Below are 144,179 nucleotides of genomic sequence, written 5' to 3'. Positions count from 1 at the left end.
AATTTGGGCTGTCATTTCAACTTATTGGTTCAATTTGCTTCCTGGGCTTTAGGCAACCGACTCCATCTGTGGACAGCTCGGCACACTTCCAGGGCTCTGCCTCCACTGCTGATTTCCTGAGAGCTCAATAGGGCTGACTTTCAATTCCCTGCAGGGGTCAACCAAGTGCAACCTTGGTGATTCTGAAGTACGGACTTGCGTAATGAACACATGGTGTCTCCATAGCATCCCTCATCTAGGTTATCCAAAGCATTTTGTAGATGTAGAATAACATTGAACCAAATCTTGGTAACACTTTCAAAACCCCAGGAGGTAAGTGCCATTTTATTAGGTATTCATCGAACCAGGGAACTCAGAGGGAAACTTGAGGTCTTGTAGTCATTTTATAGAGATGTGAACTAACTTGCCCAAGTTCACAGAGCAGGTTCAGGTTTCTTGATGCCCAATAGGACAGGGTCCATGTGACCCGTTAATACACAAGGTGCATGTCATCCCAGGAAGCTAGCATTCCGGTCAGCAGCCGTGTAATTCCTGATCTATGAAGTGAGCAATTTGTATACCCTTGGTGGGAAATGAGCCCTGTGAATCTGTCTTCTTGTATTTAGCAGCTCCCTGTTCTGTTATTTTTATCTGTTTAGTTTCACTTTAGACCTGGTTCCTATTTCACATTTATGACTAAAGTCCCTTGGGTTTGGAAAAGGGAAGTCAGAAAAGAGAATATTTTCTTTGATACTGTGCAAACCTTTCCATATACCCCCCTCCTTTATAATATTTCCTTTCCCAGGCCAGAAAAGCTTTTCAAATCTCTTGCATTTCTAATCTCCTGTTCGCCTTGGCTGTAATTATCTTGGGAAAATTTAAATTCCTTATCACAGCACTGTGACAATATCAGCTCAAGTTAAACACGCCTTGCTTCCATTCTGAGGTCTTGTCAAATTGCCCTCAATAACTTCCCTTAATAGGAATTATTGTTAGATATTTTTAAGGGGGCAATAATAGGATTGTGACTACGTTAAAGAAAGAATCCTTATCTTTTTTTGAGATACATATTGAAATATTTGTGGATGAAATGATATGAACTCTGGAGTTTGCTTCAAAATAATCTAGTGGGAGAAGTAATAAAAAAAAAATGTTTTTATGGTGCTGGGGATGGAGCTCAGGGCCTCAGTCTTGCCAGGCAAATACTCGAACACTGAGCTACACCTTCGCCCCTCTCCCAAGTTCTTTTTTGTGGCATCTTGCTCACTTCCATGCTCTCAGCCCCAGTCTTCGAATCTGTTGGTTTGGGACCTGAGGATAGGATTTGCCTCCCAGAGACTCATCAGAGAAGAAAGTGTGGGCCCTGGAGCCAAAGAGGCATAGGTTCAAATCCCATCTCCACTCTGAGGATCACAGGGACATTTCCTTGTCTAAGTTTCAATTTCCCCATCTGCAAAGTAGAAATAAAAAAACTGACAGCAAACAGCCTAGTTTTCTAATGGATCCTTCTTGTAAAGGTAAAGATAAAAAGGTAAAGAGGTTTGAAAAAAAAAACAAAAAACAGGCAACCTTTCTAAGGTTCCCCACTCCACATGCCCCTTTGTCCCTTAGGGGATCTTCCCCCACAGCTTTTCCAAGCTCCAAGCTCAGGATCAGATTCAAGGGTGTGTTCCCCTCGCCCTCCTAAGAATGAGTCCTAAGAATCCAATGTGTGCAAATCAGCACTCATTGCTCCTTCTCTAGCCTGCTCCACCCGAGCATCCTGATTACCCCGCAAGAACCCCCAGCTCATTCTTACCATCCCTTCTTTACCCGCCCCATCCAGATACTCCAGGCCATGCTCCCATCCTCCAGAGCCCATCCCAAGTGCTCCCCACCACCTCCCTGGTCAGGCCCTGGGCATCACAGGCCTGGACAGCTGTAAAAGCTCACTAACTGGGCTCCCTCCTCCCACCTCTTGGCTGCTGACAACCCTCTCCTTCCAAAACCATTTCTTTTTTTTTTTTTTTTTAAAGAGAGAGTGAGAGAGGAGAGAGAGAGAGAGAGAGAGAGAGAGAGAAAGAGAGAGAGAGAGAGAATTTTTAATATTTATTTTTTAGTTCTTGGTGGACACAACATCTTTGTTGGTATGTGGTGCTGAGGATCGAACCCGGGCCGCACGCATGCCAGGCGAGTGCGCCACCGCTTGAGCCACATCCCCAGCCCGCGAAACCATTTCTTGGGGCCTTGAAAACCTTCTATGGATTCTCCCCACTAGAACTGGAAAGGCCGAGATTTCTTAGTATGACATTTGACACCCTGCCCAGCTTGGCCTTAATGCATTGTTCCAGAATCATCCACAGTTCCTACCAATGAAGCCACAGGCCTGGGCTTCTCGGTCAGTAGTCCCTCACACCTGTGTCAGAATCCCTTGGGGCCTTAGTTAAAATCCCAGGACCCTGAATCCTACTCCACACAACTGAATACAGGGTCTAGGTTTAAGCACACAAAGATCTGAGACCCTTCACTCCAGCCACCCCAAACGACTTTGCTCTCCTAGGACCTGCTCCCGCTGGACTGATTTTCCCCATTTCTGCAAGGCCCTGCCTAAATGCTACGTCCTCTGCAAAGCCTTTCCTGCTCCTAAATAGAGCCAATTCCCCACCCACTCTTCTCCACGGCACCTTGTGCTCACTTCTAATATAGACCGTGCGTATCACACTGTATGTAATTATCTGCTTGCCCACCGCCTGCTGAGCTAGAATGAAATCTTCGGTGAAGCAAGTCCACAGATGCCACGAGTCCCCAGCAGAGCCAACAGAACAGAGCGGGTACTTGATGAGTATCAATTCATTGGGTCGTGTATTGCTTTTTCTGTTTCCTGAACAAGCACAACACTTAGCACCGGCGGTGTTATTACACCAATGTCTGGTGGACGGATTATCAACGGATGGTTGAAGGCAGGGATGAATGATGAAATGTGCAAATAAATTGATAGATAATGACTGTTCATCATCCATGGATATGGGGACGGTCTAAACTGAAGGACATATAAATTGGGTCAGAGGTCAGGCAGGAGTCTGGACTTTTGGATCCAGATTCACTGGTGAAATTGCTACACCAATCACAAATGTCACAAATGTCACCATCACCATGATGAATGCATGAAAAGTTCAATGCCCTCTTCCATCACATTCTTCCTGTCATTGGCCGCAGGAAATCTTTACTTGTCACATTTGTCACTCCACCTGGTAGGACCCATAGAGACCCTACTGAGACCACTCAATGGTGAATGCGATATTTGTGGTAGGGCTGGCAGGAGATCAGCCTTAGGTTGGGTGGCACTGCTCTGGGGCAGCAGAGCTCATCTGGAGAGAGGCAAGCATCACTCATGACCCTGGCGACCCCATTTACTATCTGTGTGAGATTAAACAAGTTACCCAGGGATGTCCAGCTCCCTCCACCACACAACCAGAGCGTTCTGTGTTCCTGACCCTTACAGTTGCTGAATGAGATCGTGTGCATTACGTGACTAGCCTGGATGCTATTATGCTGCTACAATTCAGGACAACTCCATTCCTGTCAGCAACCGGGTGCTGCAGGTTGGTGCTGACCCAGGGTGACAGAAGTAGATTCCAGATTCTGGGGTTTAGGCCCAGGTTCTGGCTCCAACAGGGCTCAGCCATTAGGGAGCCAGGAGCTGGGTGGGGCAGGACATGGGGGCTGATTTTCTTTCTGCTCTGTGACCTTGATGTTCAGGGACTAGATGATACAGGGTGGGGGAAGGTCAAGAGTCTGGGACCTTGGGGGCTCTGGAGGAAAAAAAAAACCCAGAATTCTGCTTCTGGGCTGCGGGTGGGGGAACTCTTTGGTCTTGAGTCTGGAGCCCAGGTTTTTGGCCACTGGGGCTGTTTGAGTTCCCTTAACTGCACTTTTGTGGCCATAGAGAGGAAGTGAGGCCATAACCCAGCCCTGACATTTCCTTGCCACTTCAGATGGGAAACTGGAAACTGGAGTCCCAGAAGGGCCTCGGGTTTGCCCTGTATCGAGAAAATAAGGGGAACTGACTGTCTGTGCAGGTCCCCTCCTAAGATCCTCCAGTTAAAGACTCCAAGTGTAGGGAGGGGGCGCCACCCTATACATGCCCCCTCCTTGCTGGAGTATGTTTTTGTCTGGTGAGTGAGGCTGAGGGCCAGGAGCACCGGCTTTCTCCTTTGGTCTTTCACACAGCTTCTGCTAACTGGAAACATAGCTGAGAATACGGGCCAAGAACTAAGAAGCAAGAGAGGTTTTGGTGGCCGAGGAAAAGATGGCATGACAGACTTGACCTAGACCACTTGGTAGTCCCTGGATTTCACAAAGAACAAAGCCCCATGTGTGGGGCCTCAGGCGTGGGTAGCAATCCTGACATCCCCAACAACTGGGGAACAGCGACATCTCCTGGCTGCCTGCAGCCATGACAGCCTCCCTGGTCAGAACCACAGGGCGTTCTGAGACCATCTTGTGCGCCTGATACCTTCAGAATCCTGGAAGGGGGCTGGGGTTGTGGCTCAGCGGTAGAGCCCTTGCCTAGCACGTGCGAGGCTCTGGGTTTAAGCCTCAGCACCACATATAAGTAAATAAATAAAATAAAAATATTGTGTCCAACTACAACTAAAAAAAAAATATTAAAAACAAAAATCCTGGACAAAGAGGTTTCAGCACCTGATTCCACCTGTCCTGAGTGGAGCCCAAGTGCCTTCCCTTCTGACCAGTCCCTCGGTGCTACTGCCACGGCTGCTCTATGGATCACACTCTGATCAGAATGCTTTATGGGCTCTGGGGTGAATCAGATTTGGTCCCAGACACTCCCAGGGTTTTGAGGAAGGAGATAATTTTCCACATATAAAATCACACAGACTGCCTATTGTGATGGTGCAGGCATGTAATCCCAGGGACTCTGGAAGCTGAGGCAGGATTGCAAGATCAAGGTCAGTCTCATTACTTAGCCCTGTCTCAAAACAAGAAATAAAAGATCTGGGGTTATAGCTCAGTGGTTGAGTGCCCCTGGGTTCAATTCTGGGGGATCCCCGAGGATCACAGAGTCTCAAGTAAAGGTCGAAGAGGAGAATAGTTTTTGGGAGGTGGGATCCAAAGGGGTTTTTGAAGGGTGGTCAGGGGTGCAGTCTTCTCCAGGAAGAGAGTGCCTGAGGACCCACAGGAACACTCCCACGCAGCCTGCTTGGCACCTGCGCCAAATCTATCTACCCCAAAACCAACCTGGTGAACATTTATAATTCACCTGTGGCAGGTCCAGAGATTCCAAGTGAGGAAAATGGTGAAATGTCACTCACGGGGTAGCATCTCCAAGGAACCCAGATTCGCTTCATGGATTCACCGCCTCATTAAAGAGCTCTTGTCATAACCCCAATGTAGACTTTTCCAGAAAGAGACTATGTGGAGACAGAGAAAGGACCAGAGCAGTCTTTATTTTACAGAAGAGGAAACTGAGGTTCAGGGTAATCAGGAGACTTTGCCCGAGGCCACCCAGCAAGGCCACACCACTGATCCTAGGTTGCCTCACTCTGACACAGCACACAGGAGCACGCACTCATGTGGCATCTGGTGCAGATGATGCCATAAACACGGGCTGGAAGGGCCAGGGGAGGGTCAAGGGAATGTGGGAGTCTGGGGTCCAGGCCTCTCCTTCCCTGCACAGTGGCCTGGGGCTGGGAACACTGCCACTTCCAGGGGGGGTGATGAAAGCAGCTTTTACAAAGCAGGGTCTGAGGCCCTCAGACAAGCCCCCTTTGTGGACTCCTCTTCCTCCCCACCCCCGCGGCCCCCTCGCCCTCTTTGAATGGCTGGCTCACACACACTGGGGATTTGCAACACAAATGCCTGGCTTGTCTCTCTCGCAGGGGAGTCCCACTGTCCCTGCCTTTTGGAGCCTTTTAAAGCTTGCCTTTCTCTGGGGGGGCTTTCTTCCCTCAGCTCAAAACCCCAGCCCCTAGAGGCAGCCACGATGGCTAATTAACGCTGTGTTAAAACACGTCCTGGGAAAGAGAGCCCGGCAGCAAGCTGGGGGTTCTCACCGCCACCAGGACAAGGCCAAGGCGAGGTGGGCGGTGGGAATCCGCACCGGGGGCTGGGCTCTCATTCTCAGGACCCTTTCTGCTTTTCTCCCCGCATCCTCCTTTTCAGTGGGCTTCAGAATTCCCCTACTCCCACCTCTCCCCAGCCACGCTGCCTGGCTTTCAGTGCCCAGCTCTGGACATAAACTATAATAACAGCTACCACCTGCCAAGACATGAGGTCTCAGACAGAAGGATATTTCAGACTCTCCCAACTACCTGGGGAGGCAGGCATTATCACCCTCATGGAGCAGATGCGATAACCCCAGCTCAGAGATATTAAGTGCCTCACCCGGAATCACATAGCTTGCTAGGGGCTGAGCTGGGTTTCAGACCAAATCCATTCACCCACCAGGAGCCTGTTTTAGGCTCCTGTCTAATGATGTGTTCCCAGTTTTATGTGACTTCTTCCTTCCCCAGATGCTTAGAGAACTTAGGACTGTCCCTCTCTGGTTCTACCTGCCAGGTAATTACCCAGCCTCTGCCTCCAGCAGCCCTTTGAAGACAAGCGTGATGTCCACCTATTCTAGTGCCCAGGAAGATGCCATGAAGAGGAAAAAAGGCCCACCCACTCCCCTAGTACAGAAATGGGACCAGGTCACTCAGAGGTGGATAGCTAAGGCAGCCATCCCCATGCATGTGAGTCTAATTAAGTACGTCATAGGGGTCTGCAGGATGAAGAAATAAGTGTTTATTTCAGAACTGGCCAGGCAGCCCTCTACCCTGCTGCTGGCAATGGAAATGGCACAATCACTTTGGAAGAGTTTGGTAGTTTCTTTAAAAAGTGAACATTCACTTATCATACAACCCAGCAATTCCGGTCCCAGGTACCCACACAAGGGCGATGAAATGAAATTGTTTGTTCTCCTAGAATCCTGTATGTAAATACTCATAACTGTATTATTCCCTCTCTGGAATGAACCTGAATGTCCATCAAGGTGAATGGGTAAACAAACTGCCGCACACCCATACAATGGAATTTAAAGGAACCACACTATGATACGTGGATCAAGGTGGGTCTCAACAACATGATGCTGAATGGAAGAAGCCTGATACCAAAGGTTCATGTTGATGAACCAAAGGTTCACATGATTCCTTTCATGTGAAGTCCTAGAAAAGGGAAAACCTTAGAAATAGAAGGCAGAGGGATAGTGGCCTGGGTGTGAGGGCAGGAGTGGAGATGGACAGCAAAGGGGCCGGAGGACCCAGGGGCAGTGGCACACACCTGTAGTCCCAGTGACTCAGGAGGCTGAGGCAGGAGGAGTTCAAGTTCAAAGTCAGCCTTAGCAACTTAGCAAGGCCCTAAGCACCTTAGCAAGATCTTGTCTCAAAATGAAGCTGGGGATGTGGCTCAGTGGTTAAGACCCCCTGGGTTTAATCCCTGGGCAAAAGGGTGGTGCTGGAGGAAACTTTGAGGGAATGAAATATTCCAAAAATAGGATTGTGGTCGGGGTTGGACAACTGCATACATTCATGAGAACCCATGGAACTGTAGACTTAAAACAAGTGAGCTAGCACTGAGAGTGTGGCTCAGTGTTAGAGGGCTCGCCTAATCTGCACAGGGACCTGTGTTGAGTGCCCAGCACTGTGAAAAACAAAAACAAAAACAAAAACAACCCCCCCCTCAAAAAAAAAAAAAAAAGCTTTATGAGCTGGGCTCAGTGGCACACATAATCCCATCTACTCAGGAGGCCAAGGCAGAAGGATCACAAGTTCAAGACCAGCCTAGGCAATTTATCAAGGCTCTGTCTCAAAATTATTAAAAATGAAAAGGGCCAGGATGTAGCTCAGTGATAGATAGAGCAGCCCTGGGTTCAATCTCCAATACTGAAAAAAAGTGAGCTTCATGACATGCAAATTATACATCAATAAAATGTATATGTTGTTTTCAAAGGTGTTATAAGAACTGAGAGGCCAAGGAACATCCTTAGGAGAACCTTAGCTTGGTGTGGGACACTGAACTTGGAAGTCAGACTTGGAGCCCTGGCCACTGACCAGCTCTGTGACTCTGACAGGCAGTGTAACCTTGCTGTCCCCCTGTGGCCTCGTTTATTGCAATAAGAATAGCAATGGTGAGTGTCATTTTGTGAGGCTTACTCTGTGCCACTCCTGTTTGGGGACATTGTCAAAATAAGGCTCGCCCCACAGCCGCCTGTTACTCCCATTCTAGAGAGGAGGAAGCTGAGGTCAGGCACCAGGTCAACAAAGCCAAGAGCTTCCACTGGGGCTGATTCTAAACCTCATGGCTTCTCAAGAGTCCCAGCTACCCTCTGGCCCAGCATATGTCCTCGATGCCGGCTCTGTAGGGCCCCCGGTGCATTCGGTGCCATAACCCCACACCTCTGTACAGAGCCCAGTGCCCTGGGGTTCAGCCACTTCATCTCCTGCCTTGACCTGTCGTCACCCCACTCTGTTTTGTTTCGTCTTTAGTGATGTTTATTCTAAAGCCATTGTCCCATTAATCATTGGGGATTTGGCCTGTGTTGCCCACCGTGTCCAGGCCAGCAGGGTGACATTCCCCTTAGTCCTTGTTTCTGTGGGGAACACACCATATTTGCTCTATGACTCAGTTCAGGCTAAGAAGCAAGATCACCATGTATCTTTGTTTAGAAGGTCTTCAGAAACTACTGGCTTCTAACAGTGACCCGTAGAGGTAACTCGGGTACAGGCCAAAGGGGTCTCCATTGCTCCCTCTTTAACTAGAGAAGCCCCACTTATTTTTTCCATTTGGGAGGGGGGGTCTCAGAACACAGCCCAAGCTGGCCTTGAACTCTTGGCCTCAACTTCCTGAGTAGCTGGGACTTCCTCTCCCAGCAAGTTCCATTTAAAAAAATCTGCTTTATATACTATGATTACATAGACTTCCAAAAAAAGGAATCTTTTTTTTTTTTTTTTTTTTTTAAGTGTGAAAGTTGCTATTCTATGCCAATTCTGAGTTTCCAAGTGTAGACCTGAGGCCTGGGGGTAGAAAGAACTTGCAGAGGGTCACAGAGGTCATGATTGACAGGCACTGGAGAGGTGGAAGGCCTCTGGACTCAGGCTCAGAGCTCTTTCCACGCCTCCACCAGAGCTGCACGGGGAACCGGAGCCTCTGCCTTGTGCACTTTTATGCCATTCTTGAGGATTCCTTAGTTTTAGGCTAGAAAAATCTGGAACATAACAACTCTCCCCGGGGTCTTTCATCTCCTTCCTCTCTCTTCACACTTCTTGGAGGCAACTGCCTGTTCCACCGCCTTGACATGTGACGGCGGCTGCTCCCTGGGCGGGCTGCGGAAATGGGCCTGCGATGGCTGCAGGTGCAAATCAAATAGAGGAAAATTCTGATAATTGGACGACAAGGGAGGTAGCAAGCGATTTTCCTCACTAAGGGCGACAAACACTTATTGGTAATGTTGTGTAACCCAAAAGTGAAATAAAGTTACCCGTGGACAAAACAGACACTGAACTTTTCCAAAGGCACATTTCTCTCGGAGAATAAATGAACCCTTGGAGTCTCGCTGTCACCAGTCCCACAATTATTAGAGTAGCGGTATCGTGCTCTCTGTTTGTCTCAGAAAAATATGACAACTTCATACTCTGCTCACCCCCTCAGAGATAAAGGGCAAGTTTGCTCTAAGTCCTAATTTACAAGGGGCAACACTTCTTCCCCTGGTGGGGTTGTGGATGTGATGCTAAAAATGGTGCTCGGGTTGACTTGTGGGTAATTGATTCTCTGACGCTGACAACGCTCAGGAAAATGAAGGTATAAATAAATGATGGAGCGCCACCCAGCCTCGGAGCGGACACACAGCCCGAGGTCGGTGGAACTGGAACAGCACCTCGTAGCAGAGGGAGACCTGCCACCTGGAAGGTGAGAGCAGGCGGCCCTGGGGGCTGGGCGGGATGTGGGCAAGAAAAGTTGACATTGTCACCAACTAAGAGACACCGAGTCAATGAGGGCCATCGCCATCATCGAGGAAGACGGGTGAGTACATTTGGGTCCCAGTCTGGGGGAAATGAAGAAATGACCCCTCATTAGGGGTTCTGGAACATGCTTTCCATGGTTGGCACCATCTGGATTGGCCTGGATGTGTGGCACCTTGAGCCCTGGAGAAGTTGCAGAAGCCTGTGGGAGGCGAGGGAGGTCTCAATTCTGTGGGGGCAGATTCTGGGGCAAGCCGTGCTCTGGATGGATTTCTGTCAACGCTGGGGGCTCTGCCATGGATCAGAGAGGAGCCAAGTGGCTGTGCAAATCAATACCGTCCATTGATCGCTAGAAACCAATTCAGCACAATTGCCTGGAAATTGATAACGTTTTCCTCTCTTGTTCAATAGCAGGCGTGCTCCTTTCTCTAATTTTTAGACACAATTATCTGCCCTTGGAGCCTTCCATTATCCCATGCCTGTCCCTTGAGCCTGGCTTGAATGATCCTGAAGTGTGTTTTTCGTTTGTTTCTTTGTTTTTTGTTTGTTTTTCACCAAAGGCTGCCTTAAATCCTTTCTAGAAGATGGTGGGCATCATTGTTTTAAATGATGGCTCAAGATGTTTTCTCATTAAAATCTTAGATTTGGGGGTGCAGCTCAGTGGTAGAGCACTTGCCTAGCTTGTGCAAGACCCTGGGTTCCATTCCCAGCACTGCAAAAACAGAATTAGATTTTATTTTATTTTTTAACTTGGGAACACTATTGGTGGCATGGCTTATAAACAGGGTCAGGAGATCAATGCTTTGGGGTTCTGAATTCCAAATCAGATATTTTAAAAAGGTAAAAAAGAAAAAAAAAATTCTCTAGGTTTTCAAAAGTAGCCTTGCTAATTTGGGTGTTTGTGACCAGATGTCTGCTGTGAGCTAAAGGTATCTGCAGAATCCTCCTGGCATTCATAGCAGGAAGGTTGGGAAAAAATGGTAACTGGTGAGGATCAAGCACCTGAATTCAGAGGATCTCAGATATAATGAGTCACAGAATTAGCACTGCAGAAAGCTACTGGAATGAAGAAGGAAAGGGTTCAAACTCTAGAATGCCCTTGGGCATCCATTTGCTGTCAGTGTGGTTGCTGGGTTCAGGGTACGCTTCATTCAGTGAATTTTATCTCATTAGATTGTGCTGTGGAGTGTGTCTGTCAACAGCTATTTTATATTTTACCAGAGGCTAGATAATTCTTGTGGTTCCTATCTCTGTGCAGTGGAATTTGGCGAGGAGCCCATGGATTAGGACTAGGTTTGCACAGCCCGGGGTGGCTGGGTGTCTGAAGGCCCCCTGTGGCGGGGGGGTGTGGTTTATGGAAAATGTTGAGCTTCTTGTTAGACCAGAATGTGTGGGTCCTCAGTCTTGTTTTGAACAAATGGGGTGTTCCTTGCTTTCTATAACTGGCTCCCCAGAGTCTCTCAGGAGGTTATTTTCAACTCTGTGAAACCACTGGGTATGCAGAGGGAGGTGCCAATCAAGCAGGTGTCCCTGTTTGATCCCCTTTTGACTTCCTCAGAGGCCTAGTGACAAAGAGTAAAAGATTTCCATTTCTTCAGACCCTTTCCCATGTGCAGGTGATGAATCTGAAGCGCCCTGAATAGGGAGCGCTGTGAATAGGGTATTGTACACAAGAAGCTGCCTCAAGGAGCAGGAGGAAGTCTGCTGGCCTGGGAATTAGGGGGCCCATTCTGTAGTGCCCACTCCAAAGCTAATTTTGATGGAGGACCATGGAAAAAGGCCCTTCTCCTCTCTGGGCTCGTTTCTTCCGCTGTAAAACGAGGGTGGCGATACCTACTCCAGGGCCAGTGGGGGTGGCTGCGCAGGACAGGGGGGAGGGGGGCTGGGGATCATATGTGCCAGCCCTGGGCTAGGAGGCAGGGGAGAAATTAGCCAAAAGCAGGGGCCTAGGGTTTACTGGGGCAGGAGTCTGAGCAGGAAAGATGGTGATCAGCCCAAAGCTTTAAAAAATGAACCGCCAAAAAAAAAAAAAAAGCAAGAAAACCAGGCTGTTCCAGGGGGCAGAAAACTCAGTGGTTTTTGTCAAGGGGGGCTCCTTGTCTCCAAGGATCTCCTTGCTTAGAAAATTCCACCTCTTGGGCTGGGATTATGATTCACAGGTAGAGCACTTACCTACTGTGCGTGAGGCACTGGGTTCGATCCTCAGCACCACATAAAAATAAAATAAAGATATTGTGTCCACCTATAACTAAAAAAATAAATTTAAAAAAAGAAAAGAAAATTCCACGTCTTGAGAGGCGGCCCAGGTCAGGTGTGATAGGGTGTGAGGAGGACAGAAGGCTGCAGGCCCTTGGGCGGAGGAGCAGAGAGTCAAGTGCAAGTGTATTCAAAGGGCTCAGCACAGGGTGCAGGTGTGGAATCTCTGGGTGGCACAGCAGGCAGATATGAAAGACGCAGCCCTGGGGCAGACACCAGGTTCTCTTCTCTAGCTCCAGTCCTTATCGTAGAGGAAATGTTTAACAAGGGGCTGGGGTTGTGGCTCAGTGGTAGAGTACTCACCTAGAACATTCAAGACCCTGGGTTCGATCCTCAGCACCACATAAAAATAAATAAAATAAAGATATTGTGTCCAACTACAACTAAAAATTAAATTAAAAAAAAAATGTTTAACAAGCAGTCATGAATCAGTGGCAGGGATATGTTCTGAGAAATGCACCACGGGGCAATTTCATTAAGGTGCAAACGTGATAGGCTGTGTTTACACAAACCAAGATGGTGACGGTTCTGTCACTGGGCAGTGCAATCTTATGGGACCACCATTATATATGTGGGCTGTTTGGCCAAAACACTGTTATTTGGCACGTGGCTGTATTAGGAGGCGAGGGGGATTTAGGTTTGACACCATGAGAAAAACATCCTCATGATAAGAACAGCCCAGAAAAGAGCCAGACTGGAGGTCGTGAGTTCCCTATCATTCACTGACAGCGAGTGCTCCCCTGGAGGAACTGGAGGACTCCCTGGGGAGGAGGAGTGCCTCTCAAGGAGGGTCTGACCACGGTGCCTGAAGGGGCTGCTTCCTCTGGCTCTGGAGGGGCAGGGGTCTCGGGCCACAGGGGGCAGTCTCCATGGGTGTTCCTTCAGAGCCCAGGCATCCCTGGGTCAGTGGAGACCACAGAGTTCTGCCACACTGGCTTACTGGGGCTCTCAGGTCCTGTCAGGACTAAAGTTCCTTCTGTGAAACCTGAGCATCTGAGAGAGGTTTACACGTTTACTCCCTTCCCTCCAACTCCACAATGAAAGAAACAGGTTGAGTTTACCCTCCAAGTGGGTCCATATTAGGTGACACAGCAAAAGTTTCTAGAGAGTTCCTTAGGTGCCAAGCTACTCTCTTAGGTGCCTCAACTCACCTGATCCTCACAAGGACCCCATATAGGTGACACTTATCGTCTCCATTTTAGGGTGGGGGGGAACTGAGGCCCAGACAGGAAAAGTCACTCATTTTGGGACACACATCTAAGTGACATGTGAGCCAGGGTTTGAACTCAAACGTCTGTCTCAGAGCTGAGCTCTCACCCTGCTAGCTGCTGTCACGGCTATGCTGAATAGTGGCACTAAGGGAAGGCACTCTCTTCTCTGCTTTCCCTGGTGAGGATGAGTTCTGCTTCTTGTCCCCGAACAGCAGGGTGTGACTTCAGCACTCCCTGATGAGATGGCCAGGGTAACTTTATCATGCCCATTTGCCACACAGAGAAATCAGAGCTGGCAGAGGCAGAACTTGAACCCAGGTCTGCCTGGCTTCCAGCAACTGGGTTCTTTTTCCTACGGCTTCCAAAGGATGAGGATGGAGACTTACTATGGAGCCAAATCCAGTAGGCAAAGGACATCCCCACGGCCACGGCTGCTGCTGCCCCTGACCATCCCCTCTTGCTCTTTTGCAGGTGCCTCCCTGGGGGACAAGGATGCCACTCTGGGTGTTCTTCTTTGTGATCCTTACCCTCAGCATCGGCTCCCACTGCTCCCCGTCTCCCTCTCTGCCCCTCAGGTAAGCAGCCCCTGGATCCCTGTACCTCTGAGCCATCCCTGCACATCTCAGGGAGGGGACCAGACACTGAGTCCCAGAGGTCATTCAGCCAGGGTAAGTCACTGAGGATGATAAAGACAGGGGGCAAAAGAGGAACTTGCAGAGGCGTGGCGAGTCTGGCTCCCATTGTCCACTCTCCTGCCCCCACACCAACCTCTGACTCCTTCACATAGGATGCGGCGGTATGCAGATGCCATCTTCACCAACAGTTACCGGAAGGTTCTGGGCCAGCTGTCTGCCCGCAAGCTGCTGCAGGACATCATGAGCAGGCAGCAGGGGTAAGCAGAAAAATTTTCCCACACAGCTGTGTATCAGGGTTTGGAAGGCCTGATGCAGGAGGCCAGGGACCTAGTTTGGTCTCCTCCCTGACTTAGCATCTGTCATTGCTGGACTCTGCACAGCAGAGGGGCCCCAGCGTCAAGCTTCAAATTGCTTCCACACCCATCGTGTGCTTTTTCCTTTGCGAGGCTCCATCAGTAAGTGCTGATGGCAGTTACCGTTTGATCATGGCTGTGTCAGAACCAAGCCTGCACAGAACATGGACGCCAGCACTCTATCAGGCACACAGAAAGCCCTTGGCAGTGCTAGTCACTATTCTTAGTTTCTTCTCTGATCATTGGAACAACTCAACAAAGTAAGGACTCTCAGCCCCTCTGTACAGATCCACTAATGACCTCTAAAAGACACAGAACCAAACAATGGCAGAGCTGAGATCCAAACAGCCCGATTCCACATCCTGTGTATTTGTTGTACTTTTTATTTTGAAAAATCTCAAACTTACAAAAAAAAAAAAGTAGCAGCAATAGTACAGACTTCCATCTACTCTTCCCTGCATTCAGCAATTCCTAACATTTTACTACCTTTGCCTCCTCTATGTCCATAGCTAGGTATAGATTCATACAAACACGTACACACGCTTATTATTATTCTTTTGAATATCATTTTTGCTGAACCATTTGAGAACACAGTGCAGTCATCATGACTCTAACCCTTGAGCACATCTGCACGTGCTAACAAACCTCCCAACAGGACATCCCCTTACACAATCGCAGAATAATCATCACTTAGAACCCATATTCATATTTCATCGGTTATCCCCAGATGTCCTTTATAATTATTTCTTCTTCTGATCTAGGATTGTGTCCAGGAACATAGGTTTCATTTGGTCATCAGGTCTCATTAGTTTCTCTTAATCTGGAAGAGTTCCAAAGACTTTCATGGATTGACATTTTTTTAATATTTATTTTTGTAGTTGTAGCTGGACACAATACCTTTATTTTATTTATTTTTATGTGATGCTGAGGATTGAACCCAGAGCCTCACATGTGCTAGGCGAGTGCTCTACCGCTGAGCCCCAGCCTCTTGCCCCACCTGCATTGACATTCTTGACTAGTAGAAGCCAATGCTCTAGATAGACCATCCCTCGCAGTGAACCAGCAGAGGCAGCCTCATCATTAGATTCAGGTTAGAAGCTCACCCAGATGTTAGTGTGTTCTTCTTAGTAACCAGTACCAGTATCCATTATTCATGGATTATTGGTGGATGGTAAATTTGATCACTTGGTTAGCATGGTGTCTGCCATTGCTGTCTGCCAGATGAATTAGTAATCTGGGAGGGATTTTCGGGCTATGTGCGTTTCCATGGTGCACTTTTCATTCTGTACATAGCGCCGCCCCAAATGTTGATGAATCTGACTCAGTTGTGTGGAAGAATCCACATCAGATATTGAATTAGTCATAGGGATGCTCACCCGTGTGTCCACATCCCTACCCAACACCAACCCCAACTGTTTCTCCTTCTCTAACCACAAAGAGAGAGAGAGAGGAACCAGGAGCAAGGAGCCAGGGTTCGGCTCGGCCGCCAGGTGGACAGCATGTGGGCAGACCAAAAGCAGACAGCACTGGAGAGCATTCTGGTGGCCCTGCTCCAGAAGCACAGGTAGGGATGTGTGTGTGTGGTCTAGGGACCTCAGAGGCTCCTTCCCCATTCTCTCCAAAGGCGAGAGTCTCTCTGCCCAGCAAACAGAACAAGCCCCTTCTTTTCCTTTTATACACATCAAGAACAGAAGGACTGCAGTCCCAGCTGTTTGGGATGCTGAGATGGGAGGATCCCTTGAACCTGTGAGTCTGAGACAAATGTGGACAGCATAGACCCCTATCTCTAAAAAAAAAAAAAAATAGAAGAGAGGAAGGAGAGGAAATGCGTGACAAGTGACAGAGATTGAATGTTATCTACTGCTGTATGTCCCATGTATATCAAGAGGCCAAATTCAATGTCTGTGCCCTAAAATGTCACTCACTGAATGGTTTTGGGCCAGATCCCAGAAATCTGAGTTTCAACAAATGTCCCAGGTGATTCCCACATAGGCAATCTGAGGGGTATGCCCAGGCTTCTCGGCCAAGTTCACAAAACTATAAAGCCAAAGGCAGGCCGGCCTTCTCACGCCCAGTGGTAGACCAGCTTGTACAAGTGCACTGTCCTTAGTGGAAGAGATGGTCACAACAGTTATGTCCCACCTCGCTGACCCTCACATTCACACTGGGAGTCAGGGAAGATCAGGAATGAGTTTTCCCATTTTACAGAAGAGGAAAAGGGAGGCAAAGAAGAGGCTACAGCTGGCCTCACGTCAGGGACTGGCAAGCCCGGATATGCTATGCCCCCTGGAACGTCTCTACACAAACTGTAGTTGTTTTTTTTGTTTGTTTGTTTGTTTTTGTGTGTGTGTGTGTTTGGAGAACAACTGCTGTATTTTAGAGCCTGATTTTATTTTATTTATTCATTTATTTTTGTGATACTAGGGATCGAATCCAGGGATGCTCTATCCTGGCATCTTTAAACTTTTATTTTGAGATGCTGAGGGTCCCACTAAGCTGCTGGGTTGCCTCCATCTCCTGAGTAACTGGGATTATAAGTGTGTGCCACCACACCCGGCCCCCAGAACCCGATTTTGAATGGACCACAGGCAGACCTAGGGGCTAAAGACCAACTCCCTGCCCACAGCAAGGGGGGCTTCCTGATTTCTTCCTCCAAGAAAGGAGCAGGTTAGCGCTGCCCTAAAGCCCCAAGGCTGGGATTCTAAAAACACTGTCTCTCAGAAGGATGCTCTGCGGCCACTCAGGTAATCATTCACCTTCTGTCTCTCTCTAGACGGCCCTAAGCAGGAGTGGCCCCAAGGAGGGCCTATCCTAAGAGCTGGGGCTTTGTTCTGCAGGTTAAAAGCCAGAGGCTTCACAGAGCTCTTTGGAAGGGCCTGGAGGCCACTCCAGCCATTGTTCCCTTGCAGTTCAGCTGCTACCAATTTCATGTTGTCACTAAGTCTGCCTGAGAAAACAGAACGAGTGCCTAGAGGGTTACAGTTCAGAGTATCACCACTGGACAGGCACAACTTGTGCCCCCCACACCTGTGTCCTCACAGCCGAGGTTCAGGGTTAGGTACCCTCCAAGGGCCATCCAGGACTACTATGTGCCATGTTCCAGGCTGGGGACCCACAATGGTCAGGACAGAGGCAGCCTCCTGGCATTCATAGCACACTGAGGTGGCAGGACTTACCTAAGAGCTGCACAGTGGATTATTGAACTTGTGATCAAAGGAAAGAGAAGTAGGGATGTGGTGCATGTCTGGTTGGGTGAAGCTGACTCTGGGGATTTGAAGTGACTTCTTCAAGGAGGAGTGACCAGTCCAGGGTCTCCTTGAGAGCCAGTTGGCAGGGCAGAAGCTGAGAATGGGGTCTGCTCTGCTGACAGGCATGAGCATCCTCCCCTCTGCCCTGTGGCTGCCCTGTGCTGTTTCGTGAAGCGAGAGGCCAGCTCCTGGCCAGGAGGCCCATCCCCTGGTTCCAGGCATCCCTCCCTAACTCGCCCTTCCTGCAGTCTCCAGACTGAGCCTTCTGTTTCTTTCTGCAGTGGGAATTCCCAAGGATGAAGACCTCAGCTGGGGCTCAGACCACCTGGAGCCCAAACACAACTGGATCCAGTTAATCCTATTTCACTTCTGACCTACTTTTTCCTTTGTAAATACAATAAAATTCCCCCCTACTGTTCTGCATTTCAATCTTATCTATAGCCTATTTTTTATTTTTTAGGTCTTATAGAGTTATAATTCCCAAAGTGGCCTTACAAGGTATAATAAAAAAAAAATAGCTAAGGCCGGGGATGTAGTTCAATGGTAGAGTGCTTGCCTAGCATGTATGTGGCCCTGGGCTCAAGCCCTAGTACCATTAAAAAAAAAGAAGAAGAAGAAGAAAAGAAAGAACGAAAGAAAAGAAAAACCTGGGTTGGGTTTGTGACTCAGTGGTAAAGCATTTGCCTAGCATGTGTGAGGCACTGGGTTTGATTCTGAGCACAGCATATAAATAAATAAAAGTTCATTGACAACTGAAAAAAAAAATATATATATAAAGAAAAGAAAAATCTAACATTTACCAAACATAGAGGGCCTGCTGAGCAGCTTCATGAACAGAACCACAGAACCTCTCCTCCTCACACAGCCTCTCAGCAAGCTGGCAAGTACTGTGATTCTTAGACAAGGAACTGAGGTGCTGAAAGGTTAACCAAACTGCACATGGTCTCCTCTGGCAAGTGAGAGAGAAGGGATGCAAACCCAGGCTGCCTGGCCCAGAACCAGGCTCTCAGCCATAGGTCTCTGCCCTGTGTCAAGTCACCCTTCATCCACTGGTGACTGGCTCATCCTTTTATTCATTCAACAAATATTTATAAGCCAGGCATGATGGTGTGTATCTGTAATCCCAGCAACTGCAGAAGCTGAGACAGGCAGATCACAAGTTCAAGGTCAGCCTTAGCAACTCAGTGAGGCCCTAAGCAATTTAGTAAGGCTCTGTCTCAAAATAAAAAGGGCTGGGGATTTAGGTCAGTGGTAAAGTGACCCTGAGTTCAACCTCCAGTACCAAAAAATAAAAAATAAATATTTATGCATACACTGTGGTCCTCTTCGAGGAAACACTAATGAGCAAAGTCCCTGATCTCACAGACAGTTATTCTAATGGGGGAGGGTAACAAAAACAAGTAAACACCCAATGGTATGTACAAAGGACAAGCTTTGAATGGGATGGGAGTGTTGGAGGGTGTTAGTTTATCTCCACTGTGTACATGTGAAGGCCTCACTGATGGTTTGACATTTGAGTCAAGACCCAGAGGAGTGAGGGTGGTTGGCTTTGTGAATAGGTAGGGTGAAAAGTCCTCACAAAGGCGCTGAGACAAGATCATGGAAGGAGGAATATCAAGGTCAGTGTGCCTGGCTAGAGCAGAGCCAAGGTGTGGGTGAGAGGAAGGGAGGCTGAGGGAGTGGGAGGCAGCTCACGGGAACCTGTGGAGGGGTTCAAGACACAATGTTACCAAATCGAGTTGTAGAGCTCCAAAGTCGATTCCTCACAGTGATTCATGGATTGCGCGGCATCCTGCAAGGACCCCCAATGAACTGGGTAGCAGTGGCATTGTAGGGCAAATGGGCTGAAAAAACAAAAATGGAACAAAAAGCATGCTGGTCGTTTCAGAGATACTTTCTTTATAGGGTTGAAGCAGAGGGGACTTCCTTATGCCAGCTCAAATTGACCAGGCCCCTTAGATTGCTTACTGTGAATCTCCTGAGTTTTGGAAAACCACCCCATTGAAAAGTTGTTTGATTACTGTTCTGGTTTGGTCTGATCTGTTGGAGCTTAGTGCAGCCCTACACAATGGCCTCCCAAACATTTTGTTTAATATGGTCATTGTGGGGACTGGGATCTCACCCTTAGTGACATGGAAGTCCTCATGGAGTTAAGCAGAAGAATATAATCTGACTGATGTTTAAAGTCACTCTCAGAGACCAACTGAAGACAAGAAGAAGGGAGGGGACTGGGACTATGGCTCAGGAGTGGAGGTCAAAGTCTTATTTGAGTGGGTTCAAGAGAAAATGGGAGAAGAGGAAGCACAGCTGGGAATCCTGGCTTTCCAACACAGTGGCCATTATACACATGTGGCCATCGAACCCTTGAAATGTTGCTACCAGGGCTGGGGCTGGGGCTCAGTGGTAGAGCGCTTGCCTAGCATATGTGAGACACTGGGTTAGATTCTCAGTACCACCTACAAATAAATAAATAAAATAAAATTAATTTCATCAACAACTAATAAAAATATTTAAAAAAGAAATATTGCTAACAAACTGAGATATGCTTTAAGTGTAAAATAAACACAGGATTTCAAAGACTTAAGTCTGGAAGAATAGTGCAAATATCTTAATATTTTTACATTGATCACATATTAAAATAATATTTTGGATGTGTTGAGTCAAATAAAATATATTAAAATTAGTTTGTCTGGTGTTATTTATCTTGGTAGCACTGAGAATAAACCTAGGGTCTCATACATGCTAAGCAAGTGCTCTCCCACCGAGCTCTACTACCTGCCCCTCATTTTTATTTTTTTGTTGTGGTATAACAATATGTACCATCACCTATGTGGCTTATTGCCATCTCTAGCAGAGATGATTTTTAAAGAAGTATAACTACCAAAGATGCTCATACTGAAGCCACTAACTAACCAGAGGTCCCCATGTTAATGGTTACCCAGCTTTTTCTACTGATGAACCATTTCATCTGGGCCACATATCTGCACACATCACTTGCCCTCAAAATCTGTGTTTTTTCCAGTGTGATAAAAAATGTTCTATATTTTTCTGGGCATGGTGGCGCATACTTATAATCTCAGTGGCTCAGGAGGCTGAGACAGGAGGATCACTTCAAAGCCAGCATCAGCATCAGCGAGGCGCTAAGCAACTCAGTGAGACCCTGTCTCTAAATAAAATACAAAAGAGGGCTGGGGAGGTGGCCATATTTTGATTTGGGTAGCAGTTATCCCAGTGTTAAATATAAAAATTCATTGAGTTTAAGATTTAAGCATCTTACTGCAAGTAAATCAAACCTTTAAAAACCAATAACTGTGAATTCTGGATGATGGGATGTGTCTTGATTACAAGTGCAAAAAGAATCACAGTATCTTCAAGTTGATGGGACTCAGTGATGAGCAGTTGCTCACCCTTCGTTTGCCAGCCTAGGACCTGGTCACTAGGGAAGGGAAGGGTTTGACCCAAGTCCTGAGGGGCTGGCAGCCAGGTCGCCTGTCTCCCAGCAGCAGAACACAGAGAGCAGAGCACAGGGTTCAGACCACCTGCTGTCCCTGGGAAAGAATGTGAAGCGTGGGAAATGCTCGGCAGGGGGCCACTCAGGAGGGCAGCTCGTCTGAGCAGACAATAAGAACAATGGGAAACAAAAGTCCCCTCGGAGGAGGAGGCTGGCCATTGAGGGCAGGCGGTCCACTTCAACCAAGAGAGGCGGCAGGCCTGGAACCTGCCAAGGAGAACAAAGGCGGAGACTAGCTGAATGGGAGAGTGACGGCCAGCCCGGGACCCCTCTCCTCCCAGGCCCACCTGCTCATATCTTTCCCTGGCCTGTTCCACAAAAGCAAAAACCTGGGACTCTCTTAACTTTCAATTAGTTTTTCAAATGAAATAATGACCGCTGGGACCTGCTGCTACTTGTGGTTTCGAGGTGAATACAATTAGAGAGGGAAAAACCACGTGGCCACAGCCCCCGTGCTTGATCTCCATTAACTGCAACTCTAATGGGAGCTTAGAAGACTTAACCTCTCCCCACGGAGATGCCGGAGCTCCCTCCTCACTCCCGTGGGGGTCCCGCTTAAGACCCAGTGCTATTTTTTTTCCCCTAAAGAAATGCTTTAATCAATGGGGGACTTGTCACTTTTAATGATGATCCTTTATGTGTGTATTAACTTGGAGTTCACAAAGAGGCTCCCTGCAACAGCCCTCTGGAGGAAGACAGGGCTGGCTTCACTGCCAGTTTCCCAGAGAGGTCAGAATCAGGTCTCAAGTCACACAACTAGGAGGCCAAAGAGCTGGGGACTCTGGAGGGAGGCGGAGGGGAGGAGGGCACCAGGAGACTCCTGCAACTCCAGGCCCCTCAGAAAATGCAAAAAGAATCACAGCATCTTCAAGTTGATGGGACTCCGTGATGAGCAGTTGCTCACCCTTCATTTGCCAAGGTCTTTGGAAGACCTTGTCACATTTGTAGTCTCTCCTTTCCCCACATGTCCCCTTTAGGCTGCAGTGGACCAAAAGCCTGGATGGAATCCGCCTTGCTCACTGAGCACAGCGACAGCATGGCACAGGGCAAGTGTGGCCAGCCTGAACCAGCAGCACTGGTGCTCCTTAGCCTTGCCAGCCCCTTCTCCAGGAAGCTGTTACTGCCCTCTTCCCTTCAGTCACAGGCCGCCCTTTGTTCCCAGTAAGGACACTCAGCATGTTTCACACTTCTACTTGGAGGCCCTTCTACCACCTCCACCTCCCTATCGGGCCTTACCCAGTCTGTCTCCAGGCCTGTCCAGGTCTCGCAATGGAGAAGCTGAGCAGGCTGCCCTGCTATCATCCCATATGCTGCTGCCTCTCACCTACCTCACCACTCAGACTTGCAGAGGTCCCAGTATGCAGAAGTAGGGACTCCAGGAGCCATCTAAGAGCAACGGAGGACCAACATCGCCCTTTCCCCTCAGAATGGGATGAGTAACAAAAATTAAAACAGGGGTCCCAAAGGCAATTATCAAAGGAACAAAGATGACAGGAAAAGTGGCACACGCCTGTAATTCCAGTGACTCAAGAGGCTGAGGCAGAAGGATCTCAAGTTCATGGCTGGCCGCAGGAATTTTGTGAGGCCCTGGGAAACTTAATGAAGCCCTGTCTCAAAATAAAAAATAAAAAGAGCTGGGGATGTGGTTCAGTGGTAAAGGGCCCGTGGGTTCAATCCTTGGTTCCAAAAAACAAAACGAACTAGATGGGGATGTAGTTCAGTGGTAGAATGCCCCTGGGTTCAAACCTTAGTACAACCACCACCACAACCAAAATTGGCAAGTGGAATAGCACAAAGATCTGAGGGGAGGGACCATAACAATCCCATCCAAAGGGAAGGGCAGCTAGTCAGTAATGCAGCCCTTCACTAATGGGGCTCTAATTTTCTTCTTCAAGGCGGAGGGGAGGAGGGCATGGGGAGACTCCTGTGACTCCAAGACTCCAGGCCCCTCAGGAAATACAAGCTGGAGAATGAGGGAATGTGGACCCAGCACAAACTGCTTATTGGGATCCTGCTAACAGCACCCAGAAAATAGCATGAAAACAACAAAGGATCCAGATTCCAAAACCCAAACCCAGACTTTTTTTTATATAAATCTCATTTTCAAATGTCAGCAACTGATTCAACTACTTAAACACTGTAGAAATAAAACATATCTATGGGCCACTAGCATGCAATTTTTGGGAGAGGTGAGGCCTGCTTCCCACCTTAGGGACTGCCCTGCAATTGCCCATATTTTGTCTTCCCATTCGTAGGACCCTTTTCGGGACTAGCCCAGAGTTCTAGAATTTCCTTTCCCTGTTTCCAGTAAAAGATCCCAAATTCCTTACTGGAGTAAAGTCCAGCTAGATTGGAAAGCAATCTAATTAAAATGACATAACTTTTGTACCCTGAATTCAGTAAACTCTGTGAGGATTACCTGCATCCTGAAAGTTAATTAAATGGGCCAGTCATGGTGTTGCACACTTGTAATCCCAGAGTCAGGAGCTTGAGACAGAAGGATAAGTTCAAGGCCAACTTGGGCAATTTAGGAGACCCTGTCTCAAAATAAAATTCAAAAAAGGGACTGGGATCGTAACTCAGTGGCAAAACACCCCTGGGTTCCATCCCCAGTAAAACACACACACAAGCGCATGCGCATGCACACGTGTACACACACACACACACACACACACACACACACACACACACACACACACGGGGCCCTCAAGAGGTGACTAAAGCAGGAGAGCCAAGCCCTCACTAATGGATGAGTACTGGCTGAGGGAACTGGCTAGCTCATTTTTTATCTTTCTGCCCCTTCTGCCACATGAGGACAAAACATTTGTCCCTTTCTGCCATGTGAAGACACTAAGACAGCACCACCTAGATGGCTCTCACTAGATGCCAAATCTGCTGGTGCCTTGAACTTGGATTTCCCAGGCCCCAGAACCATAGGAAATAAGTTTTTATTATTTATAAATCACCCAGTTTGTGGCATGTCATCACAGCAGCAGGAATGAACTGAGACAGCTGATACCCTCACGGGGGACTGACGCCAAACTTTCAAGGCAAGAGCCTCGAGCAGGTCCTAGTTGTGGACCAAGAGGAGTCTTCAGACCAGTGGGGCTCCCTGCAGGCTCACTGCTGGAGAAGCAGACGGAAGGCGGCTACCCCCGCAACTTCCGTCCTTTTGGGAAAGGGGAAGAAGCACCCTGCCCATGGCCAAGAACCAAGTCTCAACCAAGTCCTTATGTCACACATTCCAAATGTACTAGAGAGCTCTCAGTCAGGCCTTTGCTCCTGTTATCATCCTTTTTATTCCAAAACAAATTAATCACAGATTTCAACTTTCCAATGCAGTCCCTGGGTGGGTAACTAAGGGCACTCAGAGCGCCTTGCTAGGGCATCATGTCAGAAACAGGCAGTCTGGACTCAAGGCGTCTGCTCTGTGGGGGGGAACTGAAAAACAACAAGCAACAGTACAACCACATCGCAATTGTTTTCTTTTTAAATAAAGTTATTTTTTCTTAAATTCCTTTTTTCACATTGTGAATTGTTCTTGACTCCTTCTCTTGACATTCACTTCAGTTTTCAAAATTTCCATCCTTTTTCTGGAACTAATGTGCTGTTCTGAAAGAAAAATGAAGAGAAAACACAAAATTACTGAAGTTTCTGACTCACTGTTACAGCTCCTAACTGGTAACAACAGAGACCAAGGCACTCTCCCACCACAAGGTCCCATTTATAAGGGAATAATCATTGGTTTTATTCAGTTATGCCCCATCTCGTCTCACAAAAGAAATGTAAGGCAGCTAATTCATAACTGAAGCTGATGATAACTTAGAAACAATGAAACAAACTTTAGAACTAAGAAAGTTTATGTGAAAATACAGGAGATGAGGTAATTCCAGGCACACCTCTCACAGTACAAGGCCAAAAAGTGCAAGTTCCAACTAGCAAAACAGAGCGGGGGGTTTAAAGAATGTTTACTGTCAATCTCCCAGATTCCACATCTGCCAACCAACATGTGGCCCTTCTGCAGCTTGGAGGACAGTATCCTGCACCACATTCCTGCCACGTGGCCATGTTCTTACCTAGAGTCAGACCCAGCATCTAAACACAGAGTAATTCTCAAAAATGAGAGTTACTCAGAAACATTTTAAGATGGGATAAAAACCTCTCTATGTCTTTATTCCCTCTGTCCCTTTGGTTTTCCCTGGACTCAACAATGGGGAAACACAGAAGCAAAAAGGATCATCTAGACAGATCTGTTACCTGGCGCTGAGAGCAGTAAGAAACCAATTGGTTGAGGCAGGCTCCAGTGAAGGGGGTGGGGCGCTGCACACCCACCATCCTTAGCGGGACTAGGCCCTGTGGTGGGGACTACATACAGTGATGTCACAGTCTTGCAGAATGGAGGGTCCAGGTCAATTACCAAAACAGTTCCCAGGGGCACACATAGGCATGAAGCTAAGCTTGGGGGCAAGACTGTGTGCTCCTAACTCTTTAACAATGTTCAGAGATACCAGGTACATTAAAATGTGTGTGCTTAAAAAAGTTTCTGCAGAAGGGACAGCATGAGTGAGAAATAAGAACAGAAGAAGGGCAGTGGCCCCCTAGCCTCAATCTTGACTAAGAAGAATGCCCTCTGTTATGGTCGCTCATATCAGTGTCTGTCTTCAGATCAACTACAAGTCTTCACGTACCAGGGGGTAAACCTAAACACTAGGTCCCAACCTCAGAAAGTCCCAAATATTCAAATGATCAAATGACTTTCTTCTCCCTCAAGCTATATGATATGGGACAATCTGAAAATCAAGGGAGAAATATGAATTCAGGGTAAAGAATTAAAGAACTCAGCATAGAGCAGGAAGGACTAGTTCTGAAAGCAAACTGCAGACAGAACAAGTATAATTTAGGACACAACCAAATAAGTAAGGCCAGGGGATACTGGTAGGGAGAGAGGGCTGCCTACAAAAGGGGCCAACAGAAACTTCTAAAAGTGTGGGAAAGTCTCTGTCTTGATTGAGATGGTAGCTGTATAACCACATATGCTTTTTAAGAATCATAGAATTATACCCACACACACAAGTGAATTTTACTCTATGTAAATTACACCTCAGTTAAACTTGGGGAAAAAAAGCCAAAATAAATTCAGTTTTTTTTCTACGATGGGGACTAGGTGACCCAGCCGATGTTCACACATCAGTGAAAGGGCTCTAAATCCTATGCTTTTGTTGATTTCCTATTTTCAGAGGATAAAAAATTAGATGGTTTAGTTGCTTTTGCATAGAAAGCCATTTCCAAGGCAAGGGATAAGAGGGGACATGACTCATAAATCCAAATACCTCCCTATCCTTTCTTGGTCTAGAGCAGGGATCAGCCAACTACGTCATGCAGACCAAATCCAGCCCAGCACCAGTTTTGGTAAATAATTTTATGGAGATACAACCACATCCACTTGTTTACATGGTCTATGGCTGTTTTCACACAACAGTGCCAGAGATAAGGGTTCTGGCCCCTCAGGGAAACCTCTTGTCCACCTCTATCTAGATCTATGAAGCTGCAGGCACTCTCTGTCCTTCCTTCCCTACACCTTGCCTCCCTGCCATACTCATCCCAGGACCAACCCCTGGAGAGCATTAGCACTGTCAGTCACATAGGGAGCGGCCCTGAACCGCACCCTGCACGCTAAGAACTGGGACTCTGCTGCTGGCTTTCATCTGTGCCCTTGATCCTGCATAATTCAGCCTCACCAAACCACACTGTTTGGCCCAACTAGAGATTAGGGTTTTGGAAAGGCCTAGAAACAGTGACAAGGTGTGCCAGGATTTGCCATGGGACCACCATTTAATAAATTTAAGCGTCTTGGATGGGGTCCCTTTTAAAATGTCCAAGGTTGGACTTGTTTTATCTTCAATCCTGCTCTGCTATGAACACAGAGAGGCTGTTACATATAAATCAATACCCTTCGGGACACAAGGAAGGATGGCATCTCTTGCAGTCAGAGCCAGGCCAAAGTTGCTCCAGCTGGGCTTCCTCAGGCAGCTTCTGCCCTGGTCCAGCCATAACCTCTTCCAGCAGATTATAAAATGGCCTTGGAATTGGCTTTGGCATAGGGAGGGGAAGGGAGGAATGAATGGGCCAAAAACTCAATCAAATAACTGACATGCATGAGGAAGGCAAAATGGGAAAGGGACCCTAGTCCTGGGATGCGTCCACCCTTCATCTTTACCGTAGTGTCCTATATTTTGCCAATCTACTGCTCTGCTCTGCAGCGATCCTGCCAAAGGAAAGAGGGTTTGAGAATCAAGAAAGGACAGTGAGAGGAGAAATAAGCTGAAGTAGGAAATGGCAAACACCCAACCAGAGCTTCTATTAAGGCCACTGATTCTTCAGGACTTACAGGATGCATGTGTGTGTGTGTGTTTGTGTGTGTGTGTGTGTGTGTGTGTGTGTGTGTGTGTGAGGAGTTACTGATCCTCTTGGGATTCTGTTAAAAACAATGGTCTCTCCCCCCAGAAAATGCACACAACTTTAGGATTTCAGATTAGGAACTGGTAAGCAGCATCTAGGTCAAGTGGTTTCTCCCCTGTTCTCCCCTGTTCTGTCTTGTGAGCAAATTCCAGAAAAGAAAAGTTAGCAGAGCACAGCTGGCTCCCTGGGGGCCCAGACTGGTTGCTGCAAGGGAACAGGCTCTGCTCTGGGAAAACTTCGGAGTCCCGGGCTTTCTAGCTGCATTGCATAGCCATCAAGTAAAGGCTGTGAAGGGATCAAAAAAGGAACAAGCCACCACTGCTGGTGTCAAATAGAGCTCTGGGGGACCTGGATTACTCTGGGGAAGCCAAAGAGCATGCCTGCACCACTCTCCAGAGTGAGGCCCTCAAAAAGTTCACAGTGGAAACTGGGGAGAGAGGAGACCTTTGCTTCTCTCACCCACTAATGGTCTCCTTGAGAAAACCTCTCCCAGCTCTGACCAACCTAATTGGCAGCAGTGTTGGAGGGCATGATATTGAGTTCCATTCTGATAGCAGAAGTCTCGGAGAGGAGAAAGCAGGGCATGTCTGAAAATGATTTCTTCCAAAGGGGAAAGCAATTTTGACCTTTTCCTATTGGCCTTTGCGTGATTGAAATCACCCAGGTTCTAATAAAGCCAAATCAATGAGAAACACCTATGTGACATTTAAATTTGCCTCCAATTCTGTTCTGAAAGTCGAGCTGCCAGCAAGCTGCCATCACGTCAAGGTCTGACTCTTAGCCTGTCTGGTTCTTGGGTAGTGTGTGGGCTCCTGGGTGGATGCTCCCTACTGGGAGCCCCCTGCAAAACCTGTGCAGCTTCTGTGGGAAGAACACAGACCTCACACACAGGCTAGACTCCAGGTGTCACCTTAGGGGTGTGAGGGAGGGGAAGGGCAGAATCCTGTTACCAGAGAGGAGGATTTTTACACAGCCAGACAGAAAACAACCGTTTATCACATATTCTAGCCCATTTTAATCTACATATAGCAATTACTTTCCTCTTTCATTCCAATGAGTAGTGATATAAATAATTATGCTTTTAATAGATCTATGGCTGATCATTAAAGGCCCTTTACTGACTTAAAACATTCTATGGCTTCTGTATTGAGCTGGATTAAACAGTCAGAATTGCCCTTAAGAAATGAATCTTGTTGCCACATATCCTTGGTCTCGATTTGGCCTGGCAGAGCTAACCAATACATCTAATCCTACCCCGGGGCCCCAGCCCAGCCCTGGCCTTACCTCTTGACTGCCTGCTGGGCCAACATCCGATTGCCAGCCAGAAATGTCACGCTGCCCAGGATGGCCAGGTACTTCAGGGTCTGGAACATGTTGAGCTGAGTCCAATAGACATACATGAGCCCCAGCATAGCTGCAGAGGAGTCAAAAGGCCCAGTTAATGAAAGCTGATGGTGCTCTGGGTGGAAGGGACTTGGAAGCAGTGGACTGCTGGGTCAGGAAACGGACTGTATTTCCAGATTAGTTTTAGTTTGTTTCATCCCTTTTATTTAATGCCAGAAAGTAGATAACTTCCTCAGCCCTGGCTACCAAGAAATTCAGAACCAAAAGTTAGACTTCAACTATTTTATTTCAATCCATAGTCTTGCTCACATCTATTTCTGTTCTTTAACACGGGTTTTGTTTCCCTTAAAACTTTACCATTGCCTGGCACGGTGATGCATACCTATAATCCCAGCAACTTGGGATACACAGGCAGGAGGACTGCAAGTTCAAAGTCAGCCTCAGCAACTTAGCGAAGCCCTTGGCAACTTAGCAAGACCCTATCTCAAAATAAAAAATAAAAAGGGCTGGGGATGTGGCTCATGGTAAAGCACCTTTGGTTCAATCCCCAGTACGGAAAAAAAAAAAAAAAAACAAAAAAAAACTTAGTTTTTAAAATTCTTTTCTTTAAGCTGGGTCTGGTGCTATATACCTATAGTCCCAGATACTTGGGAGGCTGAGGGAAAACGATCACAAGTTCAGTCTTGGCAATTCAGAGAGACCTTGGCTGAGAATAAAAAATGAAAAGGGCTGGGGATGTAGCTCAATGGCAAAGTACCCCTGGCTTCGATCCCCGGTACTATGCAGTACAGCGGATCAAATCCAGGGCCTTGCTCATGCTAGGCAAGCACTCCACCATTGTTTTGTTTTCTTTTTAAATTTTATTTTGAGGCAGGGTCTCACTAAGTTGCCCAGGCTGACCTTGAACTTATGATCCTCCCACCTCAGCCTCCCAAGTAGTTGGGATTACAGGCATGAGCCACTGCCTTTATTTTTTGAATTCTTAATGGAAGTATGCAGGATATAAACAAATGAGTTATTTCCTTCTTATTAAATACATGTTAAGGAAGCTGAATGCGGTAGAATGTGCCAGAAATCCCAGCACTTGGAAGGCTGAGGTAGGAGGATCCCCTGAGCCAGGAATTCAAGAGCAGCCTGGAGAACACAGGCTGAGACCCCCATCTCTAAAAACAAAAACAAAAGAACATTAAGGATGATTTGCTACTGTGACTAGGAAGGGACAAAAAGCACTCAGAGCCCTGGGTTCTGGTCCAGGCTCCGCCCTCACCAGTCTCTTAATTTCTGTTTCCAAATTCTCTCACCTGTCAAATGGGATCATAATTTCTGCCCCAATCACTTCCACCAGGGTTGCAATGAAAATCAAACAAGGAAATATGCACAAAAAGCATACTAGTAAGAAAAATCATGTCTCTCAACAAATTTATATGCAGGTTTTGTTCTCAGACTGACCCAGGAGGGCTATCATTCAAATGCAGTAGCTAAGCTGGAGAGAAAGGTCATTCTGTCAATTTTGCCCAGAAGCATGACAGATAACTACAGCAAGGATTCTTGGCCATTTCTGAGGTCATGCCACTGTGAGAATCTGATCAAAGTTATGGACTCTCTTTCCCAGAAAAATATAGACGCACATTTGCCTGAATTTCAAGGGATTCGTTCATGGACCCCTCCAGAAGCCATATATTATGGATGTAGAGATGATGACTCCCAAAAGAGGCAAAGGAATTAAAAAATATTGAAGTCTCAGTGAGATGCAAGGGAACACTGATCCAATAGTGTCAAAGACTCAGAAATACTTAACTGATTTGTGAATTTACTGTCTCATTATGTTCAGGCTATTTAGGTCCCAAGTTCTCAAGAGAACAATACAGGACAGCATGTCTGACTACATAAGGGACTGTTTTCTATTACTGTCCAGACAGAGCCGCCAGCAAATGTAAAGATCGATGCGGTGGGGAAAGATAACCTTTGGAAACTGCATTAATGCTCTTCATCCAGGAAGATGGCTTGGTGTAAAGATACGATAAGTGAGTAATCTCTGGAAATGAACAGGGCTATTAAATGAGGGTAAATGGCCTGCCAACAGCCTCCTAGTACAATGAAGCCCAATATAATGACAGCTGTTCTAAGCTGATGGGCCAAACAGGTTTATCATCATATTAACTGTCTTAAAAAGGCCAGGAGGAAGAGGGAAATGTTATGCTATTAAGTCATTATAGTTAATAGGTTGTGGGTCTACTTAACAGGGCTTTTGCGTGGGCAGGCAAAATGTCAGAGGAGGTTAAATGGAATTAGCAGCCTGGAGCACTTACCAGCATGTCCCAGGTGAAAGATAATTGTGCTAGGAGCAAAAGTGAAGTTGGAGATATTGGCACCAATCCGGATCCACTGAAGGATGTGGAGAAATAAATTAAAAAGATATTAGAACTTGAAAGAAAGGCTACACATGCCATGCCAATGCTCATCCAATGAATAGTCCTCAGGGCTTAAAAGTTCATGCAAACTGGAAAAAGGGAATATTTCTAAGTGACAACTACCCTGTTATAAACCCTCAGGAAAAAATGTTCCCTTTTTTGGTAGAAAGGTGTCATAGCACCTGCTCGCAACTGTGCTTGAGTAACTCAACCCTGTACATCATTTTTAAAGCCAGTAAACCATTCTGTTTTAAAACAGGTAGAACCATAAAGCTGGCAAGTCAGAAGATGCAGTTATGATAAAGTAACTGACGCTTCCACCAAGTTCTGTAAGAACTGGAGGGATGAACCCGCTGATAGCTGGCGGCCGCAGGCACGGGTTCTATGCCTTCTGAAATCCTGATGCTCAGATACAAGAATAGTGGCTCACACCTCAGGTCTGGTTTCTGGAAGCTTGTGGCATGCTTCTAGATTTAGATAAACCAAAAATTATTTTGTTAAAATCAACAAATAGGAACACAGGCAACTTTCCAAAAAGTAAGATCTATCTAATGAGTTTTTTTCCTCAAAATTCTCTGAACCCTGAGGATATATATCTACATTTATGATTTTAAAAGGGAAACAAAAGAGAAACCAATTAATTAGTTAAAAAATATACAGGGGCTGGGGACATAGCTCAGTTGGTAGACTGCTTGCCTCACATGCACAAGGACTGGGTTCAATCCCCAGCAACCCCCCAAAAAAGAAAGAGAGAAAAATATATATGCAAACAATACAATAGAGTATAAAATGTAAAAGTTTCCTTCTTTTGTATTCTCCAAAATGTCCTCTCCTCAGGTGACCAAAGTTAATACATATTTTTTAAAAAAATTCCACAAAGCATCACATAAACATGCTATCCTATCCTCTGTCTTCCACACTCAGTAATCCATTTGGCCGTCTTGTCCTATGAGTGTAAATCTACCCCTCTGTTCCCGAGAGTGTGCTACTCTGTCGGATGGGCTTACTAATTAACACTTGCTTTCATGAGAACCATAGGCTGTTTCCAGTTTTATGCTCTAAATAGAGCTGGAATGTGCGGCCTCTGTTCTCTATTCTTCATAGCTATCAGCACTAGGCCTTGCTTTTTCCACACTTGATCGCATCTGAACCCTACTATGCAGCACCACAGTCCATACACTTCACTTTCAGTGGCTATTAGGAACTTTCTCATGCCCCCTTATTAATGGATCAATTTATTTGGCCACTCCCCCATAGTGGGGAATTTGGTTATTCTAAAATTTTTTGACCATCAGTTCAGGTCACAGCTGCTGGACCCCTCTGGAGCTGTGCTGAGGCCAGAGCACAAAGCCTCCTTTGGAATGGCTACATCTGCCGAGTCTGGCGCCAGACACACGCTGCCCATGCTAATTATGGCGACTCACCAGAGCAAAGAGCAGGAGCAAGGGCGAAAGGATGAGGGCAGTGAATGTATTGGACACCACGGTGGGGGGCCTCTTCTCAGGCTCTCGGAACAGGTGCTGCCAAGAGAAGACACACGGAAAGCTTTCAGAATGTGCCCTTCCCTGCAGTCTGCCATGTGCAACAGGAATCAAAGCATCACTGACCATTATTAAGAGGAAATGCCTCCCAGGGGCTAAAGCCTCCCGACAACAAGTAGCCACTTGGCCTTTTGCCTCTTCTCAACGCTGGTTTCTGATTCTAGAAGTGTACCTCCCAAGACACCGTGGGCTCACCACTTGGCCAACCCCTTCTCTACCTTAAAAACTACAATCTACAAACTGGAGAATGCAACCCATAAAGTGGCATTTGGCTGTGTCAAAAAGGGTACCCAGGTAGATGGGCACATGTGGATGGCTTAGGTGTTACCCAGGTCAGGATTCTGGGTTCCTAGGTGGCATCTGGGTCCCTAAGTCTTATACTACTGCCCCGCTTCAGGGAGCTAACTGTTGACAACTTCACCCCTTTTAATATTTAACACAGCCTCACTTCAGGAGGTCCCAACCCCACCTCGACAGCCTCTCCCCTAGTCCAAGTTCTGGGGCTAGTCTCAATAATCTTTCTCCTTTATTTGTTCTACCTGATTTCCAAAAAAATCAGAAGGCTGGGCAAGCACTCCTTTGATATTTGTTTTGCCTGCTGAGAGAATCAACATGAATAATCTTCAGGAAGTTCACCTAAACTACTTGACCTAGTGGAAGTGGTGACGGACAAGAGTCCAGAGACTTTAACTTAGGCCCATATTCCTGTGTTCAGCTGTGAGACCAGGGGCAAGTCACTTTACCACTCTTTGCCTCAGTTTCCAGCTGGAAAACAGGGGTGACTTGGAACTGTCATGAGGATCAAATGGAGCAGGGCACGTGACTATGCTCCACGAGCAGTAATGCATATATATAAACTGAGCTATTTTCTCTCTTTTGAAGATTTTCATCCAGTGAATAGATGGTGGCTCTCTTTTCCACTTACCCGTGCTCAGCCAACCCTGGGCCAGGTGAGAGCCCCATGGGAGACTCCCGCTCCTCCATTTTCACCTCAGCTCCTCTTTGTTTTGCCACTGCCATTAAGGGGTTTCTAACACTCCATGCTGCCGCCTCCTCCACCTTTGATACCACACTGTACCTTCTGTTAGCCGGGCTTTACGTTCTTAAAACTGTGTTCTTTCAAGTTTTAGAAAGAATCCTGCTGCTCTACCCTTGTCCTTTTTCAATAGTGAAATGAGGGCAAGCTGTTGCCTTTTAACACTTCACATTAATTCATACGTAGTTTTCCATGTTGGAACATTTCTCCTGACTATAAAATATAGTCCACTGGCGGATCCACCTGTTTCCTTAACTGGTACCTAAATTGTTTATAGCATTTATTGGGTTTACTTTGCAAAGAGCTTTCAGAAACATTTCCAAGCTTCTTTTCTTATCCATTGTCCATTTGGACTCTCACAGCAGTCCTGTGGCTGGGCTTGCTCAAGTTGGTACTGTAAGGAAGGGAAGCCCTGGAACAGAAGGACTTGCCTGGAAAGCCCTGCTCCCAGCAGCTTTCCCACCGGTCGGCCCTGATTTACGCAGGAGCAGAGAGGACAATGCATCTGTGCCTGTGACCGCCCAGTGGTATCTGGAGGGCTGAGCCCCCTGCACATCTGGAAACAGACTCAGGTTCTGACTTCATCTCCAACTTTCTGGGAGCTCCATACTATTCTCTGAACCTCTTTAGCTTGAGGATGAGACTGGTATTTGCCCTGCCCAATGCACAGGCGGTGAGGCTCAAACTATCAAATACCATATGAACAGGTTAAAAGAGAGCCCAGAGCCAGAATACAGGCGCTTGCTGCCCTTCCTCATTGCACTCATTTCTCCTCCATGTTAGTGGATAAGGCCTTTGGGATGTACCTGAATTTCCTGTTTCGGGGTGAAAAGGTTCTGAGACAGGACAGTCGAGGGAGCTTCTTCTTCAGGGAACTTGATGACCACATCAGCCTAAAAAATAAAGGCAGTCTGTAGAGGCAAAGAGTGGAGAAGCAGGGGAGAACTCCCTAGCAGGACCCTGATAAGGACCAGAACTGAATGAAAAAAAGCTCAAGAGACCCAATCACACCTATTAGTCAACAAAATGAGGCAGTAAAAATTTCAAGGACAAAACAAGTATTTGTTAAAAATGCTTTTTAGAGCAAGAGTTCCAATTTTCAACCAGTATGGTAGAGAAAACCCAATAGAGCTGCTTAATGCAAAAATCCCAGCTGGTACACTGGCTGTTTCAGTTGCCATTAGAAACTGCTTGGTGTCCCTAGGAAGTGTGATTTTGTAAAACACACACTGCAGAAATGAAAATATCCTCTTTTACAAAATGCATCCCAAAGTCCAAAGAGGGAGCCTTGAACATAACAAGAAAATAGAGCTGTCCCTTTGTCCTGCACATGGACCAGTCAACAGCTGAGGCTCCAATCTGGCTTCCGCCACCTTTCCACCCTCTTCCCCGACTGTTCTCTTTAGGGTTCAGGGCTCCAAAAGCAGAACTGCTCCCAAGCTTCCTCATCAACCCACAGCCCCCAGACTATTCCAACAAGCCTTTCTTCCTCCCTCATTCAAAAACCAGTGTGTTAAGAAGTTTTCTGTAATCCCACCTGCCCAAAGTAAGGTGTGTGGGGATGAGGATGATTGTGTAAACCCACAGTCTACACCAATGCTGGCCATCATTTATTAGCATTCTCCAGTCCTACAAATCCTTGGCCTGCACCTTCCTGAACTGTTACCAGAATTCAAATCTTTTCCCTCCCATAAGGCTACACCATATCTCAAAGGCCAGGGCCTTATCTTTTATATCTGTATCCCTCAGGCTGCCTTGCAGAAACCTCCTTCCAGTATTGATAATCATAGAAATTTTCAAATCACTAAAACTCCTGAGGGTAAATTTACTTTCATTCATTCACCAAGACTACATTAAACACCTACTATGCGCCAAGCCATGTGGATGACCCTAGAACTATTTATAGAGCCAGGACAGAGCACCTCCCCTCATGATGCTCGTTATCCCATGTGAGGCACAGTGGGGCTAGGACCAAGAGTCCTGTGTCCCTGAAGGGAGCCGTCTGTGTCTGGCCACAGCATGGCTGCTCAGGGGGGTTAGTGTGCATTCAGGCACATACCACATTCCAGAGGATTGGGTTCTTCAAAGTGGCATCTCCAATGATTAAGTAGAGAGTATAGGTGCCTGAGGCGGAGTCAAACTCGATCTTCCTCTCAGAGGTGTCTAGTTCGAACCTGTACACGTTCTTGCTGTCTGGCTCAGCGACAAACACCACTTCCTGGCCAGTCTTCTGGTTGTGGAGTCGGACAAATGTCTAGCGGGAACAAAGAACACTGCTCACCTGATCGTCTCAGAACTCTCTGGGGGGCCCAATGTCATATTGGCCAGGCAGCAGAGTTAGCTTTTTTGTGACACTGAGAGCTCTGGGATCTGCCAGACCTGTGCTGGAGAGTAAAAGAACTGGCCATCCCAACCTAGTTACTAGCTCCGGGACAACTCTTTCTGGTCTGAGGAAAGAAATTAACTCAGAAGTCCAGCCAATTCGTGAGGCCTGAAGGCTGAATGCTCAGTTTGCGAATGATTTAAGCCCTTTGCTATTGCAGCAATTTCTTCTTCCTGCAGCCTTTTGGCCACTTTGCTGCCCAATTAACTCCTTCACCAGAGGGTGAAAAGAAGGGAAATGAGGTGGAACTGTAAGAGGCCCATTTTCAATTTCCTGGTGCCTCCAGCTAAAGATTTAGTGGAGGAGGCTTGGGTGTCCATGGCAAGGCAGAGTTCTAATCAAACATAGCAACCTGGTGTCACAGAGCCCTGGCTCTGAAGACAGAGCTGGGCTCCACTGCTTATTAGCCAGCAGGTTACTTAACTTCCTTGCACCTTGATTTCTTCCTCTTTAAAGCAGAAAAATTATCTTCTGCATATGGTATCTCTGTGTGAAGATATGCAATAACAAATGCAAAGCATATAGTGCAGGGCCCAGTATACACCAGCTGGTCACCAAACCACAGCCAACCGTGTTCTCAGCATAATGAAACTGAGTCTAATCACTTTATCCTCCCAATGGCATAAGAAACTAGGGGTTTTGCACTTTAGAATGGCTGCAAAATTTAAAGTCCACCCAAAACCATTCTTTCAAGAGTTTCAACATAAAGAATTCAACAAGGCAGATAGGATGGTTCCAGTTAACAGATCAGAAGCCTTAGCATTAAATGAGTTGCCCACAGTCACACAGCTAGTGTTACATCTAAAGAAAAGGTATGACTCATTTGTTACTCTACACCTGGGCAACAAAGAATAAACATCAAATTATTTAGGGAAAGGAGCCTAGTGAAGCATCCTGACTGCAGCAATTAGTCTTGGCCAGGAACGAGTCCGGATGCTGATCTTCCTTCCTCTTATCACAGTTAAGTACAAGTGGCTGCTAAGCTCATGTAAAATATTACCTCTACCTGGGAGGTCTCTGAGCCATGGCTTCCCAAAGAGAACTGGGAGGAAACAAGCATTCTGTTAAAGTTATGTTTCCTAACTAACTCTCCCTGCCCTAACCCTAACCCTACCACTAAATTTTATAATTTCTTCTTTTCTTAGTCTCTTCCAGTGTGCTGTTTGGTTGGCACATGTCAATCTGGGAGAGAACTAGAAAAGGCTAAGAAGTTGAAGTGCTTAAAGGTCACTTAGCTATGGACCCTGGTCCTAGGGACAGGTGCTCTGGCTGCAGTTATGAGAAACAGAAAGCAAGAAGTTTGCAAGTAAATCTATTCATTCCAGCTCTGAAGTCACCTCTTAGCATGGACACAGCCTGCCGTTTTTGTTAAAGCATTGGTGTAGAGCACCCAAGCCAAACCTGAAGGGTCTTATTCTTTGTCTTTAAGCACTCAAAGTATTCATCTGAATTTTCCTTTGTAATCATGTGCATGGTGGGGCCAGGAATCCTTTTCAATCCAGGGGATGATGTAGGGGGAAGTGCCTGAGGACAAGGGGCTTTATTAAGTTCCTGGGGAAGGGCATGTGGTTTGAAAATCTTTCAAATAATAATGAAAAATTATTATTTTATATATAAAATTATTATATATAAAATAATAATAATAATAATTACTATTTTATATATAAAAATATATGTAAAATAATAATAAAATAATAACAATAATAATTTCATATATAAAATTTTTCATTTTATATATTAAAAAAACCAAAACCTACTGCTTTTATTTTATTTTATTTTGGTACTGGAGACTGAACCCAGGGGTGCTTCACCACTAAGTTACATCCCCAGTACTGTTTATTTTTTATTTTGAGACAGGGTCTTTCTGAGTTGCTGAGGCTGGCCTGAAATTTGTGATCCTTTGCTCAGCCTTCTGAGTCACTGGGATTTCAGGCATGTACCACTGAGCCTGGCCTACTGCTTTTAGAAAAACCAGGCAGAAGTTAAAATGGGCCGTTCTTCAGAGTCTCATTACAGAAAATCTGCTTTGGCCAGAACAACAACAAATGCTTTGGGTTCTATACCTAGGTTTTCTTTTTTGTAAAATTATTTCTAAATATTCCTTAAAAAAAAAAATCGAGCATTTAAAAGCCTCAACTAAATGTTAATCTGCCTTCCTAATACCAGCTAATCCTTTTTTAAAAAAAGTATATAAACTGGATGCAGTGGTGCATACCAGTCATCTCAGCTACTTGGGAGGCTGAGGCAGGAAGACCACATTTAAGACCAGCCAGGAAACTAACTTAATGAGACTCTGAGTCTCAAAATAAAAAATAAAAAAGGCTGGGAATGTAGCTCAATAGAATGCTCCTGGGTTCAAACCCTAGTGCTGCAAAAAAAAAAAAAAGTTTGAGGTGAAAGGTTACAATTCTGATGTGGGAGAACTTGGTTGACTATCAGGGATCAGAGTCCAGAGGGAAAAACAGGCACATGGCATTTCTCTTATCCAAGTCATATACTACATCAGTACTCAAGTGTGCACTCGTGTTTCAGGCTGTGAAAGTGGTCAGGGCTTCTGTCTGACCTGGTGAGGAGTGAGTTCAGCACCAGTGTTCACATCTACCAGCTGGAAGAATAAGGCAAAGTTCTGGTGGCTGTCTGCGATGAATGTACCCTTGGCTTTGGCTGGATAGGTCACCCTGAAAGACACATTACACAACGGGTCTTCAGACAGGCTCTGCATATCTGAGAACAGGCAAAGAATGCACTCCTCCCTTCACTGCCTACTCCTCCCTCTCCCGCTGTCCCCCTTCTGCGATGGACAGATAAATGTAGCTGGGGCAGAGTGGGCTGGTAAAGTCAGGACTGGGAACTTTTTTTTGTTTCTGTTTTTTTTTTTTTTTTTTTTGCCCTGCTAGAGACCAAACCCAGGGCCTTGCACATACCAGGCAAATGCTCTACCACTAGGCTACACCCCAGCCCCCACGCCAGGACTGAGAAAAGCACAGAGAAAACTTTTATCAGGGTATAGAAAAAATGCTCTGTGAAGATGTCTGGAGGCTTTTACTTCAAGGAATGAGCTCTAAATTCAACCAAGTCTGGAGCTGGTGGAGCTCACGTGTACCTCTGTAGGAACACAGGTGGACTACGAGCTGGCTGTCGAAATTGCAGGAGAAATCATCCCAGGATTGATGCCAGAAGTGTATGTGAGCAAGGTTGGGAGACAAGGGGAAGAAGGGGGCAAAAGAGAGCCGGGAACTTGGAGTTATTACTTTTTTTTTTTTTTTTAATATTCTTTGTTGTAGTTGGACACAATACCTTTGTTTTTATTTATTTGTTTTTATGTGGTGCTGAGGATCGAACCCAGGGCCTTGCACGTGCTAGGCGAGTGCTCTACAGCTGAGCCACAACCCCAGCCCCACTAATTTTTTTTTTTATATATTTTTTTCCTGGATACTGTTTCAATTTATTTTTCTGCCATGAAATTGGGTTTTAAAAAGTCCCTTTCTCAAAAGGCAGGCTTAATGAGAAAACTGTCCTTTTCAGATTTATCTCCTGAGATTTTAGTATAAGATGGCCAGCAGATAAATAGGCTTAACAGTTATAAAGCTCATACACAGCTTTATTTTGTTCTCTGAACTTATATTTACTCATGAAGACAAATTCTCATTTACATAGAGAATTAAACTTTGCAAAGCACTCTCAGACATTATTCAGTGGGTTCTCAAGTATTACTCTTCTCTCCTCCATCACTACAAAGACAACCAAGCCAGAGACAGGAAGACCAGCCTACAGGTTCCCAGGCTCTGGCTAACACCCCATCTTCAAAATGGCCTTCAGGCTGAATGTGGGCAGCACATGCCTATAATCCCAAGCAACCAGGGAGGCTAAGGTGGGAGGACTACAAGTTTGGGACCAGTCTGGGTGACTTAGATAGACCCTGCCCCCAAAGAAAAAGAAACAGGCTTCCAGGGTTGACCTATTCTCTTCTGGCCTATACAGTCATCCCAGCTAAGTAAAGCTGGGATCTGAACTATTCCCAGAGATTTTGATGACTACCTCCTAAGGGTTTGGGGAAGGATTGCCAATAGGCTTCATACAACATTCTGATCCAACTCTGATCAATTGTTAATATCCCGAGGCTATGTTTGAGTTCAGTAGAAAAAAAATGCTATGATGCAGTAATACCTGCCACGGAGGGGAAAGGAAATTGTAGCCTTAGTGCTGGCTGGGTACTGACATCTCAGTTCTAAGGACCTATGAAGCTCCCAACTGATTTCAAACCCACCACAGGCTAGAAAGAATTGCCATGAAGCCATCTAAAGCAAATTTATTCCTGTGTAAAGATAAGATAATTATAAAAAAGAAGGTAAATGAATATTCTGCTTCCTTCCCTGAGGAAGCTGTAATGACACAGTCAACCAACTCACACTTACATCCTGAGGTAATGCCCTTCGTCTCCTCATGTGGACTTGCAATAAATAATTTGCTTATGAAATGAACACCGCTACAGACAACCCCCAAATCTGCTTAGATGCTAACCAGAATCTCTGGACCAGTACTGCTAGAATAGAGCCTCTTGAATTTGGGGTGAAGGCGGATCACTGCTGACACAGAAACGCCACCAGAAGGGTGCAGTCCCAGGCACGTTCTTCTTAGCTCTGGAGCCTGGGGTTCCCCTGTGCCCACATGGTATCCCACCTACCGGGTGGTTTTGGGTGCAATGCTCTGATCCTTATCCACAGTGGAAAGATCGACATTTGTGATGCCAACTTCAGTGGAAATCTTTACTCTGAGCTGGAACAAAATATAGAAGACAATAGTCAACTGGTAGGTATACAAAAAATTAACTGTATATCCTAAGTTTCCTACTCTTAAAAAGGTAAAAGCATATTTTATATATATGGATATGGCAGAGTGCTTTTTCTTTCCTTTTTTTTTGCAAGGGGTGGGGGGGACAGTTTGCTAGGGATCTAGATAGCAGCTTCAAGGATCATAGTAAAACTGGCCCAGCAAAGAAGTCTGTCCCACCTCTCCTATCCTGAAGCCTAAAAAAGCAACTCCTTATCTCTTCTTTCCTTCTCTGGCTTTGGTTGGATGGTACATATTTAAAAAGAAAAAGAAAAAGGAGATCTTTTAATGTATACTTTAAAATAAAAAGGCAAAAAATCTCTAAGCAGTAACCTTTAAGTAATTCAAATCAATAAGTACTCAATTCTATTAACAGCTAAGATTTATTGAGTGTTTACTATGTGAAGGCATTGGCTTTGTAAAGACAATCTCATTTAATCTTCATGAGAATTCTGTAAAGTAGGGCTAATTCAGATGAGGAAATTAAAGATTGGAGAGTTTAAGCTGCTTGCTCAAGATTAGATTGATACTAAATGACAGGATTCAAGCTCACTCAAAACCCACCTGCTTAGGAGCCTTGTTATACAGCTTCTCACCAGCACTCATTCTGCACCAAACAGCACTGTAACTTGCCATGGAGACTAGGAAGCTTGGCAGTCGTCTGTGCAGTTTATTAAGTACTTCTCATTCCCCTTCTGCACAAGGGGTAGAATTCTACCCTCTGGAGTCAGAATTCTACTCTCTGGCCGGTGAAATGTGAACAGAAGTGAACTGTGCCGCTGCTGGGAGGAAGCTTTAGGAGTCCATGAGGATTCATTTCCTCTGACATGGACACGACAATGCATAGGTTGAGGTATGTTCCTTCAGCCAGGGTCTCAGAGGAAGGACAACATGAAGCAGAGCCTCCAACTGACTCACTGAAGACACAGTGTGGGCAAAAAGTAAACCTTTGTTTTAAGCCACTGAGATCTGGAGTTTGTGATATGCACAAACGAGTCCATTTCATCTCCTAGTTTCTGAATTCTATATCTCCTTTATAAACATTTCCACAAAGAGCTACATAAGAAACTTAAAAATTAGATTAAAATAAATAAAGTATCCAAAAGTCTATTCACGGAAAATTTTTGAGTTCAAATCTAAGTTTGAACGTGTAAATTATACAAACCCAAGGCACTTTTATGTGCAAACATATCTGTGAGTCTTCCAAATATTTGATAGGCTTGAGAATAACGCTTAAGGAAATCCTTGCCAAACCCAGAGTCAAAGTCAGGATCAAGGAACAAAGACAGTGGTCTGGGCAAATACGTGAAGGACAGCTGCAGCATTTTCCTAAAATGTCTTATCAAGGTACGACAGTCTCAAACCAAGGACAAAGAAGAAAAGTTAAAAAGGGATAAAGATAGCTATCAATTAATTCTTTTGAACAGCCTTCCCTCCTGCCTTCATAATAACTATTTTGTGACAAGAGCCTCAATTATCAGGTTGAATAGGGTATTCTGTTTTGCTTAAAAAAAAAAAAAGAATGTAAAAGATATATTGCAGAAGCTGTAAAGATATTACCATCTACGTTTGAATACGTAGGCAGCTATCAATTGGATTTTATTTAGCAGTCCTGGCTGTCATTGAGCCTAGGAAATGGTGATATGACAGAGAAAGGGCCCTCAAGTTGAACAGTCCTCCCAAGGAGATAGCTTGCAGCCGCTACCTTGTTCTTGGAGTTCTCTAAAACAGCACGAAGCTCAGTAAAGAGAAAAGGAAAAGTTAAGCATTTCCATTTGAAGACAGGTGGAAGAGTCAAGCAAAGAATAGCCAAAGAGCTCTAATTAGGCTACCAGCTTTTAGCAAGATAGTCTTCTGTGACCACTTTCATCCTCTCTCCTCCTACCCCATGCAGAGCACCTAAGTACAGGGGGATAGACAGGGAAGAGAACATGCACTTCCTGTCCGTAACTGTAACCAGGTACTGCTTTAATGGAGGGACATACAAAGTGCTATGGAAGCACAAGACAAGGATCCAAGCCTGCCTGGGGGCGATTCCCTGAGTGGAAAGTAGGAAACAGTGGATAGAAGGAAGTCTAGAGAATAGGGAGCCCTCCAATTTTGGGAGAGGTAGGAAATTAACAATGCTCCGTGCTATAAAAATGATCTGTCTTCACAGTTAATTACCCTACAACCTTCATCAACATTAACCACATAACTCCCTCTTCATCTTATGACTCATTCTCTTAAGGACTCATTCACTGAATTTGTAAATGTGATCATGAAATCATCATCGCATGCCCATAAACAAGACTAGCTAAATAAATAATGATAATGCACTCTAGGAATTACTGTGGAGCAGTTAAAAGAACAAGGCAGATGCCTACAGACAGAGAGGGAGCTGTTATTTCTTGCTTTTGACTACACAGCCAGTCTAGTAGCAGAATTACACTAAGCATCACTGCCTGTCACCAAGTCTAGGTAATAGAGTTGGTGGGTGGAATATGGTGTAGCCTTCAAGTTAACAGACCCCCAAGGGTAAAGTTGGGAACTTCTACTTTGTGACAAAAGTGAAAAATTCATCTCTTTATGTAAAAAAGGATGCACTTATGTTCACTGTGACATGCGTCCTCTTGTTAAAAGGTACACAGGAAACTGTTAAGAATGGACTCCTCTAAAGAAGACTGAATTGATAGGATGGCAGCATTATATACCTTTCTGCACCTGAAAAAAATTTAATCACTTATATATTTCACTCCTGTTTTTAAAATATAGGGATTACCTAGACAATGAGATTGTAGATCACATATTGTCTTCCAAATATACTTTTCTGTATTAAAAAAGTGATGTTACAGTCGCGTTTCTTTTTTGGTAGATGGATATACACAAACAGCTGTTCAAAGAACTGCATTAAGCTCCTCAGTGTATCCTAACTTTTGGGTTTTCATAGACTCCTATCAACTTTTAGTACTAATGCAGCCACTAAGGCCTGCTAATTGACTGCTGTGTGTGTGTGTTTTCCTAAAGACATGGCGAGCATTCCTAGACTACAGACACATGGCATGAGCAGAGGGTGTATTGCAGTGAACTGGAGTCATTTTGGTTTGTCCTCACTCCAGTTTTAAAAGGATCCCTAAGTAACAGCTTTCTTTGCTGCAGAGAAAAACTGTAGGGCTGTTTATGAAAAGGAAACAGTCTAAAACAAATCCTTCTGCTCCTAAAATCTCACTACAACAGATCTCTGGAAACACTCAAAAGAAAAAAAAAAATGTTTGTATGCCACTCTTAAAGCAAACGGAGCAATAAAAGAAGCCATCATAATGTCTTTTCTTCCCTTTTTTTTTGGATTGAATCCAAGGGTGCTTTACCACTGAGCTACATCCTCACACCTTTTTATATTTCAGTTTGAGGCAGGGTCTTTGCTAAGTTTTCCAGGCTGGCCTTGAACTTGTAATCCTCTTGGCTCAGCTTCCCCAAACAGCTCGAATTACAGGCATGTGCTAATATTCCTGGTGTGTATTGTAATATACCTGGCTCATCATAACTCTTACAAAGCCCTGCTTTAAAAAGAGTTCAGTTTAGCCAGGCGAGGTGGTGCATGCCTGTAATCCCAGTGACTTGGGAAGCTGAGGCAGGAGGATCACAAGTTCAAAGCCAACCTCAGGAACTTAGTGAGGCTCTAAGCAATTTAATGAGACCCTGTCTCAAAATAAAAAAATATTAAAGGGCTAGGGACGTAGCTCAGTGATTAAGCGCCCCTGGGTTCAATATTCTCCCCAAATAAGAAGATCAGTTTACAGCTACTCAGAAGACTGAGGAAGCAGGACAGCAAATTTGAGGTCAGTTTTAGCAATATAGCAAGAGGGCTGTGGATGCAGCTCAGTGGTGAAGTGCCCCTGGGTTCAATCTCCAGTGCTCACCCCCAGAGTAGGATCCTTTTTAGGATCCCTGTTGGTTAGTAGCTTCTTCCTTTAAACTCAGACTATAGGACTAGTTTTCCTAAAAGGCAAAAGACTTATTTCTCCACTTTAAGTGCTGCTAAGCCTGCTTCACGTGGGACCACGCTCATTCTTTCTTTGTACCATATGCCATACATATCTCAAAAAATGTTTTAACGCCAGGAAATGCAATCTTTCTGCTCGGAGCAACAAACCTGTTTAGCTTATTACTGTCAAAAATGATGGTGCATTAGGGGCAATTAATACTAATGAAAGCTTCCAAACCCACGCTTCCCCGACAGTCCCATGTCAGCGAGCACTATGACAGGCTTCCACACCAAACCACCATTAAAGCTCCAGCCAACATTGGCCATCTCCAGGGAGAGAAAACAGGACCACTGACTCACTCAGGCTCTAAACATGACTATTACAAAATTACAAAGTCAAGTCACATTTATGGTAGAGGTCAAGAGGGTGTGTACACACGTGCGAGTGCTCACGCATACACACACACACACACACACACACACACACACACACAAGCTCTAATGTGATAAAGGGGAGAGGGATTTTGTAATGCGTACTCCATCACTGGAAAGGAAAAGGGCAGCAAATGGCCTGGTAAGGGCCTATTATCACTGCATGAACAACAGCCATTAGCCATCTCTGCTATTTTGTACTTAGATAATTTTCCCAACAACCACAGAAACACTTGGACAAACACCAGATTTGATTTTACAAAAAGCCAAGCTGTTACAGTAATCAAGACAGTGTGGTACTGGCATAAGGACAAAAATACAGATTAATGGGATAGAATTCTGAGTCAAGAAATTAACCCTTATGTTTATGGTCAACTGAGTTCTGACAAGAACACAGAGACAATTCACTGTGAGCCGGATGTGGTTGTGTTCACCTGTATCCCACTATCCCACCTCCATGGGAGGTTGAGGCAGGAAGATGGTATATTCCAGGTTGGCTTGGGCAACTTGGCAAGACCCTCTCTCAAAATTAAAAAAAAAAAAAAAAGGGAATGGTGCTAGAGACATAGCCTGGGTTCAATACTCAGTACCACCAAAAAAAAAAAAAAAAAAAAAAGGGAAAGAACAGTCTTTAATATATCACGCTGAGATAACATGCAGAAGGAGCCTGGACCCTACTACACACAAAAATTAAATCAAAACAGGTCAGACACCTAAGTGTAAGAGCTAAAACTAGAAAATCTTATATAAGAAAACAGTAGCAAATTGTTACACCACCTTGGATTAGGCAATGGTTTCTTAACTATATCACCTAATACCAAAGCAACAAAAGAAAAAATAAATAATTTTTTTTTTTTGTCTCAAAATTAAGACCCTTAAGAGCACAGTGGTGCATACTGTAAGCTCAGAGAATCAGGAGGTAGGAGGATGCTAAAATCTCACTACAACAGATCTCTGGAAACACTCAAAAGAAAAATGTTTGTATGCCACTCTTAAAGCAAACGGAGCAATAAAAGAAGCCACATAATGTGGCTAGCCTAGGCAACTTAGCAAGACCCTGTCTCAAAAATAAAAAATAAAAAAGGGAAGAGGATATAGTTCAGTGGTACAGTGTTCCTGGGTTTAATTCCCAGTTCTACAAAATAAAAAGAAAAAGAAAATTAAAACCTTGCTAGGCACATGCCTGTAATCTCAGCTACTGGGGAGACTATGGCAGGATGATCATAAGTTTGAGGCTAGCCTGGGTAACTTAGCATGACCCTGTGTCAAAAAATAAAAAGGGGTGGGAATGTAGCTCAATGGTGTAGCACCCCTGGATTCAATCCCTAGTACCAAAAGGAAAACAAAACAAAACCTTTTGTACAAAAGATAACATTAAGAAAATAAAAAGACAATCTACTGTGAGAAAATATTTGTAAACCATATATCTGATAAGGGACTGTTAGCCAGAATATATGAAGAACTCACATAAGTCAATGATATAGTAAGATAACAACAGAGCTGGGCGCAGTGGCACACGCCTGTAGTCCCGGCGGCTCAGGAGGATCTCGAGTTCAAAACCAGCCTCAGCAACAGTGAGGCACTAAGCAACTCAGTGAGACCTTGTGTCTAAACAAAATACAAATAGGGCTAGGGATGTGGCTCAGTGGCCAAGTGCCCCTGAGTTCAATCAATGGAACCCTCCCAGAAAAACAAAACAAAAGCTCTCCTTAACAAAGGCAAAAAAAAAAAAAAAAAAAAAAAGATAAGGTTGAAATTATATACACAAACATACATATAATATTTTTATTTTTTAGTTGTAGTTGGATACAGTACCTTTATCTTATTTATTCATTTTTATGTGGTGCTGAGGATCGAACCCAGAGCCTCACACGTGCTAGGTGAGCGTTCTACCGCTGAGCCACAACCCCAATCCCTGAAATATATATTTTTTTTAAATGGGCAAATGATCTGAATAGATATTTCTCCAAAGAAGACACAGAAATGATCAACAGTACACAAAAAGGTGCTCAACATCATTAGCCATCAGGGATGTGCAAGTCAAAACCACAAAATACCTCTTCACACCTGCTAGGATGGTTACGATCAAAACACAGACAATAAGAGGTGTTGGTGAAGAGGCCGAGAAATTACAAGCCTCACATACGCAGGTAGGAATGTAAAAATGAGAGTGCTGTTTTGAAAAATACTCTATTAGTTTCTTTAATAAGTTAAAGTGACCACATGACCCAGCAATTCTATTCCTAAACATCTGCCTCCAAGAATCAAGAAGTGTTCAAACAAAAACTTGTACATGAATGGCCAGAGCAGTATTATTCATAAGTGCCCCAAAGTGGAAATACCCATTCTTAGCAAGTATGAGGCCCTGGGTTCAATTCCTAGCATCAGACAGACACCCACAGAAGTGGAGGGAAGCTCAAATAGTCATTGACTGATGAAAGGATCAACAAAATGTGATATAGCCATACAATGGACTATTATTAAGCCATAAAAAAGAATAAAGTACTGAAACATGCTACAATATGAATGAAATTAAAAGTGCCATGCTCAGTGGGGGAAAAAAAGCTGGATATTAACACATTCTATGAAACATATTATATGATTCCTTTTAATGAAATGTTCTGAATAAGGAAACCATAGAGACAGAAAGCAAATTAAGAGAGACTGCATAAGGACTGCTAATAGATGGCGGGTTGCTTTTTAGGTGATAAAATTGGTATTGGTCAGGGTTGCACAACTCTGTGAATATACTAAAAACACTGTATTGTATACTTTTAAAGGATACATTTTATGGTATGTTAATTATCTCATTAAAGCTGTATTTAATAAATAATAAAGCCAAGGTTTTCCTTTGGAAGGTGAATTACCACAGAGCCCATTCTAAGGACCATGGAACATGGGAAAACATCTTTAGACCACCGCATCCTTTTCTTCTTCTAAGTGGTCTAAGATGGAAACCAAACACCAAAAAAGTATGATTTGGGGGCTGGGGATGTGGCTCAAGCGGTAGCGTGCTCGCCTGGCATGCGTGCGGCCCGGGTTCGATCCTCAACACCACGTACAAACAAAGATGTTGTGTCCGCTGAGAACTAAAAAATACATATTAAAAAATTCTCTCTCTCTCTCTCTCTCTCTCTCTTAAAAAAAAAAAAAAAAAAAAAGTATGATTTGGTCTCTACCCACAGGAAGTCCCAGCCCAGTGAGAGTAATGCACACACCAAACAATGGTAAGACCCGCAACAAGCACAACCAGAGACAGGGTGTAAAATACCAGGGCAAGACCAACAGGCTTCAGGTAGACCCAAACCCTAAACATAAAAAGAAAAAAACACCTTAGAGAAAACAGAAAAACACATTGGAGGACACTTTCTTGACCTTGAGGTAGCAAAGAAACTTTTAAAGATACCAAAAACAAAACCAACTTAGGAGGGCTGGGGTTGTAACTCAGTGGTGGAGCACTTGCCTGGCATATAAATAAATAAAAATAAAGATATTGTATTCATCTACAACAACAACAAAATTTTTTTTTAAATTTAGGAATGGACTTCTAAATTAGGCTTCATTAAAATGAATTTTTGTGCATCAAAAGACATCATAAAGTATGTTAGAAGACATCTTATAATTAAAGATCAGTATCTAGAATATATATCACTCTTAAAAAATCAATGATAGACTAACAAACCAAAAGAAAAACAAAGATGTATGACGACTTATAAGAAAAGAAACCTAAATGGACAATGAAAACAAGAATGTTCAACTTTTTGGAACCAAGGAAAAACATTAAGACATGAAGATACCAACCACGCACAGTGGTGCGCACCTGTAATCCCAGCGGCTCAGGCGGCTGAGGCAGCCTCAGCAACTTATTAAGGCTTTAAGCAACTCAGTGAGACCCTGTCTCTAAATAAAATATTTAAAAAGAGCTGGGATGTGGCTCAGTGGCTAAGAGTCCCTGGGTTCAATCCCCAGCACTCCCCCCCCAAAAAACAAGAAGATACCATTTCATAGACATCAGATTTTCAAAAACCAATAATACCAACTATTTTTTTTTTTGCTAATACTAACTACTGCTAAGAATATGAAGAAAAGAGCAATTTGGAAATACCTAACAAAGCAACAACAAAAGACTCATGGAAAAGACATTTGGAGTGAGGATGAGCAGGTCTTGGGGAGACTGACTAGAATTTAGAGGTGAAAAGAAAGGAAGTGGGTAGGAGCAACTGTGAGGAAGGAGCCTGTCGCTGAAGCTGGACGGGGCATCCAAAATGAGGAAGGTGGAAGGAAGAAGGTGCAGAGGGGAAGTAAGGGCTGTCTTTAATGTGTAAGGTTGCAAATAAGATCTCTCTCTCTCTCTCTCTCTTAAATATTTTCAGTTGTAGATAGACATAATACCTTTATTTGTTTATTTATGGGGTGCTGAGAATCAAACCCAGTGCCTCACATGTGCTAGGCAAGTGCTCTACCACCAAGCCATAACCCTAGCCCCAAATAAGGCTTCTTAATGAAGAAAACTCAAACTACAAGAATCTGGATTTTAAAGGTTCAAGGTAAACACTACAGCAGTTCCACTCAAATTGAGAGCTAGCAAGTGGACTAGGATCATCGGATGTCTCAGGCCCAAAAGGTCAGACATGAAAAAGTGACAAGAATTCCAGAAAACATCTCCCTTCCTGCCAAATTTTAAAACAAGTGCTTAATCTATGTGTGTTAAGTAATGTCCTATTTTTGAAAAGGTCAAACCTTCTAACTGCCTACTCTTTTCATTAAAAGAAAGTGTCAAAGGAGCCATGCTGAGTAGCTCTCCCAAAGGCCAAACCAGCAACAAAATAAATGACAGTAATGGTTCCTAACCTCTATGCCCAAATAAACACCCACAGTGTAAACATGTTATATAAATTACACATTATAAATATAATAAATGACATTTATTATAAATACTTGCATAAACAAAAGACAAGGGACAGTTTTTTTTTTCCTTATAGAATTCCAATAAATAAATGCAGAAAGAATGAAAGCAAAAACTGCCTTCTGGCAAATACCACAATAACTGCTACAGAGAAGATCATCAGGATCATTAATGTGTAAGGTTGCAAATAAGATCTCTCTCTCTCTCTCTCTCTTTTTAATATCTTTAGTTGTAGATAGACATAATACTTTTATTTGTTTATTTATGTAGTGTGAGAATCGAACCCAGTGCCTCACACATGCTAGGCAAGTGCTCTACCACCAAGCCGCAACCCTAGCCCCAAGGCATCTCAATACACCCATAAGACATATCATAAAAAGCAGAAAGACAGCAATATAAGAGTTGAGAAACCTAGCACACACCACCTTAGCAGGTTGATCACCACCTTATCAACTTATCAACACCATATACTTCTTGTTCTTGTTTTTTGTTGTTGTTTGTTTTGGTGCTGAGAAATGAGCACAGGCTTTGTGCATGCTAAGCACATGCTCTGCCATCTCCAACACCCATGATATATACCTCTTGATTTGATACACTGAGAAGGACGACATTGCTTTTGCAGTATTCTTGCCAAAAACACATGACCTGAATTCAATCATGAGGAAACATCAGACAAACTCAAATTGAAGGATATTCTACAAAGGACTCTTCAAGTGTCAAGGTCATGGGGAAAAAAAAAGGAAATATGTTAAAATAGAGGACACTGAAGGGAAGTGACAGCTAAAGAAATATGTGACCCTGACAAAATATGTATTAATGTCTAAAGATTAGTTAATAGTATTGTGTCAATGTAATTTCCTGGTAATGATAATTCTATTATAGTTTATTAAGATGTTAATATTTGGGGAAGCTGAGTGAAATATATAGAAAGAGGCAGGCATTCTACATACTATTTTTTGCATATTAAGAATGAAATTATTTCAAAATGAAGACTAAAAAATAGATTAAAGAAGAAAACTGAGAGGAAAATGACATCTGAATAAAAAAGAAAATACTGTCACAAACAACATACATTTACTATCTCAGGAAAGACACAGTGCCACACCAAGACTCCTGTTCAACAAAGCAGGAAAGCATGAAAATGTAGTCAAGTAGATGCAGCAACGACAGCAGGCGAAACACGGAGAAATCACTGCTGCGAGGGGCGGACAAGGAAGGAAAAGTGGCATCCTAGAAAGGGTAAAGCTGGCTGCACTAACACATGCCACAGTCCAGCTACTCAGGAGGATGATGCAGGAGGGATGGCCCAGATCCAGAAGTTTGAAGCCAGCCTAAGCAACACAGTGAGACCCTGACTCAAAAACTGATAAAGAAATGGGCCAGGATGTGAGGGCGATCTGGCTGTGACATCTGTCACCCCATTGATCGCCAGGGTTGATTCGGCTGATCTGGCTGGTTAGGCAGGTGTCCCCTTCCTCCCTCACCGCTCCAAGTGCATCCCTCCTGAAGAGGATGACCTTCCCCGATAGAGGAGGACCGTTCTTCGGTCAAGGGTATACGAGTAGCTGTGCTCCCTTGCTAGAACCTCCAAATAAGCTCTCAAGAAATGGGCCAGAACCATACCAGCTGTGCAGCCTCTGAGGCTGGCTCTGTGTTCACCAGGCTGGGATCGTGCGAGGATCCACTCAATAGACCAGATGACCTGGAACAACTTAATCCACCCCTTTAAGCCTCGTGTACAAAGTGAATATGACTCAACCCACCTCTCAGGGTTGCTGTAAGAGTGAAATAATGTAAGCAAAAATACAAAGGACTGTGTTTCTCATGTCACAGGCATTCCATAAGGGGTTCATACTGATGAATCTCAGAGTAGGAAAGGGTTCAACCGTACTCCACAGTTTAAGAAAGCAGTAAAATGTGATTCACCTTCAATATTCTTACACCTACAGATGATAAAATGGAAGCCACAGGGCTTGCAGGGGTGAACTTTAATTAGCTGGGGAAAACCCCAACATGAAATACCCCATTCCCATACAGCATCAGATAAATGAGACTTAGCTTTGTCTTTAAAGCTACTTGGATTTTCAACCCAACTGGAGTTAGATAAAGATCTGAAACATAGTTCATCATGAAAGATTACAGATTTTCTTTTATGACTTTTATACTGACAGTCTCATTACAGTGTCATATATGTGTATGTGATGCTTTTCATCACCTAATTGGCACCAAGCACTTTTCTAAATCTCCTAAACAAAACACTTTAAGATTATTTATGTCTTAGCAGAAATATGGGAGATTTTTATTTTTCTACTTCCTAAATTTTATGTAAGCCAGGGGTTAAGGATGTACCTCAGCAGGACATGTATGAGGTTCTGGGTTAAACCCTTAGCATGGGGGAGGAGGACGGGACAGTAATGCAAAATTATGATAGAAAATAACTAACAACAACAACAAAACTTGCTCTGATCAAATTTCTGATTCATTGCTTTGGCGAAATCTGTCAAACAACATAATTTAAACCTATCCCTCTGTTAACAGTGGTGTTAACATGGCCCCAAAGAGAAGTCAATAAACATATCAGATGATTGTGCTGCGCACCTGACCAATTCTTTGGTCATATTAAAATGGCAATGGGGGTGATGAGAAAAGCACTTACCTCCACAGTGTTTGCAATATAACGGTTGTCACCTTCAACTCTGACAGAGAAGTCATAATAACCACTGGAAAATTTGACATTCACGAAGTTTAGTTCAAAAACATCCCTGTTAAGAATGACAGCAGGTTAGCAAGAATTCACATAGGAAAGTCATGAACATGACAAAGAGGGGCTACAAAGCGTCTCCTTGAGACCGACCAGGGCTGTACCACTCTTCAACGTCTCACCTTCCCACCTCTCTCGGGCAACTCCTGCTCACTTACAGACGACAATGTGCAGAAAATGTAAAAACTATCTACAATCACCTCTTCTCCCAAGTTTCCAAAGTTTCTTTTCGTTTGTTTCCCCTTCACTTCTAAAATTGTCCCTCCCTCTGGTAGCATCCCACAATTTAATGCAAAACAGGTAAGTCTATAGTATGATTCCAATTATGTCTTGTTTGTTTTTGCAGTGATGGGGATTCAACCTAGAGCCTAAAGCATGCTAGGTGAGTTCCCTACCATTGAGCCACATCCAAAGCCCCCAGTTATGTTTAACAACAAACAAAAACCATGAGAGGGCTGGAATTGTAGCTCAGTGACAGAGCACTTGCTTAGCATGTGTAAGGCACTGGGTTTGATCCTCAGTACCACATAAAAATAAATAAATAAAAGTATTGGTATTCTCTTTAAAATAGAAATGATTCATAACTAGGCATGGTGGCACACACCTATAATTCCAGCAACTCAGGAGGCCGAGGCAGAGGAGGATCACAAGTTTGAGGTCAGTCTCAGCAACTTAGCAAGGTGCTAAATAACTTGGTGAGACTCTGGTTTTTTTTGTTTTTTTTTTTTTTAATTTTTTAGTTGTAGTTGGATACAATACCTTTATTTTATTTATTTATTTATTTTTATGTGGTGCTAAGGATAATAAATATTAAAAAAAGTGATTTTAGAATACTTAACCCTCTGTGAACATGTTCATGTTATACACTATAACAGAGAAAATATAATCCTAATTCAATTTTAAATATGTATTTATATGCATAGAAAAAAGACTGACAGAAAAGACTATAAAATGTTAGCAGCACTTATCCCTGGGTGATGGAATCATGAGTGATTCATAGATTTTTTTTTTAGTGCTTTTCTGATTATTCTAATTATAAGCTCTCAGTACTCATACATCAGAAAAAAAAAATTTAAAATAGTCATTTATATCACAAAGACAAGATAGAGCCAACTAGAAATTGGGAAAGAAACAGTAAAATCAAAATTGTTTTAGTTTTTAAAATCCTTTTCTTATATTGAACTACAGGATTTTACTGAATGTAGGCAAATTTGGTTTTATGATCTTGGTAATACCTTATTAATCTGACTTCCCAAAACAAATAAGCTGATGCCCTACATAAATATCTATGCCCAGGACTTACCCTACAAGGGTGAAAAATGTCCTTTGGAGGACTGTGGCTCTGGAAGCAACAGACTTAGCATGTTCTAGCTTAACAGTGGCCTGAGTCAGAGGCTGCGACAGAACATTGGTAACTTGCAACTGAAAATAAATAAGTAAATAAATAAACAAATAACAAACACTGAAGTAATAGAGAATTTTGCTTCAGGGTTGCTTTACCTATTGGAAGCAAGCTCTGCAGAATGAATGTCTCACTTTGGGAATCTTCCCTAACTTTGGATTGCTACCTATCAGAGATCAAAATCAAATACAGGAAAAATACAATCCAATCAGGAATGAAATAGATCAGAGAACGCTAGAGCTGGGAGGGATCCTAAAGATGACCTTGCCCAATTGTCTCAGTTTTCAGAGAAGGAAACTAGAATCCAAGGAAAGAAAAGATCGGTTCCAAATTATACAGTTGTATTTCCTTCTTTCTCATTTCCTATTCTATCCACTCTATTAAAGTACCTCTAAAATATATATATTTCTTTTCTTTCTGTTAGATATCATATATGTGTATATATACACACATGCATGTATATATATATACACGTATGATATCTACACACACAGATATGTTTGTATCAAGAAAAATATTTTAGGTAGGGATAAGCAATGGTAAAATTGAAGAAACAAGGATAACATTAAACCTCTCATCAACTGTATTTAATGGGTAGTGTAATTCCTATGTTACAGATGAAGAACCTGAGGCTGAGAGGTTAAGGACATGACCATTAAGAGGTTTGAGCCAGGACTCACACTCCAGTCCTGGTTTCATCACCAATACATTCCCCATGTTATTCTTCCAGCCACAACAGCCCCTCCAATGAACTATATTAATCAAGTTATTTCTCACCACACTCTTGAGGGGATATGGATTATATGAAGAGTGAGGAGAGACAATTTTGAAATTAGAGGGCGTTTCTGCAGGAGAATATCTGCAGGGGTCACCAAAGAACACATGGGTTATAAGGGACTATACTACGTGGAAGAACCCCAATATTGAGACAAAACAAAATGCTAATTTCTGTAAAGATCTTGTTTTATCAGTGGTTTCCAAACAACAGCAAGAAATGCTTTGTTTGAAGTGAAAATTCTAGATGTATTCAAGGTTTGTGCATTTGTTCTTTAAAGATTAACACAAAAGATGAACACTGCTGAGGGAGAGAGAATACTGTGCTAGAAGAGGCATAAAGATCCCCCACCAGCACAGAGGAGGCCTATGCTTATTTTAACAATTACGAACACCAGAATTATTGGAGAATTAAAACAGCTGCCTTAAAACCATGTATCTGAAGAATTCTGGCACTGGGAAATGTATTTTAGAAGCAAGACTTCTCTTTATATCTGGAGTCAAAGGCCTAGAAATGTAATTTTCTTATACTTAATTTATTGAAAGCCTGTACTATTTAAAATCTTCTAGGGAAACAAATGTTTTTTGATAGATTTGCAAGGTCTGTTACTAGATCTCCAGTGGTCATGTCCCATCTCCAGGCTAAGAGAAATGAGCCTTGCCCTATTTTTCATGGGTATGTCCTTGCAGGGCTACAATTGGCTTTCTGAAAGCTTGCACTAGAAATGGCACCAAAGCAGCATATCTTGGCATAGAGGTCATACCCTCAGGATAGCCTGATCGTGAGTAGCAGAAGCGGGGCCCTCAGGAACAACTACAACTGGCACATGGTATTGATTCTGGGAGAGTGCAGCAGCAGCACAGGCCACACTGAAAGCTTCTGAGAGTGACTCAAAGTTCTTCTTACTGAAGATTGTGTTCATTAGCTGGATGACCTGGTCCTGAAAGAAAAGGGAAATGGCAGTTCAGATCTCTCTCTGCAGGAAGTAGAAAGCCCTTTCCTCCCCATGGGATTTTAGTCATTTCTTATATGTGTCAGGTGTTCAGATGAAAGTGGTTCCAACTGTTAAGCCAAAGCTGTAGAGGGGAAAACAAATATGCTGATTCAAACTTAAAACTTCAGTTTAATTTTTTTTCTATCTCCTATTATAAATTGAAATTCATGCTCTTTATTTGTCAATCTTTAATGTCAATCTATATAAACCCAAAGCATTTTCAGATAACTCCTGAGATATACAAGTGTACTACAAAATTCATATTAACGGGGGGCTAGGGATATAGCTCAGTTGGTAGAGTGCTTGCCTCACATGCACAAGACCCATGGTTCAGTCCCCAGCACCACAAAGAAAGAAAGAAACAAACAAACATTAACAGTAACCATTTGTTAAATGCCTACATGTGCCAGGTACTATGATGCTTCATATGTACTACATAAAATCTTGGAAAAAATCCTGAAAGACTGATATTATCAATGTTTTCCAAATGGGGAAACTGAGGCTAATAGCAAGTTAAATTATAGTGACAAGTTGTAACAGAAAAAAAAAAAAAAAGAAAAAGAAGAAGGAAGAAGCAGGGAGTGAGGGAAGGAAGGAAGAAAAACACCAAGACCAAAATTCTGATGCAGGCTTATCTCCAGAGTCCTGCCACAAGAAAACCTGTACTTTGCTGATTCCCAAAACCCTCCCAGCTAAACTCCCATCCTTCCTAACCAACATATAAGTAGCAAATTAGGGCCAACTCTGTTGTAGAAGACCAAACTTTATAGCAAAATGTACAGCAGGAAAAAAACTAAAATAACTCTCCATTAAGTACTAACGGGCTGCTTAAAGGAGAAAACTAAAAGCAATTTTTAAAACAAGTGGAACCCAAAAAGCATGATTAAAATTCTGCAGGTTGTTTGCTTAGGAGGAAACATTTTCCACTTCAATCAGTTTTGTTTTTTAAAATCCACCATCTAACAAAAGAGCTCCCTTGTTCCTGACAGTGTTATTCACAGTCGACATGAAATAATTTTCTTTAATTGTACCAATTACATTTTTCCATCACTAGGCTGTTGACATGTTAAAATAGGGAACTATTCACTAGAATTGTTGTGTCAAAAGCAGTGACAGCAAAATTACTCTAGCCAACCTGGTTAGCAGAAGCTTGGAAATGCAGCAAGAGAAAGTTTAAGTCGTATATGTAGAATGTCATCAATTTATCTGCTTTTCTATGTATAGGAGAATCCCCCCCAAATTTGTATAAGACCCTGCATTCCTGCCTTTTTATCCATAAATGAAATTAAAAGTGAGAGTGATACTTCCAGAACTCCTACACTTAGGATGAAGGAACCAAAACACTAAGAATGTAAATACATGAATAAATTATTAGATCATATCCTGTGAAGAAAATATGAATTTAATTCAAATTATCCAAGACAGTATTAGCAGTCTACTTAAAAGAAACTTGCCACAAAACTCATAATGCATAAAAGAGTGAAAGTTCTAGCTTTAAACCCAATCCAGTCCTCTGAAAATTTAAATAATGGCAGCTTGTACTTAAGATCAAGTGTTGGTAACCATACACACAAGGTGTACAATAAAGGTCCTACTCAAAGACTTCCCACACACATTCCAACTAAAGGTTTGTTCAGTTTAATAAGCTCCTTTGGGGGTGGGGAGATGAACTCTTGAAGTGTCTGTTGGACACACATGCCTCTCTACGAACCATGTCCATCAGCCAAGATGAGCTCAGATTTAGCCACTGCCAAGTAGGAGGGAAGAGAAGACAACAGGCAGTGTTGAAGTCCAGGGCACTTCTGAGAGAAAGATTTGCACAGATCACCAAAGTGGAGAGCATTTAGAAGATAAGCAGGAAGGGGTTCTCAGGAGGAAAAGGAAGATGAGACAAGCATAACACGCCTGGCCTTCTTGCCATTACTGCATGACACCTATGTGCCCCACTTAAAGCAGGTGCAACAATTTGTTTATATGTCTGTCACACTGGACAACCGATTTCTTAATTCAGGCATCACATCCTCTATTTCTCATCCTTGATGCCTAACTCAAGGAATTAAATGACAACGCCCAAAGTGTCATTTGAACATGTGTCATTTGAACATTTGTTTTTGAAAACATCTATCCTTAGCAGCTGAAGTTGACAATGCCATTTGTTCCAAGCCAGAGACTATTAGATTGGCACCTCCTTAATGGATGGCACAGTCCCCACGTGGTCCATGAGCTTGTAGGTGGCAGCAACAAATAACGCTGTGGTTTCCAATCCTTCTTCAAACTGGAGATACACACCCCCCAGTTCATCCAGGCGAGCAACAAGGTCCTGTGACAACAAAACAAAAGCTTACCGGAAGTCGAGTGATCACAGAGACATACAAACCACGGTCACCCCAGTGCAGATAGATGGTTTTGAGAACTCTTTCCTTCTAAATCTGAAGACCACCTCAGTCACTTGATACTTTATCAGAAATGGTGCTTAGGCAGGGCCAAATACATCATGGAAACACGTGCATAGAACGGTGTCCTGGGCGGCTCTGAGAGTGCACCTTCCCTGGCCCCTGTATTCCCGCCCAAGCGCAGGAGCAGTGGTACTAATGACACCAGCCACTCTGGGCAGAAGGTCAGCAGGCCAGGCTGCGGTGCACCCAGGACGCATTTCCGCCCAGATGGATTCCATCGCCATCCAGTCACCTACAACCTGTGAAGCACAGCATTTCTCTTTCTTGGTCAAAGCTCTGAAAGAGACATACTGCTCTCCTGGGCAACACATCTAGGCACCTAGTGAAGCACCCACTCATGACAGTGTCAGTGGTGAATGTCACAGTTGCCTCTGCAGTCCAGGAGAGTGGGCCCTGAGGAGCAAGACATTCTTTTTTTTTTTTTTTTAGTTATAAATGGACACAATATTTTTATTTTATTTGTTAATTTTTTTATGTGGTGCCAGGGACTGAACCCAGTGCCTCACACATGCTTCGAAAATGCTCTACCACTGAACCACAGCCCCGGCCTGAGTAAGACATTCTTACCAAAGCATAGAATAATAAAAACCACAGTGGTCATTTACTGAGCACCTATTAGGTACTAGGCTCTTTTTTATTTTACCTTGTTTTTACAATATTGGGAATTGAACCCAGGGCTACTCTAGCACTAAGCTACATTCCCAACACTTTTTATTTTTATTTTTTAAAGTTTTGATACCGGATAAGTTGCCAGGCCAGCCTTGAAATTATAGACCTCCTACCTCTGCCTCTCAAACAGCTGGGATTACAGATGTGCCTGGCCTGTATGAGGCTCTTTAGAACCTCACTTGTTCTTGCAACAACCAAATATAGAAATTGAAGCTCAGAGCTATTAAAGAACTTGCCATGGATTGAAAAGTGGTAAGTAGTAGGAAAAAAGCATTTGAATTTTACATTTGTTGGGCTCCAAAAACCTGGGAGATTAGATTACCTCTACAAAAGGCTGGAAAAACAATGTTACCTATTTTATGATGTAACTATATCAGCCTAACAAATATTCCCTCGGACATATTATTGCTCCAACACAAATAACATAAGCATACTATGGATTTAAAATATAAGTGGGTATAACAAATCGGGCATGTCTAGCTGCAAGATTCTTTTCCTAAAAGGTGTCAAAGATTGGAGCTGGGAGACCTATTTGGCAAAACAGTTCTGACCTCAATCTCCTCCACAATGTTCCTCAGGTCGGCTTGCTGGGACAGATGGGATGCTGTCTGCAGAGCCTGGATTGTTCTGGAAGGGAAACAGTAGAACACTGCAATTAGTTAACTTTATAAGGGATATCCTCTTAGGGAGACTAGCACTCGAATCGACCAAGGTGTATTTGGCATTCCAAATGTATACGTGGCCCAAACTGGCTGTCTGTTAATTTTTTAACTTTTCTTACTCAAGACAAAGAGATAATGTGGAATCTACATGTGACACTGTTGAATAGAATCTGGGTCAACTATTCTGAAACAAGAATAATGCAACCTAAAGATACAATAATTCAGGAAATATGTGCTAAATGGTTAACACTTGTGCTCCTGGGAGACCTAAGTGCCACTAATCCTTCAGGCATTAAATAAGAGCAAAGATCTGTTCCTAAACCAATTTTAATCTTATTTTCTTTTTCTACCATTTATTTTTACTATAAAAGAACATTATTTGTCAAAAATTCAAATAAATATTACTAAAAAAAGTTAAAATTCCTATAATAGCTACCCTTAAAAGATACGGTTCCGTATGAATACATATAAATGTACTTCATTATTACTAACAATTATAGTTTGGATATGAGGCATTCTCCCCATCCCAAAAGCTCACATATCAATGCAGGAGGTGAAATTATAAGATTATGAGGCAGGCAACCCCATCAGTGGATTACTGGGAGGTAGCTGTAGGCTGGCGGGACATGGAGGAAGTGGGTCACTGGAAGTATGTCTTGGGATCATAGATTTTGTCCCTGGCTCCTTCTGCGCTCTCTTTCTGCTTTCCACCTGTCATGAGCTATGCAGTTTTCCTCTGCCACACTCTTCCATCATGACCACACTCTCCCATCTATCTCACCTCAGGACCAGAGCAATGGAGCAGTTGACCGTGGACTGAACCTCTGAAACTGTGAGCCCAAATTATCTTTCCTCCTCTAAGCTGTTATTGTCAGGTATTTTGGTCATAGATATGAGAAGCTGACTAACACAACACAGTGTTAGACTGCCTAAATGTACCACAATTTCCTCACTTAATTTCCAATTGATAGTTTTTTGTTTTGGTACCAGGGTTTGAACTCAGAGGCACTTAACCACTGAGCCAGGTGTGCTTAACTTCTAAGACACTTCCCCAGCCTTTTTTAATGTTTTCTTTTGAAACAGGGTCTCGCTAAGTTACTTAGGACCTCACTAAGTTGCTGAAGCTGGCTTTGAACTTGCAATCCTCCTGCCTTAGCCCCCTGACCTGCTGGGATTACAGGCATGCACAACCATGTCTGGCTTGATAGATATTTTTTAAACTAGATCTTATAATACTATAACTGATAATCTTTATTCACACATAAATTTTTCAAAATTTATGGAGGTGAAATTCATAAACAAAATTAACCATTTTTAAAGTGAATAATTCAGTGGCACTTACAACATTCGCAATCTTGTACAACTACTACCTCTGTCTAGATCCAAAACATTTCTATCTGTCCAAAATAAAATCCTATACCCATTAATCAGTCTCCCATTCTGCCTTCTCCCAGTCTCTGGAACCCTCCAGCTAAGTTGTCTCTAAGGATTTATCTATCCTGGATATGTCAGACAAATGGTATCATACAAATATGTGATCTTTAATGTCTGACGTCTTTGACTCAGCATGTTTTTGAGATTCATCCATGTTGTAGCATGTATCAGTGCTTCACTCATTTTTATGGCTTATTCATATATTTTTGCCTATTTATGAGTGTATTCCCGGAAGATAAACCCTTTTAGGTGGAAGGTTACAGGTGTATATACATGATTTTTCATTATATTCTCTTGATGCAAATAGTTTGGAAAATATAAATGGTACTTCTCAGGGTCAAAAGAGGAAAGCTGAGGCCCCCTGGTGGTCAGACAGACAGCTCCAGCCCTAATTCCTGAGATGACAGATCCTAGTGCAAACCACCACTTATCAAGTCAGCATGTCAGGGAATGTAGAGCAGGGAATCTGTCTACTTATGTCCAGATCATAGCAATTTAGATTTCTTCTATTGAAAACTAATTCCATTAGGATGAAAAGTTGGAAAACAGGAGTCACAATTCACAGAGAGAAGCCCCATGAGCTTTCAATGACTCCTATGGGATACTTGTTGTTATAATGCACTTGGGAAAATGAAACCTGAATTTCTGAACAAGATAAAAATCCCACATCTGCCTATACAAATGCTGAGCTCAGAAAAGACTGCTAAGATAGCCTAGAAAGAATTTATCAATTAAGACATCATTTTTCTCTTCTTTGGAATGACTGACTGCCATGCTGGTAACAACCTTGGAAATTTAAAATGAAATTAATCCATTTAGCTTTAGAAAAGTTTTGTCACAGGCTTTAATTACTTATTCCCCAGCCAGTGATTTCTTTCTCTCTAGAGTACTATATTCAAACAGATTCAAAGCAGATTCTGTTTTCCTAATATAAAGCAGATGACTCAGAGAAATTGGTTTTCAAGAGACATCTTTTCAGATGGCTCATTTAAACCCATAAATATTTTCTCTTTCAGGTCAGGCTTATGAACATACACTTCCTAGGATAACTTCACTTAAATATAGAGGGCCCAAAGAGTTCTAATGCATATCAGATTTCCCTAAATGGGGCAAATAAGCAATAACAATATAAAAGGATCTACCAGTTTGATCGACATAATAACTCCATGAAGTAGATAAAATTCTGTGGGTTTTACTTGTGAAAGAACTGAGGTTTAGGTTTAGGGGCGTTAAACAGCCCACTTGTGATAACAAAGGTATAGAGTAGAAGAGTCTGGATTTGAAGAGTTCTATTTGATTCAAAACATGTGTTCTGTCTTCCTATAAGCTTTCTTATAGAGTAGTTTCACCTTTATTAATCCTTTGTTAGGCACATTCAACATGCCAGGCTCCATGAGTACTGCAAATAAAGAAGGCTAAGACCTAAAATAGAAACAGTTATAATACAACCAAGGAAGTAGCCAGCTCCCTAATGAGAAATGCTCTAGGGAAGGATCTCTGCATCCTGCATGCCACCAAGAGCAGACACTGGGCTAGGCTCTCCACACTCATCATCTCATTTGATCCTAACATCTGCTTCTGCTCTGTGATGTAAAGATTTCTGGTCTTTTTTACAGGTGAGGCTCAATAGAACTTAGTAACTTGCCCAAAATCACACAGCAAGGAAGGAACACAGCTGGTGTTCAAATGCACATCTGCCTGACTCCTTTGTACTACTTCTTATTCTAGGGTTTTTGAGGAAGGAGATTTCCCTTTTTGTTTAGAGGAAATGAGGGGGTTTTTTGGTAGAAAGTGGTGGCATCAGAGTAAGGGACTAACACTGAAGACATGACATGAGATGGTAGTAACAAGGGGAGCATTCTACCAAAAGGGATAATGAACAGCAATAAAAATGTATGGCCTGAAATCGAAGGACCACAAGGGCCAAGCACCTGGCAAAGTGTGTATGAAACATTAGCCCAGGAAAGAATCAGCCCTGAAGTTACCGAGTGCCAACCATGTGAATGTGAGTAGAGTGGGGGAATGACAAAGAATACCCAAATACTGCAAAATCTGTCCTTATCAAAGCTGCAAGTTTAGAGACAATCTGATTGTTGGCCAAAGCCCTGGGAAATGATCTCACTGTCCTGAAAGTGAGAATCAGTGTCACCAACCTCTTGCTATACAATTAACAGGCACTCCACACCCTTTTTTTTTTTTTTTTTTTTTTAGTTAGTTGACACAATACCTTTATTTTATTTATTTATTTTTATGTGGTGCTGAGGATAGAACTCAGTGCCTTGCACGTGCTAGGCGAGCGCTCTACCACCGAGCCCCAACCCCAGCCCTCCATACCCTCTTTATGGGTTGACATTAAATGGGAAACATAGAAAATGAAAAGTTGTTTTCTAAAAATATTCTCTTAATTGTAGATGGACACAATATCTTTATTTTTTTAAATTTGGTGCTGAGGATCAAACCCAGTGCCTCACTCATGCGAGGCAAGTGCTCTACCACAGAGCCACAACCCCAGCCCTGAAAAATTGTTTTAAATGACTTGTTTAGTTAAAGAAAAAAATTACACATCATTACTTTTAAATTTAACAAATATCCTGAAGTCAGTGACCAGATACCATTTTAATAAAAGTGAGAGTTGCTCCAAGTACTTTTCCTGAGGGGGCTTCTCCTTCACTTTTGCGTCTTGCAGAGTAAGCAGCAGGGTCCTAATTCCTAGAATATTCTACACTCTCCCCTCCAGATGCCATCTCTCACAACTTCTAAGGATACCACAAGCCCCACTTTTTCACAGAGCTCCCATTGCCAATATCTCACTATGCCCTGGCCGAACCCCAAGAAATTTCCGAGCTCAATGGACTCACTCTAAGTTTCTACCCTCTAACCTAAAAAGAAGATGGTGTCTCTGTGTAGTAGTGGGTTTATGCTCCGGCTCTGTACTTGCCTTCTACCTGAGCAGCATGCAGAAGGCCATGTCTTTGTTAGCTCCACCAAGGAAGGGACCTTACTGCCTAATTCAGTGTTGTGTCTGACATGTGTAGCAGAACATGTGGCTTAGAATAGGTGCCCAGGAAATATCTGCTGAACCGAGAATGAGCCATCTTGGGATAGGAGGCCTAAGAAGGCTTAAATTGACAACTCACGCCAGCACAGTCTCTTCCTTGCCTAGGCGAGCAGTGAGGGCCCCGAGTGCTTCCTGGGATGCCAAGGGAAGGCCCAAGCCACTGAGGGCTGCGACAGCGTGGTAGATCTGGACAACAGAAGAGTCTTCACTGACAGCTGCCAGGAGCATATCTTTGGTCTCATTTGAAACAGAGATCTAGGAAAGATAGCAGACTCAGAGGTTTAGAACAGGTTCTGAGTTTCTGGCCACTGCCAGTCACAACCATTTTGCACATACTCACCACCCCCAGTCCCCAGATGTCAGAATTCTTGTAAACCCTCAGCATAACCCCTTCCAAAAGAGGCTGACAAGTTACTGTGGTCTTGTTTACTTCCGTAGTTTAGTAAACTTCATTTACTAAAATGACCCAGATATCTGGGGATACACAGTGATTTTTTTTTTTTTAAACTGGGAATTGAACTTGGGCATTTTACCACTGAACAACATCCCTTCTTTCTTTCCTTCCTTCTCTCCTTTTTGGTACAGGGGATTGAACCAGGGTGCTTTCCACTGAGCCACATCCCCATTTTGAGGCAGGGTCTCATTAAGTTGCTGAGGCTTGCCTCGAACTTGCAATCCTCCTGCCTCAGTCTTCCAAGTTTCTGGGATTACAGGCGTACACCATCACACCCAGCCTCTTCAAGCATTTTTAAATGTTAAAGGGAAATGTAAAGAAAAACTCAAAGCCTCCCAGAAGAGAGGCAACAGGGGTTGGGGTTGTGGCTCAGTGGTAGAGCACTTGACTGGCATATGTGAGGCACTGTGTTCAATTCTCAGCACCACATGTAAATAAAAAAAATAAAATAAAATAATAATGCTGGACACGGTGGCACATGCCTGTAATTCCAGCAGCACAGGAGGCTGAGATAGGAGGATCACAAGTTTAGAGCCAGCCTTAGCAAAGGCGAGGCGCTAAGCAACTCAGCGAGACCCTAGGTTGGAGTTGTGGCTCAGTGGTCAAGTGCCCTTGAGTTCAATCCCTGGTACCCCCCCCCCCAAAAAAAAAAAAAAACAAACAAACAACAACAAAACAGAAGAAAGGCAACAACTGCAGGAAAAACTTTATTTAAAAAGTGAAAACTCGGGGGAAAAATAAACAAACTATACTATCTTTTAAAAATTATCATAGAAAGAATTGCTTTCACACCACTAGAGTCTCATTGTTTACAAAAAAACACAATAAATTAGCACAGTGGTACACATACGTAATCCCAGCAATTTAGGAGGGCACAAGTTCAAGGCCAGCCTGGGCAACTTAGTGAGACCTGTCTCAAAATAAAAAATGAAAAGGGCTAGGGTGGATTCAATCCCTAGTACCAGAGAGAGAGAGAGAGAGAGAGAGAGAGAGAGAGAGAGAGAGAAGAGAGAATTCAGGGAACTAGGGCATTAGCTCAGTGGTAGGGTGCTTGCTTAGCATGCATGAACCCTGGATTTAATCCCCAGCACCACACACATTCATACACAAAATAATAATCTGACATGACCCTCCCCTTTAAAAATGTGATTTACAGTTTAAAGCAAATGTCGGTTTAAGAAAATCTGGACTCACCTCACACCCTGAGAGGGCCTGGCTGGACTGGGCAGCATAGAAGAGGGAATCCACGTTGCTGGGATCAAGGTTAGATTTGATGAAGGTGCATGCTTTCTAAATAAGGGAGAAAATCAATATTAAGTGGTGACATGCAGTGACCAGAAAAGCAAAGGTGTTTTGCAATGATAAATAAAATTCTAAGCTATCTACGGTGGCTTGCAGTAATGAGCTACACACAATGTAGTTTCTTAAATACTTGTTTTCCATATGACTCTGCATTACCCCAAACAGCCTGATTCACACAAAAAGCCACAAGTCTGAAGACATGCTCGTCCTTCTGAATCCCAAAGGAAGGAGAAGCCAAAGATGAGCCTCCTATCAATGATCATAGGCCCCTTCATAGATAGCATCATCATCCGAATAAGAAACCTGGGCTTGGAGTTGATAAGTAAACTGCAAAAGGTGACAAAGCTGGTAAGCAACAGTCTCCCCTGATTCTAGCTGCACTGAGGTCTCCCCTGAGATGTCTTCAAAGCCAAATAAGATTCCATAAATCGGAAATGACCTTAAAACCCTCTTTATTCCCTGGACTTGTGCCCCATGTGTAGGTGTCACTACCCATCAACTGGCCAAACCAGAAATCAGGGGCTCTGCTTTGACTTTTCCCTTCCCTCCAAGGCTGTCAAGCTTACCTCCTTTTTATTTCTCACCCCAATCCCACCCCAGGGCTTCTGTTATTGCCTTGAGGCAGGTTGTTGCCATTTCTCACCTAGATTGCCACAATCCTTTCCTAGAGTCTCAAGCTATGCGATCCACTCTGCACACTGCTTTGAGACTGATCTTAACAAAATACAAACATATCCATGTTGCTTTGCTACTAAAATCCTTCAATGGTTCCCCATTCTCAGACGAGATCCAAATTTTTTGACGCAGCATGCAGCACCCTCACTCTCTGCCACACTCCACCTCCAACTCCAAATTTTACCCTCCAGTCTTCTGCAGCTCCAGGTGGCCATGCTCCTGCACTTGACATTTTGGTCCTGCCACTGACAGGAGTACCTTTCCCTTGCCCTGCCAAACCAGGTTCCACCTTCATCTCTGCTCAAATGGACCTTCTCCACAAAGTCTTCACCGATGCTCATGCCAAGAGAGGCGGGTGCTTCTCTCTCCAGTGATCCCGAAAGCACTCACCATGCTGTCCTATCTCCTCCCCTTCCAGATAGTTTCCTGGCAGCACTAACTGCCCGTCACAGTGACTGGCACAGAAGCAGCACATAACAAAACCCTGGCAACTTCTCCTCCACTGAATTCCAAGAGAGATTATTTAATAATTACACTGCTAAACGTTTTGGTCAAAGTAATATAAAATCCAGATATTCAAAATCACACTGCAATAAACCAGTTAGAAGCGGCCGCTTCTGAAGGATAGCACGGGGAACGGGGAGGGTAGGCTGTGTAAGGGCTTCTTGCTTTTCCCCAATAGCCATTCTACATATGTGAAGTATCACTGCATGCATATGTACTTGAACCAAAATGCTTTTCAAAAATTTTATGAATAAAATTTAAGTAGGAGTCTCAAAACAAATTAGTTTCAATCAGAAGTTTGAAAGAAGTCTGAGGGAGGAAGGGAAGAAACAAAATATAAGTATAATTAGGTTTCTAAAGAAGAGAACAGATGAATCCAGCAATGCGTTCTTTTGGTAGAATGTGGGTAAGCCAGACACGTGCTCTGTCGCCCTCTGGTGCTTTTACAAAGGAATGATAACTGGAGACCCCACAGCGATGACCACAGTCAGGCTAACTCTCTAATTCCATAATGTGTTGGTTTTCTAAATGCTTCCTGTGCATTTCTCATTTAGTCCTGACAGTCCTATGCATTAGGCATTCTTATTATCTCCCTAAATTTACAGATAAGAAAAATGAGGCATCAGTGAGGCAAAGTAACTTGCCCGCATTCTTTCTCACTCTCTACTGGGGAACTCAAATTCAAATCCAGGCATTCTGGCTCCAGACTCTGAGCTGTGCAAGCCCTGTCTCAAAAGCCCATGGAAAATGATCTGTTCTTGGGTAAAACTAGCTCAGGCCTACTCTAATGTGTCACAAAGATAAACAAAGGTAAATAGTGATGGTATTCAATGGCTCCAAAGTGCACAATGTTTACAGCACAGTTTTAAGAACAGCAGGAGTGGGGAGACCTCAAAAAATATGCTCTGGACTCTGTGAGCTCTCTGAAGCTGAGGCTTCAGCCAGCCCTTTTGAAGGATGTGTGGCTTTGACTCAGCCGTTCCCCAACCTGAGACTTACTTTCCCAAGGGAAAACTGAGAATCATTCCCTAAACGTCCCTCCCCTGTCTGCTCACTTCTGGCTTTCTTTTTTTTTTCTCTCTTTTTTAAAATATTTTTTAGTTGTTGATGTACCTTTATTTTTTATTTATTTATATGTGGTGTTGAGGATCGAACCCAGTGCCTCACACATGCTAGGCAAGTGCTCTGCCACTGAGCCACAACCCAGCCCCATCATTTCCAGCTTTCTGTGCCCTGTTGATACTCCAACTGACCCAGCATCCTCCTGAGCAAAGTACCACAAGGCTTTCCTCTACTCTTCTTCCTGACAACTTCTTGAACCTAGAGGGAAGACAGCAGGAACAGCTCCCAGCTACTCGTCTCCTGTGCTTTGCAACACCCCGGCTAGTGCCCCCACACCAGGTCACTGAACCCATTGTTTCCATGCACACTGCTTACCACGGCCCCCCACACCTCCACTCCAGCAGCCCTGGACACCCACTCCCAGTCCCAACAGTTCTGCCAGCACTTTTGAGCCTCCAGGTTTTTTTTTTTTTTAATTTGTTATACAATGCAGAAGACATTACAATTCATATTACACGTATAGAGCACAATTTTTCGTATCTTTGGTTGTACACAAAGCAGAGTCACACCATTCGTGTCTTCATACATACACTTAGGATAATGAGGTCCATCGCATTCCACCATCTGTCCTACCCTCATGCCCCTCCCTTCCCCTTGCCCTATGTAGAGTTCATCTGATCCCCCCATGCGCCCCCAACCCCATTAATCAGCCTCCTTAAATCAGAGAAAACACCCGGCAGAGCCTCCAGGTTTTATTCAGGACACTCTCTCCCTCTGAAAGTCCCTTACCTCATCAGGTAAACTTCTCCCTCTCAATGAGTATACTTCTTACTAAGAAGTTTTAGGGACTTAATAAAAATAAAATTTCCCTCGTCCTTCTCTCCCCACCAACTGCTAACTTCTCTCTTCCCAAAGCCACACTTCTCTGGAGTTAACCTGTACTCACTAAGACTTCATTTCCTCACCTCCACATTCCAATATGGTTTCTGTCCCCATCAAGCCACTCCATCCAAACTGTCAAAGCCAGGGACATATCTGAGGGTTCACGCCCTCAACCCTGGATGGATCAATCACCTCCTCATTTTGAAAAGTTAGTTCTGTGGGCTTCCAGGATCCCATGTCCCCACTCCTCACCCCATTCTCTCTCACTTCTCCAGTAGCTCCTCCAGAGTTTCAAGCTCTGTGTGGTCCCATCCAAAAATGGGGCATCTCAACTCCCAAGCCTACTTCTCATCCTGCCTTCTCTTTCCCCCCAGGCAATTTCATTCATGCCCACAATCTCATCCAGAACCTCCATGCAGACAACTCTCAGGTTTGTACCTCTAGCTTAGCTTCACTCAGCCGCCATGTACATGACTCAAAGGCACTTCAAAGCTCAAGGTATTGAAGGACAAATTCGTGTTTTTTTCTAAACAAACCAAATTCTTTCTCAGTGCTCCTGTCTTATGGAATGGCCCAACCTCCGTCCATGTAGCAAGCTGAAAATCTGGTGTCTTCCTCTATACCTCTCTGTAGTCAATCTTGCCCCACAGCCCTCTGCCACAGTCTGTCCTCTGCAAAGCAGGAGAGAAATTTTTCTAAAATGCAAATCATACAATGAACTATTTAAAATCAACTGCTCTTTGGAGGAAGATCAAAACTCTTCCTGTGGCAGCCAAGGCCCAGTGGCTTGGCTCCAGCCCACCTCTTAGGTCCACTCCTCCCTCTGACACCGTTGACACGTAGCCTCCTTCCAGACTCTCAAAGGTAACCTGCCCCTCCCCACAGGGGCTCTTTGCTCAGGCTGTTTCCTCGGCTTGCTGCCCCTTCGCTCTCTCCCCTCCCAGCTATCTCCCACTTTCCATCATGCCCTCCTTCTCTTGGAGTGTCTACCACATGCCCACATGCTGTGCTAGGCACCAGAGATACACAGCAAATAATATGCACACATTCTTGCCTTCAGGGAGGTCTCACCTAGGGTGATATACAGTGGAATTTAAACTCGAGATTTCCCTGGGAGAGCCTGCTGACTAGATCAAAGTCTCCTCTTTTACACCTACAGAAGTCCTGTATTTATAAAAGCACATGCCTCACTTTCAGCCTATCTCCACTTTTAGAATCTACATTCCAAGGGCGCAGGGACTCTTTTTTTGATCAACACCAAATCTCCAGTGCATGGCACCACACTAGTGCAGAGCAGAAACCCACTACATATCTGCTGCCTGACTGAAGGAGCTGTGCAGCAAGACCCAGCAAGTGGCACCCCATGGCCGACAGCTTGAGCGCGGGCTCCCTCTGCTGGGCTCCCATGGTACTTTCCACAAACTATAATGTGCCTCTGCTCCCTTGGCTCTAACTAGATAAGCTCTGTTGTCTTCTCTGCACTCAGCACAGTGCTGGGCACACACTTTGGGAATGCTCCAGAGTGAACACACCCCTCATGGGCTGCCACCCCCAGCACCCATCTCAGTGCCTGGCCCACAAACACAACTTTTTCTTTTGCAGTGCTGGGGATTGATCCCAGGGGCTCCCACATGCTGTGCAAACTCTTTACCACCAAAAACAACCCCAGCCCTGACACACTTTTATATGCACCCAACACATGCTAATTACTTTATAAGTACTATATTATTTAATCCTCACCATGCTCTATAAGGTTAGGTATTATGCTGAGTTTACAGATAGGAAAGTGCTTGACATAAATAACCTATGAGCACTGTCTAATGTTTCCCGACTTAGTCATCTGTATACTGCCATCACTTTTTGCCACAATATGTTTCCCATTTACTTTGTATTTTTATTAAAATGAATACAAAACAACTCCCATTCTTCTCAATCTTGTGAAAAGCTACACAGTATCTATAAAAATCACCATTTTGATATGCTTAAGTTTTACATACTTATACAGCACTCAACTATCAAAATGAAAGATGCTCCAAAACCAGCTCTTATTTTACACAGCTGCTAAGCCTTTTATTCCCATGAAACCCCATTTCTTCCAGTTTGTTGCTGAAACTTGTGACAAAATTCCAAAATTTCCCCTAAGGACAAACCTCTGTGAGAACAACCAACTCAGTGCAGATAGCAGGGGATGTTCTGCTCAGCTAAAAGCAACAACAGGACAAACACCATGACGTGCAGCAACAATAACAGACATTTGCTCTCAACAGATTTATGTAGCATGCACATCTAGGAGGAGTTCTAACAGCATGGAACCACCCGTGCAAGCCCTCTCTTCTGTTACTCACAATCACCACTGTGCATTTCATAAGCAATTGGAAAAATGAAGTATGCAATTAACCCATTTGTTTTCTGATTAGGATGCATATTTAGAGAGCCCTCGTTTCTGTTAGGCTAAAGTTTACAATTCAGGTGTGTGCTGGCGTGGGAACGATGTCAGTCAGTGGATACCATATGTAATCGAATGTCACAGTTTGGATCTTAGAAGTACTCCAAAGGCCACATGCCAAGACTTGGTCACCACCAGTAGCACTACTGGGAGATGGTGGAAGGAAATTGAACCTCTGGGGTGTGCTCTTGAAGGGGATATTGGGACCTCAGCCCCTTCCTCTCTCTTTCTCCCCAGCCACAATGAGGTAAGTAGCTCAGCAACACCACACGCTCCCAGCCACAATGTTCTGACTCACCACAGGCCTAAAAGCAAGGGAGCCAATCAACCATGGACCAAAACCTCTGACACTGTGAGCCAAAACAAATCTTTCCTCTTTTAAGTTATTTCAGGTATTTTGTCTCAGTGACAAAAATGTGACTAACACACAGTACTACTAATAGGAGCAAATATTACATATTTACCACATGCCACCACTATGCTAACCACCCTCCGTATGACAGCTGTGAGGCGAGTATTACCATTATGTCCATCTTACAGAAGAGATACCAAAAATTCTAAAGGTATTAGGTAAGGTGCAAGGGTTACTTGACTGTTTTCAAGTCAACCTCTTGAAGCCAAGCAGTCTGGATGATAACCCTAAAGGCACAGCTGGCCTAACCATATAAGTATCCCAGGTCAACTGCAATGCAGTTGCCCAGATAGCTCTTCAATCCACCTCTTCAGCCCTAACCAATGTCCCCTCCAACTAATAAACATGAGCAAAGAATACCTTTAGGGGTATGTGTGCAACCAGAATCTTGTGTAAAACTCCAGATCATGGCGCAGATAGCAAGCCAGCACCCTGGGAGATGTGAAAGTGCTTATTTTCTCCAAAGTCCCTGGAACCAAATCCAATGGCTCCATGAAAGTTTGAAAATCCCCAGGAGATCTTTATTTCCTGCATTCATATCCCACCAAAATTTAATATGACACTAATATTCCAATTTTAACTTTTACAATTTACAATAAAAAGCCTCAACTAGCCAAGACTGTTCCACTCCCTGTTTCTCAATTTGTTCTTTATCTCCCCATCACAGGGCCTTTATGACCATGGAGAAAACCAGGGCAAGGCTCAGGCACTGCCACAAAAGGTGCCAGAAATACAGTACCTGTGCCAGGCATTGTTTGAACTCACCTGAATGAATTATAAACAGAAGCAAATATTTTCATGTTAAGAATGACAGGGCTTTCATGGGAATAACACAATTTCACTCAATCCTCATGATGGTCCCCTGAGGGAGGCATCATAATTTCTTTTTAACAGAGAGGTAGGACCATAGTTAAAAACTTGGGGAACTGACTCTCATGTCTGTGTTCTTACTTTTGAGCTAATTTTATTATTAGAAGGTACATTTGCACTAAGGGTTCACAATCATGAGGGGAAAGTCTGTCTCCTTAATATAGTCAGGCAGGAAGAAAATACTGGGCAGGAACAAGAGATGGCTGTGGGAAAAAAATGTGAATAAGCTAGGTCCCCCTGAGCAGTAGCAAGCTTCATCTGTGAAGGGCCAGTGAGTAAATGCTTCAGGCCTTTAAGTCATTCTGGTTAACTACTCAGTTCTATTGTTAAAACACAAAAGCAGCCATAGACAACAGTACATCAATGGGTGTGGCTGTATTCCAATAAAAATTTACTTACGAAAACATCTTCAACCCAGTTTGGCCATGGGGACCACAGTTCCTCAACCCCTCTGCCACACAGCATTCACAGAATGGTTGGCAGACATTAGGCAATTTAATTAACCTCTGAGGTCCACTTCCTTGTGTATCACGGGATAATGTTTCTGACCATGCATAGATAAGAACATTAACTTACACACAAGGTACTCGATAAATAATACTGATTGTTAAGTCCAGTTGGGGACAGAAGGTATCAGGCTGGCAAGAAAAAAAAATTCTCAATTTTTATGCACTAGATCACACTCTCTCAAACACACACACATGCACACGCGTGCACACACGCGCACACACACACACACACACACGATGTGTTGATCTATTGGTGAAGATGGGACTTTTTTTTAATATTTATTTTTCAGTTTTCGGTGGACACAACATCTTTATTTTATTTTTTTTGTGGTGTTTAGGATCGAACCCAGCACCCCGTGCATGCCAGGAGAGCACGTTACTGCTTGAGCCACATTCCCAGCCCAAGATGGGACATTTTGAGCATTAAGAAGAATACAACTGGGACTGGGTTGTGGCTCAGTGGCAGAGCACTTGCCTCACACATGTTAGGCACTGGGTTCAATCCTCAGCACCACATAAAAATAATTAAACAAAATAAAGACATTGTGTTCATCTATAACTAAAAACACTATTAAAAAAAAAACACAACTGAAGTAGATCTGGAAAAGATCAACAGGGACTACCAGAGTTCTGGCCATAACAGAATTAAAGAAATTGAATTTACCCCTCCTACCATAAGTAACTATAAAATAAGACACAATATATGAAGTCAAGACACTGGACGACAGCATAAAGCTTTGATCCTTGAAAGAAAGTTAACTCAAATTACACTGTGATAAATTAAGATGCATATTATAATAAAGCTAAACACCAATAGAAGATAAAAAATGTAATACTAAAAAATACCTAATCTAAAAGAAGAGAGGTAAGAAGGGGAAAAAAAAAAGATAAATAGAAAACTTTGAGACAGTAGATTTTAACCAAACAGTGTAATTTTATTAAACATAAGTGGAATAAACCCCCCAACTAAAAGGCAGAAACTACCAGGCTGGATTTTTATAAAAGACAGTCCCTACCATACACTGTATATGTATGCACACAGATTAGTTGGACATCTTGATCCACTGATCCAACTTTATCACTAAGAGTTAAACAATCAGACATGCATCTCTTGACAGAAATACACAGAACCACCTCTGAAATATTTTTGCCAAGAAAACTGACTCTGAATATAACTAAGCCTTAAGAGGTAACTATCAGGGTAAAGGAGTACAAGGAATAGAACAATATGTTCAAAAACATGATGATGCAAAGGCAGAATGTGGAAAATTCTCCAAGACAAGTGACCCAGCTTTTCTCACAAATGGAACGGGGCGGCAGGTGAGGTGGCTTATGTTTATAATTCTATCTACTTGGGAGGCTGAGGCAGGAGGATTGAAAGTTTGATACCAGCCTGAGCAATTTAAAAAGAACTGGGGACACAGCTCAGTGGTAGGTATGCTAGCCTAGCATGGGTGAGGCCCCGGGTTCAATCACTAGTATCATAAAAAAAGAGAAAGAAGTGGTATGAGGGGATAGAGGGAACAGGAACTATTACAGGTAAAAAGAGACTTAGGAGACATCAACAAAACGCAATGTGTGGACCTTGTTCAGATGCGGACTTAAACCAACTACCTCTTCAAGACAATTTTGGGATAATTAGAGATAAATGAACATAGACTGAGAATTAAATGACATAAAAAAACTACTATTAATAATGGATAGAGGGGCTGGGGTTGTGGCTCAGTGGTGGAGCACCTGCCTAGCACATGTGAAGCACTGGGTTCAATCCTCAGCACTACATAAAAGTAAATAAATAAAGTTACTATCTCCATCTACAACTAAAAAATATATTTTTTAAATGGATGGACAAAATAAAAACACTGCTATTATTGTTAAAACAAAAGTTCCCATGAAGAGATATAAGTAAAACGATTTGTCTAATATCTGCTTTAAAATAGTCCAGTTGCTGGCCTAGTGCCAGACTGGCCTCAAACACCGCAAGGTGATTCTCCTGCCTTAGTATCCCAAGTAGCTGGGATCACAGGCATGTAAGACCCTATCTTAAAAATAAATAAAATATTCCAGCAAAAATAAAGGAAAAAACAAGTAATTGTAATCATCAAGCTAGCAGATGGCAATTTTGTGAATGTTTGAAAACTTCCATAATAAAAGGCTGAAATAAAGGAGTTACTTTTTGTATTAGTTTTCTGTTACTGTAGCAAAATAGCTGACATAATCAACTAACCAAAAGAAAAGGTTTATATTAGCTTATGGTTTTAGAGGTTTCAGTCTCTGAATGGTTGGCCCCATTGCTTTGAGCAATGGCACTATGTGTATGGCCAGGGAGCAAGAGAAGGAAAGGACCAAAGAGGCAAAGGGACCAGGGTCCCACAATCCTCTTCAAGGGCATACCCCTAATGGACTAACAACCTCCCAGTAGGCCCCACCTCTCATAGTTCCCACTACCTCTCAACAGCACCATGGGATAAGGACCGAGCCTTTAACACACGACCTTTAAGGAAAACACATCCGAATCACAGGCCTATTATTTATTTATTTTTTTGCCGGGGACAGAGGCTGGTACTGGGGATTGCAGTTTACTGATGAGATACATCCCCAGCCTTTTTTTTTTTTTAAGACAAAGTCTTGCTAAGTTGCTGAGTCTGGTCTTAAACTTGCAATCTTTCCATTTCAGCCTCTCAAGTCTCTAGGACTACAGGTGTATACTACTGCACCTGGCTCAGCACTACTCTTTTCTAACTTCCAGCTTACCATAAGTTCCCTGAGTATAGTGATTATGATTGATTCACCACTAAATGCTCAGGGCCTAACACAAGCACTCAGTTAACAACTGCTCAAGGAATGAATTCAGACTAACATGGGCTACACTGCCCATCCAGTGTGTTGGGGTGCTTACCACTCTTCTAGGAAAAGGAACTGTTAGACTAGAGCCAAAGAGGCTCGCTCGTAGGACAGCACTGAGACAAAAGGATCCAGGAGCTAGTTGGATGAGCTACTCACCAAAATGCACTGTCTCTTTACCTCCCTGACTTATTGAATCCACGCAGGACTATGTGACTGGCATTAGACAACAAAATGAGAAAAATGAAAAGAAGTAACATATAATGCGTCTTTTCTACGAAGAAGTTTTGTTTTGTTGTTGTTTTTCTTTTCTTTTGTTTTTGACCAGAGATTAAACTGAGGGGCTTTACTATTGAGCCACATCCCCAGCCCTTTTTATTTTATTTTATTTGAAACAGGGTCTCACTAAGTTGCTGACACTGGCCTTGAACTTGCAATACTCCTGCCTCAGCCTCCCAAGATGCTAAGATTACAGATGTGTGCCACTATACTCAGCCTGAGCAGAAGTTTTAAGAACCATATACTCCATTTGCTTTCTGCACATGTTCCAGATAGACTACTCCATCAGCTAAATCCCAGACTGAAGAAATATAAAGGGAAGCCTCAAGTGACCCAGGATGGCCATAGAGTATAAACAAAAAACAAATTTTGTCACTAAGTTTTAAAATCATTTCAATGCCAATATAAGATATGGAAGGCAGAAGTCTAAAAGTTGCTCACCCACCCCTAAGATTTCCATTCACTAATTATTCACTTAAACACAAATCTAGAAACTACTATGAAGGGACTTTTGCAGGTGTATTTAAAAACCACAAGTCAGTTGACCTTAGAATTCAGAGATTATGCAAGTGGGCCTGACCTAAGCAGATGAGCCCTTTAACAGCAGTTTTCTCTGGCTGATGGTAGAAATGGAGGCAAGAGAGACACACTATTGCTGGCCCCATGAGAAGAAATTTGGGTAGCTTTGACGAGCAGAGAGCAACCATTGGCTTGAGCCAGTAAGAAAGTAAGGACCTCAGACTTAAAACCATAAGGGACTGGATTCTGTCAACCTGAATGAGCTTAGAAACAGATTCTTCACCAGAACTTCCAGTAAGAGCTCAGCCTGGTCAATACCTTCACCTTGACTTTAGGAGACACTAAAAAGCAAGTCCAGGAAAACTGCCTGGATAACTTCTGACCTGCAAATTATCAGCTTATAAATGAATGGTGATTTAACTCCCTAAGTTTACAGAAATTTGTTGTATAGTCATTGAAAACAAAGGTATATATGAGCCAGGTACAAGTGGCTCATGCCTGTAATCCCAGTGGCTCTGGAGGCTGAGACAAGAGGATCATGAGTTCAAAGCCAACCTCAGCAACAGCAAGGCACTAAGCAACTCAGTGAGACTCTGTCTCTAAATAAAATACAAAATAGGGCTGGGGATGTGGCTCAGTAGAGGAGTGCCTCTGAGTTCAATCCCTGGTAACTACCCTCCCCCCAAAAAAAGGTACACAAGAAAATTTCTTATCCTAGCTGTCCATTCTGTTGCAATGAATAAAATATAAATTCCCTCACCACTGTTCCTGAATCTAGAAAAGGTTTAAATAATGATGCATTCTCCTCATCAAAAGTCCACAAAGTATACCAAAGTGACCTGACACAGTGACTGTCGAGCTTAACAAGTGGGAGTGCCTCCACCTTGAATTCTTTAATCACTGATTATCCACACACCTAGGCACTTTACAAGTACCTGTGGTACTGAACGGTCTCACTCAGAGGGCTACAGTATAGGTTTCTGGAGGATCGAAAACTTGTTCTTTCTATTTCACTAAGAACACCTAGCATGCTCCTAAATATACATTAAGCACTCAAAAAGAAAATCTGTTAGGGGCTTGGGTTGTGGCTCAGTGGTAGAGCGCTCACCTAGCGCGTGCGAGGCCCTGGGTTTGATCCTCAGCACCACATAAAAAATAAATAAAAACAAAGGTATTGTGCCCAACTACAACAAAATAAATAAATAAATAAATATTTTTTAAAAAAGAAAATCTGTTAGATTGAAATAAGTATTTCTTATATTGGACTGACCTTGGTTGCCCTCAAATGAGTTTTTTTTTTTTTAATATTTATTTTTTAGTTGTAGTTGGACATAATACCTTTGTTTACTTATTTATTTTTGTGTGGTGCTGAGGATCGAACCCAGGGTCTCACAGGTGCGAGGCAAGCGCTCTACCGCTGAGCCACAACCCCAGCCCCAAGAGTTTGTTTTGAAGTACCCAAAAGGAACCCAGCGAGGAGATGAAGGTTCTCTGAATCACTCAGGACACCAAGGCAAAATTCATACCTTTACATCTGGCACCTGGGCCCCAAGGCTGCTGAGTCCCACGATAGAGTAGAAGGCAGATTCTAAACTTGTGAAGGGGCGGTCCAGCGAGGCTTTCAGTCTCTCCACGTCATGCTTGGTGAGGCAGTGGGTGGGCGTCAGAGCCTGAATGCTGGCTATCATGGTCAGGGCCAACAGGAAGACAGTGCTTGAACCTTGGAGGGAAATGAATATATTAAACACAATACATACAACTCCAGAGTTTTATATGTAGTCCCAACAATGATGCGCACCAACATCTGGGAACCAAACCATGTGAGGAAGAGTGAGGAGCAGGGGTCAGATTTGAGCGGTGAGCCAGGTCTTCAAATGTGGAAAGGAAAGTCCACCCAGCAGGCTCTGAGCTTCTAAGGCACAGGACTCATCACACCATTCCATTTATTAGCAATGTGACCATGGAAAGTGATTCAGCCAGGGCCTCAGCTTCCTCAAGAGGAAAGTGGGATAATAACAGTATCATCCACAGAGTTGTTATGGATTAACATAGAAAGATCTTGCACATAACAAGGGCTATATAAATGTCAGCTACTACTTCTATTACCATTATAAGGTTGTTGTTTTATCTACTCACAGTAATCTGTACTTCTCTTATGAACTATTTTTTTATAACTATGATACTGAGAGGTCTGTTTTCTCCGCTAAACTACAAGTTCCATGAGGACAAAGACTGTTTTTCATGTTTGTCCCAGTATTTACTTGTCTTGCAAATTGCCTGGTACAAGGTAGGTACTGAATAATTATTTCTCAAATAAATGGAAGAAGAATTAACTCACATCTATGATGCTCCAACAAGAATTGTAGGAGTGGTATATTTCTATTTTTCATTTAAAAAAGAGAACATATTAGCCAAACTATATTGTCATATTGTGTAACAACAAATCCCATCATTATGTATAATTATAATGCAGAAATAAAGACTGTGGAAAAACAATAAAGTGCAAGTATAAATTTTCTTAAAAAAAATCAAAAAACAAAGCCAGGCACAGTGGCACATGTCTATAATTTCAGCAACTTGGGAGGCTAGCATAGAAGGATTGCAAGTTTAAGGCTGCCTTAGTAACTCAGCAAGGCCCTAAGCAACTCAGCAAGGTCCTAAGCAACAGCAAGACCCTGTTGTCTCAAAATAAAAAATATAAAAGGGCTAGAGATGTAGCTCAGTGGTTAAGCGCCCCTGAGTTCAATCTCCAGTTTAAAAAATAATAATAATAAACAAAACAAAAAACAACTTTTGAATGCACTGCTTCATGATGAAGTGAATTTGTCCGCCACCCAAGTAAAAAGCAACAACAAGCAATCACAAGGCTAGCATTAATGGTCTTAAATCCTTTGCCCATAGTGTTGAATTTAGTTGGAACTAGAATTAAGAAAGACAACATTACATCCATTTTACAAATAAGAAAACTGAGGACCAGAGTAGCTTGCACATAGCCAGTTTTAGATCCAAACTTAGGTCTAACACTACAGAGTTCATGCTTCACTATTTTTTTGGAGAATGATATACATTAGGGGTAAGCAGAGAACTATTCTATGAACATTTATTCTATTTAAGTACTTGTGTGTATTAACCTAAAAAATGTGAAAGTTCATTAAAAAAAAGAAAGAAAGAAAGAAAGAGAGAGAGAAAAGACTGGGTAAGTGACTCAGTAGTATAATGCTTGCTAAGGATAAAGAGAAAAATACAGTCAGATGCCATAGCACACTCATGTAATCCCAGGGATTCAGGAGGCTGAGGCAGGAGGAAAGCAAGCTCAAGGAAAGTCTCAGCAACTTAGTAAGACAGTATCTCAAAATAAAAACCAAAAAGGGATGGGGATATATCTCAGAGATAAAAGCGCCCTGGGTTCAAATGAACAACAACAATAAAAACCACAAAGAGACCTATAATGTGGAATTTTCATCAAATATATATTGAATGCTACTGTGAAATAAACACTATTTCAAGTGTTAAAATACAGCAGAAGGGCTGGGGTCGTGGCTCAGTGGCATAGCACTTGCCTTGCACATGTGAGGCACTGGGTTCGATCCTCAGCACCACATAAAAATAAATAAACAAAATAAATATATTGTGTCCATGTATAACTAAAAAAAAAATACAGCAGGAAACTCCCCACCCTCAGATAGCTTGGATTCTAGTGGGAAAACAAAGATTTAACATAAAATAATTAAGAAACATGATTTGTCACATTTCAAGGTAAAAAGTGTTAGGGAGAAAACTAAAAATACAGAAGGGACACGTGGGAAAGGCTGCATTTTAAACACGGAGTCTATGAAGGACCAAGGAAGAAAAAGATATTGAGCTTACACTTCAAGAAGGAGGAGCAAGTCATTATGGTTATTTGGGGAAAAAGCATCCCAAGAAGAAAAACAAGTATAAAGTCTACACCAGGGGGACACACGGTGTTTTTCAAGATCAGCACGGCCAGCATGCCAGAGTGAGGTAAGCCAGGGAAAGAGGTAAAGATGGAGTGACAGAGGCAACTCCAGAGAGCCTTGAACACCACAGAAGACTGACTGGCACTGAACAAGATGGCAACCGCTGTAAAGTTCTGAACAGAGGAGTGATTTAACTTACATTTGAACAGGATCACAGTGCTGACAATAGGCAATGCTGTGTTGAGAACAGAGTATGCAGGAGAAAGGACAGAAAGAGGGGAAAAAGTTAGGAGACTGTTGCTATATTTCAAGTAAACAGATCAGGGTGGTCCAATCCTGGGCAACAGCAGCAGAGGTGGTAACAAGTGGCCAGTGTCTAGCTAGAATTCAAAGTTAAAGCCTATCAGATTGCTACTGGACAAAAAGATGCAAGAGAAAAGAGGAGTCGAGGTACTACTGCTGAATCTCCAATGCCTAGTGTACATGCAGGCACTCAACACTGCAATCTGTAGTGGACTGCTATCACTAGAATATTCCCAACTAAACTGTAAATTCCCCTAGCACAGCATCTGCATCAGACCCTCATCTTCCCACCTTGATAGCAATAACTATTTGGCTAAAACTTGACACTGTAACATGTCAGGGAAGGCTCAAACTACACTGAGTACCTTGTATGAACTGAGACATTAAATCCTCACAACAACCAAGTGAGGTGGCTATTTACTGCCTTTTACAGACCAAGAAATTGAGCTTCAGAAGTGCTTACCTGCACCTGCCCTAAGTCATATAAGGAACTGAGAATCATACCACAGGCAGTTTGAATCCAAATTATGGCTTTGACCATTATAGTATCCACTACTTTTTAGTTAAACACAGAGCTGATTAATGTTACCTTGAGTAAGTTATTTCCCTTCTCTCTAGGATTCCAGCCTGTGTCCTGCGGGAATAACAAGAGCACACACACAGGAGCTGTGGAGTCCATCCTGCTGTGTCCACTCAGTTACCACCAAAGCAGTAAACTTTACTGAGTACTAACTTAGTGTCATGAGCTGTTCTAAAATACACGAGATTATCTTACTTAATGCAGCAACTCTATGAAGCGAATAAAGTACTTATCTTACAGATGAGAAACTGAGGTGCAGTGTACTCAAGTAACTGGCTCTAGGTCATATAAAGAATACGTGGCAGACTGCAAGTTTGCGCCCAGAGTAGAACTTGAGAACCTAGACTCTAAGCTCCCAGAGAGAGCTGAGGAGTGATTCTCTTGTCCTTGTCACTGAAGAGTAAACTATGGCCCAAAGGATGGGCAGCTTGCTCAAAGGCTCACAAGAAACAAGAAGTGGCCCGCGGCGAGCAGGGACAGGTCTTAGGCCGCCCGCACTTGTCAAATGAATGGGGGAAGCCAGGCCTGGGTTAAGCGCGGCCGCAATTCGCCCACCCACAGGCTGGTCTTCGCGGGGACCCGTAGTTCCGCGATGCACCCCACCCCACCCCCACCAACCCCCAACTAGTCTCGGGCACTGGCACCAGCTCGCTGCCTTCGGTCAGACCCTCGCCACCGAAAGAGCTGGAGCCCATGCCCCTGCCCCGCCGGGGGAGGGAATCCCGCCTAGCCGGCTCCCGAGTGGCCGGCACTAGCCTCCCGCGGGCCAGAGCCCACTCCCCTAGGCGTGCCGGCCGCGGAACCCAGTTATTGAGCCATGCGCAACGCCTCACCCGGCGGCGCCATTCCTCCGAGCAGGTCACACCGGAGCCCGAGCAGCAGGCTGACTTCCGCTCGGAAAAGTGGCTCCAAGAGCGCGCCGGAGGGGACGCCAGGGATTCGCGGCAGGCTTTGCTTGCTGGGATGGGCTCTAGGCACAGGTCAGTCTTCCGCGGTCCCGCTGGGCCCGGCCGCTCGCAGCAGCCGCGCTGCGGATTCCAATCCTCGTGCCCAGGAGGCCTCTGGGTTCCGGCGTGCGGGCCCGCCTCCCCCCCGCGCCGTGGCGCACTTGGAACCGGCCGTCTCGCAACGGTCTCACTCGGGGCGCTACCCGGACGCGGTTGGACCAGGCCTCGGGGTGGGCCCAAGACGGGGCCGCCTCGGATTGGCCAATCGCCGTGGTTGGCCAACTGCTCTGTCACTCCCTGGTCTGTCTGCAGCCCGGCCGACTTTAAAGGAACGGAAGGGTCCAGTGGAAGAGAAATATTCAAGGGGTTTTGTATTTCTTTAGAAAATTATTGGCATTTTCTTTCGAAGATGGCCACTTTGCTTGTTAATAACTGATCCCAGTGAAGTTTTAGTTGCAAGACCGATCAGTGACTCCTCTCAGTAACTGAGGGGCGTATTAGCCCAATTTTAAAGATCTGACCGACTCAAACATGGAAGTGACTTATCCAAGAACAGTACTAATACCTAACTCCAATTATCGAGGGTTTACAATACAGCCTGACGGTGTACTAAGCACTCTACATACATTATCTCATTTATTCCTTGTCATCTTTCTGTTTACAATTTTAAAGGGAAACAGAGTCAGCCCGACTCCAAAATCTGCTTTTAATTATTATGAATATTTACCAGCATGCCACTGCGAACAATAAACAGAGGCAAAAGTTTTAAGAAGCCCTTCAACGAAAAAAAGATAAACAAATAAAAAATAACTGCATGGTCAACATCATTGAAAAACCACAAAGAGATATCACTGAAATAGTTAATATAAAAAAGACATACAATTTCAAATGTTGGCAAGAATGTAGAGGAACATATACTTCTAGTGGAAATGGAAACTTGTACTGCCGTTTTGGAAAAAAATTGGCAGCTTCTTAAAATGTCATTTATACAACCTACAATAGAACCCAACTGTTCTAGAGGGTTGGTTTGGTTTTAATTAGTTACTATTGTTGAAGACATATATGCACACGATAAAGCTAAAACTGTATTCGTTTGGGCTTTTCCCAAAAGTCTTTTAATATTGACTAAATATTTATAAAACATACATGAAGGAAAGAATGATACAGTGAAACAGTGCACCAGTAATTCTGTCCTAAACGAACAGGACCATGACTTTGAAGTCTTCTTTCTGACCCTACCCATTCCATCCCTACCTGTCCTCTCTAAGAGAGTCCCATCCCGAAGTTTACATTGTTTCCTTGTTTTTCTTTGTAGTTTTGTCATATACATTTATAATACCAAGAAGCATTTGTTTAGTTTTGCATATTTCTTATTGTATGAATGGATTTTTTTGCATATTTTCCCTGTGACTTTCTTTTTTCTGCCAACATTATGAGATTTATCTGTTTTGTTGCACATAGCTAGAACTCATTCATTATCATGCTATGTTGAACTTCATTGGATGAACATACCACAGTTTATCTGTTCTAGACCTTAAGATGACTCCATTTTTTAAACCATAATTGCTATTGCAAAAATTTTATACATATTCCTGGTAGAGATGTGTAAGAGTTTCTTTGAAAATATATTGATAAGAGTAGAATAGTGACTAGTATATGTACATCTTTCAACTATAGATAATGCCAGAGTATTTCCAAACTAATTGTACCAATTCACATTTCCAACTGCAATTCATAGGTTTTTGCTACACATCTTTGTCAACATTTAATATTCATGCCAATATAAAAAACAAGAACAAAAGGCAATGTGTTTTCGCTCATTCATCTGTGTTAAACATTCAGTGAATATAAATCTATTCAGCCATTCACTGTATTAGCTAAGCCTGCCCTCAAATTTGCAAGCCTCCTGCCTCAGCCTCCCAAGTCACTGGGATTACAGGCTAGCACCACTGCACCAAGGACTGAAGCTTACATTGTAAAAGGAAGAAATAGATGACAAACAATGAACATCATAACTAACTGAATTGGGCTAGGGATATAGCTCCATGGTAGAGCACATGCTTAGCATGTGCCAGACCCTGGGTTTTATCCCTAGCACCAATAATAAATAAAAAATGATATGGTAGAAGGTATTATGTGTTATGGAAAAGAGTAAAAGTAGACAAGGGTAAGGGGGATTGAGGCAGCTTCTCACAGTAGTATATTTTGTTTCTCACTATCCATTCAGTCCCCATGAGGCTGCCAGTATTATAGGTGCTAGAGATACAAGTATGACCATGTAGACAAGGTTTCTCCACTAATACAGTGTATAGTCTGATAGGACACAAACAATGAACCCAAATGAACAAGATAATTGTTGATGATAATTAAATACTGCAATAAAAAGAACAACTGTGGACTGGGGTGGAGAGGCTACCTAATCTAGATCGATGATCAATAAATGCCTCTCTGGGAGGGACATTTAGGCTTCCAATTGAAGGGTAAGAGAGAAGCAGTTCTGAAAAATTTTTCCTATCTCCTCTTCATTCTTAGGTTCTTCAGTCAAGAAGAGGTAGTGATCCCCTGTGCTTCTGACAATGACTCAGGAAGTGTGGATTTGCAGCTGAGCAACTTAGATGATATTAAAAAAGGCGAAAGTAGCATTGAATTTACAGGTGAAATGGAAAGGATTGTATAAGGACAGAACTGGGGGTGGGAATCAATCAATATCTTTCCCTTTCTCTCTCTCTCTTCCCCCACACCTCGCAGAGCTGAGGATCAAACCCAGAACCTCATCATGCTAAACACTGATCTAGACCCCAGCCTTCTCTGTTTAAGTCATTTCAAGAGATAGTGATTGAATACTTGCTGGATAATCAACCCTTGACTAGCCTTTGACAGTGATCCCTGACTTTGAGACTTCAGAATATGGCAAAATAAAATAAGATACATTATTCTAGACACACAGGAAACTAAACTTGATCCTGACCAGATAGTTCTTCAGACTCGGAAGCAGAGTGTGAGTACCAGAGGGATTCTGGAAGGGAAATGTTGGTCTGGGTTGACATAGAGTGAGAAGACCATGCAGATGGTGGGATCTGCAGAATAGCTGTCTTTTTTATTTATCCTGCAAACATTTATTGAGTATCAGGTGCTGGCCATGGAGTGACCATATCTGTTGTGGTCCTGCCCTTATAGATCTGTGACAGCACAGAAGAGAGACCCAAAAAAGTAAATAGACAGTAACTACATGATTAAAAGTTGTAGTAAGGGGCTGGGGTTGTGGCTCAGTGGTAGAGCACTTGCCTGGCATGTGTGAGGCACTAGGTTTAAATCTTAGCACCGCATATAAATAAATAAAATAAAGGCCCATAGACAACTAAAAAAAATCTTTCTTAAAAAATAAGTTGTAGTAAGCACTATAGAAAAATTAAACAAGAGGTTGAGAAAAAGTAAGGGAGATGGAGACCTACTTTAAACTATGGTTGTTGGCAAACGCCTGTAGGAGGTGGTGCTTTCAACCCTAAAGGAGGCCTTAAGATAGGTGAAAGGGTGACCCATGCGAGAAGTGGAGGGAGGAGCATTTTAGATAGATTGAGCTTCATGCACATGAGCCAAGAAAGACCTTGATGTGTTTGAGGAAATACATTCACTCTTGTAGATGAACAGGTAGTTGGAACTCAGTGTCATCCATGTGATGGGGACTGGAGGTCAGATTGGAAATAAAGAGGGTTATTAGTGGCTAGGAGGATACTTGGCCAACATGGGCAAAAAAGGAATTCAGGACAGGCATCCTGGAGCTGAGATCTGAGAAGTGAGTAGGAGTTAGCAAGGCAGAGAGAGGTAAAGGGAAGGGCAGAAAATGCAGGCAGAAGGAGCAACCTAGGCAAAGATCAGGAGTGAATGAAAGCATGGCTTAATCACTGCAGTTAGGAGATGAAAAGAATGTGGTAGGGAGTTCGAGGAGTTTGCAGAAGAGGCATTCAGCAGAGAAAAAAAGAATATGCAAGTAGGAGCCAGGATGGTGGTGCCTGCCTGTAATCCCAGCTACGCTTGCATTCCGAGCTACTCTAGAAGCTGAAGAAGGAGGATAGTAAGTTTGAGGCCAGCCTCAGTAACTTAGCGAAACCCTGTCTCAAAATTAAAAAATAAAATAAAAAAGGGTGGCGATGTAGCTTAATGATAGGGTAGCCCTGGGTTCAATCCCCAGTACTGCAAAAACAAAAACCACAATAGTAAGACTGTTAGCCCAATAGGAATAAGGGATTTCATGGTGGATACAGAGGAGGTAAAGATATAAAAAAGCACGAATAGGAAAATGATGTATTATCATCACTGTCACTTAGAGAGCAAAGGAATTATATTTGCTGATACTTCTTGGTGCTAGCTCTATATCAGCCACATGAGGTAAGTTCTATTATCATCCCATTTGGGGAATGACGAAATTGGGCTAGAGAAACAGAGGTCACATAGGGCAGAATGGTAGAAAGGAACTGAGCCTAGGCAAACCAGCTCTGAAGTCCATGTCCTCACCAGAGCACATTCCAGGTGGAGAAGGAGACACCCCAGGGTTCACTGCAGCCTGGCCCAGTGGAAAGAAATGAGTATTGACACAAGAGCCACCACTGCATATTATACTCTTGTTACTTCAGAGTCATAGATTATTTTTAAAATTTTTGAATAATAGCTCAATGGTAGAGTGTGGTCTTAACATGTGCAGGGCCTTGGATTCAATCCCCAGCACCAAAAAGAAAAAAGAAAAAATCTACCACTAAGATCCCACCATGTGTCAAATGCTAGCATTCTGTTCTTTGCATTCATTGCCTCATTTAATCCTTTTAATAACCCAATTCATGGTAGAGCCAGGATTCATAGTAGTCGCAAACAGATTTGAATTCATGTTCTTTATTCTTTTACAGCTGAGTCCCTGAGGTCTTTAGCTTAGGCAGCCTTGGAGAGCATTAAATTTGTAATTGAGAAAATTGAAGCTTGGGGAAGGGAATGGATTTGGTCTGGGTCACAGAGTACTTTTTTAAGAGCACACAGGTACTTTTTTAAGCAAGCAGGAAAACTGTGTGTCCTGATGCCCAGTGATTCTCCCTATTAAGCCATAGCACTTGACATGATATGGAAGCGTCATTTGGTGTCTTTCTTTTGGTATTAGACTTGGACATCCCTGACATTCCCGGACTCCCTCTGGAGTCCCTCACAGAGAGGGAGTCCCTCACAGATAGCTTCAGACACCTGGCCTACGAGGGGCCCTTCAGTGAGGCCAATGTTCAGAGACTGATCCAGTCCATCCAGGAGGTGATTGGTGGTCATCCCTTAAAGGTATGCACAACAATCTGTACAAGTTAGCCAATGAATTCCTCCACGTTAACAGATATTTTGAACATGTGTTGTTTCTTATTATATGAAGATTATATAGGTTAGAAAATTTACTTATGCTTTTATATTTTATATTTATAACTTATATTTATTTATATTTATAATTCATCCTTACAAGAATATAAAATCCATATGAAAACAAAGGAAACCATAACAAAAATTAAAAGTTAATCTTCCCTAATTATATATGATGGAAGAAAAAAAATTCTAATTCAATATACAGATCTATATGATCCTACTTACTGGCCACACAGCATGCAGGGCTTAGGTGGTGTTCATTCGTTCCTTCATGCATCCCATGAGAACAGGAAGGACTCTGAGGAGGGAACCTAGAGCTCAGATCTGAGCAGTAAGTAAGAGAAACTAGAGGTTAGATTTAGGGGCCTGTTCCAGAAGTAGAAAATGATATGTTAACTACCTTGTGGCTGAAAGAAGCAGAGCATGTTTGAGGCACTCAAGCCTCAGTCTATGCTTAAATCATGCTGAGAGGGACAGCAATGCAAGGTGAGGCCGAAGACAAGGGCAGAGGCAGATGGTGCTGGGTCTTGAAAACCAGCGTAAAGAATTTTGATCTTGGGCTGGGGATGTGGCTCAAGCGGTAGCGCACTCGCCTGGCATGCGTGCGGCCCAGATTCCATCCTCAGCACCACATACAAACAAAGATGTTGTGTCCGCCAAAAACTTAAAAAAGAATAAATATTAAAAAATTCTCTCTCTCTCTCTCTCTCTCTTAAAAAGAAAAAAATCCTCAGCACCAGATACAAAAATAAATAAATAAATAAAACAAAGACATTGTGTCCATCTACAACTAAAAAAATTTTTTATAAATAAAAAAAGAATTTTGATTGTTACCCTAATGATTAAATAAATAAGAAGTATATAAGGAAATTATGTCCTAATTTACTGTAAGGTACCCTGTTGTTAGTCATTTAGGTTTTTGCCATTTTTTAATTATTGCAATTCTTTGACAACTATTATTATGTTGTGGGTTTCTGTGTACCCCTTAGATAATTCCCTTATGATCATTCCTAGATGTCCTAGATGTGGCATTTATAAATCAAACAGTATGTACTTTGGGCTGAGGTTGTGGCTCAGTGGTAGAGTGCTTGCCTAGCAAGTGTGAGGCACTCGGTTCGATTCTCAGCACCACATACATAAAAATAATAAAAATAAAGGTCCATTGACACCTAAAAAATGCATAACTTAAAAAAAGAGTATGTACTTTTTAAAAAAACTGTATTTTTTAGTTGTCAATGGATCTTTATTTTGTTTATTTATATGTGGTACTAAGAATCAAACCCAGTGCCTCACACATGCTAGGCAAGCTCTATACCACTGAGCCACAGCGCCAGCCTGGAATATGTACTTTTTTAAAGCTTTTAATGGATACTGTTACACTAAACTCCAAGGCAGAGAGTGGTGGCTCACACCTGTAATCCCTGCTACATGGAAGGCTGAAGCAGAAGGATTATAAATTTGAGGCGAGCCTCAAACTTGGGCAATTTTTAGCAAGGCCCTGTCTTAAAAAATAAAAAGGGGACTGAGATTGTGGCTCAGTGGTAGAGTACTCACCTAGCATGTGTGAGGCCCTGTGTCGATCCTCAGCACCACATAAAAATAAATAAAATATGGTATTGTGTCCAACTACAACTAAAAAAAACAAATATTAAAAAAATAAAAACTAAAAAGGACTGGGGATGTAGCTCAGTGATAAAGTACCCCTGGGTTCAGTCTCTAGGACTGAAAAAATAAAAATCCCCCAAGAATGTTAAGCCCATTTAGACTCTCACCAGCAAAATATATTAAATTTCAATTGCTTGGAGATGTCCAAAATCAGTATTTTTTGCATTTGTTTTTAATCTTTATTCAGTTTAATTGTTAAAAAGTATGCTTTTGTTTTATTTCTGTATCTTAACATCCCTCATCCTACTATGTGGTAACTTGAGTGGCCTAGACCTTCATGGGAAACAATTATTACCATAACTTCTTTCTAGTTAGTGTTTCCAGTGATTTCCCCTCCTGTACCAGGGCTTTAAAATCCCATTCAACAGAAAAGGATTGTGCACCTATCATTTATAAGACATTGTACAAGACCCTGGTTACAAACTGGTAAGATTAAAAGTTTCTTCACAGGTCAACAAACTAAAATGAAATACAAACTGGTACTCAGCAATAGAAAGAATAAACTATTGATACCTACAACAATCTACACGAGTCTCAAAGGCATTGTGCTGAATAAAAGAAGTCAATCACAAAAGATTTCATGCCATATGATTCCAATTATGTGATGGAAAACCCATCAGTGCTTCCCACAACAGGGACGGGAGAGACTGTGACTCTAAAGGAATGGCATTTGGGAAATCTGAGGGGGTGAGGGAACTGCATCCTGATGGTGGTGGTGGTAGTGTGTGTGCATGTGTGTCACTACATGCAACTAAGTCATTCAGGGTCACTCCAGGTGAAATTTGGGTTGGCACAAAATAACCACACTAAGAAGAGAAAATACCTTTGTCTTGGGGGTTCTTCAGCAACGGCTCCTCTGCCCTAGCTCCCACAAGGGAGGCAGAAAAAAAAGCCAGAGCGTTCTGAAGCCCCTTTTTATTGAGGGGAAGACACTCAAGAAAGTTCTACCCCATTGGGGGGGGTCAGGTTTCAGAGGGTTGAGTCTAGCTTCTGATGTCTTGTGGTCAGCAGATTGACTGACATCTTGGAAGGCCACACCCATCTCAGGTGTTGTGTGGGCGTCACAAGCAGAGCGTAGGAAAAGGACATATACGTCATCAGCCCATCCCACTCATGTGCTCATGCTCATGGTTCACACACACAGCCCATGGCTAGCTCGCCACACGTGTTAGAATTCATAGAAGCATACCTTCCATCTCTAAAAGGTCTATTTTGTTGCATGATACTTAAGGAGAAAAACAAAACATCACATCACTGCCATGGGGCTGAGGCAGCCAGCCATAGCAGTCCTTTCTCACCAGTTCTTATGATGGTGACTCAGAAGGATTTCAGACATGTTGCTCAGAGTAATAGGCATGGATTTATTAGAAAGGATAGGAAAAGAGAAAAGGGAGGAGAAGGATGGCATGCCCCTCCTTTACTCCAGTTTATTATGGGTCTCGGAGAAGTTTCCAGAGAGCTCTGCCCAGGTTCACCTCTTAACTTTTGACCAACAGAGGATGACATTAGACTTTCAAATCCCCAGGACAGCTCTAGGTCACTTTGGCCAATGCTGATCAGTTCTAATGAAATTAGATTTTATGGTTAGGGAGAATTATTCTTATCTCCCTGAGTTCTGGGATCTGGTCTATGTAAGGGTCATAAAAGTGCCCTCTTCAGGGTAACTTGTGCTCTTATTGGCATTTGGGGTCTACATTTCTCCTGTAGATAGCGGGTTGTTGGTTGAGGAATGTAACATATCCTGTTGATTTAAGCCAGGAAGGGATGTGGGTAAATTGCTTTATTTTAAAAAAGTATGTACGGTCAGCTCAGTGGGCCCAGTTCGCAGCCCAGTTGTACAAGGGTACAAAGGTTGTAGGTTTCCCCCTTTGCCTCCCTTGGGTGGGACTACAGATGTGCACCACTATGCTTGACTTGAACCAATTCCTTTCTTTTTTTTTTTTTCAGTACAAGGGAATGAACCCAGAGGTACTTGACCACTGAGCCATATCCCCAGCCCTTTATTTTCATTATCTTTTTTTTCTTTAATTTTGAGACATGGTCTCACTAAGTTGCTGAGGCTGTCTTTGAACTTGCGCTCCTCCTACTTCAGCCTCTCTAGTCTTTGGAATCACGGCCACTATGTGCCACTATGCCCAGCCCCAACCCTTTTTATTTTGAGACAGGGTCTCTCAAAGGTGCTTACTTAGGGCCTTGCTAAATTGCTGAGACTGGTCTTGTACTTGCACTCTCTTGCCTTGGCCTTCCAAGTTGCTGGGATTGCAGGTGTGCACCACAATGGCCAGCAGACCAGTTCTTTATATTTCATGTTAGGAAGTCTTTAGAAAAGATTTCTTTGTAATTAATAAAGAACTTGGATTGCTGCAATGAATGAAAACATAATTCATTATCTTAACAGGGGAATAGATGAATAATGTAATTATATCAGCATATCACAAATACCATGGTAGCTGTGTACTCATGTGGTGTGTGGATGCACTTAGGAAGTGTTCCTGATTCTTCTCTGGGAGAAAAGCATAACCCAAGTTGCAAAATATTATATTTTAATATATTTTAGTCAGTAAGCAAGAAGTGTAGAGAAGTCTGAAGGTACAAAGGCCTGGAAGCAAAAAAGGGCTGCGTGAAGGTTAATTTGACTAGAGCTCAGAATGCTTCAGCACAAGGCAAGAAATGACTCAAAGAGGGCAGCTGGGATCACATTGGGAAGGATTTTGACCTCCAATTGAAAAGATTGTAGATAGGAATTGATCTGTTCAAACATGCACTTGAGAAAAATGTGTCTGGCTATAGCTGGGGGAGTGGATTGGAGAGGGGCAAAACTGAAGCAAAGGAATCCATTGTTCAGTGACTACTAATCTATGTGAAAAGTAATGAGGCTATGAAATCAGCTTTTTCTCTGTGTATTACAACTTGCTCTCAATTCCATGTTAAAGAGGGCACATACCAGTTTGCACCATCCATATTCATAGGGAAAAAAAGAGTGGAAGGGTTTTTCTCAAGGTTGTGGTTTTTCTCAAGTGTGTTTCATTTTCTTAGGTATTGTTTTTATAATCAGTAAAATATAATGTCAATATAAAAGTTTTTTTCTTCAAATCAGAACTTGCATATTAATAGGAAACCTCAAGGATTGAAATAATGAATCTTTAATGAGATCAAGAGAACTAGAATTAGCAGCACCAGAGGTCACCTTTTGGAAGCTTAATCTGGCAGCACTATTCAGGATTGTAGGTGGGGAAGAAAAGACCAAAGGTGGGAGAACAATTATGGAATGCACACTGATGTAGCCCATAGGAGAGGCAAAGCCCCAGATCAAGAAGAGCCCCATGGACAAGGAATGTCACTGAAATCCCTCAGCAATTTATTCATTCCTTGTGATAAAGGCTAAAAATGGATTGAATGAGATGTCAGATGTTTAAAGCATCCTAAGAAAAAAATTTAAAAGCCTTCTACAATTTCTTAAAAAAAGACTATAGTGTTTAATTATATTTTTATCATTTCTACAAATACAGGGTGAACTGGAAAAGCTGACATTCCTACAATCTTTGTCTTCTCTCAGCCAAAATATCCCTTATGATGAAACCACAGACACATTCATTCTTAGCCATATAGAAGACATTGTGCATATTCTAAATGTAAGTATTGTGATCTTATCACAAATTATTGGGATCACACAAACTGAGTGACTTGGCTGACAAAGTTTTAGTAGTCCTACCCATATTATCAGTTCTGTTAACTCTTCTCATATCAGCCTTTCTGCATGAAGGAAAAACACTCAGATACCCCACAGATATGATCACCTTTGAAAACCAGTTAAAAGAGGAGAAAAAAAGGGAGGAATAGCATTTAAATTTCTTAGTGAGGCCGGTACTGTGTCCTCGTTACTTAAACAGTAGTTTGGAGGCAGAATCTATAATTGACTCCCTGGGCTCAGGTGCTAGTCTCTATATAGCTATGTGACCTCAGGAAATTCACTTAATTTCTTTATACTCAGTTTTCTTATAAAGAAAATAAGACTAGCTGTATTTACTTCACAGAGGTATTATAAACATTAAATTTAAAATAAATATAAGCCATGTAACATGGTCCTTAACATGTATTATGCATTTGAGAAACATGATTATATTATTGTCATTATTGTATTCTGTCTCACTCATACCTACCCCAGCCACAGTCTGCCACCAGCTCACCCATTTGTTCCCTTATTAGTACCTGACAGCGCCAGGTGCTGTCCTGGGAACTAGGGCTACAAAGACAGGGGGAATGTAATCCCTGTCCCTACACCCAAACAAGGTATAATCTAGTGTCGAAGGAACTGCAACAAACATTTAAATATTGGGGGGCTGGGTTTGTGGCTCAGTAGTACAGCGCTTGCCTCACCTGTGTGACGTATGGGTTCAATTCTCAGCACCTCATATAAATAAGTGAGTAGCATAAAGGTTCATCAACAACTAAAATTTATATATATATATATATATATATATAAAATTTATATATTTTTAAAAGGGTATATTGGGGCACAGAGGGGTGAATGAGAGGTCAATTCCATGTTAAAGGATCCAGAGGGCAAGGAGGTGAGGCACTTCAGCATGACATAACTTCTTGGTGCTTTGTTTTCTCATCTGTGAAATGCCCCTTTCAGTTTCTCAAAAGTTCAGAAGTTCGATTCTTATGTTTCTTGTATGCCCCAGATATTTGAGCAGTTCTTTCTCAAACCAGAAGTTTGTAGGGCTGATCAGATTGATAATTAGTTTTTACAGTTGAAGGGTAATCGGCTAACAGTTTTGTGAAGTGCACTGTGATTTTGGAAACCTTAATCTGTCCTCCAAGGGTTTACAGCCCATTTGGAAATTATCACACTTAGAAAAGTAAGTAGGTTGAGAATAATTCCAAATACATCGAGAAGAATAGAATGATAGAGCAGATTTAGGAATCACTGCAGCTTTCTACTTATAGGACCCAACAAAGTGGCTTCTTTCCAAAGTTCTATTCCACCAGGATTGGCAGCAGTGGGATTCTACATTGTTCAACTAGCCAGCTCAGAAAATTCACCATTGCAAATCTCAAGCAGCAAAATCATACTGAATTACCCCAAATCTTGTACATGTGGATCCATCTAGCCAATAGTAACACCCACATCAGGTATCCACCAAAGTATGGGTCAGCAAGGGATTCAACCTAGGTAAGTTAGAGTTATCTAGTGACTATGAGAAAATTCGAAACTGTCAAGTCCACAAAGTTCCTGCAGGCCCTTGTGTGAGGGCTGAACAGGCATGCACCTGATGTCTGAGAGGCATCCATCAAAAGAAGCAGTGTTACTAGGAACCCAAGAAGGCAAAAGTCAGTTATTATGGAGAAATAACATTAAGGCATTTGCCCACTTTTTGTGAGCCACCACTGATGCATGGCTTTTCAAAAAAAAAAAAAAAGACCTGGTGCTGAGGTTGTGGCTTAGTGGTAGAGCACTCACCTAGCACGGGTGAGGCACTGGGTTCAATTCTCAGCACCACATAAAGATAAATAAATAAAGGTATTGTGTCCATCTACATCTAAAAAATATTTTTAAAAAAAGACCTGCCAAGTGTGGTGGTACACACCTGTGATCCCCACAACTTAGGAGACTGAGATAGGAGGATCACAAGTTCAAAGTCAGACTCCCCAATTTAGCAAGGCTCTCATCAGCTTGGTGAGACCCTGTCTCAAGATAAAAAAAAAAAACAAACATAAAATGATCTGGGATGTAGCTCAGTGGTAAAGCGCCCCTGGGTTCAATCCCAATACAAAAACAAACAAACAAATCAAAAACCAAACAAAAAACAACCAAGGAAGCCAAGGGTGGGATGTGAGAGAGAAGGCAAATGACAATCACCCAAGAAGATTTATGATTAAGTCCATGAAAAGAAGTTCCATCATTGTGTGTCGCGGTCCACAACCAAACACTCAAGGTCATTCCACAAAATAACCACACAGAGACAGAGAAATACCTTTTAATCTGGGTTCCGTGATGTCTCCTCCGACCTTATTACGGGTCCTTGGAAATAGAGAGAGGAGCACACAGAACCCTTTTACAGGGAAGAAGACATTCAAATAAGGCAAGGAGTCAGGTTTCAAGGGGCTGAGTCTAGCTTCATGATGTCTGCTGTCAGCAGATTGACTGACATCCAGGAAGGCTACACCCAAAGACAAAGCAAGAGAAGGGGACACATAAAGGGAGTATCCATGGAACATTCTATCCCAAACAGGGGAAAGGGATAGGATTACAAAAGAATAGGTGAGTATAGCTCAACCCCAGGGTATGCCTACTCAGAAGACTGGCCTTGCTATCCAGGTGGATCACCACCCAAGCCACAAAGAATGCAGTAGTTGGTCAGATCCTGGTGCATCAGGACTGGAAGGACATTCAGAGCGGCTTCCCACAATTGTGATCAGGGAAAAGCAAGTTAAAAATCACAGTAAGATGTAACTAAAAACGAGAATGGCCAAAATAAAAAGAAAGGCAGTACCAGACATTGAGGATATGGAAAAACTGAAGCTTTCATGCTGCTAGTGGGAAGGTGAAATGGTGCAATCACTTTGGAAAATGGTCTGGCAGTTTCTTAACAAGTTAAACACATTTGCTGTAAGACCTAGCTGTTCCACTCTTAGGCAAAAGAAACCATATTTCCACAAGAAGATGTGTCTATAAATGTATATAAGAGCCCAATACTGGAAAGAACCCAGATGTCCATCAACAGATGAACTGATAAACAGATTGTGCCAATTCCTACAATGGAGAACTGCTCAGGAATAAAAAGAAATTAACTGTTGATACATGATGCTATGACTTGGATCAATCTCAGAATGATTATGCTGACTGAAAGAAGCCAGACCTGCCCCAAAGCATATATATACACTGTGTAATTTCACTGATATGAAATTCTAGAAAATGCAAACAATCCTATAGGAACAGCAGATCAATCATACCTAGAGGTGGAAGTGGGTAGGGAGAAGCAGGAGGTAGGAATCACAAAGTAGCCAAAGGAAACTTCGGGAGTGATCAGAATTTCTATGATCTCCAGGGTTTTGTGGATGGGATGATTTCATGGATGTCATAAACACCCAAAACCATCTAACTCTATACTTTAAATACGGCTTATTACACTTCTGCCACACACAAAAAATTAATATATTTTAAAAATCTGTTGAAACCAGGCATGGTGGTATGTGCCTGTAGTCCAATTACTCAGCGGGCTGAGGCAGGAGGATTGCTTGAGCCCAGGAGTTTGGGGCCAGCCTGGGCCAAATAGTAAACCCTGTCTCTTAAAAAACTGGAAAAAAGAAAGAAACAAACAACAACAATAAAAGAAACATTTCCTGAAAAAAAAAAAGTCTAGGCCTGGGGATTTAGCTCAGTGGTAGAGCACTTGCCTAGCATGTGCAAGGCCCTGGGTCCAATCCCCAGCAACATAAACAGACCAAAAAAAAATCTATTAAAAAGAAGAAAAAGAGAATAGTATGGCATGTAGAAAATAAAAGATAACAGAGGCTGGGGTTGTGGCTCAGCAGTAGAATACGTGCCTAACACGTGCGAGGGCCTGGGTTTGATCTTAACACCACATAAAAATAAATAAATAAATAAATAAATAAATAAATAAATTGTGTCCAACTACAACTAAAAAAAAATGATGACAGAATTGGAATAAAATTAATTCAGGTAGACCTCCTGATCTAAACCTTGAAAGATGTGGTAGGTAATATTGAGAGAGAAGAGAAAAAAGGGGCACTAGATGAGGCCCTCAGATGGAAAGGTAAAGATTACTACTTGACTATTCCAATACCAACGTTCTGCATGCTGTTATACGGTAGAATGGCCAGACAAATGGATTTTTTGTTTGTTTATTTTTGTACTGGGGAAGTGAACCCAGGGATGCTTAACCACTGAGCCACATCCCCAGCCCCTTTTATATTTTATATTGAGACAGGGTCTTGATAAGTTGCTTAGGGCTTCCCTAAATTGAGGCTGTCTTTGAACTCTGGATCTTCTTGTCTCAGCCTCCTGAGCTGCTGGGATTACAGACAGGCACCACCACACCCAGCCAGAGGAATGGTTTTTAGTGAAAATCAACAGACATCAAGACCTGTTGTAACCAAATTTTAATGTAACCAAGTCTAATTCTTAGAGCCTCTTAATTCTTTGCCAGCTTGGGACTCCATCTTCATTCTTTTTCTTTCTTCCTCCTTTCTCCCTCCCTCCCTCCTTTCCTTTCCCTTCCTTCCTTCTTTCCTTCCTTCCTTTCTTTAACCAGGGATTGAACCCAGGGTTGGTTAACCACTAAGCAATACTCCCCAGCCCTTATTTATTTATTGATTGATTGATTGATTTTTGGTACTGGGGATTGAACTCAGGGGCACTCAACCACTGAGTCACATTCCCAGCCCTATTTAGTATTTTATTTAGAGAAAGAGTCTCACTGAGTTGCTTAGTGTCTCGCTATTGCTGAGACTGGCTTTGAACTCAAGATCCTCCTACCTCAGTCTCCCAAGCCCCTGGGATTACAGGCATGCACCATGGTGTCGTGTCTCATGACTAAAACACTCAGGGTAACTCCAGATGAAATGGGCTGCATGAAATAACCACACAGAGACAGAGAAATACCGTTTTATTGGGTCCTGTGATGGCTCCTCTAACCATAGGGGTCCTTGGAAAGAGAGCACGCAGGTTCTCTCAACCCTTTTATTGGGGAAAAGCCATTCAAATGAAGCAAGGGGTCAGGTTTCAGGGGGTTGAGTCTAGCTTCATGATGTCTGATATCAGCAGATTGATTGACATCTAAGGAGGCCATGCCCATCTCATGAGCTGTGTGGGGGTCACGGCAGAGCAAGTTTTTCAAAAAGACCAGAGTGAGACCCGCCCAAACAGAGGGGCAACGTGAGTTCAGTCTGCCCTGTGCGCTCAGTGCTCATCGTTCACACACACACCACACCCACGGCAGGCTTGCCACATCTCCACATTCTCATCTCTCAAGGCTAAGGGGCGCTCATTTCCTATGTGGCAGCTCCCAACACCACAGCACCTAGCTCCTTTTTTTTGAGACAGTCTCACAAAGTCCTTAGGGCCTTGCTAAATTGCTGAGGTTGGTCTTGAACTTACAATTCTCTTGCCTAAGCCTCACAAATCGCTGGGATCATGCCACTGTTCCTTGTGACTTCATTCTTATTCTGCATCTTGGGTCTTCCACAAAACCCTGCCTACCTTAAACAAAGCACACAACTTCTCTAAATCTTAGTAGTGCCACCTATTAAATGGAGATGTTAATATCTGTCTGGCTTTCATTAATAAGTTGGAGTAAAAAATGACTCTTCTTGTTAAAATTTAGTAAGATTCTTCTTGGAGCAAGTAACAAAAATCAGCTCTGGCTCACTTAAGTTTAAAAAGCAAATGGGGCTGGGGCTGTAGCTCAGTGGTAGAGCACCTGCCTTGCACGTGTGAGGCACTAAGTTCGATCCTCAGCACCACATAAAAATCAATAAATAAAGATATTTTTAAACTAAATAAACAAATAAAAAGCAAAACCAAAAAGATGCTGCGATCTCTCTCTCTTAGAATCTAAGGAAGGGGTATAATAATCCAGCCTCCAGAAGAGCAAGTTCTAGGACAGCTTCCAGTGTTTCAAAGGCAGGGACTGCTTTTCTGACACTATGACTAAAATCTCTAGCAGCTCCTGGTCTGTGTCTTTCACTCTAAAATTCCAAATTTTGCAAGAGAGAATCTGATTGGCCCAGATGGGGTTATTCACCTGCATCAATTAGGTGTGTCTGACAGATCACATAGTGGTGATATGACTGCTGGGATTCCTGCTTGTGTACTGGTGACCTGCCCAGACAGTTGGGGACATTGCTGTCATCTGAGCAGTAAGTCCAAGAGGTTCCTGCTGCACAAATACTTCACAAACAAAAAATAGGCACTTACTTCTGAATCCCTGTAGTGGCTTCCATAATTAATTATGAACAAATAACATAATAAGCCTTTTTTTTTTTTTGGTACTAGGGATTGAACCTAGGGGCACTTAACCACTGAGCTACATCCCCAGCCCTTTTTATTTTTCACTTTGAGTCAGGGTCTCACTAAATTGCACCTACTGGCCTTGAACATGTGATCCTCCTGCCTCAGCCTCCCAAGCCATTGGGATTACAGGTGTGCGCCACCACACCAAGCTGACACTCTTGGTCCCAATTCCAGATGCCTATAAGAATCTATTTGGTTTTGGTGTCCACTTCTGGACAGATAAGCTGTGGCTGGGAGAACAAAATAACTCAGAAACAACACAGTTGTTGGCTAGGGACTAGAGAAGTTTCCAGAGAAGCAGGGTAGACAGTCCAGTAAGATTTCCACAACATTCACATCAACATTATTTGTATGGTAGCTGCTCATATTCACTCCCTGAGATATGTCTCAATTCTCCCACACAGATGAGGAACTCAGACATAGGAAAATTGTATGATACACCCAGGGTCACGTGGTAAGGGGCAGAGCCAGAACTCAGACCATCGGGCCATCGAGCTCCCCAAGCTCTCTTTGTTCCCTCTCTATCACTGCAGATTTTCCCAGCATAGCAAGGCAACTCTTCCTCTGTCAAATTGCAAACCAAAAGTCATTTCCTTTTCCAGGACAAGAAACTCAGAATGATTTTAGACCTGGTAGTAGAGACAACTGGTTTAATAGAATTAGAATGCCTACACCAGAAATTATCTCTGGTTTAAAAAAATACTGAATAATAGATACTAACATTTATTGAGGGCTACTAGGTTTGCTTGTTCAGTACTCAGCCATCTCCATAGAGCTAAGTAGTATTATATCTCATTCTACAGATGAGGAATGGAGGTACAGGGAGGATCAATAACTTGACAACTAAAACAGCTAGTAAGAGGCAGAACCATGGTCTGGGGTCTGATCCAGAGTATGAACTCCTAGCTCCTTCACTGTCCTGCCACCAGTCCTAGGAGCCCAGAGCAGGGCCCAGAAAAGCCTGCTGCTGTCCTTGCCGTCCACTTGTGCCTCTGACCATCTCTGGCCTCAGGAGTTGGAACATTCTTGTCCCTCTAAAGTTCTTTACCTCTCCCTGCAGGACCTGGTACAAGAGGAGCCCCTGCGATCTCTGTTCAGCCCCGTGCGCCAGGAAGTCTTTGTTACTATTGCTAACCTCAGGTGATACCCTCGTGCACTTTACACATACATCCTGGTTCCTTACAATGCCAGAGTCCACTGACATGTTTCATATTTTAACATTTGAAAACTGTTTAGATACTGGGAAGGAAGACAAACCCATGCTTTTTGATTTTTTCTAAAATTTTCTCTAGTTGTAGATGGACAGCATGCATTTATTTTATTTGTTTATTTTTACGTGGTGCTACAGATCAAACCCAGTGCCTCACACATGCTAGGCAAGCGCTCTGCCACTGAGCCGCAGCTGCAGCCCCCGAGACCCATACTTTTGTATAAGAACTTTGATTTCATGTACACTACCATCCACATCTGAAGGACCTAGTTGGAACCTTTTTAGAATTCAGTTTTGTCCAAAGTATATTCGGTGGAGAGTGACCCACAATACATGTTTCATGACTGTAACTTCTAAGGTCTAAGAGGTTGTTGCAAGGGCTGCCTGATGTCTACCTGTCTTGGAGGTTTAAACTGCAGTGATTAAAATGATTAAAGGACTGAAATGTCCTGTAGTTTAAAAAGTTTCCTCACAGGGTGCAGTGGCACATAACTGTAATCCCAGCAGCTCGGGAGGCTGAGACAGGATTGTGAGTTCAAAGCCAGCCTCAGCAACAGCAAGATGCTAAGCAACTCAGTGAGACCCTGTCTCTAAATAAAATACAGAATAGGGCTGAGGATATGGCTCAGTAGTCGAGTGCCCCTGGGTTCAATCCCCAGTACCAAAAAGGAAAAAAAAAAAAAAAGAGTTTCCTTGTTTTTGTTTTTGTGGTACTGGGGATTGAACCCAGGGGTGCTCTACCACTGACCTACACCTCCAGATCTTTTTATTTTTGAGACAGGCTTTCATGAAGTCATTGAGGCTGACCTCAAACCTGTAATTCTCCTGCCTCAGCCAGGTTGCTGGTATTGCATGCATACACCACTATGCTCTGCTCCATGGTTAACTTAATTCAACTCACTATTCCCCAAACTAGTATTCATCAGAACATATTTTGGAAAGTGGCATCTTGCTACAGTGACTGTAGCAGGCTTTACTCTTGTGGCTGAGCTCGAGGACAGCCTGAAGGGATGTCACTCCAGTGACTTCTTTTTTTTTTTAATTTTTAATATTTATTTATTTTTTTAGTTTTTGGCGGACACAACATCCTTGTTTGTATATGGTGCTGAGGATCGAACCCGGGCTGCACGCATGCCAGGCGAGCGTGCTACCGCTTGAGCCACATCCCCAGCCCACTCCAGTGACTTCTTGGGGGGAAGTTCATCTAAATAGACTGATGAGCCAGGCCACTTATCTCTTCCATTTGAGATACACCTACCCAACTACCCTTTCCATTTTAGTTATTTTTTTTTAAATTTTTAGTTATAAATGGACATATTACCTTTATTTTATTTATTTATTTTTTATTTGTGGTGCTGGGGATTGAACCCAGTGCCTCGTGCATGTTAGGCAAGCACTCTACCACTGAGCTACAACCCTGGCCCATTATTTTGAATCCCTGTTTATCAATATCAAATCAAACGCTCTTCCCAACTTGCTCTTCCTAAACTTTCTTTTCTTAGTTACCACAACGTCCATTTGCTGTTTGGCTCTGAAGATCGAGCTGACTTGTTCCAGCTTATCACCAGAAGTATGATCACTCTGCCCCCGCTAAAGACTCTTACCCAGCTGCAGGAAATCACTCCCAGTGGGCCCTACGACACAGAGGTAACTCAGGCTTTGCTTTAATAACTTCCCATCAAGGGAAGATACTAAAGGTCTCAGCCCTTTGAGAACATTCAGTTGTTTAAAACTAGCCAAAAACCATTTAATCAAGTCCAGTGAATAAAACAGTTGGTTGGATTAGATGATAGCTTGTCTTCCCTTAACTTTTTGTTCTCTCATTTTTCCCTTCACTCCTCCTTTATTTCTTTTTGACTTTAAAATAAGGTGGAAATGGGGCTAGGGTTGTAGCTTAGTGGAAGAGTACTTGCCTAGCATGAATGAGGCACTGGGTTTGATCCTCAGCACCACATAAAGATAAATAAGTAAAATAAAGGTATGTGTATATCTGCAACTAAAAAACAAAACAAAACAAAACAAAAAAATAAGGTGGGCATACTTGTGCACATATTTATATTTGTGGACCACTGTGTGCTAAGCATTGTGATAGGCAATGGAAATACAAAGTGGAGCTTACATTCTAGTAAACCCTTGAAGGATAAGTGTGTCTACTGGCAAGTTAAGTGTTAGTGACAAAAAAAAGAGGGGGGAGGCAGAGAAAGAGGAAGAAAGGTGCCATGGTTGAGAGGCACAGGGCTTTTTTACTTAGGGTGGTCAGGGAAAACCTTCCAGATAAGAGTGAGAATTGAAGGAGGAGAGAGGGGAGCCTCCTGGAAGTGGGAGGGTAAGTGTAAAGTCCATGATTTTCTTCTGTGGCTGCTACACTGACTGGTCAAGCAGTTACCTAAGAAGATTTCAAGATTCCTGTGTTTCAAGATGTCAGAAAGAGTCACCTGTATCTTGAGGACCCTGAAGTAGTTCCCCAGATGTAGTTAGAATCAGATGATCGTGGTCCTAGTAATGCTGAGGCATCCATTTGAAATGAAGATTTATTCTGGTTCATCTCATGCCACAAACTGTCTACAGGTACTTTTACCAGAGTTTGCACCTTTGAGGAAAGTCTTAAGTGTACAGAGCTTGGGGAACTTCATGGGGAGGGCAATCTCTGATCCTTTCCCTGTTCAGTGTCTCTACAGGCAAACATTCCAGGCATTCTCCGAGATGCTCCAGATTTTGGTGGTAAAAGACCCACATTTGGAAAATCTTGACACCATTTTTCAGGTAAGCGAGGTGTGAGGGTGGAATGGGAAACTACTCCTATTCACTGGAGAAAGGGGTAGAAGAAGATGTGGGAGGGTATTGGTAGGAGGCATGTAGTAGCTGGGAGATCAGCTGTCAGTTCTGAATCAGAGGCTTGGGTTCATCCTCACTGCCAGTCCTTGGTTGTAAGTCCTTGATTTAACTTCTGGAAGAAATTTTCTTTCTCAGAGTCTCATTTCTTTTTCTTGACATGGAGATAATAATTACTGTGAATATTGAATAAATGACCTTCAGTACATGGTTTAAATGGTTGCCATAAGTGTTCCTTAAATTATTATTCTTTCCTAGCATAGAATGGTTTCAGTCAGTGACCAGGGAAGAGAATCAGCCTCATGAGTTATTAAATAAACAGCCTTCCCACTAGGTGGGACTCAGAGGTCATAAGTGACCACCTGCTCCCACCTGTAGCTGTTCCAGTATACGCCAGTCCATCCGTAGTGTGCATTAACTGCAGTTGCTCTTTTGCCTCTCCGGGGATTGAACCCAGGAGTGCTTAACCAATGAGCCACATTCCCAGCCCTTTTAAATTTTTTATTTGGAGACAGGGTCTCACTGAGTTGCTTAGGACCTCTCTAAGTTGCTGAGACTGGCTTTGAACTTGTGATTCTCCTTCCTTAGCCTCCAGAGCAGCTGGGATTACAGGCATGTGCCACCAAGCCAGATTTGATCTTTTTTTTAAAGGTGCAGATATCCCAGAAAGGAATTTAAGCTGTTATTAATCATGTGCACCTAAGTACAGATGGACATTTATCCTTGCCATAGCTGACCTTAACATTATTCTTATTCCTCCTCCATTTGTACATTAATCTACCTGTCAGATTGGGTTTCTCCCCTTTATCTAGTTGTACTATGTATTTTCCTGCCTTGAGAGCTTAATTCAAGCCATGTTTTCTACTCGAAAAGCCTCTTTATGAGCTCCTCTCGTGGCTATGTCTTCTCCGTTAAGTCCTTCCCTGACTTTTCAGGCAGATGCAATTTCTCCATTTCCAGAGTTCTTTACTAGCACATTATTAATTTTATTTCTTTCCAAAGCAGATTGGAAAGGGCTAAAGAAAGAGAAAAGTCAAATAATTAACTGAAGAATTAGGAGGCAGAGAGATAAGTCTAGGCAATCAGCCTGCATAGAAGCCAGCCCTGCTGACCACAGGCTCCTCACTCTGGCTCGTCCTCACCCACCTTCCTTTCCATCCTAAGCCAATTTGGCATTTAGGGAGATATTTGCAAACATCAAAGTAATATGGATCTTCTCTTTCCACATTTTCTTCCAAAGAGAATAAAAGTGTTATCCCAGATATTTCTGATAAGCCACTTTGCCTCCCTTTATTTTTTGCAGCACTTGGACCCCTGGTTACAGTCACCAAAGGACCACGAGCGGAAGCGGGCGACGGCCAGCATGGCCCAGGTTCTGAAGTGCTTATCCAAACACCTCTGCCTGAAGGTGAGCAGCCCTCTGGTTGCAGAGGAAGAAGGACCCAAAGCCATCCTTCCACCGCCTGTTTCCCCCCCTCTTTAGGACTCCCAGCCTGGGGCTCTTGGTGCTCTTGTGGTATCACAATACTCAGCCCCTCTCTTAAAAGATGAGCAGCTGGAGGCCAGGTACTGTGTGTTAATCTTTGTATCTCCATTCCTGAGAAAGCAAGTTGGAACCTAATGATATAGTAATGCTTTTGAATGAATGAATGAATGCATAAGTGTAATCTGAAAATGTCTGAGAGCCCACTATAGCCCCATGTCTGTGCAGATTGCTTTTATTTTTTAAAAATATATATTTTAATTGTGGATGGACACGACAGACACCTTTATTTTATTTATTTTTATGTGGTGCTAAGGGTCAAACCCAGTGCCTCACACATTCTAGTCAAGTGCTCTACCACCGAGCTACAGCCCCAGCCCTGTGCAGATTGCTTTTGAAGAAATGAAGTCCAGCAGGCCAATTCAAGTAAATAAATTTAAATACCTCGCACCATCTCAGAGCGAATGGTACTATGGTGCCTCTTTACAAATACTTGCCTTTCTCTTTATCAGTCTCTTACCTCTCAATTGTTCTGAATCCTCCTCTGTAACTTCTAAAAAGAATTTTCCCAAACTAAACTTTTCCCTGGATCTATTCCATTCTTCTTCTACAAACCTCTCTTTTTCCTTCGATGAGCAGGTCTTTTAGCCACTGAAGCTGCTCCCATTCTCCTCTCATCATTTCTAGAAACTGTGTAATAAGGCCTGGGAATTGGAAGATAACTTGGTGGGATAGTAAGGTTGGGTCCTTACACCAGAATTTTCATCATTGAAGTTGTTCTCAATATAGATGTTCTAACAGTTGTGTTTAAAAGCATTCCACCATCTTTCTTATTTTTCACATGGAAAATATATATAAACTTTCTACCTCCTTATTGAAGTAAATTTGGCCTCTTAAACTATTTTACTTCCTTTTTTTTTCTTTTTAGTGACAGAAGACAAGTAACATCTGGCATCACTGACCACCTACAATTCCAATAACAACAATGCATTCTTCTTTCTACATTCCTCAACCTCTAATTTTAGCTACAGATTAAAGAAGAGGAGAGTTTCAGACAACTCCCTCCTGTACACATAATCTCTCTCTGGACCCTAGGGTCTTCCTTAGCATTTTTTTTCCCCTAGAGAGTTGTTAATATAGGAATATTTATCCTAGGTGCCTTGTGGGGATCTATGAACATCTAGAAGTAGTACCAGAATTTTTCATGGTGTAATCTTCTAGATTTTTTAGAAAATTTCTATAGCTTTTCTTATATGGAGTTGTAATTTATATAGAAAATGAAATACACCTCATTTATAGTTTAATGAGTTTAGGCAAATGTAAGTTCTCTGAGTCCATAACTCTTTTCATATTCTCAAAGAAACCTAAAGAATAAATGTAGGGGTCAAGGACATAACTCAGTGGTAGGCCACTTGCCTAGCATCCTTAAGCCCTGGGTTTGATCAATAGTACCATCAAAAAGAAAAAAAAAAAGGAAAAAAAAATAAAGATAAAGAATTTAAAAGGCTGGGCATGTTGTTGCTATGTGCCTGGAGTTCTAGCTCTTCATGAAGCTGAGGCAAGAGGATTACAAGTTCAAGGCCAGCCTGGCAACACAGTAAGACCCTCTCTCAAAAAAGCAAAATGCAGGGCTGGGGTTGTGGCTCAGTGGTAGAGTACTTGCCTAGCACGTGCGAGGCCCTGGGTTTGATCCTTAGCACAACATAAAAAATAAGTAAATAAAATAAAGATATTGTGTCCAATTACAACTAAAAAATAAATATTTTTAAAAAAGCAAAATGCAATCAAAAACAGAATAAGAAAGAGAATATTAAAGAAGGACTTAGTGACCAGACTAGGCACATAATTCTCCAGTGATTTTTGTGTGTGTGTGATAATAAACTTTGGAGTTTTTTAAAAAAAATTTTATTTATTCTAATTAGTTATATATGACAGCAGAATGCAATTCAATCCATATTACACAAATAGAGCACAATTTTTTATGTCTCTCGTTGAACACAAAATAAAATTGCACCATTCGTGTTTTCATACCTGTACTTAGGGTAATAATGTCCATCTTATTCCACTATCTTTTCTTCCCCTCCCTCCCCTTTCCCTATCTAAAGTCCCTCTGCTCCTCCCATGCTCTGCCACCATCCCTATTATGAATTAGCATCCTGATTTCAGAGAAGAAATTAGGCATTTGGTTTTTTGGGATTGGCTTACTTCACTTAGCATTACATTCTACTTTGGAGTTTTTTAATGTTGAGAATATCAACATACTCATCATAGAAAAAAATTTTTAAATGTTATTTTAAAAGTAGAAGGAATAAAAATTATTAGCTTGTTGTTGTCATCATTTAGAGATAGACACCCTTTAATATTTTTATTTATTCCCTCCAAGTACTTTTTGTGCATGAGTACTAGGGTGAAGGATTCCATTTTAGTTCCATCTAATTTATTCCCTCTCTGTAGCCAGAATTCTCTTCTTGAGACTCAGTCACTCTTTTCCTTGTTTGTTTGCTTGGATTGCTTTGTGGTGCTGGAGAGGTGAGAGACTGAAAAAAGAGAAAGGCAAGGATTTGGAAAGAGGTCCCGCAGTACCCCGGCCTGGTGCATGCTGGACCGCCACATCCCCAGCCCTTGTCTTATATCTGTTTGTTTTTCCCAGTTGTGTGTTCTTTATTTTTTTTTTTCTTCTTTCCTCATGGACTCTTTTGATCCAGTGATTTGCAGCTATTGTTAGAACACAAGGTCTTGTGTGATCTGGCTCCTGCCTCCCCCTGATCAACTGGTCTGTAGCTTACATCTTTGCACAGGTGTTGCTTTGTTTACTCTAAACAGACTCTAGAGGTTGATGTTCATAATATTTTGTTTTTTTAAAAAAATATTTTTAATTGTAAATGGACACAGTACCTTTATTTATTTTTATGTGGTGCTGAGGATCGAACCCAGTGTCTCACACGTGCTAGGCCAGCAATCTACCACTGAGCTACAGCCTCAGCCCCACAATATTTCTTGTCTTATTTTTGAAGAGCTGCAGAAGAAATTTATTTCTGCCTCAATCTGGGGGAAAATTGTGCTGCATCTGCATGTCTGTTTGCTTTTTTATACACAGAGGGAATCATATTAATACAGGACATTGTGTGCACCTCTACATTAGCCACAATACGAGAAAGTTCAGAGCCTAGCTCTGTGGCCTGCCTCAAGCAAATGATAACATGAATTCTGCCGGCTAACTAAATTCTTGATTTCATAAATATTTTCTGCTTTAATTTTAATTTTTACTATTTTTTTCACTATTTTAAATTACATTTCTTGGGCTGGGGATGTGGCTCAAGCGGTAGCACGCTCACCTGGCTTACGTGCAGCCCGGGTTCGATCCTCAACACCACATACAAAGATGTTGTGTCCGCCGAAAACTAAAAAAAATAAATATTAAAAATTCTCTCTCTCTCCTCTCTCTATAAAAAAATACATTTCTTTTTATAGTATAATATTTACCAGCAGCCATTATTTTTTCCATAATAATGTAAGAGTGTCAATAAACAATTTTTTTTGAACAGGGTATTGAATCCAGGGGGCATTTAAACACTGAGCCACATCCCCAGCCCTTTTTCTGTATTTTATTTAGAGAGAGGGTCTTTCTGAGTTGCTTAAGGCCTCACCAAGTTACTGAGGCTGGCTTTGAACTTGTGATCCTCCTGTCTCAGCCTCCCAAGCCACTGGGATTATAGGCGTGTGCCAGTGCACCCAGCCTCAATAAGAAAAATTTTTAAATAGCATTAAATGCTATATCTCACTTTGCATCCACCATTTTGCTCATCAGAGTAGCATGTTTTCTAGTATTGTAAATTCCTCAGCTAGTTGATTTGTAATGGTTGCATTCCTAGAATGCATGTACCATAATTCTCTTTAGCATTATTGAGCAATTATTTCCCAAAATGTGATCTTGAAAAATAGTGCTACAAGGAACATCTTTATGCACAAAACATCTTCATGGGCTGGGGATGTGGCTCCAGCGGTAGCACCCTCTCCTGGCATGTGTGCGGCCCGGGTTCGATCCTCAGCACCACATACAAAGAGGTTGTGTCCACCGAAAACTAAATATATATAAATTCTCTCTCTCTCTCTCTCTTTAAAGAAAAAAATCTTCATTTTTCAGATTGTTTACTTAGATTATAATTGGCCTATTTAATGCCATCTACTGGTGCTGTTGTATCTATCCAGGTTAAATGTTAACTCTTCAGAGAACTAAAGGCTGAATATGATCTTTGAGCTTCTCTTGAGTTGGAGATAGAAGTGGGATTGCTTCTCAACAACCTAAATTTAAGGCACTAAATACACCTGTATTCTGATGGCATTTTTCTTTTTCCTTTTCAATTAGCCTCCATTGCGATTCCAAAGACTTGGACACCTGGTGGCTGTGATGGCATTGTTGTGTGGAGACCCACTGCAAGTTGTGGCAGAGGAGGCTGCCGAGGGCACACACTACCTGCTGCATATCACCCTGCGGATGAAGTGTAAGGCAGTGCTGGGGGCAGCCAGGCTGCAACCCAATTCTCTAGTGCAACATTGCGTCAACCCTCCTGTGCCCTCCTTCCCCTTGTTCTAGAAAGCCTTTTCACTGTAGTTCATACAGAGAAAGGTACATAGTCTATAGACAGAGATGACACAATGTTAACTCAATCATTAGAATCATAACTCTGGATCATTATCATTTATCTGCGTGGCCATGGAGTGGTTGATTTGTTCATAAGTGAGAGAGGTTCCTGCCATCGTTAGGTCCTTCATTCATTTATTTTTCTCACAAATGTTTATTTATTACTTTTTCAGGATCCCACAGTAACTAGAACACAAACAGTCCCAATCCTTATATTACACAAAACCTAGTGGGGGCTCTAGGCAGAGTCAATGAATAACTATTATTATCAATAAAGGTAACCGTCATGAAGGGAAATTGCAGGAACCATAAATAAGAATCAAATCTAGCTGTGGGGCTCAGAAAAGTCCTCTCTAAAGATAATCTGAGGGGCTGGAGATGTGGCTCAAGCGGTGGAGCGCTCACCTGGCATGCGTGCGGCCCGGGTTCGATCCTCAGCACCACATACCAACAAAGATGTTGTGTCTGCCAAATACTAAAGATAATCTGAAGAATAAAGAATAATTATGCAGAGGTTGAGGTAAGAGCATATCAGGCAGCACATTGAGACTTCCTATAGATAAATTTTCAGGTCACACTAAAGCTTGAGAGATAAGGCACCACAAGGACTGTTGGCAGACTCAATAATCAGCACAAATAGCCATAAGTGGTGGCACATGCCAGTAATCCCAGCATCTCAGGAGACTGAGATGGGAGCAAGTTGTAAACCTGTCTCAGCAATTTAACAATAAACTTAGTGAGACCCTGTCTCAAAATAAAAAATAAAAGGGGCTGGATGTAACCCAGTGGTAGAGCACCCCTGGGTTCAGTCCCTAGCATGCGTGCGCGCACGCGCACACACACACACACACACACAGAACTAGACTAATAAAGACTTCTGTTATTGGAATTGCCAGATTTTTGGGGGGGGCTGGGGGGCTGTGCACACCTGTAATCCAGTGGCTCTGGATGGTGAGGCAGGAGGATCACAAGTTCAAAGCTAGCCTCAGCAATTTAGCAAGGTCCTGTCTCTAAATAAAATATTAAAAAGGGCTGGGGATGTGGCTCAGTAGTAAAGTGCCCCTTGGTTCAATCCCTTGTACAAAAAAGAAAAAAAAAATTATTTTCTTGGGACCTAAGCTTCAAAGGAGACCCTTCAAAATTCCTCACCAATGGTGAAACATAGTAGCATGCCCTATCTGAACTCATAAATCACTCAAAAACTCTGCTCCTACAAAAAGCCCTTTTCTTTTTCCTTTGACCCATTTTATTTATTGCTATACAAGGAAGGGCAAGCAAATCAGCCTTCAGATTGGCACATGCCCTGCCCCCAGGCATTTTTGTTCAGTGAGATCTTGGAATCCAAAGTAGAGATGCACCCAAGTTGTAAAATCTAGAATAAAGAAAGAATCCAAAAAGTAATAATATTTCATACTTTCTTCTTAGATGTTACTCATGACGAGAAAAACCACCAAAATTTGAGAAAAGCATTGAAAAAGTGTCGTGACTTCCTGGAGCTCTACAATATTAAACGGTTCTACCGTTATCCCTTCAAAATTGCCCAGGTAATCAGAATGGCAACTTGAAGTGTTGGCCAGGAAGAAGAGTGACCAGAAGTCTTGTTTCTTTGTACATGATTTCTATTTTATCATGTGAAATGGTAAAAATCACTTTGGAAAAGTTCTGGTATTTTCTTATAAAACTAAACATACCAGCTGCTTGGGGAACATGTTCTCTTAACATCCCATAGTTTGGAGAGGAGACATCATGTTTCTAACTTTTATATACCTGTCCTCTTAGTTTAGTGGTGCAGGTCAACCTGTCAGTGAGGCCAGTATCACCGTTTTAAAGTAGGACAGAAGAGACTGGACACCTGAGAAATTTTCAGGAAGCAGGTTTATTGACTGTGGTTGGTTCAGAGGGCTATTGCCTAAATTATTCTGTGGACCAAGATTTTAGAAATTCTTTGAACCTTTTATCCAGTGGGAGGGGTTTGGAGGATTTACATAAAAGCAATTTTAGTTCTCAGAAAGTAATTTTTGTTCCATCCTGTAGACCAGACAGTGGTTTCATAAGTTTATTTGTTTGTTTCTGCAAACCTGGCATTTACAAAAAGAGGAAACTACCAATCACAATGCTTTCTGCAGAAGTTTTTGATTTTGTTTTTTTGTTTTTCCTGGCATCCTGTGTAAAAAGCTTTCTGAGAAGAAAAGGAACCTATTGCCGGGTTTCTGTTCTCGAGACTAAAAGGCTCAGGGGTCACTCTAGTTAAACTGGGCTAACTGGGCTGCACGAAATAACCACACAAGAGACACAAATACCTTTTTCTTTGGGGTCGCTGTGACGGCTCCTCTGACCTTAAGGGTCTGCAGAAAGAGAGAGAGCGAGAGCACGCGCTGACCCCTTTTATTGAGGAGAAGCTATTCAAATGAGGCAAGGGGTCAGGTTTCAGGGGGCTGAGTCTATCTTCATGATGTCCACTGTCAGCAGGTTGACTGACACCTGGGTAGGCCACACCCAAGGGCACAGTAAGAGAAGGGGACACACAAGGCACTTCCATGGAAGATTCTATCCTAAACAGGGCAAGGGGTTATATTACAAAGCAACAGGTGAGCATAGCTGCACCCATGGGGCTGTAGGAAGATATGTAACTCAGTCACCCATAAGGTTGGCTTCCCACAACCTATATGTAATAATATGGTGGGGGTTTCTGCTTAGTAAGGGTCTTCTGGGGGAGGGGTCTCTGGCCTGCTTCAGTTTGGATTTCTCTTAGGACTAGTTCTGCTTCCACATATTGCCAGCTTCTTGCACGTGTGAATCTTTGTCACACAAAGGAGCTGCAAGGGTGTGGTTGAGCCAGTGAACCACACACTTGTTAATTAATGCAGGTATTCATTATTGTAAGAACAAATATTTATGCATCCAATGTGCCTACCAGGTATGATAGGAATTAGGGAAAAAAGAAAACAGATCTTACTCATTTAGGGTCATAGGTATCAGGTAATTTAATCTCTTGTGCATCATTCCTCTTTTATACAATGGGGATCTGAAAAAGTTGGGATGACTCAGTTGCTGTGAGGGTTGACTGAAATACAGTGTGGAACATGATTAGCTTATGGCCTGTCGCATAGTAAGTGTCCAGTAGCTGGTTCCTTGTGTGATCAAGTGAAGGACTTTACATACTGTCCAGGCAATGAGAAGTTCAGTGTCTCCTGGTGGGGCATTTTAGTTGGCCTGGGACACTGTCAGCTGTCAGACCTTAGGGCTTTTCTTTAGTTCTGCTCCTAGGAAGTGTCACTTTCTAAGGATCTCCAAATAAAGCTGCTTTATAAAAGAGCAGTAAAAGTCCTGCACTGACATTAGCTGTAGACATTTGGGTCACATTTAGGTCATTTCTCATTTTTGTAAACAAGATGGAAGTAAACAGTCTGGTACATCTTTGTACATTTCTCTGATTGTTAACTTAGAATCCTCTCTTTGTTCATGGTCTGTCATACCATATTTACTGGAAGTTCATTTTTTCTAAATCATTTCAGGTTTTTGAAGTTTTCCTCAATTCAGAAGAACTCTGCCAGTTCGTAATGACCACATTGGATGGTCTCAAAAATCTGAGACATTCCTACACCCAGAAGGCAGCAGGAGAGTTGCTAATGACTTTGGTGAAAAACGCAGAATCCCGATTTGAGAAGGTAAAAGTTCGGTGGTGTGAAACACCAGCAAAACCTCTCCACTTCCACAGCTTCAAGGTGTCTTCTGTGCCTGTTTAACTGCAAACAACTGCTGGTGCAGACTGGGTCAAAGCCTTAATCCATTTGCTTACAAATATTCCTCCATTCATTAAGCATATTCTAAACACCTGTGTAAAAACTAGGTGGGGGAGCCCAGCACTGTAATGCATGCCTGTAATCCCAGCTCAGGAGGCTGAAGTGGGAGGATTATGAGTTCAAAGCCTCAGCAAAAGCTAGGCATAAGCAACTCAGTGAGATCCTGTCTCTAAATAAAATACACAAAAATAGAGCAGAGGATGTGGCTCAGTGGTTGAGTGCCCCCAAGTTCAATCCCCAGTACCCCCACCCTCACCCCCCCCACCAAAATAAAACTACTCAGGGAGATTTTTAAAATTAAGGTGTGGTCCAGAAGAGGATTTTTCTGGGGAGATAAAATTTACACGTATGAGAATGCTAACTTCAATTTAGGCTCTTATGCAATTAAAAAAAATCTATAAGTGACCTTAGAAAAAGGCAGACTTAGCCTAAAATCAAGATAATTTATCTAGATGTATCTAAAGTTGATACATCAAGAAATAAGAAAATAAGGAAAAAGAAATCATCTACATCATCTAAAATACAGAAGAACATAATGAAAGTGATAAAAGCAGCTGTCTCTGGAGGGTAGACATGGGAAACAGGGAGGAAAGACACAAGGGACCACTGGAGTTTTAGATTGTGTGCATGTTGTGCTTTGATAAAAAGAAAAAATAGAGGCTAGGGGATAGCTCAGTGGTAGAGTACTTGCCTAGCATGTGCGAAGCCTTAGTTTCAAGCCCTCCACACCACAAAAATAAAATAATAAGACAATTTTAAAATAATGAAAACCTATATTTTAACCTATTAACCAATGAAATCACAAGTTTTCAATTCCATGAATATTTCAACACAATTGATACATGTGCATTAAGATAGGTTGGAAATCAATCTACAGCTTATGTATAGTATTATGTTATAATTATTATAATTTTACTCTTATTATTAATATTAAATACATAATATGTTACATAATTATATGCTGTATTTAAGTTTTTATAGGTGTTCCTCAGCTGGAATGATGGGACAAAATTCCTCAGAGGCACAAAGAGCAGTCTGAGGAAGCAGGGAGAGACGGCACTAGGATCATGAAGGTGCTCTCAGTGGCAAATCGAAGACCCACTGTGGAGGCTTCACCAGAGGATGTATTATCCTGGAGAAGTCTGAACACAGCATAATTTCTGTGACTCAACAGTGTTCAGGCAAAGACCCATCTTTCTGTTTTTCCCGTTCATGTGGTCACAGTGATGTCAGACTTCATGAGCAGGTTAAGACTATCCAGAAAGAAGAAACATGCTGCTTTCCTCTTTGTCCCTTATTTAGCAAGGAAAATCTTTAATAAAAGCCCCCAATAGATTTTTTCCCTCATGATTCATTGGCCAGAACTGCATCATATGCCCATCCTACACCAGTTTCTGGTGACTGGTGATGGAGGTGACAGCCATCTGGTGCAAGGTTGTTGAGGACAGCCTCTCTGAGGAGCTGACAGTTCCACAGAGACCTGAAGTCAGGGGTCTGGATGGGAAGAGTAGTCCTGCTTCCTTGACCTGGACGGACAGACATATCTGAGAGGAAGGTGGGTAAGAACCCCTGCCATAATCAGAGTCAGAGTGGAAAAAAACAGCTTTCTTGCAACACGTATCTTAGTTTTATTATAAAATCAATATGAAATCACTGAGAGAAAATTAGAAAAAAATAGATAAGCAAAAAGTAAAATTAATATCCAATTAATATCCTATCACTCAGACACACTACTAACATTGTATATGCAGCCTTACAAATTCTTACATACAGATATACTTTAAATAGTTTTGATTTTAAACTTTTTCATAAAATTATTTTGTTTCAAAGTCACTTCCTAGCTTCCTTTCAGAAATGGCCACAGTACCCCAGTAACCATCAGTATCCCACAAGGTTAAGGTCTCAGTGATATTAGTAATTTCTTTTTTTTTTTTCAGGTACCAGAAATTATGGGAATTATATGTGCCCGGCTATCCATAATCAGCCAGCCTAGAGTCCGACAACAAGTCATAAGTACTGTGAGTTTGTTTATCTCCAGGCCCAAGTACACAGATATAGTACTTAGTCACCTTCTGTGTCATCCAATACCATATGACAGGTAACAGCACCCTGTACAGCCTCCACACTAAATTGGGGTATGTAGCATATCACTGAGTATTTTGAAACTGGGGTTGCCCTAAAAAATCTAAGGATTCTCTTGTAGAGAAGGTAAGATATAGACAGTTACCTGGGAGATAAATCAGACTATAATGCATAAATGTAAGATAATCCAAAAAAGCCAGAATGAAGAGCATTCTATAATTAGATTGGACTCTACAAAAACAAACAAAAAAGGTTAATGTCAAAGCTGGGTGTGGTGGTGTATGCTTGTAATCCTAGCAACTTGGGGGCTGAGGCAAAAGGATCACAAGTTCAAAGCCACCTCAGTAACATAGTGAATCCCTAAGCAACTTAGTGAGACTCTGTCTCAAAATAAAAAATAAAAAGGGCTGGGGATGTGGCTTAGTGGTTAAATGCCCCTGGGTTTGATCCCCTGTACTCCCCCCCAAAAAAGTTAATGTCATGAAAGAAAAAAATGATAGAGGCACCATTCTAGATAAAAAGATACTAAAGCAACATAACCCAATGTATTATATGACCTTGATTGGATCCTGGATCAAAAACAAAAGCCATAAAAGAAAATTTGGAGAAAATGTAAATATGGCCTCTACACTAGATTAGTAAATTAATATAATTTGCTTAGGTGTGAAATGATATTATGGTTAAGTGGAATTATGTGCTTTCTGTCAGAAGATAGAGTCTGAAATTATTGAGGGGTGAAAATGAGGTTGGCAATTCACTTGCAGAATGATTTCACCCCAAAATAAGTAAGTAAATAAATACTTTAAAAGAAGGTATAAATATATACATAGAGAAAAATTCAATTATAGAGATAAATAGACAAAATAGGTTTTTGAGCTGGACAGTTTTCTATTAGAGGCACCTGGCAGTTTCCAAAGATGCCCACAAGCAGGGAATCATGATCAGCTATTTGCTTTTGTTTGTTTGTTTGGCTTTTGCTTTTTTGTTGTTGTTCTTATAGTGCAGGGGATTCAACCCAGGGCCTGCACACTCTAGGCCAACCCTCTACCACGGAGCTCCCTCTTTTTTATTTTATTTATTTATTTGTTTGTTTGTTTATTTATTTATTTTTGGTGCTGGGGATTGAACCCAGGGCATTATACATGTGAGGCAAGCACTCTACCAACTGAGCTATATCCCCAGACCTCTTTTTAATTTTTTTTAGTCCTCCTTTTTTTTTTTTTTTGTATCAGGGATTGAACCCAGGGGGCTTAACCTCTAAGCCACCTCCCCAACCCCTTTTATTTTTTATTTTGAGACAGGGTTTTGCTAAGATGCTTAGGGCCTCTCTAAGTTGCTGAGGCTGGCCTTGAACTTGTGATTCTCCTGCTTTAGCCTCCCAAGTGTCTGGGATTACAGGCATGCGTCACTATACCCAGCTATCCCTCCATATTTTTAACAAATTCCCCAGATGATATTTTTTACACATTAATTTCTGTGAATCATTGGCTTAAAGACTGTGTTTTCTAATTTAGACACACTCATAGCACTCTTAGAAATGTGCTGTGAACCAAAAGCATTTGAGAGCAATTCTTTCACAAGAAATAGTTTCTCAAAGCATTTTATTTAGTTCTTCAGTAATTCAGAGAAAATATCCCACTGTGAGTAAACAAAGGAATTTCTTAACATCTTCCCAGGATGAACATTCATATTCTACCATCTACTTATTTTCTCAGCCATGAGGCTTTCATTATCCCCACTTCCTTTCTAGTCTTCACTTCAGGAGTCTTTAGGACCTTCATGTTTTGTTATTCACAGAGTAGAATTTCTGAAGTAGGGAGTGAAATGTTTAGAGAGTCTCCAATGCTCTCAAGTTTTAAAAGAGTCTCATGTAGATAGTTGGAAGAGCATACTTGAAAAAACCCTATCTGTAGTAGAAAAATAGATAGATTCTAAAAATAGGTGAAGAATGGATTGGGTCAAGGGGGCCTGTAGTTTAATGACAGAGTGGGTTGCCGAGCATGTCCAAGGCCCTGGGTTTGATCCGTAGCACCAGAAAAAGGTGAAAAAAAAAGTTTAAAAGCATGAGTAACTCCCTTTAAAAGCAATAATCTTCTCTCCCCCATCACTTGCACAATGTTTATATAACTCTCAGGCCTTATAATAATAAAGAATTTTTTTATAAGTTGAGGTCTCTGTATTGCCCAGGATGGCCATAGCTGTAATTTCAAATTGGTAATCTTTTTGAAAATTATTACATATTACTTTTCCTTAAGAAAAGATTTCTTCTGGGCTGGGGTTGTGGCTCAGTGGTAGTGCACTTGCCTAGCATGTATGAGGCTCTGGGTTATTTTCTCAGCACCACATATAAATAAATAAATGAAATAAAGGTCTATCAACAGCTAAAAAATATTTAAAAAAAAAAAAAGATTTCTGGGGCTAGGGTTGTGGCTCAGTGGTAGAGCACTCGCCTAGCATGTGCAAGGTGCTGGGTTCGATCCTGAGCACCACATAAAAAAAAATAAGAAGATTCAGGAAAGTGGCTAAACTAAAAAAAATAATAATAAAATAAAAAAAGATTTCTTCTAAGTAGAATCAAAGCTTTATTTTAGGGCTTGACCTTAGCCAATTTGAGGACCACAGACTATATTGAATAGATGTGCCTTTGACTACCTGGCAGTATGCTAGGTCCTTAGGGATCTCTAGAAGGGCGGACATAATCTCTTCCTTCAGATAGACACACACATAGAGAACTGACAATGGCACATGTGAGACTGAGGCAACCTCTAGAAAGGAGAAGAGTGTCATGGGGCCAGGCATGGCTGTGCACTCTGTAATCCCAGCAATTTGGAAGTCTGAGGCAAGATCACAAATTCAAGATCAGACTCAGCAACTTAGCAATACCTTAAGCAACTTAGCAAGACCCTGTCTCAAGATTCTAAAAAATTAAAAAAAGGGCTGGGGATGTAGCTCAGTAATAAAGCACCCCTGGTTTCCATCTCTAGTACCAAACAAACAAACAAACAAACAAAGGGTTATGGAAACTCTCGTGAGAGACATGGTGAGGAAGTAGCAAAGATACACAGAAGAGGTGACACTGGAGCTGGACCTTGAAGGGGTGATGGGCAGAGGAAAATTTGGGGAAAGGTCTTCCGGTTTAAGAAAATGCTGTAAGCAAAGGTAGAGGTTTTCAAAGTCCACAATTTGGCGAAGGTGAATGGTGCAGGTGGCTAGAGCCCAGAGTATGTGATGGGGGGACATAGAGGTACTGAAAGTTAGGTGAGGACCAGTTTATGAATGGCCTTGAAGTCTGTGCCCAGGCAAAGGGAACTTGATTCAATGAAACCTTGGAAGTTACCTATTATGTACTCAGATGCCTTTGATGTACTGAGGAAGTAAGAAGAGAGGAAACCGTCTTATAGATTGGATCCCAGAGACTCCAGAAAGGTGGTAGTCATGATAGGTCTGAGACAAGCCACTTTCCTGAACCTTCTTATTCTGGGGTTTCTAGGTATCTGACTGAGTTGTGGAGAACCCTGGAGGCAGAGCTGCCCAGCACAACCTGGATCCTGTGGAGACTCCTGAGGAAGCTGCAGAAATGCCATATGGTGCCCACCCAGGAGAAGATGGCCTATGTGGCTGTTGCTGTAAGTCACTGAGCTCTTCCCCACTAACTTCCGCCCCCCAGGCTTCCCTCCAGGGTGACCAACATCACTCAGAGAATGGATGGTTTTTGTCATCCATTTTATATCTACAGTGCCTCTACCCAGGTTGACATGGAGAGAGCTGGGAGAGTGTAGGAATCCGTATGGTTTAATATATTTAAAACATTCCTGCTTCAATCTTTTTTTAAAAATATTTATCTTTAAAAATATTTATCATTATAGTGAAAGAGTAATACAACTTTTTGAAAATTGTTGAATAATATGAAAGTATATAAAATAGAAAGCGTGGGCTGGGGTATAGCTCAGTGATAGTGTAGTACCTAGCATGAGTGAGGCCTTGGGTTCTATCCCCAGCACCTCAATAAATAGATAGTTAGATGAAAAAGAAAGCAAAGGTCCCCTTGAGCAGCAGTTAACAAGGATTGATGGTAAATATTCTAGGCTCTTCAGACCACATAATAGTCTCTACTACATAGTCTATATAGTCTTTATCTTTTTAAAAATAATAATCCTTTTAAAAATATAAAATCTTGAACCAGGTACTATGGTATGCACCTGAAATCCTAGCTGCTCTGAAAGCTGAGGCAGGAGCCCAGGAATTCAAAGCAAAACTGGGGAGCCCAGGAGTTCAAAGCAAAACTGGGGAGCCCAGGAATTCAAAGCAAAACTGGGGAGCCTAGGAGTTCTAAGCAAAACTGGGCTACATTGTGAAATCCTGTCTCAAAAATAAAAGGGGGGAAAGCAGATAGTGCACTAATGCTTTATTATCCTAGGGACTCAAGAAGCTGAGACAGGAGGATTGCAAGTTCAAGATGAGCCTCAGCAACTTAGAGAGGCCCTAAGGGACTTAGCAAGACCCTGTCTTAAAATAAAAAAATGTATAATGGGCTGGAGATGTGTGGTTAAGTGACCCTGGGTTAAATTTCTGGTTCCAAAAAACATGTAAAACTATTCTTGGCTCATGTCTGTGCCATTTCCCTAAAAATGAACTTTCTAGAACTATTTATACATATTTAAACATTTTTATGTATATTTGATAAACTTTTTCCCCATTTTTTCCTTTAAATATATGTTACTTTTTAAAGTGTTTCATGTTCACAGCAAAATTGAGCAAGAAGTACAGAGTTCCCCAAAATCCCTGGCTTCTACACATGCATAGCTTCCCTTCTTTCAGCATATACTTTTTACTGCATTTCCTCCCCTATCAGTTTTTACTTTTCTCTGATCTAAGTTATCATTATGACTTTTTGCTTTCATAATTCAACATTTGTAATCTGCTATTGTCTTTTCTTTTATTTTCTCTGTTCTTATGGACTTATGCCTTTTTAAAAATTCCTATATGTCATTTTAGTATAGTATTAGAAGTTAGGACAGATAAATGTATATATTGTATCATATAATCAGTCAATAAAATTGTATATATGTACATATATATTAATATGATCATATTACATACACTGTTTGATGACTTTTTAAAAAAATTTAACAATGTATGAACTACTCCTATCCTTTTCTGACTGGATAGCCATTTTTTCTTTTTTCTTTTTTTTATTGGTGCATTATAGTTGTACATAATGATGGGATTTGTTGTCAGATATTTGTACATGATTATAAAATAACAATATAATTTGGCTGATATCATTCTCCAGTGTTTCCCCTTTCCTTCCCTTTCTCCCTTTCCCTGGTTCCCATCCTCTACTCTACAGATTAATTTTCATGAGACCCCCTTCCTTCCACCTTCCTTTTCCTTTTTCTTCTCTAGCTTCCACTAGAAAATGTATGATCCTTGACCTTTTGAGTATGGTTTATTTCACTTAACATGATGGTCTCTAGTTCCATCCGTTTTCCTGCAAATGTCATATTTTATTTTTCTTTATGGATGAATAGATAAATGTCTGCTAAGTCCATTTGATTTCTAATATCTTTCAGGTCCAAAGAGTCTTTCCTGAGTTTATGTCTGAATAACCTATACATTAGTGAGAGATGTGTGTTGAAATGATTCAGTATTATTGTACTGGATTTATCTGAGTTTTAATTTATGTAATTAGGTGCACCAATGTTTGGGGCATCAATATTTACTATCATTTTATCTTCTTGTTGGATTGTTCTCTTTATCTGTATGAAATGACCTTTGTCTCTCTGATCATTTTTGTTTGGAAGTCTGCTTTGTTTGATATGGGAGTAGCTACTTCTGCATGTTTTCTGGCCTCATTATTGCATGGTATATAAATTTCCATCCTTTTGCTTTCAACCTGTGTGACTGCCTTTGCTTGTAAAGTGAGTCTCTTGCAAACAGCATATAGTTGGGTCTTGTTTTTCAATCCATTCTACCAGCCCTATGTCTTTTAATTGGAGAATTGAGACCGTGTATATTCATTATTATTAGAGAGAGAGGTTTACTAATTCCTGTCACTTTAATTTATTTCTTTTCTTTTTTTTTAAAGAGAGAGAGAGAGAGAGAGATAATTTTAATATTTATTTTTTAGTTTTCAGCGGACATAACATCTTTGTTTTGTATGTGGTGCTGAGGATCAAACCCGCGCAGCATGCATGCCAGGCGAGCGCGCTACCGCTTGAGCCACATCCCCAGCCCACTTTAATTTATTTCTAATATCTAATTTGGTCATGTTTCTCATTTGCTTAGCTATTCTTCAAATGAAATTTTTAAACTCTGGGATTTTTTCAATTTCTTCTGCATGGAGTACTTAAGTAGTGTTGGCTTATTAGTCATGAATTCTTTTAGTTTCTGCTTATCTTAGAAGGATTTTATTTCCACTTCGATTTTTTAAAAAAATTTTTAATTTGTTGATACCTTCATTTTATTTATACCTTTATTTTATTTATTTGTATGTGGTGCTGAGCATGGAACCCAGTGCTTCATGCATGCTAAGCAAGCGCTCTACCACTGAGCCACAACCCCAGCCCCTCCACTTTGAATTCTGAAGGATAATTTTCCTGAATGTAGCAATCTTGGTTGACAGTTATTTTCTTTCCAAACTTGGAACACATCATTCCAAGCCCTCCTGGCTTTCAAAGTTTGTGCTGAGAAATTAGAAGTAGTTCTTATTGGTTTGCCTCAAAAATGGGACCTGATGTTTTTCTTGAGGCTTTTAAAATTCTATTCTTGTTCTGTATATTAGGCATTTTAATTATAGTGTGTCATGGAGAGGTTCTTTTTTATCTTCTCTGTTTGGATCCTCAGTGCTTCCTTTATCTGGATGTCCATCTCATTCTCAAGGTTGGAAATTTTTCTGTTATTATTTACCTGAAGATGTTATCCATTCCATTAGCCTGTATCTTATGACCCTCTTCAATTCCAATGATTCTTTTAAAAAAATATTTATTTTTCAATTGTAGTTGTACCTTTATTTTATTTATTTGTTTATTTTTATGTGGTACTGAGGATCGGGCCCAGGGCCTCGAATGTACTAGACAAGCACTGTATCACTGAGCCACAACCCCAGCCTCTCCAATGATTCTTTTTTTTTTAATATTTATTTTTAGATGTAGTTGGACACATGTCTTTATTTATTTATTTTTATGTGGTGCTGAGGCTCGAACCCAGGGCCTTGCACGTGCTAGGCAAGTGCTCTACTGCTGAGCCACAACCCCAGCCCCCCTCCAAAGATTCTTTTATTTTTTTTCCTCCAATGATTCTTAACTTTGGTTTCTTAATGTCCCAGAGTTCTTGTATATTCTAATCATGATTACATATTTTCTATTCTTTAATAATGTCTGAATATTCAAGGCCAGCCACTTTGTCTTCAAGCTCCGAGATTCTCTTCTCAGTATGGTCTACTCTATTAGAGAGACTTTCAACTGAACATTCTGTTTATTGTGTCTTTCATTTCCAAAATTTGTTTGGCTCCTCTTCAATATTTCTAGCTCTTTATTTAATTTCTCATTTATTTCCTGTACTGATTTCCTTAATTCATTCAGTTGTTTTCCTGTGTCCTCTTGTAATTCATTGATCATTTTTATAATCATTCTTTTGAATTCTTTATCTGCTATTTCATCCACTTCAATATCTTTGGGTCAGTTGCTGGTGAATTATGAACTTTAGGAGATATAATGTCACCTTGTTTTTTAATTTTTTTCATATTTCTTGTATTCCTGTGTTGAGTTTTATGCGTCTGTTAGAATGGATTTCTCTTCCAATCTATGCGTGCGACCCTTCATCGTAGGTGTGGTATCCACACCTTTGATTTAATTCTGTCTGTTTTTGCTATAGGAGTAGAGGTCCATTAGGGGACTTGGGGGCCCAGGTGCTACTTGAGGGCCCATTCCTACTTGGGGCGCAGTAGTTAGTGTAGGTTTTGTCTCTACTATTTTTTGTATTAAAGTATAGCTTGAGTGTGGCTAATTTATGTGTAGAGCAAGGTGCACTGTCTTTTGACTGAGTTTAGTTCAGCAGCAAAGTCTGTATCTTTTGAACTTGTAGTGTCCCTGTAACTTCCCAGCACCTCACAGACTAAAGGGAAACAAACAATAGCAACAACCAATGCAGACAAATACAGCATTAAAATAAATACTTGGTACCTCTCTGACATCTACCACACTAATTACCACAAAACCAGGAATGGTGGAGTCAGCAGTTGCCCATAGTAAAAGTAATAAATAACCATGAACTAGATCTGGCATTAAAGTAAACAGCAGGTGCCAACCATATCATTTACTGCAGTATTTAATTGCAACAACCTGAATGTCAGATGGAGTTTTGCAACAACCTGAATGGTCAGATGGAGTTCTATAAACCAAATAGTTCTAAAAGATGGTAAAAATGCAGTTCCTTAAGAGAAAATAAAATGTGACAGGAAAGTATAAGAAAGTTTAGGATATTCAAAATGTGAACAGAGAGCCGGGCATGGTGGTGCATGCCTATAATTCTGGCGGCTAGGGAGGCTAAGACAGGAGGATCACGAGTTCAAAGCCAGCCTCAGCAAAAGCGAGGTGCTAAGCAACTCAGTGAGTTGAAACACAAAATAGGGCTGGGCATGTGCCCCTGAGTTCAATCCCCAGTACCAAAAAAAAAAAAAAAAGAGAGAGAGAGAGAGAGAATGCAGAAGAGATGCAGCAAGTGATGATTATAAAGGAGGAAGAAAAAAATAACAAAAATGAAGTAAAAAGAGAGAGAAAGAGAGAACAAGAGAATTTGTCTGTTAGTGGGAGAAGAAAGAAGATAAAAACAAAAAAAACCAAAAACCCTAGCCTTCAAAAGACAAGGCAAAGAAAGATAACTAATGTAAAAAAAATGAGGAAAATAAGAAGCATATATGTGTATGTAAATATGTCCATAAAACATTCAGCACAGCAAGAACACCCAGAAAAGATTCTTTTTTAAAAATATTTTTTTTAGTTGTCAATAGAGCTTTATTTTAATTATTGATATGTGGTGCTGAGAATCGAACCCAGTGCCTCACACATGCTAGGCAAGCGCTCTACCACTGAGCCACAATCCCAGCCCCCAGAAAAGATTCTTAATGAAATATTAAAGAATCATCTCCACTGAGGTGGTCAAAACCATCAACAAGAATGACTGGTCACGGCCTGTGCCCAACTATCCTTCTCTGTTTCTTCGTGGGCTATGTGCCGAGAAACAAAGAATAAGGGCTGGGGGGTTGTTAACCTCTTCCTCTTTTTGTGTTGCTCACCAAGCTGCTAGTTGGATTGGCCTAAAACTGAAGCTCTCAGCTTCCCTTCTCACCAGGATAAGGTAGGATGGCATGTTGATTGGAGTTTTGTCTGCACAGACTAGATCTATGCACTCCCAGGACAGGGCTGCTGCTCAGTTCTTTGAGGGAAGTTCTGGTGACTGGGGCTAATCAAGCCCTAAGAGCTTTGTTGGGTGGTATCTGCTCTGGAGAGAATAGATGAATATACCCCTAGGGCCAGGCAGAGGCCTATCTCTGCAGGGAGTCAGGATCTTGGCAACCTCCCAAGAATTCTACTTGTGGAGCAAGGAAACCAGTCTTCCACCAGCTTTGCAGCTGCTGAGTGTTTACCCACCTGTTCATGTGAGCTGCCAGACTCACAGGGAAAGAAGTTCAACTCCCCTTCTTTTTCTGACTTGGATCCACCTAGGTACAGTCTTCTTTGAGCCTCTTTCACTCATGTTCTGCTGTACACACCCTAGACAACACTGTATGCTCTTGCTGGGGCAGTATGACAATATTTGCTGTAATCTCCTGGGCTCCCACAGCAGCAAGCTGAAGTGTGGCCTCCTCAGGATGACTCCTGCTTCAGCTCTCTGCTTGCCAGTTGAGAAATACAGATTACCTGTCAAACACCAGTTCTCTGTGCAACCTCTGGATTAGCTAAGTTCAAGCTGCTTTTCTGATCTACAGGTTTTTCCATACCAGGTCTGTGCTTTGTGTTTCTGCTGTTATTCCCCCCACCCCCCCCCCGTGGGGAACCAGTGTACTACTGCTACTGCTGCTGCCACAGCCAACTTGGCTCCAATGTACTCTTTCTGGTTCTTTGTTCAACACACCCAAATTTCTGAGTCTCTAAGACACTATGACTGTCCAATATTGAATTTTAGTGACATCTCTCTTTCACCCACCTTGCTGAGCAACTGTACTCCTGCTGCTTGTGTCCCAAGCCATGGAGCAATAGGAAATGCAGCCTTCCTCTAATTCGCCATCTTGAATCTCCTGGATAGCTATTTGTTTTTAAATAACTTTTTGTAAGATAGATTTTATAAGATATAGAATCTTCTCATTGTTGTTTTTTGTGAAAAAAAAAATTTTTTTTTGAGATGTGGTCTCATTATGTTGCCTGGAAAGCCCTGATCTTCCTGCTCCAGCCTCCTGAGTGCTGGGACTGTAGGCACAAGCCTAGCTCAAAATCATTCTTAATTATCAAATTATTAGTGAACATTTTGATAATTTTCACACTTTTGCCATTAAAACAATGCTGCAGAAAACTTAATTGTGTGCACATAAATAATGTCATATATATTCAATATTTTTTTTAAGAGAGAGAGAACTTTTAATATTTAATTTTTAGTTTTCGGCGGACACATCATCCTTGTTTGTATGTGGTGCTGAGGCTCGAACCCGGGCCACAGGCACGCCAGGCGAGCGCACTACTGCTTGAGCCAAATCCCCAGCCCTCAATATTTTCTTAAGATGAAGGCCTGTAGAGGGGAATTCTAGGTCAAAGGTGGGCATGGAGCTTCTACCTGTATTCCTAGCTGGTCCTCCTGAGCACTGTCCTTCCTCCAGGTGGCATGAGGAGGCCTGTTTCGCCTTGCACCACACTGAGCATTGCCAGTCTTGTCGTTGTTTTCTCACTGTTAGGTGAGAAAGGAACATGTTTTAATAATTTTGTTTTTGGCAGGTTAAATGTATGTTTTTAAATGGCTGTTTTTCCTTCATTTGTGACTTGTCTGTTCATGTCCTAGACACCAGTGCTTCTCAGAATTAATATGACACGGGGCTGGAGATGTGGCTCAAGTGGTAGCGCGCTTGCCTGGCATGCATGTGGCCCGGGTTCGATCCTCAGCACCACATACAAAGATGTTGTGTCCGCTGAAAACTAAAAATAAATAAATAAATAAATATTTTTTTAAAAAAAGAATTAATATGACACAAACCACAGTCACCAGGGATTTTATGAAAAATAGATACAGAAGGTCTTGGGTGGGGCCTTAGAGTCTCCATGTCTAATCAGCTCCCAGGTGATGCTCCGTGGCCTGGACATTGAGTAACAAGCCTGTGTAGTTTTTCTTACTGGAAAGAGCATTTTATATACTAATAATACATTGAAATCAGTACTTTCTTGGGCTATTTGTCATCTAGCCTTATGATAAATTTTGCCCTGGTTTTTTATTTGTATGTAATCAAGTATGGGAGTTGTTTCCTTCATACTTCTGGATTTCAAGTCTCTTTACTCCCTGGTGACTTTGAATGACCCCTTTCCTCACTGCCATGTTCGTACACTGATTACCGCTACCAGGAGGATGGTAGGTCCAGAAACCATATTCTGTTGAAAGAGGGATGTCACGGAAATTCAATATTGGACAGTCGTAGTGTCTTAGAAACTCAGAAATTCGGGACTCTTGAACAAACAGAAACAAAGCAAAAATGAGGAGTAGGGCTGGCAGGTGCTCAGCTCTGCTCTGTGCCTTTTTTACCACAGGCAACGTGTGCCCTTTATGAGGTGTTCATGGGAAACAGGCTTCGAGCAGCCATGCTCCGACTCTTTCCTCAGCTTCTCATGACACTGCTCATCCAGATCCACCACAGCATCGGCCTCACCATGTCTGATGTCAACATCCCAAGTGGCCTGTACACAGAACAGAAAGTGTCGACGGAGGTCACACCTTTGTGGTACAGTCCATTATGATTTCATTATCAAGCACTGGGTGCTGTGGTGGACATGAGGATAGCCAAGATGTGGTCCCAACTGTGAGGGAGCAAACAGCAGCCGTCATGAGACAGGGATGAAGTGCCCAGGAGCTGTTCTGGGCGTTCATTGGTTGTCCTTAGTTTTCCTGGAACCAGGGTACTTTTGGTTATGTGAGTCCACATGCCCTTAAAAATTGTAGCCTTTTGCTGATAAATCGAGTAGAAACAGAGACAAACAAAACAGCTTGAACTTACCTCCAAACCTGTACTGACCCAGTGAAACAACTCCTTGTTTCTGCTTTATTGCATAGAGAGAGATTTTTAGTTCCCCTTTAGGGTCTCAGTAGAGATTTCTTAGTGTTGCTGTGGGACATGAATTTCTTTCAGAGAATGTGCCATAATGTGAAATCTGTAAGATCACTTAGTCAGTTGATCCAAGTTCTTGTTCTCATCCATCCATTTAACCCAGAGCAACTCCACTGTTCTCTGCCTCAGCCTCCTTGTCTGTATGTGGTGTCAGGCAAAGTGGCCTCTGAGGACCCTTCCAGCTTTGAGATTGTCTGATGCCCAGTCCAGGATACCAGTTCAATGAGTAGTTTTTGTTTTATTTTGTTTTTTTAAGGAGTGAGGATAAATGTTATGGGGTATAAATTTTATCTCAATAAAGATTTTTTAAATATTTAATTTTTATTTGTAGTTGGACACAATACCTTTAGTTTTATTTATTTTTATGTGGTGCTGAGGATCGAATCCAGGGCCTTGCACATGCTAGGCGAGCACTCTACCGTTGAGCCACAACCCCAGCCCATCAATAAAGACTTTTTTAGCATCCCAGATCATTTGTTTTATCATAGATTTCCTTCCAAACTCTTGGGGAAACAAAATCTACTTAGATTTCTTTTTCGTTTTCTTTTGTGGTGCTAGGGATTGAACTATATCCTCAGCCCTAGTTAGATTTCTTTATGCAAGAATTGTCTTTTGGTTTATCTAGTTTTTCTTCTATTTTTATTGATACATTATAATTATACATAATAGTGGGGTTTGTTATAACACATTTATACATGCAGATAACATGATTTGATCAACTTCATTCCTTAGTATCTCCCCTCTCTCTCTCCCATCCTCCCTTCCCCTGGGCCCCTTCCTCTACTCCAGAGAATTTGTTTGAAGCCCTTTCAAGTTGTTAGAGAATTGAGAGTCTTTGGGCAATCTAGCAGAGGGAGAAGTAGGGTCCAGCAACTCTGCAGGCATGGCCCTCCCCCATGAGAACAGAGTGACTGTGTGCTTACAGATTGGCAGGACCTGTTCTAGTCACTGTCTTTGTTTGACTTAGCTTTGCCATTCAGGCTACAAAGTCTCTCCTCCTCAGAACATTGTGCTGGCAGGAATTCCACATCATGGAAAAGAATAAAGGATGGACTCTTCTGGAAGAAAAAGATCGCCATCTTCAGGGAATATCACTCCTTGCCAAGTACGGCTCCCTTGTGGTGCGCACACACCCTCCTGCTCTAAGTCAGCATTGCTTTAGCTGTTGTATTCCCTTTAGTTTCCACAGTAACTAAGGCTGGACAATCTGCTCATAAGTCTAGGCAATGTCTAGACTGTCGGGCATATTTTTCAGAGATCCTGGCCCTGCCATAGCCTCCTATATACCTGAGATGGGCAACAAGTCCAGAAGGCCCTGCTCTGAGAAAATGCCCTTGGTGTGGGAGCATGTCAGAGGGTCATCCTGTTGGTGTTGTGTTTTGCAGCGCATTGCTGGAAAGAAACCAACTCCTTGCACATAAAGTCATGTACCTGTTAGTGCCTTTTCTAAACCGAGGGAATGATAAGCATAAACTCACATCTGCAGGCTTTTTTGTGGAGGTAAGTCTCATTCCCTGGTGCTGGGTTCAGGAAGCTATAAAGCAGCAATGCCTGCCTTCCTAGGCTACACCCAAATTTTTCAGATTCAAGCCTATTGAAATGGGTCTCTGCACTTTAATTATTGGGTATACCTTATGTATCTGCAACGTAAGCATCACCCTATAGTGTGTGTGCTGTATCGTAGAGATTTCAAAGTAAAACATATATTTTGGAGTTGGTGGGAAGGTAGCTTATTTTATAAAAAAGGCTTCAAGGTCATTTATTTGGCTGATTTTGGGGTTCTTTCAGCTTCTCCAGAGTCCTGTGGCCAGGAGACTGCCTAGTAAATATTCTACAGCCCGCTTGAAGGACTGGCTGAATCATGAAAATGAGGCCTTTAGAATTCTTGCCTTGAGGGGACTGTGCAATCTCATCAGACACCAGGAGATGGTAGGAAGACCCCAGATCGCTGATTATTAAGTCATAAATAGAATACCCCCAAAGAGATACCCAAAGAACTGAAAACAACTTAAGAAGAAACTTGGGAAGCCTTGGGACAGGAGCAGGTGGAGAAGATCCTTCCCCTAGCACAACCTTTTTTACCATTTGAATTTTATACCTAGGAAATAGTCTAGTACTTACTATTAGAAAAGCAGCTAAATATCTTAAAGGCCAAGTCACATATATTGATAATATGTGAAACCTGCAATTTGTGTGGAGTTATACTCATTATTATCACACCATAGACAATATTCACATGGCCCTTATGCCTTGTACCATGTTGCACAGCGAAATAACTTGGGATAGGCCTTTGAGCTACTGCCAAGATGCCTGTCATCTAAGACAGATCACTGACATTCCTGTTGGAAGAGATCTCATTTTCCATAGGCCTCACTAGAAAACTAGGCCTCGTTCAGAAGAGTTGACTAACTCAGGAGGCTTTAATTTTGTCTCTTGAGTTCTATTCTTTTATTTAAAAGCATATGTATATATCTAAAGCAAAAATGTCAGTGGTTAATAATGCTTATTTTGGTTGATAAGATGCATTAGTATTTATTGTTTTATTCTACTTATTTTTAAATATATGTGTTTTAAAATTGAGACTGCTTCCTTTTAAGAATTTCAAAAAAGTAGAATCTCAATTAAGAATGGGAAGATCCTCAATAAATTCTGCTGAATTCCTGCCAAGGAATCTTTCAGACTTTCTCTCAGTGTTGGGAGAGCTCTCAACAGGCCAGGGCCATGACTCTGGACCTCCCTCACCTAGTCCTACTTCTGTCTTATGAGGCAGCTCACTACCGCTCCACCAACTCTTATGCATCTCAGGCCTGCTAGTACTGATGGACGGGCCATCATGCTCCCTTTACATGAATACCCAGTGAAGTTGAGAGCCCTCTCCCTTTGGTACCAGATGGCATGCCACCAGGAGAGGTGGTGATGTTCTCCCTTTGGACACACAGAGGGAAGACATCAAGAGCCTGTTGCCATGCATTTTAGACAGCTTATATGAAACCGATGAAAAGATTGTTTTGTTAGCCATTCAGATTCTCCTGAAGCTCGTCAGGACAATGGATTTTACTACGCTGGCTGCCATGATGAGGACACTGTTTTCCTTATTTGGTGATGTAAGATAATAAGAGAGGAGGGACTTTCCCTAGGCGGGAGGGTAATTGCCATAAAAGAGAGTAGAAATTGGGATAGTAATAAGTATGTTCTATTTTATATAGAACTTTTTACTTTCAGAGCACTTTTCAAATCTTTCAAGACCCTTCCAGGTAACCCATGATGTGGTAGGGTGGTGTTAATGTTAATTTTTCAGATTAAAAAAAAAATTGAGACATAAAAGCTTGCCAAGGTATTACCTTGCTTTGTGGGATGGAGAAAGAGTTTGTATAGGATAAAACATTGTCTTTGCTTTCAAGGAATAACAGGACTTGGTCAAGATGATGGACTGTAGTCATGTCCTTGTCTCAAATGCCAACAATTTTCCAAAATGAAATGCATGGAGCACATTGACCAGCATCATTGGGACAGTAAAATATGTCAAGGCTGGGATTTTGAATATAAGTAAAATAGCTTGTGTGAATGGTTAATACCAGTATCAGACATAAGCTTTGACAAAAACAGGTAGGACTGTGCCTGCTTCCCACTTGTGGAGTGAGAGGACAAGACAGACTGCAAACAGCAGTTCTGGCTTGCTCCATATGTACTGCCTCCAGCTGCACTGCAGCTAAACAGCCCCTGTTAAGACTGGCATTCAACCCACCTGCAGTTTTTATAAGCTGAGCATGAACATGTTCATCGAGTTGCATCCTTCTGGCTGTTCCCTTCATAGGTGAGACCTGATGTTCATTGTTTCTCCATGACCCTCTTTGGAGCCGCCATAAAGTCTGTAAAGCACACAGATAAGAAGGGTGTGGAGAACCAGGTCCTGGACAGCTTGGTCCCACTTCTTCTGTATTCTCAGGATGAAAATGATGCAATAGCTGAGGTAATACCTGCTGTCAACTTCCTTGAGTCCCAAGGAACTCTAAATTCACAGCCAACTCTGCAAAAAAGGATTCATGTCTTTTGAGAGCAGGGACTTTGTAGTAGCATCTTTGTTCTCCATTTTCTCTGATATAGTGCTACATTTCAATTATTTTGCCTAAGTGAATTGTGTGAAACTTTACTCCTATTTTTTATGTATTAAATTGTGGCCCTCTGTGGGTAAGAATGATATGTTAGCCCTCACTGTAGCCTCACACCAGTTTTCAGCCTAACAACAAGCCCTAAACATAATACCCAAATCAACAGACTCTCTTTTTTTAATGACAATGATAATATTCTGTCATCTTTCTTTTTTCACTTCAAGAACTGCCTCATTATTAAGACAAATAACTTGGTTGAGATTAGGTCAGTGAGAGTAGCCTTGCCAATCTGGAGAAACCATTATTTCCCCTAAATCTCCTGAGAGTATTTGCCATAAAAATTGTGGTTTTCCATGTAAGCCATCCTCTTAATTGGGTGGTGGGTGGGAAGTTGAAATGTCATTCTTTTTAGTTCTGTCACAACATCAGAAGCCAGTCTGTCCAGTCTATGGTGCTAACTATGACCACCAGGATTCTGGAAGAATCCTGGGGCTCTCTCCTCTGTAGGCTACCCTTTACAGAAATGGAAGTCAAGGATGCAGGTTCAAAAACAGATGTGAGATTGTGGGCCCTAGCACCTTGGTGTGGGGAAAGGTTTACAGTTATATAATCATAATATGAACCGTTTCAAACCCCAAAAAGCAGTGAAGCCGAACTTGCCAATCAGGTGACAGGGAGTATAGCCTGGGAAGTTTACAGCTCTTATCAATACCACGCCCTGCCCAGCCAGCCCTTGGCAGTTAGGTTTAATGGGCTTATTTCCCTTCAGACATTGAACAACTTCTAGCCATTCTTCAAAGCTCCTCAGGCTAAGCAGAGGGGAAGATGTCTAACATAAATCAGGTTATGAGTCACTGGCACAGAGATCATACTAAGCACCCATACAGCAACCTCCATGCTAAAAATAAAACAGGAATAAATTATATATCTTTCCCTAACTGAATTCCCTCAAAAGTGTCATCCTAAATTTGTTATCATTCCTGTGTTAATATTGCTTATGTTTTAAAACTGTATATGTTGTATCATTCTCTATATCTTTCAGCATTTTGTTTAACATTGTATTTATGAGATTCACCCATGTTGTAAAACTCTAGATAATTTATTTTCACAGCTGTATGAATTTCCATCAGATGAGTAACCTACAACTTATCCCCTTCTTCTATTCCATGCCATGGAATAGACATGAAATTTTTCAGATTTTCATTATTACAGCACCACAATGAGCATTCTTGTATATCTTTCCTTATACACATGTGTGAGAATTTCTTAAAGGCATAAACCTAAAGGAGGGTATCTTGATATCTTTGGTTTACCTGTTTTTTACAAAGCACTAAACAAAGCAGCTAAACTACCTTGAACTATTAAGATGAGCTCTGTTGCATTTGTGAAGATAGAAAGGTGCCATCTGGGTCCACTGAACTAATTTTTTATTCCCATTTATCCCCATAGGAATTTTTATGCCCAAATATCTAGTGGGCCTGGGATAAAATACTTGCTTGGAGACTTATCAGAGATGTTGTATGGTCCCTGGGCAGCATTTGGAGAGCAATGAACTAGCTAAGAGGCCCACTAGCTAAATCAGTACTTTAGTTTCTTCCAAATCAGAGATGCCCCAGGCTGTCACAAAGTCAAGAGTTACACTTCCCCATGTAGAGTGACAGAAAAATGACTTAGGTGTAGTCAGTAGGGTTGGGGTTTCTGTCTCTATAGAGCATGTTAATTGAGAATCCCTGTGGAATCTCAAGTCTGGGTAGCATGCCTGAAACCAGTGATTTCTGCATCTTCCCCTCAACCCTGAGGTTTTATGGATCCCCTCAGGGACTCTGGGGAAGTTGGAGGAGGAGAACAGCATTTTGGTTCCTTGGCACCCCTCCTCTCACTCCACACAGGGAAATCCTGAGTTTATCAGCTTTTCTCATTGAACTTTGGTGTCTGTTTTATCAAAGAAAGATTACCTCAGCTTAAAAAAATGTTTGGAAATTCTGATCTATGATCATCTTTTTCACAGGAGAGCCGGCGAGTCTTAACCATCTGTGCTCATTTCCTGAAGTGGAAGTTGCCCCAGGAAGTGTACTGCAGAGACCCCTTGTACATCAGACCTACTGAAGCCGGAAAAATCTGCAGATTCTTTGTATGTGAGAAATAATGGCTTTGTCACCTCTTCAACATGTCAACATACCTAGTTTTCCTGACATGGTTTTTAATGGTAGAATGTGGCATTCAGGAAATATGGCTCACCACTTTCATGCCAGCACATGAATCTCTGAAATGTTTTAAACTGTAGATCTATTTTTCTATAGTTTTCTCCCAACTGAGTCACAAATTCACTTCCTCTTACCAACCTTCTTCACAAATTAGACTGGTAAACTCTTAGAAGCCCACTAACCTGGATCTGGGGTTATAAGGTCAGGCTGATAGTTTTGTTCAGAAAACTCCACATGGGGGCTGGGGATGTGGCTCAAGCGGTAGCGTGCTCGCCTGGCATGCGTGCGGCCCGGGTTCGATCCTCAGCACCACATACAAACAAAGATGTTGTGCCCACCAAATACTAAAATAAATAAATAAAAAATATTTAAAAAAAAAAAAAAAGAAAACTCCACATGGGCTGAATTGCAGTGGAGTTATATATTCCCCTTACAGCTGTCTCTCATCCTTCCCTGGATATGGTAGATCATCTTATTCCCCATGAAAGCATGTTTAGGGGACCCCCTCAACCAACGGTTGCCATGCAGTGTAGCTGTGGGCATGATGGCAGCATGCCATTGGCTATGGCACTGGGCCCAGATGGCACCTTCTCCCTCACAGATTCAACAGAGCTCATCACAGGGGCAGGCTAGAACCAGCGAAGTTCTGGAGGCCCATTCTTGGTTTTCTAGAAACTGATTATAAAACTACTTGGATTCTACTACAAAGTCCCTGGGACTGACTATTCCTAGAAATCTTCCATAGGTTTAACTTGTTTAGGACCAGGAGTGGTCTCCTCTGATCAGGCTGGCAGGAACCCCCAAGAACCCTTGTGCAGGCTTTCCACTAGGGATTCTCTCTGACCTGCAGTCAAACCTATAGCTTGATGCACTAATGATAGTATTTGACTACAAATTGTTCATGTTAAATCATAAGCTCTATGAGAACAAATTCCTGTCCTCAGCCTGTCTCTCAGGTGCCTGTCCTTATAAGAGATCCCCTGAAAGGTATATCCATTCACTTGATAAGCAAAACACATCCAGTGTGCAACAAGCCATGGAGAAGCCAAGGTTTAAAACCCAGTTGGGAGTCTGCAAGCTAGTAAGGGAGATGAAACCTGCAGAAATTAATAGAAACTCAAAGTGGAAAATGACTTGTGCCAAGAAACGAGCATCTGCAAAATGCTTAGAGCAGCATAAGGTCAGGCAGGTAAGCAGTCAGGGAAAAGGTGAAGGAGAAGTTTAGAAAACAGAATCCAGGGAAGCTAGGATGGCTTTAAAGGCATCACAGCATGATACACAGCATGAGTTGGGATGGGCAAGAGATTTTCAGAGGATTTAGCTTTGTATAGGGGCTTGTTACCATGGCATACCTTCGTAATCACTGATAGTGTTCACTAGTTATATCAAGCACTCTTGTACTCTGCCTCTGTATCTGATATAGTCCCTTACCCTGCAAACTCTGGTGATACTGCTACTTCACTGCTTTGTACTCTTATTTTCCCCCCTACTTAGGGAATAAAATGCAGGGGGAAAATTAACATCTTAGCCCAAACTCTGATGTACTCCAAGAATACAAAACTTCCCATCAGAAGAGCAGCAGTCTTGTTTGTAGGTACAAAGAAAATTCTTTCATTTCTATAGTCATCCTGTATTTTGCTAAATTGTGTTGTTGTGCATCCCCATTTTTTTAAGATGGCCTTGAAAATATTTCTAGGAGAAAGGAGCTATGTTACCTATATATAAATATCATACACTTGGAAGTCCGGTTTTTAGAATTTAATTATCAAGAGGCCAATTCTGCCAGCTGCCCGGATGTTTTAATGATAATAACTCACTGACTTTATCTTTGTTTAGGGCTTTTGTCAAAATACATGGATCAAAATGAGCTCAGTATAAAGGGCACTGACTGGATTCAGAATGGTAAGTGATAACACTCCTTGGATTTGGGATGCACCCATATTTTGGAAGGTATCTGAGCCCATGACTATGGACAGGCAAAGCTGAGACTGTGGCATCCAAGGATCCTGACAAAGCCATTGGTGACCTCAGCTGAATGACAGTCTCATCCTAGTCCAATTCCCCCTTTAGGGAAAGACATGACCCTATTTGTCTGGAAACCAGCTTTAATTAACATCTTGGGGTCAGTTCCTAAATTTTTCTGCCAGGAAATAAAACATTACCTAGAAATACAATCTTAGTAAATCTTATGATACCTCACAAATACTAGAGATGATTTCAGCACTATTATCGATAAGCAGTTGTCCTATAAGATGTGAGACTTGGCAGTAGAGATGTTTTATAGTCATATAAGGCAACTGTCTGCAAATGCTTTTGGAATTTTCAATGAGTGAAAATTTTCTGTAATTGTACTGATCTGCAGATTTAGTACTCTAAGAATTATTTATTGCCACTTAAGAAGTAGTTCTATAATTAGAAAATGCCAGGAAATGCTATCTCACAATTCAGAATTATTTTCTTGAAAACCAAACTAAAATCCTGACATTTCACTACTTTTAAAATAAAAACATATAAGTAGCTAAATGTGATGACCCACCTGTGATGCTAGCAACTTGGAAAGTTGAGGCAGAAAGATCACAAGTTTGAGGCCAACCTCAGCAATTTAGTAAGACCCTCAGCAACTTAAGAGGGATCTCATTATATATATATAAAATATGTGTGTATTGATATTTTAAAACTGCTCAGAGACTAAAGTCTATTTAAGAAAATCATGCCACTCTTAAGATTTCCTATTTCTTCATAGATATCAGAAAGAAGGAAGAAAAGAACCATGCAGATTATTCTATGGGATAGGATTCTACATGGCTAATTCTATCTGTTTAAAAGAAAATTATTTCTAATCTAAAACATTGGGAAACCAAAGTTCCTTTTCCATTCAAAAGTTAGTTATATAGAATATTTAGAGTATGTATATAAAGTTATATACATATATATAATAGGATAAATCATATGAAATTATCAAATTGTAGGTCAAAAAAGAGTCTCATATCAGCAATCTCATGTGGCTTAGCCTAATGAAACAACCTCACACATTCCTCCTTCCCTTGTAGTGGCTTCTCTGCCAAATAGGCTATTTGACAGGACATGGTGGCTTGCAGCTGTCGTCCCAACTATTCAGGAGGCTGAGGCAAGAGATGCCTTCGAGCCTGTAAGTTTAAGACCAGCCTTGGCAATATAGCAAGACCCCAATCTCAACAAAACAAAACAAATCAAAGGAAAAAATGCGGTATTCTGATAGTCGTGTGTGTGTGTGTGTGTGTGTGTGTGTGTGTGTGTGTGTGTTGCTTAGGATTGAATCCAGGGCCTTGTTTTAATATATATTTTTAATTGTAGGTGAACATAATACTTTTATTTTACTTTTTATGCTGAAGATCGAACCCAGTGCCTCACATGTGCTAGGCGAGTGCTCTACCACTGAGCCACAACCCCAGCACCCTCCCATAATAGTCTTTTAAAAATAAACTTATGTTATTTACCATTGGTAATTTTAAAGCTAAATTTAAACAGAAAAAGGCAACAACAATTTAAATATCAATTTAAACTGATTTATGACAAATTAAGTTTCAATTATTTCGTTCAAAAGTTGATGTCTGAATTTAAAAAAAATTAAATTGATGTTTGCTCTTTATGTATTCTTTTGAACATGTAGACACAAATCTAAGTGCAAAATATTGTATGCATACTTTTTTATTATTATTTATTTTATTATTATTTATTTTTATGTGGTGCTAAGGATCGAACCCAGTGCCTCTCACATGCTATGCAAGTGTTCTACCACTGAGTTATAACCCTAGCCCTAAGTGCAAACTCTTTAAGAAACTTTAAAAAAAGAAAAGTGAAATCTTCCATTTTGGAAATAAACATGACAAATTTATTTATTTAATTATTTATTTTTTTAAAGAGAGATAATTTTATTATTTATTTTTTAGTTTTCGGCAGACACATCTTTTTTTTTTTTTTTTTTTTAAATGTGGTGCTGAGGATCGAACCCAGGCCACATGAATGCCAGGCAAGCACGCTACAGCTTGAGCCACATCTCCAGCCCATAAACATGACAAATTTGAAGGCTAAAATTCTACTTAAGACATAAAAACTCCAAACCATAAAGAGGATGTAGATTTTTATTTATTTTTATATTTTTTACTTTTTAGTACCAGGGTTTGAACCCAAGGGCACTTAACTGAGCCACATGCCTAATCCTTTTTGTTTTTTATTTTGAGACAGAGTCTTACTAGGTTGCCTAGAGTTTCAATAAGTTGCTGAGACTGGCCTCAAACCTACTATCCTCTACCCCAGCCTCCCAAGTTGCTGGGATTACAGGCATGCACCACAGCACCTTGCTAGGACTTTGCATTTGCATAGAGAATTAGATATTAATAAGGATACTGTGGGCACAGTGGGATACACCCACGGTGGTACACATGTATTCCAGTGACTTGGAAGGCTGAGCAGGAGGATCTCAAATTCAAGACTGCCTGGGAAATTTTATTTATTTATTTTTTTTTAAAGAGAGAGAGAGAGAGAGAGAGAGAGAGAGAGAGAGAGAGAGAGAGAGAGAGAGAATTTATTTATTTATTTTAGTTCTCGGCGGACACAACATCTTTGTTGGTATGTGGTGCTGAGGATCGAACCCGGGCCGCACGCATGCCAGGCAAGCGCGCTACCGCTTGAGCCACATCCCCAGCCCCCCTGGGAAATTTTAAAATAAAAATTAAATGGGCTGGGGAGGTATCTCAGTGGTAAATCACCCTTGGGTTCAGTCCCTAGTACTGTAAGAAAAGCCTCTCACTCTCTCTCTTTTTTATTTTTAAGTAGATATAAAAGATCAAGGGGCTGGGGTTGTGGCTCAGTGATAGAGCTCTCACCTAGCATACATGAGGCATGATCCTTGGCACCACATAAAAATAAAATAAAGGTAATGATGTCTACCTACAACTAAAAAACAAATATTAAAAAATAGACTGATCCACAAAATAGAAGATTATATTTGTCCACATATTTTTTGTTAGTTTGTTTGTAATACTGGGGATTGAACCCAAGCACTCACTACCACTGAGCTGCAGCCCCAGCCCTTTCTATTTATTTTGAGACAAGAGTTTCCCTAAATTGCAGGGGCTGGCCTTGAACTTGATCCCCCTGCCTTAGCCTCCCAAGACTCTGGGAGTACAGGTATGCACCACTGCATCTGGCTACATAAAGAATTTTAAAAGTAACTTAAAAAAAAAAAAGAAACAGACAAAACTGAAAGGCAAATAACAATATAAAGATAAATACTTATGATAAAGAAACAAATCTGTACCTTCACAAAAGTAACAAACAAAATGAATAAGCAGTTCATAGAGGAATCACAAATGCCCAATACATAAAAAATATTTGCTAACTAGTAATCAGAAGTTTGTAAATAAAATGAGGTGTCCATATATGCTTTTCTGTCAGTAATACTCAACATTGATGTATTAAAGGACACTGATATTTATTATACACTATGCTTGTATGAACATAAATTGTTCAAATTTTTAAAAGGGAATTTTAGCAGTACATATCAAAATCTTTTAAAATAAGCATATACTTTGATTTATCAATTCTACTTCTAGGACTTTAACTTATGAAAATAAATAATTAGGGCTGAGGTTATAGCTCAGTGGTAGAACACTTGGTTCGATCTTCAGAATCACATAAAAATAAGTAAATAAAGATATTGTTTCACACTATAACTAAAAAATTTTTTTAAATAATAATTACAGGAATGTCCATTTCAGTGTTATTTAGAATAATAAATAGGAAACATTTTAGACTGGAAAAGATTGGGAATAAGTGAATTCATAGCATGCCCACATTGTAGAATCATAAACAGCTAAGAAAAACATTACACAAGAATTTTTAAATGACTCAGATAAATTATGATGAGATATTTTTAAATAAGAATCAATTATAGGGGCCAGGGTTGTGGCTCAGTGGTAGAGTGCTTGCCTATCATGTGTGAGGTACTGGGTTCAATCCTGGCACCACATAAAATAAACAAATAAAATAAAGGTATTGTGTCCATCTACAACTAAAAAAAATGTTAAAAAAGAATCAATTACAGAGTTATATGGTTTCATTTGAACAAAAAATAAAAACATACATATATAAATAAATGCCTAGAAAAAAGACCAGAAAGATAAATACTGAAATAATAGTGGTTAGCTCTAGGTGGCAGGATTATGGGTAACTTTTATTTTCTTCTAGTGCTTACATGTATTGTCACATATATTTTCTACACAATGAACTTATATTTCTTTTGCAATAAGAAAGTATAAAAATAAAAATTTAAGAAAATATTTAAAAAGGACACCAGTCTCTGGGTTTGATCCCTGGCACCACAAGGGAGAGAGACAGACAGAGAAGAGAGAAGGGAATAATGGTTTAGGTTACATTTAGGACACAGCAACTTAGAGGTTCACATTAGACATGGTTTGGAAGGTCCAGATGAATTGACTTTAGGTGTACTACTTAGAATGTGATTATTTCAGAGGAGTAAACTATGCAGCAACTCAGAACTAGTAGGTTTTGTAGGTCTGATTCTAAATCAGAATCCATCCACCAACCTAAAAACTTTCAGTGTCTTAGAGAAAGTTGGCCTCTGGACACAGAGGCTGTTCTATATTTAGAGCCCAGCTCCTTTCCAGAAACCTCAAAGGACTTTCAGGTCCACCCTTGGTTCTCTTGCCATTTAGATCTGAGAGAGATGCTACATGACCATGAGCCTTCTCTGCGCATCATCGTCTCCCAGGCTCTGTTCCGAGTCCAGAAGGCAATGGCTGAACCAGAACCCGAGCCGTCAGTTTGCTGGTTGAGGAAGCTCATGGGCTGTCTCCCTACCTAGAAATGCAGGTAAAAGCCAATCCTTTCAGAAGCCATTCCAGCAACTAACACACACCCCCCACACCACTTTTCCAGACTTGAACATGAAGCTACCTCCACCCATTTACTTACCTCTGGCATGCTTTTTTTTTTTTTTTTCCTGTCAAAACCTTTAAGTAATTAGAGAATATGAATTCCTAATTTCTTTTTTTTTAATTTTTAATTTTTATTTTATTTTTATGAGTTGCTGAAGATTGAACCCAGGGCCTCACATGTACGAGGCAAGTGCTCAGTCACTGAGCCACAATCCCAGCCCCTGCAGTCCTAATTTCAATTATGCAGTTCTTGATTTAAATTTTCAGATACAGTGAAAAACGTAGTAAATTTTTAAGGCATGCCAGAACATTCATAAAGTTCCAGTCTTAATAAACAGGTCTAGAAACATTTCAAGAGATTCTAGCTGGGCACAGTGGTGCACACGTCTAATCCCAGCAACTTGGGAGGCTGAGGCTGGAGGATGGCAAGTTTAAAGCCAGTCTCAGCAATTTAGTGAGGCCCTAAGTGACTCAGGGAGGCCTTGTCTCTAAATAAAATACAAAAAAAGATCTGGGGATGTGACTCAGTGGTTAAGCATCCCTGGGTTCAATCCCCAGTACTAAAAAAATAAAAAACAGAGATCCCAGGACTTGGGGTATAGCCAGTGGAAGAGTGTATGTATGAGTATGCGGGAGGTCCTCAAGTCAGTCCCCAATACAAAAAAAATTCAATGTTGCAATGTTAGTATTGTTGGCTCTTTTGTCAAGGCTACTTAATTGTCAACAATCTTAATACCAGTCCACTTTTGTAGTTTCCTATTTAATATGTATTTTTATAAAGTCCCTATGGACTTTTATAAAGTTCCTTTTATAAAGTCCCCTTTTCTCCTTCCTTTCTATTTCTCTTTAAATTCTTCAAGCAAGCCAGGTGTTGAGGTGAACACCTATAATTCCAGCTACTCGAAAGACTAAGGCAGGGATATCACAAGTTTAAGGCCAGCCTGGGCAATATAGAAAGACCCTATCTCCGAAAAATTTTAAAAGGGCTGGGAATGTATCTCTGTGGCAGAGCACTGTTGAGTTCAAACCCCCAAATGGCCCTCTAAAATAGAACAAAACAGAGCTGGGGATGTGGCTTAGTGATTTAAGTGCCCCTGGGTTTAATCCCTGGTACCAAAAAAATAAATAATTTCAAAACAAAAACTTCAAGCAATAAAAACTTTCTGAAAGCTATAATGCTAAACCTATGCCAATTCCACTTTTCTTCCCTCTCTTTCCCATTTTCCTTATTTTCTCTCCTACAACTACTGTCAGATCCTCAAATAACTCTCGGATAGAAACTTGTTGAGTACTCACTGCCTTCTGAAAAGCATAGGAGAAGAAATTTTTCTTGTAGGCAAAAAAAAAAAAAAAGAATAACATTTGTAAGTAAAAATTTTCTAAGAAAATAATTAGTTTGTGTTGGGTGAATACCTTGATAAGCTGCATGTGGAAGGGTAGAAAATCCCTAAGGGGCATGCTAGACTAATTAGAAAGTTGCTCTAATTCCCAGGCTCTTGTTTAGTTTAGGAACATAACAAAGAGCCGGAGCTGATCTGTCTAGGGCAAAGGAGAGGCCTCTTGGATGTGGAGAGGAAAAGAGAAAAGAAATGGAATGATTGGCAGATGAAGAAGAGACACCAAAATAATGAACTGCATTGCTTTTGTTGTACAGTGGGCAGCATGGATCCTTATTCACCTATCCACCACCTTCCACCCCATTCCTCTGCCAGGGCATCTTGAGGAACAAATTTCTCCATGATTCATACTGAGTTAGATTAGTTTTGAGGGATAGGGATGTGACAGTGTACCAAGTGTGGCTTCAAGGGGATCACTGCCCAAAAGGTCTTTGAATGTGGGGCCAGCAGGTGCTTTGAACTAAAATGAAAACCTTAGTTGCTTTTTTTAAAAAATGTTTTTTAGTTGTTGATGTAGTTTCATTTTTTATTTATTTACATGTAGTGCTGAGGAACGAACCCAGTGCCTCACACATGCTAGGCAAGTGCTTTGCCACTGAGCCACAATCCCCGCCTTAACCCTAGTTGCTTTTGATGGTTTAAATCTTGACCCTCAAGCAGAACCAGAAGTACACCTTGAGAATGGCCACTAGATGATAAACGTCAATGAAGAGAGCACATTTCAGTGCATAAGTCCCTTGCCATAATCTCCTTGGTCTCATTACATGTAACCAATTCTTCACTTTTGAACTAGTC

The 144,179-nt window shown here is 42.1% G+C and overlaps 3 protein-coding genes across 6 annotated transcripts; 2 read left to right on the top strand and 1 right to left on the bottom strand.

The window, feature by feature from the left end:
* The first annotated feature begins 13,933 nt into the window (after positions 1–13,933).
* Ghrh (growth hormone releasing hormone) lies at positions 13,934–17,212 on the top strand. The gene is made up of 4 exons (XM_077800176.1): positions 13,934–14,016; positions 14,229–14,333; positions 15,874–15,993; positions 17,203–17,212. Exons 1-4 carry the CDS (start codon positions 13,934–13,936, stop codon positions 17,210–17,212), a joined length of 318 nt encoding a protein of 105 aa, XP_077656302.1.
* Positions 17,213–24,716: 7,504 nt separating this feature from the next.
* On the bottom strand, positions 24,717–83,195 carry Rpn2 (ribophorin II). 2 transcript variants are annotated; one of them, XM_026383205.2, is made up of 18 exons: positions 83,118–83,195; positions 78,990–79,183; positions 66,354–66,449; positions 64,785–64,960; positions 60,103–60,178; positions 58,612–58,746; positions 56,196–56,372; positions 54,559–54,677; positions 53,151–53,256; positions 41,047–41,138; positions 38,926–39,040; positions 36,039–36,233; positions 34,786–34,872; positions 32,827–32,922; positions 31,301–31,376; positions 28,932–29,061; positions 27,406–27,453; positions 24,717–24,800 (listed from the first exon to the last, which is right to left on the bottom strand). In XM_026383205.2, exons 1-18 carry the CDS (start codon positions 83,128–83,130, stop codon positions 24,788–24,790), a joined length of 1,944 nt encoding a protein of 647 aa, XP_026238990.2. In that variant the 5' UTR covers positions 83,131–83,195; the 3' UTR covers positions 24,717–24,787. The 2 variants fall into 2 exon arrangements, with proteins under 2 accessions (XP_026238990.2, XP_026238992.2); XM_026383207.2 differs by lacking the exon at positions 27,406–27,453.
* Positions 82,928–141,914, top strand: Mroh8 (maestro heat like repeat family member 8). 3 transcript variants are annotated; one of them, XM_077799374.1, is made up of 23 exons: positions 82,928–83,264; positions 85,764–85,885; positions 88,375–88,541; positions 93,791–93,913; positions 101,384–101,463; positions 103,036–103,180; positions 104,201–104,296; positions 105,669–105,773; positions 110,215–110,350; positions 111,916–112,034; positions 114,006–114,158; positions 116,231–116,391; positions 119,866–120,001; positions 128,162–128,310; positions 129,704–129,841; positions 130,122–130,236; positions 130,525–130,665; positions 131,676–131,840; positions 132,551–132,706; positions 134,854–134,976; positions 136,544–136,643; positions 136,886–136,951; positions 141,766–141,914. In XM_077799374.1, exons 1-23 carry the CDS (start codon positions 82,978–82,980, stop codon positions 141,912–141,914), a joined length of 3,132 nt encoding a protein of 1,043 aa, XP_077655500.1. In that variant the 5' UTR covers positions 82,928–82,977. The 3 variants fall into 3 exon arrangements, with proteins under 3 accessions (XP_077655500.1, XP_026238988.2, XP_077655501.1); XM_026383203.2 differs by having other exon boundaries at positions 128,162–128,352; XM_077799375.1 differs by lacking the exon at positions 132,551–132,706 and having other exon boundaries at positions 128,162–128,352.
* Positions 141,915–144,179: the final 2,265 nt, after the last annotated feature.

This window comes from Urocitellus parryii, chromosome 6 (assembly GCF_045843805.1).
Source record: "Urocitellus parryii isolate mUroPar1 chromosome 6, mUroPar1.hap1, whole genome shotgun sequence".
In the NCBI taxonomy this organism is placed as follows: Eukaryota; Metazoa; Chordata; class Mammalia; order Rodentia; family Sciuridae; genus Urocitellus; species Urocitellus parryii.
The sequence above is the reverse complement of the archived record's forward strand: the minus strand, read 5'-3'. Positions and strand labels throughout refer to the sequence as shown.

Bases quoted from the DNA above. Each gene is read 5' to 3' on its own strand.
- Ghrh (XM_077800176.1), top strand. From the start codon at position 13,934: ATGCCACTCTGGGTGTTCTTCTTTGTGATCCTTACCCTCAGCATCGGC. The intron at 14,017-14,228 runs GTAAGCAGCCCC...TCCTTCACATAG, and splicing joins TCTCCCTCTCTGCCCCTCAG to GATGCGGCGGTATGCAGATG. The intron at 14,334-15,873 runs GTAAGCAGAAAA...ACAAAGAGAGAG, and splicing joins ATCATGAGCAGGCAGCAGGG to AGAGAGGAACCAGGAGCAAG.
- Rpn2 (XM_026383205.2), bottom strand. The intron at 54,678-56,195 runs GTATGACCTCTA...ATTTATTTTCAG, and splicing joins ACGATCAGGCTATCCTGAGG to TTGCAAGTTACCAATGTTCT. The intron at 31,377-32,826 runs GTGAGTCGCCAT...CACATCCTTCAG, and splicing joins TGCTCCTGCTCTTTGCTCTG to TGGATCCGGATTGGTGCCAA.
- Mroh8 (XM_026383203.2), top strand. From the start codon at position 82,978: ATGCCCCTGCCCCGCCGGGGGAGGGAATCCCGCCTAGCCGGCTCCCGA. The intron at 101,464-103,035 runs GTGATACCCTCG...TTCTTTTCTTAG, and splicing joins GTTACTATTGCTAACCTCAG to TTACCACAACGTCCATTTGC. The intron at 116,392-119,865 runs GTAACAGCACCC...TGGGGTTTCTAG, and splicing joins CATCCAATACCATATGACAG to GTATCTGACTGAGTTGTGGA.